The sequence below is a fragment of the Nothoprocta perdicaria genome, unplaced genomic scaffold (assembly GCF_003342845.1).
Source record: "Nothoprocta perdicaria isolate Ctin4 unplaced genomic scaffold, notPer1 scaffold_83, whole genome shotgun sequence".
In the NCBI taxonomy this organism is placed as follows: domain Eukaryota; kingdom Metazoa; phylum Chordata; class Aves; order Tinamiformes; family Tinamidae; genus Nothoprocta; species Nothoprocta perdicaria.
This window is the reverse complement of record NW_020456121.1, coordinates 243,934-388,112: the sequence shown is the minus strand read 5'-3', so window position 1 is coordinate 388,112 and position 144,179 is coordinate 243,934. Positions and strand designations below refer to the sequence as shown.

Here is a 144,179-nt window from a genome sequence, read left to right as displayed (position 1 = left end):
TATCTGGCAGCAAATCTATATTAGGCTCTATGTATAGTCTTAAATTCTGTTGTTTTAGAYTACTTGAACTATTGACTGTTTAGATAATGTCTTAGAATATTACCTTTAATTTGAAGAGAAAAAAAATAGTAAATGGGGAGAAAATATGCTATTTTCATCTACCTTTTTAATTCATTTACGTGGCAATAATATTTGGAAACTTTCAGATCACGTATACCTGGTATTACCATGCAGTAGGACTGATCCCTTCCCTGAGGTTCAGGGAGATGGTCCTCGAGCGAGCTACAGAAGGCAAGAGTGGCACCAGAGCAAAGTACGTATCTTGTGCAAAACACTGSTTTTGCTTGTAGATGTAGTGAGTGTTTCTCAAGTCCTAAGTCCCATATGGGCTGGGACCATACTATTGTAAACTAAATATGGAGATAGCTTTGCTGAAGCACAGGATGGTTTCCTGAAGCCATCCAAATAAAAAATAAGAAGGAAAAAATAGGAATATATTTCTGTGTTTGCGATTTAACCTTTCTCTCTTCCCCCATCTGCCCAAGCATCAAGTTAAAAATACATTTGTTGAAGTCAATGGCAAAACTTAATGCAATAGCAGACTTTTACATGCAGATTGTAAGCAGAAGGCAGCACGAGCAAACACATTGATGCTTAAGGTGAGATTTGGGCCAAACTCTGTAGAGCTTCAGAAGGTGTCAAGGACACGACCACCTTTGCRGCATCAGTACTGGCTTAAAATGACCAGAGAAAAGGTTAATTTCCCTAAGCTACCAGAATGGATTCAAGCTCTTATATAACCTCTGACATATTTGTACGGCTCTTCCTTTGCTAATATTATTTAACACAACAGGGCAATAAATAGTGGAGAGATTGGGCTTCTGCTGCTGAAAAAAGCCATTCTAATAGGTGAGGAAAATGTTTTTAGAGGGGAAAAATCAAGATGATAATTCACTTGTTTCTGGATTTTCTTTAGTTTCTGCTAATCCAAGTCAGTGTTGTTTGCCACAGACTTGCTTGTCTTCTGAGGTGAAGATGCTGTAGCCATTGCAATTGCATCTTCTAATATCTGTGTGTGATTATAGATAGCTGAAAAAATCTCAAAGTTATTTCTGTTTTGCAGAAATCAAAATTATTCAAAACTAATTAAGAGCAGTTTAAAAGCAGCAGCAAATCAGATTTTTGAGGAAGCAGAGAGGGACAGTAAAGGAAGGKTTTTTTTTATTTAAAAGGAAATGTGTTATTGCTTTGTTTGAATCTTTCCAGGTGAGGAAACCATTGCACAAAACTAATGGATCAGTAATCACCCTATTTTGCTTTGTTCTGGGGGGTTTCTTCTTCCTTTAATACAAAACTATTTTCATCTGGAATACACGGATCGGTTTTATGGCATGTCAGCATCGACCTGGTGTGGCTGTCCAGGAGCACTGCACCACCGCCACGTGTGCGCAGCCTTCTCTTCTTCACTCTAGGTGAGTGCCCATGAGTGAACTAATACCGAATTTACCATTTTATTTGAAAAAGGTTTGGCTTTACCCTTGTGTAGTGATTTATAAAAATCACATTCCAGACATCATTATTCCGTCTCGGGAARCAAAGCAAAAACCATAATGAAACAGGCTGGAGAACTTGCTTCTCAGAAAGTGCATTTGATTGYCAGAGTTGGAAATATAATTGACAGAACAATTAAACTTTCATTTCCTTGAACTGTTCTTCCATGCCATTTCAAATCTGGCTTTGGCAGGTCGAGGAGAATAGCTGCGTGAGCCTCTGTGCTGTAATCGGGAGCCTGGCACAAGCCTCTACCGAGGAGCCTCTCTGTAGGGGTTTTCTCTTCTGCTGCATTTCACACTAACGTGCACGCCAGCTCTGACTCCCTGTTGGTTTATGGTGGTGAGGCACTTATTTTGTTCAGGCAGTTTCTTATCATCGAAAGATTTGCAAAATAAACCCTACCAATAGCATATAAAAATCTTTATGTAAGAAGTTGCGTCTTCCAGTGGTTAATCATGTGTCAAATATGAGACATTTTTAAAGTGGTGCCTAAATTACGAATGAATCTTTTAAGCCTAAAGCTAGGTTGCTTTTAATTCATTTTACAAGTCAATTTATATTGCTGCAAATGGCTGTTTTGCATTGACATCTAAGAAATAACTAAATCTCAGGTTTGAGTCTTGCAAACTCATTTTAGAAACTTTCATGTCTAACCATATGCTAACTGAAAGCATTGGGTCTCCCACCCCCATAAATGAAGTGGGTCAGACTATTAATTTAATGGAGCTGAGTTCCAATCCCCACTAGTGTTGATCACATCTTCGAGACACGGAAGAGCATAAAATCCAATCAATGTTATCCAACTCATACAGGTGAACTCATATCTGCAACAAGTTACTGGGATCAGAAATGAACAGCTCAGATTTAGTACCACTCTTCCAAAAAAATCAGGCTATAGTACAGCACTACTCCCATGTTTCAGTGAAATTACCAGTATTCCTTACATGGTCTGTGCAATTTTTTGCATAACTAGGGTTTTAAAATGAATAGCTATTCCTTTAGCCTGTCAGAAATTGTGGCTTTCTTCCCCTTGCCCTTTGTTCTTTCTTAAGGACAGTTAAAAATCTGGTATAGCTAATTTTGGTGTGAGCTTAGAAATTATTTTCTTATGGGCTTCTTAAATGCAGCAGTGCATTGCAGTACCTTTCAAGAAAAATGGAAAGCAAAGCTATACATATTGAAGACATATGAAGCAAATTGTTTCATGGTATAACTTGGATGACCTCAGCAGAGCTAGTCAAAASAAAAGATAAAGGCATCGAGGAAAGTATATGCACTTAATATTTAAAAACTGAACCAGTTTCTGCTGAGCTATGTTCAATAGCAGGGAAATGGTACTGTTTTGGTTACCATACATTCTGTTTCTGAATGTAGGAAATGTACTTTTGCCTTTTGTTCCTTGTGACAGATACCAATTATAGAAGAAGGCTRCCTACTTAAAATTAAACAAAGCTGCCATTTACAACAACTTTTCCACTTTCATTTGCATGCATATTATTTTAATGCATGTCATGTTTATATTTCCTTTAAGTAATTTTCTAGATTTATTTAAAATATAAATATTTATGCATACTTACATTGCAATTCCATTGTAATTCAAACAGGACTGTGGGATTATATTTTCCCTCATTAAAATGAGTTATCTAAGTAACGGATAAAATAGTGTAGCTACATCCAGAAAATTTTAGCAGTGATCAACCAGCCATAGTTGTCACATGGTYGAAGATATATCCAAAATTCAGTCATGTCAATAGGCTTTGATTTATGCCCTACATTAAAAAAAATCTTCGCTAAAATTTGTGATGCTTCTTGTCTCTGAGGTACATACATCCTGATGTCTGACCCATGTTTATAAATGTTCCCACATTTTGTTGATGCCTTTTTCAAATTCCAATCTATTAATTGTTTTCCATATTGTGCTTATCTTGTTGCCATCAGAAAAACAAATTTGGTCTTACAGTGAGTCAGTTACGTTCAAACTTTATAGGAAGTGTCTTAAAATGGGTGAAATTAGCATCATCGAAGAGAGGAATGTGCAAGTTAGCAGTGGGTTATGTTTCCAGGTTAAAAGTTACAAATAGGTGCTCTTGCTATCCAAATAACATCAATTTCTTGCTCAGATAAAGCTGAGCTCTTAGCCTATTTGGTTATTTGAAGTATTTTTCTAAGCCTAATGATTGCTTTTGCTCAACTCCCAAGGGTAGCAGTGTGAAAGCAGCCACTTAACGTCTGCCTAAGTGTCTAAAAAGTCAAGTCAAGCTTATGTATATATCCTTAATAAACTGTGGGGCTTCTAAACACAGGTGGCATGTCTTATACAGCAGGGGCATGTGATATCCAAAGGCCATGTAACTTCCTTGGAAGCACATTTTACATCTTGGTGTGTGTGCTGGGTATCGCCTTCCCCAGAGCCCGCCTGTAGGAGCAGCAGGATGTTACCATGGAAGGAGGCATGGAGTGGCTCATGGTCACCCATGTGTAGGGTATCGTCCCCCACGGGGTCATCTAACTGTTTCTCCAGTGACTTGAGCAGACCTGCTGCCAGACCCTTAGGTGGGGAGAGGTGCTTCTCTCTCCAGATGGATGACTAACTGCATAGGTAAGTTGACTTGTTTCTCATTGTGTTTTCACCCACGTTGAAAAATGTAGAGGTAGCTCRTTACTGGCTGTGCTGATAGAAGCTACACGTAGTGCACTCAAACCTATTGTTCTTATGCGTTCTTGCACCCCCAGGCTTTGTGTAACTGCCTGCACTTAGAGGTTGATTCCTTTTGAAAACCAGTGTAATTCCATCGACTCGAGTGCTTTTATGCTGGGCTATGAGGTGTTACTTTCCTGGAGTCTGTGAAATTATACTGGCACKCCATCTGAGCAGATTTACTTGTTACCAGCTCATGAACAGGGCATTAATTTGAAGAGCATGTCAAAGGCTTGAGGAAGAAAAGCAGAAATAATTACTTCTCTCCAGACAGACTGCGTAGACTTGGGTGAGTCACATCGTAAGGAGATGGCTGGGCAGCAGGGACATGGTTTCCAGAATAGCATTTGTTTATGGCTTCAAACAGAAGGAAGCAAAGGAAAAATCAGAAGTGGAGATGAGGGATTCTCACCCTCTTTCAATCATTTGGTTAGAATCTTGCACTGCATGGTACTTACTCACACAGCCTGTATTCCAGAGGTTACTGCCTGTTAATTCTGTTGCCAGAGCAGTCTGAAAGATGCTCTAAATAGYACATGTCCATGTCAGGGATCCTACAGGGCTACTGGGGAAGGCCCTGTTGTATCAGGTAAGTCCTTGTGTCAGCCTTAGAGTGATGGTTATGGTGAAAGCTCATATATTGACTGTTCTTTCCTGCTATGGATGGATGTACTTTGCTGTGTGTGTTTTCCATTTTTTTTTTTTCCCCTCTTCCTTGGTATATAGCCTAAAGCAATCTCAGCTTGGGGAGAGCTGGCCCCGGTATCTCCATGTCTAAAAACATAGACTATAACTTTTTTGAAACCAAAGTCTTCTGAGATGATATCATGCTGGCAAAATAAGTTACTTTGAAAGTTTTTCTAGYTAGCATCCTTTTAGATGACAAGAATAGTCATGTATTTATGCTCTGTCCATGAGATTGAACAGGTTCGCAGCGGTAGAAAGTTGTCTGTAGGGGCAGTCTAAGGAGCAAGATGTATAGAACTACCCGTAAGCAGCGCACTTGTTATCTGGAGCTTGTTATCTCCCAGCTCACAAGAAAGTCATACAAAGAAGTCTGCAGCTCAGCCTAATATGAGCCTAATCCTAAATTAGTGACATATATGTGAGAGAGACTCTAGAATATCTAATGTAAAAATAAATATTTTTGATATAAAGGAGAAGATTCTGCTATACCCTGCTCTGGTTAGATGAACACAAGTTGAAGTGGTCAACATCTTGCACTTATTTTCAGCTATTATCTCTCTAGTCCATGATTTTTTTTCCTCACTGTATATTTGTCTATAGGTTGCAAGGGCACAATTCAGGACCCAGTTTAGACTGAGGCCTAAATGCCTCTGACTGTTGCTTGTGAGAGAAAAYAGAAGTTCAGCCTTGCGAGCAGTAAGGCATTTGCTTAATTGTGCCATTGACTGCAGCGGGAGCACTCCTGTGCTTCCAGTTGAGCATGTGCTTAACTACCTTTCTAAATCAGGGCCCATATGCATTAAATTAAGCATATATGTAAGTGTCTGCATATTTAGGGCTATAATGGAAGCCTCAACAGAAGAGCTGCAGTTTTACATTCATTAATAGTGCAAAAATTTGTTGATGTTGACATGCATTTTGCTGAATATGGACATGAGGCAGCTGGCCTGTACAGCTGTGTCCCCAGCTGTGGCTCCTCATGCACAKGAGGTAAAACCAAACTGCCCTGGGCACAAGTGAGGTACAGGGAGCCTGATCTGGCTGCCACAAAACATCCTTAGCAATTTGCCATGTCTGGAAGAAAAGGCTGTTTTTCTTTTTTCAGAGAGGAAGAAAATGCTTATTCAGAGGAAGCAAAAAAGAAAGCAATTCAATTTGCAGATTAGCAGGAACTGATAAGACAGATATACAGAGTCTGGCCTTGGTGCCTGAGCAGGGAACAAGCTGTGCAACGTCACCCACAACTGGTTTGTATCAGTGGGTATTCCGGGTAACCCACAGTGTGTATTTTTTTTAGCTTCCAACAAAATCATCCAGCCTTCTAATACAGGATGAAAAAAGAATGAGATCATATAAAACAATATTGAGTAATATGAAATCACACCTAGGAAACAGTTCAGATCTAATTGATTCACTAGCATACACTCAAGGAGAGAATTCTGAATGTGCTTTTCATATATCCCCATATATCTTATGTTTAGCAATCCTATCAAATATAAATCAAATTAATATTAAATTAAAGACACTATATTTATTAATAATCATAAGGTACATTAGATAATTTATCTTAAAAATACCCTGTATGTAGGCTAGAAAATATTTTTTTGTCAGGTTGCACAAAGAACAATAGAATGCCTGACCAGTAAATGATTTTTTTTAACTCAGTTGAACAATTTCTCCTTAGGTTGAATTAGTTATTTGGTGTCTTGCTTCATTTGTTTTGGTAATCTTTCTTTTTTTTTAATTTTATTTTAAATTCTCAGGATTTTTGAGCTCTTCAAATGCCCCAGCAGTAATTTCTGTTATCCTTGATATTTCTGTATCACCATAATATGAACTGCCGCAGTGGGAAACGTAATCCTCTAATCTGGCAAGCTCAGATGCATTGTTCATATAGAGATATTTTCCAATTCCGTGTATTCATTAAGAGCTCGGAGCACTCTGTTCACCCTGGCATCTGTATTATGAACAGCTTTATTAATGAAAAATGTAGACAAACAGGAGGCTTATGACTGTGATGACTTATTCTATTAACTGTAATAACAGTGTTGGCTCAAATTAATGTGGGATCCAAAGCTTTACATTTTGGTCAAGAAGCTGTATTTGGAGTGTGTATGTGTATAAAGTATTTCGGTTAASTTTCAATTTTTATCAGATCAGTGTTCAGTTCTCTGGGAAAAAAAAATGTTTTCAGAAACTAAGCCCTAGAAATGTGGATATTTATCTTAGTATTTAATGGTAGGAACGAGGTGAGACAAGGCAGAGCTTACAGTGAGTAGCAAGTCCTGGGTATCTTGAGTCCCACGTGAAGGTGTGTGCTATTCCAGCACACAAATGTGCTTGGCCTCTGAGATCTGTCACTGCTTTGGTAGGATGATATTTTTTAGTAGCAGCTTCTTTTCAAAGGCTTTGTGCTTTTCTGTAGCTGCAGTGATGTCATGCAAGCTGCCTGCAGGTGGTATTGGGCAAGGGTGATGCCCAAGTGAACATATAAGTGAAGGCCATAAGTGAAGAGTCTGCTCCTGGCCAGTGTTGAGGTTGGGAGACTCGTCTGCATCAATCTGCAAGATAACCGGTCTGGCACTTCGGTTTTCATTGGAATGCTAAAAAAATATGTGGGGAATGTGATGTATGGATGCAAGTACTCTTATAGATTTCAATAATAGCTAACTAAATATGTGGATATGCATATCCACTAAATATGTGGATATGCAGATCCTTTTAGTGATGTTGAAACAAGCTGCTGCTTCAGTGTATATACAATCCCAGGATGAGGTGGAAGATCATTAAAGACATGAGACACTGTAGAAAGTCATACAGCTAAACAGGTAATGATGTCCTGCTCTTTAGAAGATAGGAAACTGAACCATCAGTATAGAGCAACACAAYACTGTATCTCCATGGAACAAAACAAATCATTTAATATGACTATCACGTGCTGGAAGTTGATAGAAAAARTACGTTATTTCCTGTATGGTTGTTTTCTCCCTCTCCTTCCACTCAACAAAGCCAAAGAGGAAAAGGTTTTATACATAGTGTTCCCAGAATGAAGCAGTGGATGAAAATATCCTTCAAGCTGCAGAGCAAGAATAGAGATMTTTGGAGCTATATGCTATTTCTCATGTTTCACTGTTAAAAAAATTGTAAGCTGACTGAGAAAAAGGTTATTTTATAACACAAAATATTTTTAAAGAAATGGAGATTGGATGTTCTCAAACATAGGCACACTTTTGTAGCACCAGCTTTTGGGGAAATGACTTGGTGCTAGTTGCATCCCTTCTGACAATGGTGCTCTGGATTTGGCTCTCTTAAATTTGGCAGTAGATGATGAGCTGCTTTTCCCTGAAGTTGATGGCCCTATCACTTAGTGATCCCCTCACTGTAAAGAGAAAAGCATTTTCTCAGGGAGCTGCTTAAGATGTATCGCTGAATGCTGCGCTAAAATCGCCAGACATCTGTGCRTATTGCAACATAATATGCTGAAAAGACCAGGAACCAACTGCCAAATGGTAGTTTTTGACTATCRGAATGAACGGGGTGTTTACTGAACGCTGTTTCCCTTGCAGTGTCACTGGGTGCTCTTGTTCCCTGTTGACTCCAAGGCTTCTATCTTATAACCCTGAGTCTGTGTCAGCTGCAGGCTGATTTTTGTTGCTACCTCTTGAAAACTTCTATTAAAATCAGGGAAAATCTTTAGTTTTTTTTCCAGTTTACCCAAGCTTCTTTCATTCTGTGTYTCTGCACTATTTCCTCAGCATACAGACTGGAATTGCCAGCCTTTCACATGTCAGTTGATTACCCTCTCTCATTTTCCACTCTGTAGTATGCCCTACTCAATTCTCTTGGAAAGCTACAACACAATGATCCTAATAGTGTTGTGTTTGTGAGAGTCCTGTGATATCTMAAAGCACCAATATGTGACTCTGCATGTATACATCTTCAACATACTAATATAYTTCTAAGGATAATTTTGCAGAACTTCTTACATAAATGAATTTTCCAGACCATTTCTTTCTCTCTCTAGCGTTGCTGTTTCCAAGCTCCAAGGTAATTTTTTGTTCTTCCATTTCTTTACTTTAAGCAAGCAAAATTGATAATGGATATTGCGGTGTCTCTGGAGCAGGGCAAAAAGATTTGTGTAAGAATTTCAGTTTGCATTACTTACAGATCTTGCGTTTGACTGTGCTCTACTGATGTATTTTTTTCTGAAAATATTGGAAATTGTTCTTATGCTTGTAGCATCAATAGGAAATGATAAGTCAATCACATGAGAAACAGTGGAGTTAGAAAATTGTACAAATTACTGCAGAAAGTTTAAAAGGCTTCTTTGTCCATAAAATGTCAGTGCTCTTTTTTCTCATCAAGGTTACTTAGAAAGCAAATATTTGAAGACTGCTATATACTGGTTATTTTTGTGAGTCAACAGAGGAAAAACCAAATATTTATGTTAAAGGAGAAACAAAGAGAAGGACTGGAAAAGGTGCAGAGAGCAAGGGATGGTTTTGTGAACTGCAGGTAATGCTGCAGATTTCTAAGTCTGCTCCTCTGCTTGTGCCCCTCTCACAGCGACCCRATGGGCCATGTGGATCAGGGCAGTGGTGCCTCTTTCTCCCTCTTCCACTCTAGCATTTGATGACAGCAGATGCTGCCTGCCCTTAGCAACAATTTCTGTAATGTGATTAAAAGCAAATGTGTTAATGGGCCCACTGGCTACTCCGGCTATCCTATGAAGGGTTTAATTTTGGATTGTGTTAATGTACATCATTGGAATTTATTTTCATCAGTGTTATCTATACTTGTTACAGTGGCAGTATCCTAAGGCCATGCCCGTCTTTCCWTCCATTCTGTGCAAACGAAAGCCCCTGATGCTTTGCCTACACTTAGCCTATGCAGCCTCACTCCATAAGCAACTCATCTTCATTTGCTCTTCAAGAGTTTGGTTATTTTATGATATGAAATCTGAATAAATTTCAGATATCATTTTTTCTCTTGGATTAGTATAACATAAATTGCTTTAAGATACGCTAGACATTTTTCATGTCAACCAATTGTACCTTGTTCATTTTTACTCATCTCTATAAATTTGATGGATTTTTGGTTTTACACTATATAAAGAATGAGCATTAAATGTAAACAGTGTTTTTAGAGTGACACTCTAACAGAGTGGTTCTGATTCTGGTAAATAGACTACCTCAACGAAAGATGATTAAGGAAGAAGTTGTTAAATGTGGCAGAAAAACGTTTTGTTCATTTTTCCCATTGTCTTTGTGGTCATGGCTACAGCAATATATTCATCTGCAAGATTTTTCATAGTATGAAATCTTTTTTCCCTTCTGATTACCTTTTTTTTCTCTTCATAGCTTTCCTAATTTAAACATGACAATCAAGCTAGAGATTAGGGGAAAAGAGTGCTGCATTTCTAGCAGTTTTGTGATAAATTAGATGCCATACTCCTGAGTCTTTATTTTTCTGACAAAGGCTCTGAGAATGGCATGTGGCACAACATGAATCTCTTCTGGTGTCAATTACGGAGGTGAAAATGGAGAAAAGGGCTGCTGCAGCCTGCGAGTACCCTTGAAATGGTCGGGAACTCCAGGCTTWTTAGGCATTCTGCTCAGCACGGCCGGTTTAAGCGCGCGCACCAGCCCTGAAAGATGGCTCTTCGGAGCCTAGCAATTTCCTTCCCRCTGTGAGGGGATGTTATACAAGGTTGTTTATAATAAACTTTAATAGAACCGAAAGCCAAAATATATAGACACCTTGYATCAGAGATGGCCTTATGATGAAAGTGCACAGCATGACTTTTTCCTGGGATATCTGAATACAGAGTCCTTACATTTAGGAAAGGAAGTAAAAAGGCTGMGCTAGAAGAAATATCACAGCTGTGCATTTAGATAAAAATATACCAAATGTGGAAGTCTCTGTTCTGATTTCAGATCTGCTGTTATTCTGTTACAATAGCAAGTTGCGCAAGAATAAATGGAATTAACCCTSTATTAAACCACTTTGGCTAGCCGATGTTTAATAGTGGCACTACTAAAGCGCAGTTACTGCTGCAATTTTGCAAGTCTAGAGTCTTTCGTCTTGGTGTGGAGACTAGTCACGTAGTTGGCTGTGGCTGCAGTTCCTTTTCCTTGTTCTCTTGCCTAACAGATTGCAACATAAACTGGAAAACTTCTGATGCTCATAAGCAGTCTCTGTGTCAAGGCAGTTGTTTCTTTTTGTGCTCTTCTAAGGTTGGGCAAGAAACTTTTTGGCCTCTGGGAGGTCAGCACTGTCTGAGTGAGGATGCAATTGTGACCTTCCTGGCTAGATGCTAGAACCAGGTCGATGAGTGAGCAAGAGACAGCAGGCTGAATTAACACTTATGCTGCTACTGCTACCTAGAACTTTGAATTTATTGAAGAAATGGTTCCCAAATCACCAAAAAGCAGTTCTGACCATATTTCTTGCTTTAACAGAAAGCARGACACTGGATAGATTCTTTTCTAAAATTTCTGTCTCACTCAAAGCCCCCTGAGCTTCAAATAAAGTCCATGAACTTCAAATGAAGTCCATGCATGCTCCCAAAGTCAWAGGTACTTAAATTCTAAAATTATAAATGTGCTAAAGACTTTTGTGTTACCCCACTGGAGGCAAAATTTTCTCATCTTTCATAGTTCAGTCCTCTTTGGCCTCAGCTTGATTCTTTGCTTTTTTTTATAGCTTTTCTTCTGTTGTACAAGATGAAAAGCTGAGTAGAGGAAATGCGGAATCACAAGGGCACGTTGGATAAAGCACCGTTACGCAGCAGCAGAGGTTGAAAACCATCTGTTTTCTTTTAATCTGCCTCCTTTTGGTGCGGTGAAGGATGATCCTCCATAATAATCTCTTAAGTGTTTTATCTAATGCTGAGACTCGGTGTTCAGTGGTACAAACAGTGCTGGTATCTTGGCTTAAACTGCTGGCAAGTTCTGTGTTATGCTCCCAGTTTCCCTTTCATATAGAGAGCCCTGGTGAGGGTGTCTCTGCTTCAGAACGATGCCTGTTCTTGCAAGAAATACTGAACTAGTGCAAAAAGTTCCCATTAAATAACAAAGTTTTGAACTAAACCCAAGTGGCATAACGGAATTGTGCTGAACATAAGCCCTGGACAACACCTAACATGTCCTGAAGCAGAGGATAAATGCAATTAGAAAATTGTATCCAGTCTYTGGCAATGAAGAATCAATTTTGGGCAGCTGATTCCTGATCAAATAGTGAAAATTCTTTTGATGACCTCATTTAAGGGAAGGACTTTTTTTAATCTTCTCTAATAGGTACATATTTGGTTGTGCTATTTTAAGTGAAGATCACTGAGAAAGGAAGACAATCAGTTGGAGCAGTTTTGAAAAGATAGATGTGTGTGTGTATATATAAAAAAACTTTTAAACGTGGTATTAATATATTTCTGTTTATGAAACTGCCAGAAACTTTTACAGTAATAATTAATTCATGATGAATTCCCATTTCTAAAAAACATTAGGCCAAATTCATGGGGAATCCATCAATAGCTTTCTTGAGTTTTCGAGCTAAGCTGGACTKAAGAAATAGGACATGTTGCTGAGAAGGAAAGTAGGACTTTTTATATAGTCAGTTCTCAATGCAGTTTCTTTGCGCTATTCTGCCACAGAAGTAAATTTAAGTTTTAGAATTTAGTTTTAGATTCAGATATTGCTACATCGAGCAGAACTCAGATGTGTGTTTTATACAGCCAGCAGTGACTTGTACTTCAGCTGAGGCCGACAACATATCTATTTGGAGATCTGGTATCTTTGTTCCATCTTGAGTTGGCTGTATGTTATTTTTGCACATTTTAAGTGTCTTTAGAATGATTCTACCTTAATAATAACGATGAAATAGAACTATACAAAATAAAGCAGGAGGATTTCACAGCTCATTCATACAGGATTATAATTTTGGAGTACTTCATTTTGAATAGCACTGCATGGTTTTCTTGGAGCTGACACAGCAGTGTCTTTAATACACTTTTTAATGTGCTCATTAAAATAAATGTAATATGTCTTTAATACAATTTGAGGCATGATGTTCCAAAGAACCTTTTGTCCTGTAAATATTTACGAGATCAAAGCCAGTGCCTATCAAATATACTAAAGAAAATATGCTAAAACCAGTGAAGTACATAGAAACATTCATGAAGAGGTAAAAGTTGAATTCTTCCGCTAACTACAAATTTTCGTGAGAATGTAATGCAAGAAGGTCAATGCCTCTACAGCATGAATCGGTTCATGAAGTGGACTAGTTAAGAGACAGGCAGAAATGCATTATGTTATTGCAGTGAATTTTGAATGACCATTTAGGTAGTTTGCATTTCTGATTCTCCTTAGAATATTAGATGTAGAAAATGTTCCTGTTGCTTGATTATATTTAGCATGGTAAATGAAGTTAGTTCAGGCAAAATATAGCTGCCCATTCAATTCCAAAGTTAACTTTTCATACTGTATTAGGCTTCTGCTAGAGAATCCAGATTTGATCTAATGCTTAATGAAGAACTGTAATTTTATGAATATATTGCTCAAATGTATATAATGAGAAAAGTATGTGTAGCTCATTAATGTTGGCCTGACTATATATTTGTGAAGTTAAGATTAGCAGCAATCTAAGCAAAATTGTAGATACAACAAAATCCAAAATATGTTTGAATGAGGACAGAGTAGGAATCAGTAAGGACTCAGCCTGTGTGAAGTATGTCCTTGCTAACGTTCGGCTAAAATGTTATCCGCAAAGCGGGAAATACAGCTCGTAGTCTCCCAAATGATCTCTCTAAACGCATGACACCTCTCTGGGACACGCAGTGAATGCAGTGTGGCAGGTGAGAGTTCAGCTAGGACAGGCAGCACTAACTAAGCCTTATGCCGTGTCCTGACAAGCGTTGCTCTCGGGATGTCAGCGGCTGCGCTGCACCCTCTTTCTCGGCTTGCTGCAAAGGTCACTGGATGAGTGTCAATTCGTTGCTCGGGGGTTGAAGCAGCAAGCTGGAAAAAGTGCTGCAAGGGCGACYGCTTCCCCTTGCTCCTTGGTGCCGGGTGGCGTGCGCGGCGTGCCGGGAAAGTAGAGTTCATGGAAGAGAGGAGCAGCTGCACGTGGTCCGTCGCTCCATCRCCACGTACTTACACGTGTCTATCAAACACAAAGGGGCCAACTTTGTGTTTGCCTCTTCCTGCAACATGCGTCTGAGTTTAGTGTAGAGAAAGGGTTTTCCCTTAGGAATAAGGAAGTGGGTTCATCCCTTGAAAACAGGTGCTGTCTTCATGGGAAGAGAGACCACAGATCTTCATAAAGACTACTGAAAGGGGATCCAATTACCGGCCAACTGTTTTAGAAATCCCTCCTTTTTTGCTKGCCATAGCAAGTAGGGAAGCCCCTTCTCGGTGCAGGACATGAAAGTGTGGGAGATAGGGGTAATTTAGAACTGTTTTCTCATTTCCCAAAGGCCCCAAAGGACTAGTTTGATTCTTGCTTTAAACAACAGCAGCATTCTGACAYACCATAGCTTTCCTGAAAATGAAAGGCAGAAAAGTTGTGACTGCAGGAAAGGCATGTTTTTTGGTTTTGTTCTGCTCTTTAACATGCAGGAATTTACTAACGCAAGGAGAGTTTTGGGGTTCCTGATAGGCAACCTACGTGGGCAGGTCTAAGTCCATGCTAAATCCGTGAGCCTGTATGTCCAGAGGCTCCAGTTCATGCACGTTTTGGTCGCTGCACTTCATGCTTCTCGCAGCCTCCCATGGCATTAGAAGAGCTGAGAGACTTCATGGATTCTGGACCTTAACCATGTGCTTGGTGATCAAACAAAAATGGCCTTCAGGAAGGCTGCCTGTGTGAAGTGCTCGTATAGAAATTGCCTCCTACACAAAGTCATAACATTCCTGAGAATATCTATGTTATACATCTTAAAATGCACTGAACAAACTCCAGAGGGAAAGGGCATATGTTATTGCAGACCTGGGGCAATGCCAGTGTTATAAGAATGACTTTATTTGGTATTTATTCAGCTACTCGGAATGAAGTAGCGTGTCMTTACTCTGACAACACAGCGTTACGTAAAGCCATGATATCCCACGCAATCTCTATTAAAGTATATCTCAGTATATAATTATATGCTCCAAATAAAGCATGATAACGACTTAGCCTATGGAAATGCTCGCCAAAAGCATGTTTTTGGGACTCCTAAACACAACTGTGAGGAAACTTGTTAGGCTTCATGTTTTGTTATGCTCAGAGTTAAATAATGGTGTAGTTCTATTCCTGTTCTTTAGCTTTCCTCTTGGGATGTCTGTGGAAGTGGATGTAAATGCCTGGATAATGTAAGTTGGTGGAGTTTAGTAGCTTTGGTCTGGAGCTGTTATATGAGAGAGCACTTAGAAATGTGGTGATCAAGACCAGTAGCTATACAGGATTGATCTGTTGAGTCTAACTATAGAATGACCTACCCCTCCAGAAGTTATTAGTCCTTTTCTCCAAATTAAATAGCCGTGTTTAATTAAGAAAATATCCTTTTGTGACAAAATCCTGGTGAGTAGGGGACGTGAGGGGGGAAAAGAAAAAGAATCTGAAGGTGCTCTTGCAGATGTATGTACTTAGTGGTATTTGCACACCTCAGATGGTTATGAAGTACATAATGGCCATTCAAATGCCAATTCCAAAATTTGTTCCAGATTGTAGAATCATAGAATCTGTGATTCTATGATTATTACTGCATCAGAACACCAAATTAAGAATATGGGTAAGTTTATATTTTACCCATTTTTTATATTTTTATATCAAACATTTAAAATACCATTTAAAATATAATAAATACAGGAAGAGACCTTTATTTTGTGAATATTTGAAATGAGAATATACTCAATGAAATATAGAAATAGAGTGTAGTGGCTGATTAGACACCTCTGCCATTTTGTCCAAGCATGAACTTGAGAGAGTCAAGGACACAGTGGAGAAGTAATGACAGTGATAACTCAGCATGGTGACTTGGAAATTAAGACCATGCACATACAGGATATTACACCTGTATCTAGATTGTAGGTAATAACTTCAAGAGTTGAGTTTATTCAACTTTATGTTGAGTAAAGTGTTTTTCCCCAATGAATTACTAATGTACTCTATTGTGTTTCCTTTTAGTCCCCAGTACTTTTTAATTCCTCTCAATTCTGGGCTGCTGCTATGAATTATTTAGATGAAGGAGTAAACTTGTGGTTCCGATAGATTACTTGTGGAGCAGGGTATGCATYAAAATGAATAATGGAGGAGAATTTTTTAAAATTGCAAACTGACCTTTGAAATGTCAGAATTGGGATGTTTCCTGTAATCAGCAATCTATGAGAAATGAGGGCAGTAAATGTAAAGTTCCTAATTTCCAAAGTGTGTGTAATTGAAGACCAATAAGAAATCGATGCCTTTTTGGTGACCTTTGCTGAAAAGGTCAAATGACAACATTTGTGGGAGACTTTTCATGTGCTTGGAGGATGATAATGAATGGTTTTCTCATGCTGCACTATTCTAGCTGTGAAAAACTATGCCTCTGTGTTATATACTTTATACATATATAGGCACATATACTTTTTTCCTTGTAGTAACTCAGTTCTCTTGTAATTAGAGGAGGTCTTTCCAGGTTCATAATCCTTCTGCCTGCAGCCATGGTATATTTGTTGGAAATGTGATCTTTCGCAAAAGATAGTTTCACATTGTCAGAATCTATGTAGGAAACGAGAGTCTCATTTTCAAATATATTCTTAGAAGCAAATTCAATGAGACATTTTGGTCTGAAAAAAATRCTGAAGAATGGTCTTGTGGTGATATGCAAATTATCACTGAAAAGTCCAAAATAAGCAAAGTTGTAAGTTAACGAGATATAGCCTTCATCAGGACATTAAACTTTGTTTTCTATCCTGAATTTTTAGAGTTGAAGTGATGAAAACGTACTGTCATCTTAATCATTTTTAGAATGCACAATATGATTAAGTTAATCCTTTTCTCTGGGAAACAATGTATACCTGTGTTCAGTTTTCAGGATGGATGCATATCTTTTCATCACATTGTACTTGGAAAAAAGCTTCCATTTTTCTGTGGAAAAGACAGAGCTATGAGCTTTAAAAAAAATAAAGCTTCATATCCTTTTAGCTTCAACAGAATTGATTATAAATTTTTCAACTACTCTATCAACTATACTCATAGTGAAAGTGTGGAATCATTTAGACAACCTTAGCTTTGGCTGGACTGATGATGTTTCACAATGTGGGAGAACTAAGATCAGGTACACTAGTTGTGCATAGTTAAAATTTATTAATAAAGAAAATATTCAACTAATTTATGTGGAATTTTTGACTCTCCAAGATGTATATCATAATCTTAAAAGACAAAGGTTCTGGTAGACAAGTATTGGGCAGTGACAACTGATTTGCTTACAAAAGCTCAGAATGTTTGACAAAGAAATAGTGTTTTTCTTTAAAAAGTTAGTAGACTTCTACTGAAATTGTTCTGCTTCTTTTAGCATGAATGTAAATGGAAAAAAGACTCTAGAAATATGTCAAGGAATTAATAGTGCAGAAGGTAAAACTTGGACAGGCATCTGTTGTACTACTAAGATGTTCAAAATGTCTCCATGTTCCCAACTACTAGTAAAAGTAATTGTCTTAAGAATAGGAAAGAGTGTATAACTTCTACAATGTAGAAATGCTTTATTAGTAAATTTTTAAACTGTAGCATTAATATATTAAGCACAAAAAGATCATTAATAAGATACATTACAGTTCTATAACTTAGATGTTTTCAAAATGGTTTTTGTAGTTTCCTCCTAATAAATGGAATTTGAAATCTAGCATATACTTATTTGTTCTTCTCTTTTCTGGTCTTACTTCACTAGTTTTGTGAAGGACCATGGTGTTCCTGATCTWGGCCAGTATTTGTATGCTCGCCTCTTATTAGACACCAGAGAATCCCTATAAAATCTCTTACTACTTTTTTTCACTGACTGAGAAGTGTCAACAAGTGTTTGTGCCTTGAGGTAACAGACCATTGAACCACATGGCAAAGATTCCTAGGAACCCACTCTCATGAGCTTCACTTTTCCTAGATCTGTTTGTGTTCATCAAATATTCAGGATCTGAGAACCCTCATGAAATTCTTTTCTTCTTTTGCATCATTCAGTGTTAATGAACTAACACCTTCATTACCTATGAAGGGATTAAATGAGTATAATTACTCAGAACACAGTAAACTGGTTTGATGATCACAGTGACAAGAAACCTGCCCACTGGTCTTTGCTCCACTTGTTCTGTACTTGTAAGAGCAGGAATGGGATGATGGGAGAAAAGAGATATAACTAGACACAGAAATAAATTAGTAGAAGAGCATTTTTTCTGTGTTTTACTTAAGAGTTGAACTGCATTTTAAATTAAATGGAAGAGACTGTTTCCATATAAGAAAATAGGAATATGTCTACTTGCATCAATATGCAAGTAGATGCCAAATTGCAGAGACAGACAGCTCAGGTGTGATGAGTTTAAAGTGGCTGGTTCTATTAATATTTTTTTGAAATATGCAGCATCTACTACTTTTGGAACTAACTTAAATGTGTCAGTTGTTATTTCATACTGGTCTCTGCAATCTCAAGCTTGAGCTACAAGTCGCATGTGTTGTGTTTTTATCAGGTTGTGCAATACCAGATGATCTGATATTGCAGACAAATGGGAAATTTAATCTAATTTCCCAACCATGACTGACATGGATTTTATACCAAGAACAGCAGAAATATGCAAGAGATGTCCTATTATAACTTGTGACTACAAGATGAGTTTTTTTAAGATAGCTTTGCCACAATATTATTTTGAAAGGCAAGCCAAGTCTGTTGAGATTCAGGCAGTATGCGTGGCATGTCAAGTTGTCTTTCAAAGTAGAGTAGAAGGAATTGCTTCCTTTTTGAATAGTTTTGGTCCCCCTCCTATACCAATAGCAGAACAAATTGAATAGAAAATCAAGCAAGTCCAGCAAGCTAAGAATGCAACCACTTATTAGCTTAATTTTGTACTTTGGAGTGAATTTTCAGCCCTGTATGTAATATGCCTTTTGACATTGTACTAAGAAGATTTGCATTATAATTCACTGCACATAGCAAACATTTATAAACTTCTGTGTTTTCTCAAAAAATAACAAATGTCAGAACCTTGAATGATCCATCTATTGTTTAACGAGAAAGCAATGAAGGTATTAAAACTCTATCATGGTGTTAAATATTTTGGTAGAAACAAAGGAAGTGGTAAAATTAGCAATTACATATAAGATGCCATGTTGTTTGGTCCTGAAGCCCTTGCACTTGTCAGGTAGGCAGTAAATCGAAGAAGAATGACTCTCTTCCCATGAATAAATGTTTTGCCTTCAGTTTTGCACTTTTACYTGTCTTTACAAATCTTACTTTGTTTCTAAATATCAAAGTATGAATCAAGCACTTGSAGATGCAATTATTGAATTTTGTTCTCCTAATTTAGTTTGAAAATGTGTATTGCATTTGGAGCAAGTGAGATCAGGCCTTGACTTAGTTATAAAAATACCTGTCATGGTAAAGCAATTTGTCCTTCCAACATGAGACAAATTGTTCAGCTGTCAATGAAACAGATTAGTTCAAAGACTTTTTTTGGCTGGTACATTTTACTGATAAATTCAGTGTGATATGTTTATCTGAAGAGAAGTTCCATCAGGGATAGATTTTGAAATGAAGTGGAATCAAAGAACAGTAAGAATATTTATGATTTCCTAATGTTATGAAACCTCGTTGAAAGTCCTTAGGAAGTTGCCTCCATAGATGAAAAAAAAGATCTTATTTATGTAAGTACTATGTTGAACTATTATGATSTTGTCTTCTCTTCTCCTAGATGAGCTTGTAGAGTTAAACGTGTCATGATGCCCAGGTAAAAAATTTCCTGTACCGGATTAGGCATCAAATGCTTCATTACCTACATGAGAATCTCTTGGATTTTTATTAACAATTCAATTCTGGTTCATAAAGAACACTGCCGAGCTATCAAAGGCTGTCAATAAGCAGTATAGCAATACTATGCAAAATTCCTGTAGAGTTTTATTAAGAAAATTTAAAATATATGTATTTTTGTGAAAATCCCCCTAAAGAAACCCACAGGCAAGTGTTATGACAAGTTTATCTCAAATTGTATCAAATGCCATCAATGTATGTGTCCTTTCAGTGTGTTTGGCTGTAGATAAATATATGATGATAGAGCCAAAGTAATTGGCTAAAAGTAGTTCGTAAAAGTAATTTGTARAACAAATATTTTGCTGTCATTATGTTTTCCTTTGTTGAAAAGATGCATAGATATATAAATTCAAAGGAGAAATATAGCAAATATTTTCTTTTCAGTGGCCCTTGAGATATTACCATAAAAAGAGATTATCATTATCGTTTTCCTTRAATAGACGAGCTCTCAATCCTGATGCTAACACATTCAGCTTTGTAGAAATAAAATGTTCATGCAACACAGCCCTTAACAGAAAGTGCATAGGTACAGAAGTAGGTGGTGATTTGCTGTTTGAAAGAATATTTGAAAAATGTATTCAGTAGTTGCATTGAACTCTTTCAGGGTAGTTTGATGAGTTTGACCCATAGAAAAATTTCACAAAAGAATATAAATACTTCCTAGCTATTGTATATTKTCACATTTAAATCACCAGACTCTGCTTTACTCAGAGCTTATTGACAAGGGATCTTTCCAAGAAGATGATCTGTTTTTATTTTTGGGGAGAGGGCACAGAGCTAATTTCTCTTGCACAAYGTATTTCCTACCAACATGAACTAGTTCTAAACTTAGTCTAGCTGCTATGTGTYAGCCTGATGTAATATAAATTACATAAATTAGCATAGAACAGTTGAAAAAACACATATACACCCTCTTTTAGGAGGTGTAGTGACCAGTGAAAAAAGTATATTCAAACCTATATACCATGCAAGCTTTTGCTACTTCATAGCCACCTACAACAAATTTGAACTGGAGTTAGTATATATGTGTATGGATGGGACTCCCTACCCTTGTGCTGACGGATGTATGGACCATGTTCACCATCTTATYCAGAAAGTGAGGTAACATGACCATGAGTTAAACAGTGAAGCCTGAGAAGGTACAAGAAAGGCATGATCATGTCAAYGGCATCAGCGGTGAGGGTGAAGGTGTGATAAAGCTCAGTTGGCACTGAAGGCCTGGGATAACTCTTGACCTTCTGTATGTCTGGTCAGGTGGTCTCATGTTGCTGTTCACTGAGGTACTGGAGCTGACAACATGGTTTTATACTCAAAAATGCACATTCAGTAGACCTGATTTTCCCTGAGTTTTATAGGACAGATTTCTCAGCCTATTGAAGTAATTTCAGAATAAAAGCTATGGCAATAATTGAGCTCGCCAGCCTCTCCTCAGTAGTGCTTGTCCTTGATGGAGATGATTCCTTTTTATTATTTTCAATCCCTTTGTGCTTCTAAATTGTTTTTTTCATCCTTATTATAACAGCTTTAATGCAAATCAATAAACAATAGTTTAATGTAGTCAATAAAAGCAATTAGTTATCCCTGACAATAAAATTCAGCCCTATACTTGCCAGTAGCTGTGCCRTTCTGTTTCTGAACATTGCACAGCAAGTATGATATTGCTGTGCATAACATTTGGCCTTAACCTGCATGCTGAATAATATCTAAGTACATATTGTTCCTAATGAAAAACAGAAAAAGAAACACTTTTCTTCCAAAGAGATATACTTCAGGTGATTTTTTTTGAGATTTATATGCTTTCTAAAAATATTCTGTGACCTTGGGCACATTTGGGTTTTTGCACAAATCTTGGCAGATGAAAGAAGGCTTGAATTTTACTCATCTGAGCAGCTGAATGAGCTTTGCTGCAAATTGTTAAAACTACCAGATTTAAACCTAGCTAAGAGAAGTCAACAACTTATCTCTAAGAACAGAGATGCAGAAGAGCACGTGAGTGTGTAAACACAATTATACCCAGAAATTATCACAAGCAATATATTTGTATACCTTGATGTACAGCTGTTTTTCTATTTTTAAATCTCTATCTCTGAGCTACAGTTTTCCGAAAAAAGACCATAAAAGTGATCTTCCTGATCTTCCTTTCATTTCTCATTACTGAAAGTGAAAATGAAGAAAGAAAAAAAGCAAAGTAGGTCCTTAGAAATCAAGGCTTCTCTAACTAGTCCATTTGAGATTGGTACTAAATACAATTTGGGAATGCTCCTGGGGAGTACTAGCAAAGGTAGGAGGTACTCTATGTGCTTTGGGAAGCAGAAGGGTTGGGGCAGAAGCGAAGGCTCTGGGGAGTTGTGTTGCAGAGCTGAGAGGTGAACGCYGAGGACAGCCTGCTGAGGGGCTGCTGGTGTCAATAGTCAGGATCAGCTCGAGTGGTGCTGCAATAGCAGCAGCAGCAACTACTAAGTGGTGATAAAATGCTGCAAATTACGGTGTGAGAGATTTATAATGATTTTCCCCGAGTACGCAAAGTTCAGGCCTGGCAGTTGAGTGTATGAAGCAGATGTTTGATTGCTCCTGTGATCTGAGATGAGAACACTGATAGAAGAAGTCTGCCACAAAAGGGACAGCAGTGGCTTCAGACCGGCTCCCTGGCAGCTATGGACAGTTAGGTACCRCATGTGGGATGATCGACTTCCTGAGGATTCAGCGCTGCAGCTCTGACACCAAGGCATCGATCAGATGGGATTTGTATTGAACAGTGTTTGCATTCCACCTARAGATGAAAATCTCCTGTGAATGATATGAGAGATCTGTGTGTAAATCTGCTCTACAACCTAAGCATGAATTAGAGRCTTTCTTTTTTCTGCTTTGTAATGAAAAGGGGGAAACAGCTATTTAAATCTTAGTTGAGACACACAGCTTAATGCAGTACTCTTTGCAGTACATWATGTGAAAAAAATGTTTCCATCTTCTGTTTCCCTAAATGCTCCTTCTCTACTGTCTCCTCCTAGGTACTGTGGAGGCACGYGTGAGAACTTTCCTCTTTGGAACACAGTAAGATCTTTGTTAGACAATTTGTTAATTCAGTGGTGCCTACTTTTTCTTTCTATTAAGAAAACAGGCTGATTTTACTTTATTCCTATCACTCTGCATAATTTTTAAATTGAGTTTCATTTCTATAATGACATTCTTGATTTTAAGTGACTTGTCAGTACGGGATCTTTAACGAAAGAAAGGAATATGGAAAATCTTATTCGCAGTAGTTTGGATGGAAATACAGGTCAAAATCCTTCCTCTCTTTCAGTATCAAAACTTCTGCTTGCCATTGGAGAACAGTGTCCTTTATCAACAGGTCCTCTTATTCTTTTTAAGGTGTCTATTTCCCAACAGGCGATTGTGACAGAAAGTATGCCAGGATCTATTTTTAATTACTTAGGTTCCTTTGATTATGCTGTACTTCTGTGAAAGGGTTCCTTGTATTTTGATCGTTGTTAGCATCCATTCTTCCTCCTTTCTCAAAGAAGTTTTTTATAGTACCGGGTTGTTTCTTGCAAACTTACTCTTCAAGATGCCTTATTTTTAGAAAGACTGCCTGCTAATTATTTGAGCTTACTAACAGTGGATTGACATTTAGTCATTCATTATAATCCAAATATAAAATAAGGGCTAGGCACAAACGTACAAAAGAAAGTTTTCAGGAATGGTGGCCACTTGGCTCTTCCAGAGATCTACAAGAGAACAAATACCTGACAATTTAGAAGGGAAGGGGAAAGAAACCAGAAAAGATATAACCTTATATCAGAAGGTCAAAGCAAGTTTAAAAATATAATTCTTCATATAAGTGGTATTAGTATATATCTGTTGGTTAACGGCCAGATGAAAAAGAATAATTGTTGAAAGATGGATCTATGCTAGACTTGGTTTTTAAGTGTTGCAATTACTCTCACAAATTATAAATAGCACTTTTTGTTGTTTAATCATTTTTAGGTAGGCAATCCAGCAATCAGTGCAGAATTGCAAAATGTCACAGTCACTCTAATAATGGGTTCACTGCTGAGTTCAGCTCACAAAGAAAGTTTTCACAAGCATTTTTTTTTTTTTCATCTCACAGGAATGGAGATAATGAGAGAAGAGGGTGCCATATATGAGAATAAATCAGATAAAATGTCTCTTAGGCCTGGGAGTTGCTCTCGCTCATATGTTGACCTTAACTATCTGATCAAAAAGGGGATGCAGATATGCATAGTTATTTATTTGGTGCTTATAAGGTTCATAAAATTTCACCTGAATAGCATAATTTAAAAATACTGTTAAATTTAAAAAAGAAACTTTTAAGATTAACTGTGACTATTTCTACATAATAATTAATAATAATGCAGAATTGGAATCTGGGTACTTGGAACATTTAATGTTTGATCTAGATCACATTATTGAGTATAATAAAACTAAGTGACAAATATTAGAAAGTAATGTATCTTTGTTTACAGTTATAAAATCTTGGGGAAATATTTGTGCATCCTCTTTTGAAAGGCTGCAGAAAAATCACAGGAAACATGACAAATCCTTGATGGATACTGAATCTGAATGCAAATAAAAATTCAGATGCTAACCTGTAACAAATCTGGTATCCACATGCCCAAACTTTGGTAGGATGAAATTAGATCTTTTCAGTTTTGTTAGGGACTATTCGTATATAGAAATGATAAAGTCTTAGGTTTCCATTCTGCATTACTGCATTTTTTATAAATATAAATATAAATATAAATATAAATATAAATATAAATGTAAATGTAAATGTAAATGTATAATTTGCATCATTGCACTGAAAGATTTCTGGATCTTTTCTCAGTGCATGTTTTTTCTAACTGTTCTGAATTCCTCTGCATGATCCTTACACAAGTAATGAGTATGTAACACTCTGATCTAACTTGTCTGCCTTCTTCACAGCTCTTTCAGCTGAACCCTCTAAGCTTTCCCAAAGGACTAATGGACTCTTAAGTCCTATCTTCACGTGAAGATACTTTATCTCTCTTTTGTTGTCTTTTTCCTATTCTTGTTTATTTCTGCAGTTTGCACGAGTCTTTATCTGGTTTTGTGCATGTGAAGTTGTGGATGAGTGTATTGGTTCTGTGGACGAGAGCACTTTTTCTGCAGTCCTCACTTCTATCTCCCCTGATTATCTCTGCAAGACTCTACATTTTTTTCCACTTAATTCTCTATTCATGTAGTGTGATCTTTATCCCATCTTTATCCCGTTAATTGCTACCAAATATCTTTACAGTATGAAAAGGAAATGTAGAAAAGCTGTATGGGTCTGATCATTCATTTAAATGAAATCTTTATATTTGAATTCCAGTGGATTTAGAAGTAGGTGATGGTTTCTCTTTGACACAAGTTTTACCATAAAAAAGCAGCTAGGCTTCCTGGAAAAGTTACAAAGTTATTTTCTGGATCAGTCCTACAGTCTTTCCTTCCAGTAAATCCCGGGAGACTGGGTAACTAAAGGCCTTTTGGATTAGCTGTCTGAAACTAATGGCATTGAATCAATTGCTGCGCGAATATATTTAGGCTGGGCATTAATAACATGGGAGGCTGGATGGCAGAATGACAGAGCACTGGCCTGGGCTTTGGGAGGCCTGGATGGCRTTCTTGGCTCAGCCCACGGCTCGCTGGGTGACCTCAGGAAAGTGACTTTACCTGCTTTGGCCCTATTAAAAAGATGGATGTGGGAAGTGCTCTGAAATCTACTGATGTCAAGTGTTGTATCCCGGCMGTGTGCACCCTCACTACGGCAGTGGAACCTGTTACACGTCGTGCGGTCTCAGAATGATGGTGGTGGGTGCCGCTTTGTGGGAATGGCTGTAGAGTCTTGTAGAGTCCTGTCGAGTCTGTATTTCTGTCATGCTGTTATGCACAGAGTGGAAGGAATAGGGGGATGGCCAAAGGATTTATGTCCTTTATGCTGATAAGGATGGTTTAATAATGATATATCACCCAGTGTAAGATAAAAATAGCAGGAAGCATCCAAGACGAGTCAGCAGGACTTTATCCTGGTTATTGCAGCAGTCAGCATTTCTGTGAGGGCATAAAATATGATCGGCCCACAGYGAGTAAAGGGGGTATCGGGGATGACGGAGGACGCTGCTCTGCTGCTTCAGAAAGCAGCTTTATTGGCAGGCAACTCTGAGAAAGCCCAAGGACTCCATGCTATTTTTATTTTCTTCTGGATTGGTGCTCGATTGTCAGTACAAAGATCAACTGCACGTTACCAGTGGCAAAGAGGCCGGTTTAGAGCAATGACAGGGGAAGAGCTCATTAGAGAAGGCTGSGCTTGCTCTAGCTTCACTGGGAAACTACGGGAAGGGGGTGAATCAAATGGAGCCATTTAAGCTTCTCTCTGGGAAAGCGTGGAGGATTTATGAAGACCCTGAAAGCCTTGAAAAGGGCAAATKAAATCCTTATCTTTAAATGGAAAAAAAAAGGAGGGCTAGACAAATTAAAAACCATCCTGCCTTCCCAGACCAAACCAATCAACCAACCAACCAAAAAGAAACAAAAGAAACAAATAAATCAGAGTAGAGCGTATCCTGGGTCAAGTATCAAGTGGGATCCTGGGCACYGAAAAGCGAAGGCCTTCTCCAGTGCTACTGAGCTCCACCAAGTTTTCTGGTGGAATCCAATGTTGGTTTTCAACGCTACATTTCATAGAAATGAGAATGGTGAGTGACAAGTGTAAAGCTAGGAGAATGGCTGTACAGACCAAGGTTTAATGAACTGGAGTTATTTCTTCTGGAGAGAGTAAGAGAGAGAGAGAGAGAGAGAGAGAGAGAGAGAGAAGAGAGAGAAAAAAAAAGAGAGAGATAATTGTCTTCATATCCATAAGAGGCTATCAGAAAGACAAGGAATCATTTTTCTCCACAGGAAGAGAACATGAAGTAATGAGCTAACACTCAAGTAAGACAGAGATTAGATGTTAAGGAAAACTTTCTAACACTGTGGGCAGCTCCGTATGATATTTTGTGGTCTCCCGGGGCAATCTCCATTATTAGAAATTTTTAAGAACAGCCTAGATTAGTGTGTGGGAGAGTGACAGCTACATAGGGGACCCAACTGCAAAGCAGCCTTTGTCTACAAGGTCCTTTCTTTGGAGAAGGCAATCTAGAAGTTGGAACAGTTGTCTGGGATTTAGGATTTGGCCCTTTCATGACAATCTTTTTTTTGGCTTTATTTATTTATTTCTGGTGCATGGCTTGTCTTCTAATTCTCTTGCCATCTTAGGGTAATGTATATAACCAGTCCGTGATACTTTCATTAGAAGGGCAACGTAAATAAAAATGGTAAGAAAAATGTATTAATGTTTGTAAAGTTCTTTAYGAGCCTCAGCGGAAAGGCTGTATATAAGCACAAACATTATTATGGGAAATCAATGAATAAAGCAATAAATCAAATCAAATAAAAAAGAAACAAACCCTCCAAAAGTGCTGTACTCTGCATATAACAAAAATGGCATCATATATATTAAACCTTAAATAGTAACAGCCTATTGTCAGGATTATTATTATTTTTAAAACTAATTAGAGCTTTTTTCAATTACCAAAGTTTGAACAATTAATCACAGAATAATGTAATCAAATGTAAAGTTTATTTCTTAATAYCCTTTCATATTGCAGTCCTAGCACTTGACATGATTACCTAATATACATATATATATACACATGCTTACTGTGTAATCATTTAAAGTGCTGTGAACAGTATATAGGTAGTTCAAAGTGAACCCTATATGCACTATACACAACATTAATAACATTGCCGAGTACGACACATTAGGAGAGAGATCTAATCCATCCCTGCAATGAATTTGACTTACTCATTAGCGAGATGAAGGAAAACGATTACCCTGAAGTATTTCTTGTACATCAAATAAGCGATAAACCCTCAAGATATATATTTTTTGAGAAATAAAAAGAATAATGAGTTTTTAAAGATGCTGTAACTGAACATGCAGACTTGGATACTATGAAGGTGCTTGCAATTGGTTTTACTTACGTAATTTTGACCCACTTTTTTTTTTTTTTTTTCTTTTTTTTTGGTGAATATATACAGATTTCCTGTTTCTAAAGGGCAGTTTCTTTCTTTGATGCTGGTCTAGGACCCTTTCGATGGTTTAGAGGCAGGAGTTATCTGGTGAATTATTTGAACTGGAATATAATAAGTAGTTCAGGCAACAGGGTTTGAATGAAAAAAATGAGTAAATTCACTAACCACAATGAATGTAGATGAACAGTCATCATTTTAAATATTTATTATATTTACAGGGCATACTCAAATATTAAAATACATAATAACAGACAAAAATCCTGTGAGCAGGATTTCTTCTTTTTCTTTACCCCTTCAAGGTTATTCAGATTTAAAAGGGACAAATGGAATTCTGATAAGGGATATATATTCTGAATGGGATATAATAAACCCCAAATATATACATTTTTTCTTTTCCTTTGGATTAAATAAACCTCAGTGCGTTTTGTTTAGCGTGAATCTCTGACTACAACTGGAAACGGAGTCCAGATGCAGCGGCAACTTAGGAAGGACATCGGGGGAGATCACAGAGGTAGTTTATGAAATTAATTAATTGGAAACTTAATGTATTGAGAAATTTATATAGTTAGAAATTAAYGCTTTTTATGTTTACAAGTCCTCCCATCTAAGCCTCTCAGAGAAATTTATAAACATCTGCTACGAAATAAGAAATTGTCTTTGCATAGAAGTATCAGTAGCAATCAACTCCTAATGACCTGCTACGGTAATTAGGCTTTTAAATGTCCAAGTCACATTAGAAAAGAATTCAACACCTAAATCACTTAGATGTTTTTAATTTCTCCCATTTGTCTTTATCTTATTAAAGAAGATACAAAACTAGAGATTGATTCTATTCTTCCATCTACTTAGGAGCTTTTGGTGCCAACAAGGCTTAAATCCACGATGCACAAAATTTCAGTTCATAAAATGCTTGGTGGGAAATGGAAACACTTTGTACCTGTAGCATTTCATAGGACACACATGGTCAGATTTGGGCCCAGAAACATGATGTGACTAAAGCAGTACCACATAGTAAGTCAAGGTCAGAGTTAAGATTAGAACTGTGTCGGCGCTTTAATCACAACACAATCCTCCTGCAATCACAGATTAATAAAATCCATGGTGAATGGAAAGAAAAAAACCAGCTCTTAAAGATAATTTATTTTTAGAATAGTGAAGAGAAGGAACAAATATAGAAAGGTTTAGCAAGCACCTGACTCAGATTAAAGGCAATAAAACTTTACACCATGTTAGGACAAAAGAATTCTAAATTCAGGAGCCCTAGTGACCAGCCAAGAGTGGAGCTACTGCGGGCAAGGCAACGACAGTTCACACCACAGCACTGCTCAGCAGCAATCTAAACAGTTTCACTCATGGACTCTCCAAATTTAAGCCATGTGTTTGCTGGTAAAGATATGTACGTTGTGTGTAAAATGAAGGATGAAAAGGYTTAAGACCTTCAATCCGAGCGGTTGCTTCAATGCGACTCCTACAACTATCATCCTAAAGATGGATTTCTTCAGCAAGCATCAGATCACTTGGAAAAAGAAAAGGAGAAGTGTTCCCTGAATGCAGCACCAGGACACTTTAGAAGACCGTTTCTTGAGAACCCCCAGAAGCATGAACTGGATTTTGACTTCCCTTATCAAAATTTCTGCTAGGTGCTGAGATCTCCTGGTGAACGAGCAAACGAGTACAACAAACTGCGGCAATGCAGCTGCGTGATGGAAAGAGTCATCTAAGTGGAAGCTGAACRAAAAGTTTATTCTTTAAGGTGAAATAAAGTAATAGAGTAGTAATTCTTGGCAGTGTTTGGGGTTTGGCATTTAAGGAGAGAACAGCTCCTCAGAAYGGATAGGTTTATGGTCTCGGATAGTTCACTGCAAGGGATGGGTAGGCCAAATGCAATTTGGCCTMTGCAGCAGATGCTGATCTTGGCTCAGGAGTTGACTCTGTTACATCATGTTTGTACCAGTTCTTGCTTTTTGGCAGTTAGTTAAGAGTTTCTGCCCTCTATCCAGCAGAGGATAACAGGAAAGTGAGAAGGGAGATTAATCAGCACCACTGCTTGGGAGCCCCAAAGTCGCTGACCACTGCCTACAAAAGGGTGGTTAATGCTCCACAGTGATGGATTGTCACGTATCTTCACGCCTAGTCAGAAGGCCAGATCTAGGCTGCTCCAAATGCTTGTTCTGTATGTGAGAAGGGAGCTGAGCTGAGGTAAGGGCTTCTTGGCTGCTRCATTTCCTGGCTTGTCTGGTTGTGAACCTGGAATATTCCATCATGATACTGACATAGGTGTCAGCGCATTTCCTTAGGATCGTCTGCAACAACCTATACATAAGCGTAAATCATCCACGCTCTGTTTTAGCTATCAGGTGAGAGGACTGGAATGAAAAGTCTTAGCTAAGACCTTGTCTGGAGATTTGATTTATTCCAAGAACATAACTGAAGTGGATAAAATACGACAGTGTTCATCATGCTAGTTCTTAATCCAAGATCTGTAGCTATTTTTTAATTGGGCTAATGAAAAATGGAGGGAATCCGTTGTGATTTCTTAAACTAAGAACCTATGTATCTGCATGTCCCATTGACTCAGCTGAGGCTGCTCCCAATATCTCCAAGTGAACTGTACCACTGCCACTTGGACAAAAGACAGTTTTATAGTCAAATCACGGAAGTTTTACAAAATATCCAACTTCCTTTCTAATATATTTCACCTACTGCTTTGTGTAATTCCCCACAGAGCTAAATAAGGTCTTCACATGTCTGATAATGTCTGGATCAGTCTTACGGTCACAGTATTGCAGCACAATCTCTTTTTAATTCTTTTGTAATCCCCAGTTCTGCTGTACTATTGATAGTGCTGAATCTAGGTTGAATTCCTCTTAGGCACRCGAGCCCTCCCGGAGAACTGCTTGTGTTCGGATGTGGCGTTCCAGCCACTCCCATGTGTATCACATCCTGATACAGTTTTCCCAATTATATTCCCAAAATTACATATATCCATGGGCTTGTGGGCACAAATATGTTTTACTCTGTAGTTCATTCTGCAGGTTTCTTTTCTGAAAATGGAGAGCTGTTCATGTGGCGCTGGCTAGTGAACCTTTGAAACAAACATCTTACACTATTTGTTTTCTTTTGTTATCCACTCTAAAGAAATTAAGTCCTTTTTCTCAGTTCGACACCATCTCCAATAGATGGTGCTAGTAATTGCTCCATTTGCGATGGTGCTGACGTTTGGAAAAGGCAATGGTTTATGACAGCAGCAAGAATTACTTCTCTTTGTGAATCTATATCCTGTCACAGAATTTACGCCGGGCCTTGCTGAAGTGCTGTCATTTTCATTTAAGATAAAGGTCCTCTGCAGCACTCAACTCCTCTACAAAGGGTCTCACCTCGTCAACAACGATTTCAAACAAGTGCGAGATTAGGAGAGAGGCTGCTGAAACAAAAGATACTTGTTAAATCCATGGAGSGACAAGCACAGAAGGTTGATGCTAGATGCTTCAACTCCAGCAACAAGGTGAGCGGAAGAAGTGCGAACCTTTATGAGCAGTGACTGCGGCCTGAGCTCCCCTACGGGCTTCGCGAACCAGCAGCAGTTCCCCCAGGGTGCTCCACATGTGGTGGGACACAGAGGAGGAAGAGACACTTAAACAAGTTCTGCTAGAGAAGCCTGCTGATCACTGAGCTTCCTCATATGGCGGGCGCATTAAGAAGCCTAAAATCTCTCCCGAAAATCCATAGAGATGGAAACCGTTTGAGATAGGACCTTGTCTGTGATGCACCACGAAAAATGCTTAGCCTCATTTTGGATTTGCCTTAAGTTTGTAGTAATAAAAACACAAGGAATCGAAGCTCCCAGTCACCCTCGCACTAGCAGCCAGCGCTGCAGTATTTCGCTGTGTGCATGGAAGACGATGGCACAGATTCCTCCCCCTGGGACAAACGTGGAGGTCCAGTGCTAAGGCCAAGCACAATCTGCCGGCATGGGGAAAGGGAGGGCTCACGGCATGGAGGGCTAAGGATGGTTTTCCTTCTCCCAACAACCAGATCTGATTGTTCACCAGTAGTTGCATAGCACTAACCTCCATTTCCTGGACATCCTRAAGTATTTAACACACACAGAATAAGCGAACAAGGCCTTTGAGGAGCATCTGAGCTCACAAGACAGGAAACTATGTTATTTTACAAATGAAGCTTCAAATATAGAGAGCTTGAGAGTCACATGGGGGGCAAGTTATCCTTGACTTTGATTTAGCATCTGAAGCTCCAACTCCCCATCTACCCTTTCCTCCTGCAGGATCACCAGAGCCGGACGCTCCAGTCCAAGAACTTTCAACAACTGCCTCTTTGTGAGAATATGGAAAAGCAGCTACCTGCAGTTGATGTTTCAGCTTGACGTTTCAAGCTCTAGTAGCACTTGGCAGCTCTCTGTAGTTTCTGGGATTACTAGCTGCTTGCTACTATAAGGCTTTTTATTAGCACAGATGTTTCTTTCTTAGTGCTTTAGATTGTGGGATTGGGATGTGCCGAGCGGATAGTGCTCGGCTGTTCCCCACCAGGCAGGCGGCCTCCAGYGGGAACACGAGGAGGGCACAAGGAGCGACGGGGTCTGCGGCACATCCGAGGGCCGCGGTGGAGGACGTGGACACGGCATTTCCTTGCGTAGCTGCTGAGAGCAGAGCAGGTTTCTGATGCCCATGTCCAAGGTGTATCAGGCACTCGTAATTTTTCTTTCAAGTATATTCTGCTATTTTGTGGCTTGTTTTTAGCTTTTTCTTGAATTAACTTTTTTTTTTTTTTTTTTTTTTTTTCCCCCATCTTTGGAATCTGAGCAAACTTATTTAGTAAAGCCACTACTTCGGCTTAATTCTACAAATGAAAAAATATTTAGAAACATCTTTTCTGTTTTTTGTTTTAATTACCTATTATATGTTCTTTGCTGTAGTTAAAATAACAAATTAGGTCAACCTCATTTATTCTAATAAAAATTTAAATTAATTTCATTATATCCTTGCCTTTATTCTCAGGTCATTTTTTACAATAATGTAGCTTCAATTTTTACAGTCTCTCCACATATTTTATGTATATTTTTAATCTTAGAAATATATATATATATATAACATGCATGGAACATGGAACAAAAAGGTTTTGTTTCAAATTGAACTGATATAATTTGTGGTTTAGCTTGTGAACCAACATACGGGTATTGAGGACAAACTGCTAAGGAATGCAGTAAAAAGCAGTAAATCTATGCCCATTTCCTACATTGTGAGAATTTGGCTTAGTTCCTGGTTCCATGTGTTTGAGGTGCACAATGTATAATCTATAATCTAAAAAAGATCAGGCAAATGTATTTTTGCCTATCAGAAAATAGGGCCTTGGGAGCAGACCCTTTCGGGACTGTCTCTATGTACAGATAACAGGTCTGCACCTGGTATGTGTCACACAGTGGCGGCCTGTTGGGACAACGCTCATTTTCTGTACATGACCGAGTAGTGTACAGCCYGGGAATATATGGTTTTCTAAATTATACCTAGGCATCTTCAATAGGTGCCATAACAGGTTGTTAAATGTTTCATAAAGACCTTAATTGGCTAGGCAAAAACCCAAGTCATTACAAATGCAGCTCCAATGAACTGTTATTTTAAAATACTACAGTTTTGCCTTGCGTTATTTCCCATTTATTTTCAGTTTTCAGTAAAAATAATAGTAATAAAGAAAACATTATTTTCTTTGATGTTACTTTCCATCACTTGGGTCCCTTTTGCAGACAACCAACCACAATCATTTCCCATGATCATGGGAAAATGAGTGATATAAAATATGTATTATTATAAATTACAAAATTATAAAATAGATAAAAATAATAGATTTTTCTTCTGGGTGTGCTAGTTAGCTGTGTGCAGTTGCTCCAGAGGTTTTTGGTAGAACAAAGTAGACGATATGSTTGCCTGCAGAAATTCGTATTTTTTTCCAGGACTGAGTGTTCATTTCAGAAAGTTGAGTTTTGTAAGGCATTTTATTTGTATTCTTTTGCCCAGTATTGATTTTAGCGAAGAAAGCTTTGTTCCACAATAACTGCCAACTCTAAAAATACAACGTATTCAAATAGAGYGCCAGAAGGCTAAAGCGCAGTGCCACGCGATGAGCTCAGGAGCCCGCCACACCTCCCCGGCCACCCTGCGYCCTCAGCACTCTCAACCACTCACAAACGGTGCCAGATTGACGTTTGTAACGTAGTTTCTGCATCCTACCAGAATGTAATTGAGAAATCCTTTCTGGCTAAGATTATTTCATCATTGTTTTGTATCTGAGCGCGCCTACGTGCTTATTATCTTCTGCCCAAATATGATAGAAAATAAGATCATTTATTTAATGAGCCTGTCCTTTCCTACATGAAGGACCATCCAGGTTTATTGCCTCTGCTATAAACGGTGATGACCGGATGAGTTCCCTTTTCCCTTCCACTCTTTCCTTGGAGTGCGAAGTTACATCTGTAGCTTCCGCACTTGACTTTTTATTGGGTGTTTTCACAGTCTCCTTGATTCAGCTCAATGTAAAGTTTGCCTACTTAAAGACAGCCTTTTTTTTTTTTTTTTTTTTTTTTTTTTTTTTTTTTTTTAAAGACAGCTTTTTTTTTTTTTTTTTTTAGATTTCCTAAAAAAATAATTGCCTTTGTTCGGTGTATGTTTTTGCATAGCCATCGCTGCTGTGCTGGGCTAGATAGGAAATTGTTTACAGCTCAGTGAAAAGGCATTTTAGAATCGGCCCGGGTTGCTCGGATGCTATGAACAACCCTTCAGATCGGTTCTAAAAGACATGGTCGCTTTTACTAAAAACACAGTCTGGGATGATTCCGTTTTGATTGTTCAACAGTGTTGATGGTGAAAATAGGTATGTCAGCAAATGAAAGATGCCCCTGAAGGCATTCTGTTTTTTTAAAAAGCAAGCAAAATTCTCATTAACGGGCAATTTAAAAAAGCAGTAACATTCATTTTTTTGGACTATTAAGCATACAGAGTGTTTTTATTTCCAGCAAAGAATGAACTAATGCAAAACAAAATTCTGTCATGCACTGGTGACACAGCATTGCAACATAATGTATGTCAGGCTGATTTCAATTCAGCCTTTCAACAGGATTACACATGATCAAGGCTTCCAGAGTGAGCACTATGTGACTTCAATGATTGAAAATCATTTTCATGTTCAAGTTATCCTTCCCTTTTCTTTTAAATCAAAGCTTGTTGCTTCTTAATGATGTGTTAAGCTAAAAAACAAATGTCGCTGTAGATACCTTCCTAATTACGGACAGATGTATTCGGCTTCCTATCTGCTCAGGATACAGCCAAATCAGCTGGTTTTTTTTTTTTTTTCCTTAGGTGCATATTACTGGAAAATTGCCTAAAAATAGAAATGTTCTTTTTTTTTTTTTTCTCCCTTTTTGATGTATAAGCAATACATATATTAATGTTACTTCACAAAAAGGAAAGACAGAGTTCCTTAATGTCAGATGCAGGTCCGAAAGGCCTTTACACCCTTCCCCCTAGGGCCTTTCAGTCACGAAAAATTGTTGTGTGTTTTCGTATGTACTGGCCCAATGCCAATGTCGAATAAAATTCTGTGTTTTTGAAAAATAACACTATTAATAATGAGATCATGAGGTAAGACGGACGCTTTCATTTAATCATTAATCATTTATAAATGTCTACACAAAACAAACATTGTTTCCAGCCTAAGACAGGCAACACTATTGAAGAGCCTCATTTTTTTCCCACTTCTTGTACAGTGACCATGAATATTATGCTAAGAAAGTATTCATGTAACTTATTTTACTCTAAGAATTTTTTAAGTTAGTGAGCTCATAAACTGTGTTATCTGGCTCATTCGCACCCAGGATTAGGCACAGTTTTAGGTTAGTGAGAGTGTGTTTATAAACTGGCAATGCAGAGGAATAATGCAATTCCTTCTGCTTTTAACTATTAATGCGTTCTAATAATTAATGCTGTAATTTCTGTTCTGGGTCCACAGTTCAAAGCTCTACCCAAAAGTCCAGTCAGACCAGTCCATTTGTAATGTGCTAATGATCTTCCTCTGAACCACATAAGAACAAAATTAGGTTTTTGAAATGCTCGAAATACCACTGAGCTGAAACAGAAATTTGCTTATACTCATGTTAATAGCAAGTCACACTCTGGAACTGATCAATAACCTTAATTTCATTACTTCTGCTTTCAGGCAAATTTGAAAGAAATACTCAGGTTCCAGAACATAATCTCATATATATATATATATATATATATATATGATCCAGATCCATAGATATATATATCCAGAACATAATCTCATATATATATATATATATATATATGATATATATATATCTTTTTTTTTTTCTCCTGATGCTATTTACTTATTATTCTTAGATGGATGTGTGGAAAAAAAGATTTGTGCTAAATGGCTATTTGTGCTAAATGTGCTAAAACATCCTTTCCTTTTTCTTCTAGTCATCAGCATTTTAGCTGCAAAAACGAGAGAAAAACTGCAGGAACTGTTAGCAAATGCAACAACTGTTAGCAATGGCTAACGTAGTGGCGGGTATTTCAGGAGAGAAAACATCATGCACTAAATATATTCAATTATTTGGAYCAATTTCTACCTTTGACCGACTGCGACCACCCTAGGGCAGTGTGATGTTGGTTGCACACCGGGCTGTTCTGCGCTYGCCGGGGCCGCGGGCTCCCTGGTGTCAGTCCCTACACGAAGGCAGCAAAGGCCTCTCTCGTAGCAGCCCCTTTTAACCCCTGCCCTCTTGGCCACCGTTTTGCAGACACACCCAGCCCTGGCTTAACACAGGAGGGCATTCCTGGCTGAGCAGTGCTGCTCTCCTCACTCTTGCACATTCCCCGGCCAGATATCACATGCCTAAGATAAACTTTATTCTTATTACTTTTGGCTGTGTAGGATTTTCAATCCATTTCAATGATTATTTTTTTTCAGCATTCTGAGATCTGTTGATTTCTTTTGTAAGTAAAAATGCAGTATTATTAAAAAATAGTTAATGGAATGGGTTGACATTTAAAAATATTAATATAGTGTACTGGTTACACGTACGAACTTTTACCTAACCAAATAAAGTGGTTCAGCACTTGTCTACAGAGAACGGAAGCCGGATGATTCTTCTTCCATCTTCCATCCATGGGATGGAGCAGCCAGGAGACATCCCAGTCATCTACCCCACGATCGCTGGGGAAATACACACRCACTCCAGCGTCCTATCAAATGTTCACCCTCAGAGTGCAAAACTCTGCCCACTCTGAAGGAATAGTCTGATTTAATGTATTTTCATCATAGAAAATACTTCGCCACAGCAGGAGCAAATCTGAGAACAGCTTGGAAATGGAATATATCAAGAAGCCAAATTTCTCAATTTGGCTTGTTGCGAACATCAGAATTCTTTGGGATTGTGACATTCACTTTCGGATTGTTAAGCTTGCGTTGAATTGTGACGCTCAGGTTAGAATTCTGACACTCACTTTAAAATTCTAGAATTCTAGAATTCTGCTGTTTGCTTTAGAATTCTGACCTTTTAGAATTCTAGTGCTCACGTTAGAATTCTAATGATTGCTTTAGAATCTTAGCACTCACATTAGAATTCTGACGCTTGCTTTAAGAACTGTGACGCTCACATTAGAATTGTGACRCTCGCTTTAAAATTCTGACACTTGCATTAGAATTTTGATGCTTTAGAATTCTACTTCTCATGTTAGAATTCTGCTGCTTTAGAATTCTAGTACTCGGATTAGAMTTCTGCTGCTTGTTTTAGAATTCTAGCGATTGCCTCAGAATTCTGATGCTCACTTTAAAATTGTGATGCTCGCAATAGTATTCTCATGCTGGCGYTAGAATTGTAATGCTCGTGTTAGAATTCTATCGCTCGCGTTAGAATTCTGAGAAATTAGAATTCTGACACTTTAGAGTTCTAGCATTCTTTTCGAATTAYGATGCTCGCTTTAGAACTGTGTCGCTCGTGCTAAAATTCTGACACGATAGAATTCTGACGCTTGTGACAGAATTGTGATGAGTTAGAACGCTAGCACTCGTGTTAGAATTCCAGTGCACGTGCTGGAATTCTGACACTCGTGTTAGAGTTCTGAGGCTTCAGCATTCTGACGCTTGCTTTAGAATTCTGCCGCTCGCCTGGGGATTTTGACTCCCGCTTTGGACTGTGACACCCGCTTTGAGATCGTGACGCTGGCTCTGGGATTGTGACGCTCGCATTAGAATTCTGACGCTGGCATTAGAATTGTGATGCTCGCTTTAAAATTCTAGTGGTGTTACAATTCTGAATTTAGAATTCTAAATTCTAAATTAGAATTAGAATATAGAATTCTAAATTCAGAATTTATATATCTTCTGCTGTTCGTGTAGGATATCTGATGCTCGCATTAAAATTCTGACCCTTTAGAATTGACGCTCTCATTAGAATTTTGACGTTTTAGAATTCTAGTGCTTGCRTTAAAATTCTGCTGCTCGTTTTAGAATTTTGACGCTTGTGTTAGAAYTGTGGCGCGCTCGTGTTAAAACTTTGACGCTTGCTTTAAAATTCTGATGCTTGCGTTARAATTCTAACGCTCCCACTAGAATTCTGATGCTTTTTAATTTTGATGCTCGCGTTAGAATTGTGACATTCGCTTTAAAATTCTGATGCTCACAYTAGAATTGACACTTTTGAATTTTGATGCTCGCATTAGAATTATGACAYTCGCTTTAGAATTCTGACGCTTGCATTAGAATTTTAACGCTCCTGTTAGAATTCTGACGCTTTCGAATTTTGATGGTCACGTTAGAATTGTGACGCTCGCTTTAAAATTCTGACGTTTGCGTTAGAATTCTGACGCGTTAGAATTCTAGTGCTGGCACTAGAATTCCACTGATCGCTTTAGAATTCTAGTGTTCGCGTTGGAATTCTGTCGCTTGCTTTAAAATTCTGACATTCACTATGTGACGCTTAGAATTGTGACGCTTTAGAATTCTGACACTTTAGAATTTCTGCTTGCATAGTTATGTGAAAATCTGCGAAAACTCAGCTTGGTAAAAGTATTTATGAAGACTACATATTGAAAGTATTTTTTTTTTTAATGTATTTAATGGAGTTCAAGCTCAACCCAGGAGAATACCAAAGTTAATATTTAATCCTAAGAAAATCTGAGGTTTTTTTTTTGAAGGTAGAATGTGTTCACTTAAAGAACAACTATTTAACTTCTGATTTTCCTTTTAACATGTATTTTCTGTGATATCTTTACCTTGATTTCACATATAATGCTTACTAAAAATGCAAAATGTCACACATAAAACATATACATATAACCCTGTGAAAAAATTTAACTCTGCTTATGGTCACCCACAATATGGCAATATATATATATTGTTTTTGTCCACCCACTACATGGATCTTCTCAGTTGTCTCTCCCATATGTATTTACATCTGCAACTGGGAAGATGAGAAACGGAGAACAGATCCTTAGACTAAATTCTGATCTCATTTGCAATCCAGTAGTTACCAGCTCTCAATGCTGAAAATCAATTAGAATCGTCGATTCTAAATCCCATCCCCAAAATATTTTTGTACATACATATCATAAAAGTTTCTATATAAATAGAAAAGCAATTTTTCTTTAAGATACACAAATACTTGAAATGTTTTTATTTTTAGTATTGCCTTCTGTGTCTCCTGTTGAATGTAAACAATTCTATCTTTTCACATGACAGCTTTTAAATCCTTTTTCTCCATAACTTTTCCAATACTGATCAATACTGAGCACAGTATTACCAGTATTGATATACCTAAGAGTATTATACATTTTATCTATATTACTATGATTGCCTGTATGTGTTAATATCTTTTTCAGTGTTTTGGTTTCATTGAACAGAAATCCTTATTGAACTATTCATGATACTTCTTCCAATCTAAGAGTTGTTACAGTTAATTTTTAATAGTTTGAAAGGAAGGGGCACTGTAGGTATAAGTCACCTTGTACTGAAGAATATTGACAGCAGCAGAATAGTGGATGCCCAATATAGGAAGCATACAAAAAAAGATTAATTCTCAGCAGAAAGGCAATTCTCTCCTAAGAACAATCTTTAAGCTGGCTGTGAAGATAGAGTACACAGCAGAAAATGATACCTGAGAGCAGCCACAGCTTTGCTGCTCTTAAAACTGTTAACTAAGCACACACAGCATTTGCAGCTCAGAGATGTGCAACTTTCCATAAAAATTTTCAATCTGTGGGAAACTATGTGTATAGAAATTCATAGAAATGCTTGCTCACCGCAAAAAAAACGTTCCGCATCTAAATTAGATGCCTTTCATGAAGCGGTAAAATATTCTGAATTCAGTATCTTTATATGCAAGCTTTCATGTTGACTATGCACTGCCCTTGCAGAAATATCAACATTGGCAGACGCCTACCATTTAACAAATAAATTCAGTGTGTGAATAGTGGGTTTTTTTTTTTTTTTTTTTTTAAGATCCTGTTCCAGCCAGCCCTGATGGACAAGACAGCACTGCCCCCTTATTCACTTGCTAAGGCTCAATCTTCACGCAGGTGTCAGCAATATTGTCAGTGATGGCGCAATGGGATTTTTTTTCACCTGTGTCACCATGGGTTTGGGGAAAGATTGGGGAGTTTATGTTGCCTTGGAGGTTCAAGAAGATCTCTAGAACGCTTTGGGACATGTGTTTGCGTTGATGTTGGTGCCCAGGTGCCTCCTGGAACCTGTGGTAGGGCTCCTCCAGCCTGGGTCCCACCACGCTGAGGCCCTTGACCAGCAGAGCCTCAGGTGCCGTGCTGGCTAATTAGGGCAGGTTTCCGGCATATAAAAACGAGCTTGGGAAGAGTTTGCTTCTTTCTGAAGAGAGGTTTCTGCAGTGCTAGTCTTGGGAGAGGACAAGACCTGCATTTCATTGCCCTAGGAAGAAGGGCAGCTCTTGGCAACTCAACTCAGAGAAAGGTACGGTCCATTTTGAGGTTATTTACTGTTGTTGTTGCACTGCTCCATTGCCAAAAGGTTTTCAGAGAAAAGGTTCGGAGACAGATTGTCAGGCTTTCGCTAGGGAACTTCTTGCCTTGGTTCAAACCAAGTCAGCCTTCAACCTGCACCTCCCTACACCTTGAGCTGGAGGGATGACTGGGTGCCGTTAGCCATGAGCACATGTCCTAAGAGAGGCAACACTTGAGCTTATTCTCGCCAGCTCCTAATACGCCAAGGTGGCAACAGAGTGAATATGTGAGTAGTGAGGCTTATAGAAGAGTTCTCTGGAGTCTGTGGAGTAGAACGAAGCTCCCTAGCTCGGGGGAAGCAGCYGCCACATCAGCGTGGCGCCGGCTCTGAGGCAGGGACAAAATGGCGGCGCGGCAGGTGGCCGCGCGCTGGGCGGGCGGCCCGCGCGCTGCCGTTGGCCGTTGCGGCTGCTGCTAGGCGGATCGGAGTTGCCTAGCAACCAGCTGTCCGCGCGGGGGGGTCCCGCGTGGCGCCCGTTGGGGCGCGCTGCGCGAGGGGCCGCGCCCTCTGCCGGGAGCGCGAGGTTGTGTGGGGCAGTGCAAAGAAACGGCCCCGCGTGAGCCCTTGAGAAGTGTTGGCCCTGCCTCTGCACAGCCTTTTCCGCCAGGGAAAGGTGTGCCTGCTTGGAGTGCCTAGGTTTGTGCAACCTCGAGTGCACTGTGACAGTGTTTCTCAAGACCTCACTTAGCCAATGGGCTTTCCTTTTTATCTTGGTGTTTCAAAAAGAAAAATAAGCATTTTTTACTTCTAAATCTGATTCTTCAGATGCCAAGGGGAAAATCTAGGGGCTTGAGTCTAGCATTGAGTAGTTGCATAGGAGCTTAATAGAGCGAAATTATGTTATAATTATCCAGAGGATAACTTTTTTCTTTCTCCAAGAATCCTCTGGAGAAAGTTTGTATGTTTAGTGCAGTCTCTGAATAGTGCCCCTCTGTGTAACAGACACCATCGTATTTGCCTGAGCAATGCTAAAACACAATGGGGTTAACACTTTACTTTCCTCCGGGTATAGATGTCAACAAAGCTGCATAAATGTAATGTGAAGCAATTTTATTTCAATATTTAGCATGCAATGTGATGAGTAGTAAGACTCTTGCTTGGAGTTAAATATAGAGCAGAGCAGTGTAGTAAATATAGTGTAGAGCAGAGTTCATCTTTTTTCTTTCTCCCCTTCTTTTTTTTTTCCACTGAGTTGGCATTTTCTTTGCTACAGCTTGTAATTACTGCTGCTGCTTCTTTCTACCTGTAGTAAGAAGATATTTCTCTCTTCTATCCAAGCTGTAGGTAGCTGGGAACTGAAATAATGTGCTCTTGCAAGCTTTTTTTCTGCAGGCTGAATAAAACCATTTATGAATCTTTTTTGTGCTTTCTGCCCCAAATCATGTTTCATTGGGTCATTAGAGGCTTCCTCTGATGCTGGCATCTATTTAGAGAGCTGTTTTACCAGTCCTTTGCTGGTCCTATTCTACTTTTCAGTGTTTTCTACTTGAAACTGTGTTGACCTGGGCACAGTATTTGAGATATGGCTAGTGTGTGGTCACTGCTTTATCTGGTCCTCTTGCTAAGGCTGGGCAGTGTGTTCAGCCTTCTGCATGGCACAGATTTGAGCAATTGATTCATTTTTAAATTGCTTTTTGTAGAGAAAGTTGCTGTGTAGTAAGACTCCTGTTTCATGGGGATATTCTGTTCAAGGTGCAGGACCCTGCATTTGTCTATTTTAATTCAGTTTTTACTGCTTTAAAGCAATAAAGTAGAGCAGCAGTGCAGAACAAGAGCCTCCACTCTTGATAGTTGGGTACTATAACTTTCCTGCTTTACTGTAGGAGATAAATTCAGAACATCTTGGTTAGTTTTAAAAGATTTGCGCCTCTTAAAAATGAGGAAAAGGGGTCTGTTTCTCAAGTGTCTTTCACATTACTTTGCAAACTGCAATAGGCCACAATACAAAATCTGAAATATCTGGTGTTACAAGTTCAGGATAATATACTAGTCACTGTTATCAGCTATGGGGAGTGGGATAGAAAGTGCATCAGCCTGGTGCAGATAATGATTCCTTCATATCAGTTTTGCTGAGGTATTTGGAATATCCACCCTAGTTTCAAAAGACTGTAAAATCTTACAATTTGCAGGTTTACATTCTGAATTTTTATCTATTCTAGGTGTCTGCCAGCTATATTGAAATGATATTGTATTATGTATAGGAAAGTAGAAAGCTATCATCTCAAAATAGACCATAATATTGCACCTTATTAAAAAACACAAGTGGATTTTCTGCCAGCAACCATGACTTACAATAATGACTGTTATCAATATGCAATTACTTCTGTTACCCTAGAACATATTGACATTCATTTATTTAAAGATAATGTAACACATTTGTATTCATTGAAGTAATCTATGGATATGATTAAATGCGAATGCCCATCTTATACCAACCAGTGGAGAGGGGGAAAAAAAAGTCATAATCAGACAGCCTGCGCTGCTAAAAATAGGAAATATTACATTCTGAAAACTGCATCTGAGCTTATTTCAAATAGTGGCAAACAGTCATAAAGAAGCAAAAGTGTAACTTGGGTTATTACTAATTGAAGCATTCATTAATTCTGATTGGGGGAAACTTGACCATAAGAAAACCCAAGTAAAGCTGTGGAATTGGCTATCTTTGTGATGTAGGATTCCATAAAAATGGTGAATCTGTCTCTGCAGATAGTCTGTATAAATGGTGAATCCATGTAGGCCTACGGTGAAGGTGCAAAAATAAATGTATAGCAGTAGATAAATGTATATTTAAATGTGCTGCTTAGGCCTTGACTCCTGATTCTAAGAATACATCTGTCAGGTTTTTGCAGTGACACCAGGGTTTTCAAACTTCTAACCAAAATATAAGCAAAATAGAAATATCAAACATGTGAAGGAAGAGTGGTTCTGCAGTGATGTGTTCTTGTGATAGTAAACACTGAGGTCCATTTCTCAAGACCATTACAGGAAGCATTTGCAGTATTCTGAGCTTGGAAGTTCTTCTCTTTGTGGCATCTGAGAGAGAAATCGAGTGTATTTGGTTCTCCAGTTATCTGTTATAGATATATGCATTTTTACAACTAAATTTTTGTTCATAGTGTTTTTTCTTTTGTCTCGGGTACCTTGGATTTAGCAAAGATAACTCTTTGCTAAAGAGTTGGACTCAACAGAGTTGAAAGACTGTCTTAAATCTTGGTCCATTTTGTCAGGAACTGCAAAGCAAAACAAGGAATTCAAGAACAAACAAAAAGCTGAATATTGTATTTCTTAGCTTGGGAGAGTGATGGTATATTTCTTAGTAAACTTTTTATAACTGAAACTTTGCCAAAGTGTGAAGAATTGTCACATATATGGTAATCCCAAGCACTTACCATTCAAATTAAGCTTTTCAATAATATTGCCTTTCTGTTGTGTGAATAGGCAATCCTCACTGCAGTATCCCTAATACTGTAGATATTTCCAATTTTTTTAGTGGAGTCTCCATGTCGCTGTAGTCTGCTAATAGGGCTCTGGTTGTCACTGGAACTTGTCAATTAGCTGGGAATGGAGCTAGCAGCCCAATGCTTCAAAGTTAAAAGTAACAAGTGTCCCAGTTGATTTGGGGCTAGCTGTTTGTTCATCTGCTGCTGCAAGGGGGTCTGCAGCTCCCATGAATAATTCCTCTTGAACTGACAAGACTTTAACTATGCTAGAGCCCCTGCTGGAACTTGCAAATGCTTGTGATGCAATTTCATCCATGACATTTTTATGTCTATCAATAGATGGAGTGTGTGCTCCTGCATGCCTTGGCCCTGTTGATAGGCAGCCTTGCCCTTCACTGGGAAGGCTGATGCAGAGGTTTTGGTAATCTGTGCAGTGGCATTTGTAGTTTCTTAATCGTCAGGTGCTTCTGTGATGTCCACTCAGTATAATCTGACCTTACTAACTTAGTGGTGTAATAAGGGAGGCCTGGAAACTTGCATTTCCAAATACAGTTTTGCTATTAAAGCCTCAAATCTGTTAAAACAATTATGTTGCTTCTTTTCTGTATCCTTACAGAAATTCCTTGAACTAGAGTAGAGTCCCATTGATAGAGTGAACAAGTGAGCAACTCCACTGGAGTTCTGCTGTCAATGCCAGGCTAACCTTCAGTGTGTGCTTTGGGACAAGCCCAGCCGCACAGGAGTGTTTCATTGTGTCCAGGACTGGCTCAGCTGTTTGCTCTGGGCCTTATTGGGGGATTTTCTGCTTGCTGGGAGCCCACAGCAGCCCTGTGCAAGCAGGTTGGGGCTCTCCAGGCTGCTCTATATATGCAGTTCAGATTCTCAGTATAAGTCAGTGGAGAAATCTTCTGCCTGCTGTTTAATTTGGTTAATCTTTACTAATTGTAATCTTGCTCTTCTGGATCTTGCCATGTGTAGATGTTCATGTTGTGTAGATAGTCCCTTCTCTTACCCTTCAATGAGGCACAACCCCACCCCAAAGTTGAAGATTAGATCTGCACCCTGATCTCTTAGTAATAGGGTGCTCTGTAAAGCACAACCTCGAAGCAGATGTTCCCTTCTTTGCTGTGGTCTTAATCCATAACCGTAGCCCACATCAAGGCCCAAGTCTGGAATTTATCTCAAGATTTAACAGCTCTGTGACTGAATTTAACATTAGCTCTGAGATAGCCTCTTCTGAATCTTGTTCCTTGTATGTCTTTTGTGTTTTTTTTCCCTACATTTGGATATTTTTCTCCTCATATTTGGAACCTTTAAGTCTAGACCAGCCTTTCAGTGGACAGGGCAATGTTTCTGAAATGGCTTAATGTGAAGGTACTTAGTTATTTGACACTGGGCAAGTCTAGTAGCCAATTCACAGTCCACAGGAGTGAACAGCACATATCCAAAGCACCTCTTTTAAGTGGGCAGTCTATTTCTTGATGGTTAGGTGGTACCTCTTCAGAAACCCCTGCTGTAACTCTTGAAATGCAACTGTAGGAAATAGTATAGCTTAAATTAATACCTTTTGCCTATGATTTTATAATTATGTAATTAAATGTTCCTGCAGATGGCCCAAATCATAGCCCTTTGAAGGGAAAAATAGAATGGTACAAAACTTTTCTTCTATATTGTGGAATGGAGGCTTTTAAAATAAACTTGGTGACAATGTCTCCTGCCAGAGAGCCTTAGAAAAGGTTTGAATGTTATAATTTATTTTCAGGTGGCCGATCTCCGCATGTAATTTTTCATCAATTACTGTATAAACCATTTCAGATTTTAAAAAATTGTAGTAGGCTCATGAGAAGCACTTGACCGACATCATGTCGGTTAAGTATCACCTCTTCTGACAGCCCCAATGAGACTTCCTACTTGTAATAAACGCATGAGCTAATTGAATCTTTTAAAGCTGCTACTGCATTTCAAGCTATAAAAGTGAGACCAGACCCTTTTCTCAAGCTTTGGTTGATGCTTTTTTTTCTTTCACTGTTTTTTGGCATGCCGCTTGGGAGAACTTTTTTAGCAGGTGTCAGGATACTTCTACTGCATTCAGAATGAGGAGTGCGAGTCACAGACTTGGTTTTTGTGTTTGTGGCAAAGTCCTAAGCTGAGTTCAAGCTCAGAATCATCAATTCTGTGATAGCTCAGATTTGCAAGGGAAATGCCCCTGCGATGATTTGGCAGTGCTTTTTTGTTCTACTTGCAATTAAATTATGTATTTAAAATAAAAGTTACTTGTGAAGACAGCAAGGGTCTGTATTCTTCTATGCAAAACTTGTATGATGTGTCAAGGTGTGGTATGATGCATGGTAGGAATACATTTTTCATATAAAAACCTGAAGCTTTTACCAGAGAATATCTGATATCAGACAGAACCAAATGGTCTGTCTGATAACTGTCTCTACCAGACACAGATATAATTATAGGAGAATGAAACTTTGACACAATCTAGTTCCTTAAATATGACAGGTTATGGTTAGTTATACAGCTACTTTGTATTTGTTAGTTATATGGCAATGATTTAAATGGAATATGTACTGGCCATTTCAGTTTTATATGGGTTACAGCACAAGGATGAGCGATGTAAACTAGCAGTGTTTAAAATGCATCAAGGGAAATGTTTCTTTGAATGTTATCTCAGATTAGAGATAAGCTGTCCTAGTAGCCTCATATGGCATCTGGCTCTATATAAACAGATCTAGATTTCTTTAAGAATATGGTTTAAGAGAAAACAGTTTTCTAGTTAAAACTGATGGAGAGAAACTGTTTACAAGAAATTAAACCTCCAGCTTTTGACATTTCAAGCTCTTATTTCTCTTCATATTTTGAAAACGCTTGCTTACAAAACTTGGCTTGCTTCTGAATCTTAACTTCTAATCAGAAGTAGAATCTAGGATTAAATGGTAACTGGAATTCATAATTGTATCTTATTCCAGAGTATAAAGTTCTTTTCCACTTAAATTTTACAGTGAATTATAGACCAAAAAGCACTGTGCAGAGACAGTAGTGACAACAGGAGTCTAATAGTCACACTCTCTGATGGGAAGATTGTGCTGTTCATTCAGCGAAGACTTTGCACTATCCAATAAATCCAGCTAGCTTTATTAGCACACCGCTACAGGAAGCTAACAGATTTCTTAATAAACTGTTAAATGATTTTGCAGAAGGTATGTTAACCTTTCAGCATTTTCTAGCTTGTCTGCAGCCATACTGAAAATGCCTTAAATTAAGGTCTTAATTTCTGAGTAGATTTGGATATATCAGTCTCAACTCCCGCCCTGTGTTTTGGCAATTGCCAAAATACATCTTTTGTGAGAAGGTGTTTTGTCAGCTTTCTCCTTCAGTGATCCTGGTGCTTATGAATCTGAGTAGAGTTTTGAACCGACTGGTCATGGTGTGAACTATCTTGATATGTCCTTATACCAAATAGGATGAATGGGGCTGGCAAGGATGGTGTGTGAAAGTATCAGGATGGAACAGAAAAAATGTCGTATTAAAAAAACAATTTAATGGAGGAGCAAGGCGGCATCCTTTTGATGTTGTTGCCTTTTTAAGCAGTAAGGGTTTAATGACCTTTTCAGGTTTATTTAGATAGAAGCAGCTGTAGGATCTGTCAGATCTTTTTTTTTTTCCCCACATTTTTTTTATCTAAGGTGATAGGGCAATACACTGGCTCTCAACTTTTGCTCCCAGAGAAAGTTTTAAAAAAATAAAACTAGCTTGAGCCTCCTTTCATGTGTGTTGTAGAAGATGAACAGAGTGGGGAAAGACTTGCATGGATTTGCTGGTACCTCTATCTAATGCTGATGGGTTTCTGCAAGAACACAAGCAGGCCTCTTGTGCCGTACCTTGGCACACCTTTTATGTGACTGAGGACCAAAGGAGCAAGGTGGCTCAAGCATTGTAGACATCATGGTTATGTGACCTATTTATTGAAGTAGGCTACTTGGCATCCTTTAACCAATAGTTGAACCAGCAGATTCAACTGCTAAGAAATCAGAAGAAATTTGCAGGTTTGTTGCACTTCATGAAGTTTATTTATAATGCCAAGTTGACTCTGTGTGTGCACAAAGTCATCTCAAAGTACCTGTCTTTTATTATTGCATGTCACTTTTAGCATACCCTGTTGACAAACGTTTCTAGCATAGATACTGGCACGGTAGAGGATTTTTACGTTACTGCTTTTGAGTATCACATCTTGGAGCAATGTGAAAATCTTTTCTCAAACTCAACCTCACCTTGTGGACAGCTTGCACTCAGATGGCATTCATGCCACCAAGAACACACAATTTGGTCTTGGAAATACTCATGTTTTCCAGCTGTTCTKCTGAACTGGAAGATTCCAGGAAGTTGAATATAGCCCATGTTTAATTCTACAGGGTTATAGTTCCGCAGAGTTGTGYGATGTGTTGTCTTTTGAGCTGTTTAGTGCTTTTGGTGTTAAAACAGTCAATGTGTCAGGCCATGGGTTCAATGCATTAATATGTTTACAGGACAGTGAAGAACTAAGCCTGTTGCATGAAAAGTATGTGAAAGGTACAGTTGATCTAGCATATTCTTAAAGACTAATAAAATACAGAGGAATGCAGGCAATCCAGAGGAACCAGATGGTGGGGGGAAGGGGACAGTCTGAGCCGACAAGTTTAAAAGATTAAGTGGCAGAGTTGGGTCTTTTCAATATATAAGAATCAATTACTAATAAAATGAAGCTACACTACATGAATTCGTCTGTGATATGGGWTAGTTGTAAGGATCAATGCATGGTAAATATAGTGTATTCTGTGTAATACAGGTCAACTTCTAGAAAGTGCTGTCAACTGTGATGGTCCTATCAAAGTGGAGAGATACAGCAAACAGAACTATTGATTTTCTTTGATTTGTTTGTGCAGTCATTAGTGCATTTGTCCTCACTTCCCTTTTCCCTGTTTTTGTCAGAGGATACAGTCCCTGCTCTTATCTGCCCGCTGCTTTTTTTGCCTTGCAGATATTTTCCTGCTCCAGAACAGCTATTTGCTCTCTTCCATCCCCTTTTGTCTACTATATGTGAAGTTGTTTGACTAGCGGTCTTAATTCCAGTATTTCCTCATCTTTGAGTCCTGTAATTTGTTATTCATAGTGTGTGGCAATGGTGACCTTGCATCAGACTCATCAGCAACTGAGTGGTGTGAAGCTTAGCCTACCTCGAATAGAATCTGTTTGCAGTATTCAGACCTGTGCTTACACAGTTTTTCTTAAAGAGCTTACTTAAGATGGTGGATAAACTTAYGCATGAAGGAAGAGATATCAATAATCTTGGGCTGATCTTTATGTAAAAATGATCTGCCTCTTGCCAGATTTTACRGCTAGAAAAGTTTTAAAGGGGTATATGAAGACACTCAATGAACTAGCTTGCAAATACACCCAAGGTGTTCTTGTCTAGTGTGAAGAGCAATATGTGAGAGAAGAGTATTTACGGGGAATTGAGCGATTTGTTGATGACTGCAGTCTTAGACTTACAAGCAATGTTCTAGTCGCCTTGGTGGAGAATGAGTAGCAACAAGTACTGCACATGAGAGCTTGGCTACGTAGCATGTTCTTAACATGAAAGCAAAGGATTGGGAAAGAACCCATTAATCTTGATCAAAACAATGTGTGAAGAAAATAGTGTTTACAGGAGCATTTAAAATGTCCGTAGATGTAGCAAGACAATAAGTGGTTGTGAAAGCCTGTATATCAAAGGGCAGGATGAAATCTCRGGTATGAAAGCCTAAGTCTTAAACTACAAATGGAAATTCCTTGGCAAATTGCCTACCTTTTTCCTTAGAAAAGACCAGAAGTTTTTCACTTTCATTGTTGTATTTTAAAAACTGACTTATATGTGTGGTGGTGAGAKATGCATATTTCTTTTGAAATATTTGAGGGAAAATGGCAGTACAGAAATTTGTACTGTTTCTTCTACAAAGCTGAAAATAAATGTAATCAGCTGAAAACTCCAGTTAACAAATTGAAATATTTATAGGAGTGCAAAAATAAATAATTTGAATATTGTTGGAAATGCATGGTTTTAATAAGGTTTTCAGCATGCCTTTGAATTAGCTGTTAATGTTAACAGTTTGATTAACAAGATAACAAATACATGATAACTGTTAGAAGATAAATCAACCCAATAAAATCCACTTAAAGGGACCTACTGAAGTATGTGGAAGAGGTTTAGGCTTGAAAGAGCTGTAGTTGATACAAAATAAGCAAAAACAGCCCAGCAAAAATGCACAGAGCTAAGCATGTCAATATAGAATTTGAAGTTAAAATGAAGAAACTGCTATGTAATTACAAGTGAAGTATCTACCAGAAGCACTAGTGGAAACTAATGTTAATAAGAATAAGTAGCAACAATGACACATGCTAAATATGTTAGTATGCTTATTAGACAATGTTATGCCCACTTAATTATTGGGTTAGTCTAATGAGTTAGCATTAATGAATTGGTCAGAAAAATCCCCTTTCCAGTGCTACAGCTCTCTTGAGAGTATTGGCACGCTAAGGGCGTTCTCATCCCCACGGGCAGCAGCGTTAGCATGGGGAGAATCGTGCTGGGGCGGCTAGTGACGGGTGTGGGGACGGCGGCTGGTCGGCTTCTGTSCTGCTGCTCCAGCCTTGATTCCGCCGCCTTCGGGTGCTGCTTTTCCACATATGTGGAATGAAAGACTTGGCAGTCGTACMTGCTGTTCAAACAAAAGTGTTCGAAAATCCCTTTAACCTTCAATTCTAGCRAACACCTTCCTGCTTGGTCTCTTGGGAATTGTTTTAACTGGTTTGGCTCTCTCACTGAAGGCATCAAAGTGTGATGATTACATAATCAAACAGGCTTTCAAAATACATGAAAATTGCACAGTAATGAGAAGAAGTGATAATAAGCAGCAATAGATATCTCTGTAGAGCAATTTTGGAGCAGTAATCACAGGTAGGAATAAAGCTTCGCAAACTGAGCTCTTTATCAGGAGGTTTTTGGAAGCAATGAAGGAATGTGAAAGCAGGGAGCGGCAGCGTCAAATGTTAAAGGAAGGAAAAAACATTTGCTAGAAGCTGGAAGATTATATGCTCAAACATGACTGGAGAAGGGAATGCTATTACATGTAGGACTTGGTCATCACCAGTTTGCATGAYGGTTGGAAGACATTTGGTGAACTAATTCTGAAGTGTTCAGTGTTGAAGGTTAGGGGATCTTGCAGTTTTTAATAAGAACAGATAGAAATAGGGTTTTGATGTTATAATGCTGCTTTGTCTGGAAAGTTCTATTAAGTAGGTAACCAATTAAAATAGTTATCAAGTAAATTTTATATATGTGCCAGATCTGGTGATCTTTATTGAACCAACAGTAGTTGGCTTGATTTGTGTTTTCTTAAAACCTGGGAGTTGAAATCTTTTCAAGCTATGTAATCCTTGCCAATATACATGTCCACACCCAGACAATCCAAGTATGTTTTGTTAGAACTGTCCCATGTAGTAGGTAGTCCTTCTAAGCAGGCATAAACCTCTAGTATGTAGTTCCTCAGCATCTTTAAGTCGTAATATATTCATTCTTAGCTCATATTTTTTCTTAAGGTTATTTACAGAGAGAATTTTTCATGTCTGACTTGAGTAGYGATCCCAAAACCATTACTCTCTTCTAGACTATATAAGCTTAAAAATTCTAGGGAGTTTGTAATATGAGGAACATTATGGAGGGAAATAATCATACAGCTGGTGGATGCAGAAAGTTATTGATCCTTCTGATAGTATGAGGTTGTTCCTCATGTGACTTAYCGTTTGTCTATTCATAGGGTATATGTTCACATCTTGTACTTGTTTAACATTGGCACCGTGCTTCTATTTGCCTTGTGTACCTATGGTGCTGTATAAAGAGGGGCAATAAAAGCTACATGTAGTCTATAATCCACCATAGCAATATCAAAGCAAGGGTCTCTTCAGATCTGATTTGAGATACTGCCATCAAAACTAGAAAGCTAATACTTTATTGAAGTTTAAGTAAAAGGAAGAAAAAAGACACAAAAAGCACTCACTGAAATGTTTTTCCTTCAAAGCACACAGCACACTGCTTACCTGTGATTCCTGTTTGAGTTATAGATTTTTGTTATTCTTCAAAAATGAGACCTTTTTACTTTTACTTGTAGTCAAACACAGTCCTTTACTTGTATTGTAAGATCAGTAGCTCTTGTTGAAGTACAAGGCACTTCATTTATAACCAGTTTAGCTTTTTCAGCAGAAGTGGTTGGGAAGTTGTCATGCTAATACTTTGACTAGACCGTCCCTTGAAGTGGTCTTGCATTATCTCAGCTTGCAGATTCAATACTTCAGCAAATGTTAACAGGCTAGAGGCTGCTCTCCACATACCACCAGCATGGAAATTGCTGCCTTCCCAGTCATTGTGGCAGAAACAGTGGTTTGATTTTTCTGAAAACATCTATTCATCAAGATCTGCTCTGTGTGTTTTTTAAAAAATAAATAAAAATCCACCCAGCAAGCCAGATTTCAGTGGAAACAAATGCCTTCTTAAAAAGACCTGTTTTTAAGAAARGTTTAGTTTTTAAGGAAAGCTTAGTCTTTAGGAAAAGATGACAGACAATTGTATGTCATGCATGTAAACAATGAGATTCCTGTTCCCCTTATTTTAGGAATTATATGAATATTTGCACGGTTAATATTGAATTACTTTGATACTGTATTTGGTACGCTAGTATTAAGAATATAGCTTTGAGGCAAGCTAGACTAAGAACAGAACAAGAATACAATAAGACTAGGCCTACAGTAAAAACAGCTGTTACAAGAAGTGTGGGACTTGGGTTTTTTAGTTTGTATTTTGTTTGTGTAAACAAACAAAAAATCTGTGCTGTTGGAGACTTGAGTGCTCCGTGGGTCATGAAAACCAGACGCACAGGCAGGTTGTCCCGAGTGACTCTGTGTGCTACTCTGGATGTACCTGGAAGGTAGGAAAACTTGAAGTGATGTTTTGAATGGGTGTTTCCAAGGAGAGGTCCTGCAGGGCAGTACCCAGTAAAAGGAAGTATACCTTTATTTTAGTCTTCTATCTGATATGTAGAGCTGATGGACAAAAGATACCACTCCTGAAGTTTATGTTGATAGTGGAACTTGAAAGGATGATACAGCATCATCTTGATTTCCTGAGCATCTTTCTGTGCACTAGGTGATATGATGYGTTTTAAAGAGTATAATGGATGACTTTGAGCCTATCAAAGCCAAGTGACATATCACTGTTGATATAAGTCTGAGAAAACTGAGTGCAGTGATCATGTTTCTGTAATAGATGAAAGGTTTGGGTGATTATCTCTTTTATGGGAGAAACAGATGGCTGTGAAACCTGAGCTCTCTTGTTCTGTTCTACTCAGATCTGTATAATCTCATACTGAGCACAAACTTTCAGCTATGCTTATCCAAATAGTTATTGCTGCCAAGGGATATTTTTTGTTGTGAAATACAGTCAGCTTATCCTCGTTAGAGGAGTAGCCTGGAAATGCTTTCTGTTTGATTAGCAGTTCCTAGTGCTCAGTGATGTATCAAGAGATGCACTTAKTGTAGGAAAAGATTGGGCAAAACAGCTTTTTGCAACTCCGCACTACCAATGATGCTAGAAAATTATGTCATCAAGAAAAAAATGGAGGAGATCGTGCTTGCAATGCAGACATTTCACTTCTGCCAGCAGAATTCTGTAGTCCAGAATGGTTTCACTGAGGTCCTGTTGCATCAAGAATAGTTATTTCTAATACGAGATATCCATCCCTGTCGTCTTTCTTTCCTCACTGCATCAGGAAGCATCTGTGAGAGTCAAAAATCTTGTCTCTAGGCTATAATCAGCTTGAAGAAAAATACTGAGTTTTGTCCTAATATTCTCACCTGTACATRCACTTAATGGCTATTTTGCTAGAATATAGATGCAGAAGGAAGCTGTTCTGGCATCTCTTCTGTCCGTATAACAAGAATATACTAAACCAAGCCCAGGTTTTTATTATTAAAGTAGTAAATAACTTAAAATAGCTGTTTCCACAGTTTGCCTTCTATTGCTTAATTTCTTCCTTGAAAATATTTTTTCTAGTATTTTAACTCTTCTTAAATTTATAAAATAGTGTTGACATTAAGTTAGTAGCAAGTGGGGGTGAAAAATGGTATTGGTTTTGACATGTGCACATAGGTGCTGTTCTGGTGATTCTGAATACACTGATGCAAATAAGACCCTTGTGTCTCTCTTAAAATACAGTATGGGTTGAAAATGAATTTTCACGAAGAAGAGCCTTTGAAGCTATGAATATTAAGAGGTTAATTGTTTGGATAACTTATCTTTGTAAGAATATCTTAAGGTTCTATACAGCTTTTATCTAAGCCAATGAAACACCTAATCCTCTTCATCAGAGGATGTTAATGAAAAAGACTTATATGTGATAATGCAACCAGTACTCTTTTTGTGCACTTACTAATCATTTAATAAAGACACGGATTAAAAGTGAGGTAGCATGGGAAATGGGTCATTAACTATAAAAAAGTGCCAGTAATSTAGGGAGACAGATGAATAATGACAACGACAATATCATTGATGAGAAATGAAAAAGCAAATACTCTTTACAGAAGTGCGTTTTCTGGGGAGGAAAGGAGTTGTGGTGGTGGCATTGCTGTTAATTGCCCTTGCTGTAGTSTCTCTGCAGCTTTTTCTTTTTTTYTCTTTTTGCTCTCTTACTAGGATATTATAATTTAACACAAAGAAAATAAACCATAACAAGGATAAAAATAGCAGCAACTGTGGTTATCTTTTTGGTGTATATTGTAAGCCTACTGTTGTCCACAGGTAATAACCTATTAATAAAAATCTTACTTGAGACATAGAATGTTAATGGATTATAGATAAGAATTGCAAGAATTGTTTGCAATATGAGTTTATATTCTGTAATATACACTGTTGCTGAACTGGAACTTCAGAGCAACCTGTGATTCATAGATGGACATCTGGAAAGTCTGTGATGGGTTTACTGATGCAGAAGGATGACACAGCTTGGGCAACAGAAAAAGTTGCAGTCAGAGGCAAGTTCTACAGCAGAAAAATATTCTTTAAATTTATAGCATAAACACTTTATGCTAAGATACTTGTGTGCACCACGTTTATGGTCTCTAGCACACAGTTTATCTAACACTTCTCTATTCTGTACAGGGAATTACAATATAGCAAAATATAAATTAACTAAAAATATTGTGTAAAGAAATGTATAGTGAGCAAGAGGTGGTTCATGTGCTGTTTATTATGGTATTCCTTATTAATGTAGTTGCTTAMTTCAGTTATTTGTACCTTAGCCTTTTATTAGTAAAAATGATTATCCAGCAAACTTAGAGTATATGGTGCCAATGCTTTTTAAAATGTTYACTGAATCTTACTCTGAAGCCATTCTTACTGAGATGGAGTGGGGAGAGCTTCATGCTGCAGGGCAGTGCATTGCCAGAAGGTGTGAGTCRGAAACGAGCAGTGCTGAAAATGGGGTCAGTCTCTTCACTTGAAGCTTTGCTTGGTCAAAATATCTCTGTCAATCTTAGAGTAAATTTGGGTCCATATCTGGTAGTTTCAGGGCCTTTTCTTAGGACTTTCAAGCAAACCTTGACACACACTGAGTGTTACTGCAGCRTGATGCAGTCTCCCTGTGTGACTAGATGCAGAAAAGTGAATATAAAAATAGCTCTTTCTCCAATGGATCATTTATCTAAATTGCTTAAGAGCGACATGAAGTCTGCCTTTCAGTTGCAAAARAGCTGTAGCTCAAGAAATATTTCTGCCTCAATCAGAATTTTGGGAAGACTGCAAAGCAAACAGTTCAATGGTAGCAACTCCTTATCTTTTCTTCCCAGTCTGCTGTTGAACTTYCCTTGACTCACATTCCTGTAGACCCTTTCCTACTCTCTGTTACTGCCTTAGGCCTGATGGTGCCTCAAGTCTGTGTGACAAAAAATGCCTTCCTTGCCAGCACCTGGGAAGGAACAGAACTGCCTGTGCCAGCCCTACTGCTTCATGCAGGCCAAGCATCAGTTGTTTGCAGTCCGTCTGTCTAATACTATTTTTAAGATGAGTTAATTTACATTGAAAAAGGATGCATTAGTACATTTAGTAATAATTTACTTTAAATTTACTTTTTACTTTAAAAAGAGCCTTTTATCTTCCTAAAATGTTTGCTGCTTACTGAGAAGACAGGAACAAAATTAAGCCATGAAACAGGTGCTGCAATTATGTTGCCTTGTTGCACTTGAAATTCTAGAGTAATGGGATTCTGTCTCCTCCCTATGAAAGAGAGGCTCCATGTATTTGTCAAGGCCAAAGCAGGCAACATGATCTGTGTTCACTTTGGGCCAACTTCTCTGGTTGATTGTGTATGGAAGTGGTCACTAAGCTGTAATTTTTGAATGTAAGCAAAGGCCATCCTGTTGTCCATACACTGCTGGAGAAAACCTAAGCTGTTGAGATTGAGTAACACAATTCAYGTTTTGGCTCATCTTTGGAGTCAGAGAACTATTACTCATGCCTGCGCTCTATGATCCCAACCAGAGCCAGGTCTGTATACCAGGTATTACTAGAGAAGCTGGTAATTTAGAAGAGAGAACTAGACTTGCCATCTCTAAGAGCTTTGAGTCCAGCCAAAGCTTTGATTGATTCCAGCCAAAGCTATTGCTGAATATCTCTTTTCTCTCTCTCTCTCTCTCTCTTCTCTCTCTTTTTTTTTTTTTTAAAAAAAAAAGCAAAATTAGCTTTCACCGTACTTGCCAGTATTTTGCTGTGGACATGTGGTATGAAAGAACCAGGTTGTGCAGGAAGTTCAAATTTGTGCTGTGTAGTTTGACGTTCGTGTACCTTTTTTTAAGTGCTTTGCAGTGCTGGGTAGAAGTAAAGATACTAAGGAAAACTGAACAAAAGTGGGGCAATTCTTGCAGACACCATGGATGGAAATTTGCCGTAGTCTCTTAAATGATTTTTTTTCAAAATAATTTCTAAGTGAAGTATAAAGCAAACATGGAAGAGAGATGTTTACTGGTTTAGTCTTGTGTTTAGTAATTTGTACTGGAAGACTCAAGGCAGCATGATACAGTAAATATTATGAACTACAGTGAACCAATTTAATTTCCATATGAGTCTCACATTTCTGATGCAGATGTTTAATGGTGTGAGCTGGATCCCCACTGACTTTGTATTTCTATTTGGAGTAATTTCCTTAACTTGCAGTATTTCATAAGCTCTCTTCAAAGTGGAAGTAACGGGCCTGTTATCTTGATTATCTTGTGGTGTTTTATTATGGGTATCGAGGAAAAACTCACTATAATTCACACAAGTTGATAATAGAGGGGAGAGAAAAAGGCAAAAGATGGTTTTAAAGAAGACTACAATGGACTTTGTATCCAGGTTGATAAATCAATTTATTTTTCTTAAGCATTTTTGTGTCTCAGGTTTATCTTCTCTATTGTCACTCTCAAGSTTTCATAGCAGAAGTAAACTTAAGAATTTTGGAGTTTTCTAGTCCAAAGATAGTGCTTCAGTAATTATTAATTTATATTATCAACACTAGTTATATAGTATCAATGGTATTTATTATATAGCATCACTTGTGGAGTTGATGTCTGGAGGGAATATGGTTGCATCCAACAAAGTAGAATGGAGGGACAAAAAGCCCTTCTCTAAGTCCAAACAAAAGGCTGGAGATGATAGTCCTTCMGCCTGGTGGCTTTAGGTGGATGTTGATGTAAAGGTTCTACCAACCACATGCCCTTTGGGATATAGGGAAAGCATCAAGGTGTGACACTTGTGTATGTCCTTTTCTCTTCCCTAGTGGATCAGGAGCTCAATGAGTTGGGTGCCAGGAGGGGAGAGCAGGYTGGGAGCTGCTGCTGCTGCCTGTGCAGGAGGGGTGACAGGAGGTGACTGTCCCCTGAGATGGGCCATGAGCATCTGGAAGGGCTGCACGTGGTCCTCACATCTGCTGCTTGGCCCATACAGTGGAYGGGCTGCTCTGAATGAAATGATGCTCTGCTCCTGCTATGAGGAGTCTRTTGAATAAAAGCATCAGGATTTATGCTACAGAGAAGGATAAAGTGACTGAAAATGGAAGCTTCTGTTCAAAGTTAGGGCCAGACTTTCACTCTTTGACCTTGATAAAATAGAAGCCTATCACAAGATGGAATTTTCAATCTTGAGCTGTTCCAAGAAAATGTTTTAAAAAGATAAAAACCTTTTCCTTCAACCTTTTTTCTTTAATGTTAATTTGTAATTTTTCCACTTGCACATTAAAACCATTACAATTTAATATTAAAATCAGACAAATCTGATACTCAGCCTTGACCAAAAAAACAACTAGAGGAGCTTTTATGCCAATTATCTGTTGCAGAGCTAAATTCCTCTGTACATATGCCTTATTTATTTGTCCAAAGCACCAAGTATACCCTCTGAGGTGGCCAGGACCTGTTTAACCATCAAAGTACTGTTGGGTAAAATTGCTGCTGCTCAAACATGTTTTCTAGCTGATATTTTCTTGAGTCAAGACTKGGAAATTTGACATGCCAGCTTGTATTTGCTCGCCTGGGTAAAATATCAAGCTTCTAGGACTGGAAATAGTCTAAACTTTTTCTCACCAGATTCCTCGCTGGGTATTTCTTTGMTGTAAATAGAGCTTTGTTTGCTGGCAAGGAGCTGAGAGCGTGTGCAGGGTGTCTTTCCTGACAGAGCTTTCTGCAGAAGTGCAGATAACAGCAGAACTGATGCATCTCCCAGCTGCATGCAAAGTTACCAGCTTAGTGGAATTAGCTCTTTTAAAAATGATTGAAATTGGGTGATGAAAGATTCCTGGTGGAGTAAATGCCTGTTTTGTGGGAGAGTTAAAACTTGTGCAGCCCCCGTTCCAGCAGTGGTGTGTTGTCACATGCAGGCAAACCCCATGAAACCATATTTTGTTTGGCCAACTATGATTGAAATTACCTCAGCTAAGAGATGTCAAAGATTTTAAGACCTTCTGCAAATCAATCAGGTTCAGAAATTACTTTAGATAAAATCCAAAATAGTTTCAGCTAAAAAGAAAGATTTTACATGTTTACATGTGCCGCCTTTATATGCAGAAGTGCATCAACATTTTTTGCATATTTTTATTTGAAGCACTTTATGATATCTCAGTGTGTTTGCAGGAGAATCAAAAAAGGCCTTTTATTTCGTGGGGAGGGAGAGTGATGTAAATTAACGTGTGATTTACTAATGTACATATATCTCTAAAAGAAGATAAAGTGGAACACAAAGATAAACCTCAAATGGGATATTTTAAAATGTATTGTAAGGACTCTGGATATGTCCAGAACCTCACTGTGTGTTTTGCTTAGTTTTAGGGAGTAGAGTCTCAATGAAACTGAAGGGGCCTGGCAGTTTTCTCTTGTCTTTTCCCAAACACTAGAAGATGCTTCCACTGAAGAAGGAAAGATGGGATGGTCTGATATCCTCTCCACCCTACACTTAGGGACTGGTTAAAGAGTTGAGTCTCAGGGGTTTGACCCAGCTTGCTGCTCTACTTGTGCCTGATTTCTGAATACAACGAAAAGTAGCCGTGCACCTCTCCTGTTTCCTTTGGTACTTTGATCCAAAGCTGTATATAATGTTTTTAAACCACATCAGTAATGTTCTGTAGCAACACGTGTTGTCTTCCAAGTGGGAATTTAGCAAACTTTCATATCAGTTTTAAAGTAAATCCTAATGTTTTTATTATTTCCATGCTCTTTTGTTAGCCAGACAGCACATTTCAGTCTTGAAAATGTTCAGAAATTTAAGTGATGATAACTCCTAAGACTTGACAGGAAATGATAGTTAAGGTGAAAGCCTAATGTGATGGTTCTGGGTAATTTTCATGCCTAGAAATGATTGATTAGTTGGTAATTGCATTTACATTTGCTTAATTTTCTTTTGTCTGTAACACGTCTTTTTTTTATGAAAGTAATTGTACATGTAGAACACAAATCAAGCAGAATAGTCTTATTGCTAACTGGTAAAGATTTAAGGAATACTTAAGCACTATATGTATTTTCTTCTAATGCAAGCAGTTCTATATTATACTTCTGGTGTTTATAATTGTTATGCTTTTACTATTTTTATATTTCAGACATCTGCGCAAACAAACATATCTTAACCTTGTTTTAGCATGCAAACAAAAATTACGGTTCCTTTTAAATAATTGTAATTTGGCGACATGTTACTAGATGATTTTGAAGATCAGTCATCTACCCCTAGAGGACGGTAGGCAATGATGGAGAATCCAAATGTAGATCCTATGAATTCTTGGAAATTCATTTTAGGCCTAGTTGCTGCTTAATAACCTTTCTCTACCCAATTAAACATAATTGTTCYTCAGGCTCGGTATGGACCATGAAGGCGCTTCTGCCAGTGCACCTCCTGTGTTCGGTCAGCCTCCATCTAGGATGGCTCTTCTCTTTCCTGCTTTAGCAGGAATCGGATACGAGCCGCTCATGGTCTGTGGTTGGCAGTAATKGATGGGATGCTGCTGCTCCGTGTTGGAGAGGGCGCGATGTCCCTGGAGCCGGTCCCTGGAGGGACCGGAGATACCCAACACTGTGGGTGGCTGACAGGTCACGCTGACAGGGACGGGCCTTAGTGTCTGTGCAAGGGCCTGAGGCTGCTCTCAGTAGAGGGGTGTGAAATGATGGGATTTACGTACAGTCTAGCTATTGTGAGGGTATCTCCTAGAATTAGAGAAGGGAAATTGGAAAGCACTGCAGGGTTGTGGTTTGAGAAGAGATCCAAGTTCTACTCGGTTGTGCCTCTAACAAGTTATTTGTTTGGCTTAAATATACAGATGCCACACAAACTGGATTAGACTGCAAGCCACCAGTCACTGAATGTCAACTGCTACGTCCGAGTTCACTTCTCTCCATTAGGTTAAATTCTGAGTGATGTGTAGTCAGACTTGCGTTTCCCAGGCTAACCTGAAAGGGCCAGGTCTCTCCAGGTAGGAAATACTGTTTCTGTTCATGTGAATTTGCACAAAATCCATAAAAACTAATTACTTGGTTTATTTTAGAAAAGTTGGAAAACTTTCTACTGCTCTTGTGTCTTGCAACTTGTTCCTGTTRGTGTCTGGTGATCTCAGTGAGCAAGGCCAGTGCTGAGATCTCTATACCATTTGTTTGGGAGAGTTACAGCAGCATGTGCATAGGCACTTATGCAGGATCTCTATATGATAAAATAAGATGCTCCGAAGGCTTAAGTAAATGCTGCTGGTTCTGGGAAATTCACATCTCCTAAATGTGCCCGAGGGGCATGAAGGCTCCCCCATACTTCTGGCAGCTGGTGCAATGTAACACGTTTCAAGACTGCACAAGCTTTATGCTAGTTTGTAATGTCTTTTTGTTGAAACAACACCAAGTCACAGGCCAAAATATTGCATTGCTTCTGAATGTTTTCAAAGCAATGTTATAGTGGGCTATTACATGAAGTTGTCTATAAAGCTTAATGTGGGCTAAAAATGAGTTTTATGATTTCTATGAATGGTGGTACTAGACCAGAACATGTAAATAAAGTTGCTGAGCAAGCATCATGTGGAAATTTTTGATTAACCTTTTTTGATGTTCAAACTGTGGTGTAGCACAAATGACACCTTAAATGATTAAGTTGGAAGAATAATTTTGTCTCAATTTAGATTTTTGACTTGGCTTTTAAAGGGAGCCCCAGTGTGACAAAGCTCTGTAGTTCTGGTCTCTAAAGCTGTTTCAGGAGCTCAATGTAGGAGAAAGGGCAGAATGTAGGAGAGTTTGTATGGAAGTAATAAAGAAAAGATAATAAATACCTGCAAAAAAAAAAGAAAGAAATGATGAGATTTACATTAGTCTCCTCATACATCTCTGGATTTCTCTGTAGTGTGCAGAAAAGTACATAGTATTTCATCACCTGAAAATTTGCAAGTACATTACTGTTATCTCTCTTCCATTGAAAAGAGCTTTAGTTTTTTCAAATACACCACTAATCTTTCAACTCCCTTATACTCCTCATGTTTGCTACTATATTATGCTGCTGCTTAGGTTTAAAGTAAGTTTTGCTTTTGTTACAGAACACATTCTTCTTAAACTGTATTTATGATGGTATTTCTATAAAAATGAGATGAGATATAAGGGTGAGATGTATGTGCTATGCTATTGTATTCCGGTGCTACTTGTAATTTTGTGGGAAGTTCTGCCATTTCATGCATATYGAGTTTGTGTTGTATGAAGTGGCTTGAATGCATCTGCCATGAAAAGCCAGGGAAGGAGACACTTCCTCCTTTCCTCTGCCTGGTCTCCATGTTTCCATAGACTTGTAGTGAGCAGAAGGCAAGGTGAACAGTGCAGCCGTGTAGCTACACGTGGTGCTGATGTTGGTGGCAGGTTTGTCATGCTTGTCCCRACTGAACTGTTCGTGGCCTGCCTGTAGCTTTATCTGATTTAGCTGCAACAGCTGTTCTTTAAATTAACCAAGTGCCTGTGGCTGGTTTGTCTTATTTTTGTTCCTCTTTGTATGCTACCATTGTAGTTTTATGACCCCTGGCAAGGGAGACATAGGGTGGTGTGTAGAGGACCACAGGCATGGGATGATGAGACATGCACAGGGGTGTGAGCAGGAAAGCTTCATCAACATTTGTTGATTCTTGTTGGATTGGATGTGGTTTAAAACAAACCAGAAGTTCTGCGTTTTCTGTAGATGCTGCTTTCAGTGATGACCAGGTACTCCTACACCAATAATAATGTTATTCTAGTGAGGAATACCAATTTTTTTTTTAGGGAGGAACACAGAGCAACTCTTCAGTTGCTGCAGTACCATCAGGGATTTGCCATGTATTGTTCTAGACCAGGTGTTGAAACCTTCCCTTTATGAATTTGACAGCAGCACAGATGAGAATAGAAGGAGGCAGAGTTGGGGAAAAGAAATGGCAGGAGACAGTTCTCCTGTGTGACCGCCTGCCCTCATAAGGTCTGGATAAAATCTGAAGACAGATTGCTTTAAGTTGTGCTTGTCAGTTTATTTTAGTGACATACTGGGAATATTTTTGTTGTTATGTGGTGAAATAAGAACTGTAGATTCATATCATGTCACAGCTGACACCAAGGGATTAGGGAGAGCAGATGCAGGTCTGCATATGGGCCATACTGGTTTAACTGGACCCTCAATGGAATAASAAGTGTGTTTTGAACTGAATTTCAGCTATGATTCAGTTCTAGGCAAGGTGCTATATCAGGTAAACAATTAAAAAAAAAACTCCCCCAATTACTTGAGCATGGGTTACTTGAACACTTCATGGCTCTGACATGTATGAAGCTAGATATGAAAAGCAGCAGCCCTCGACACTGCAGAGCCTCTCAGATGGTGACTCAGTTAAGGAAATCACCCTTTCTGTTTGTGGATTTTCAAGTTGTAGCAGCTTTGCCCAATTATGTTGAGCTGAAACTCTTATGGTCCCAGAGGTGATTCGGGAGGGGGTGAAACATGCCAGGCAGAGCCCCCGACGCTGCTGGGCACGAGGCAGAGGACAAGGGGTACTTGGGCATCYACGTGGCATCTGCTGCCATAGAGCAGTCAGACCCCTGCCTCCATAGGAGATTCACAGCACTATGTATGAAATAATTCTTCATCTTGGCAGTCATTTATTTAGTCAGAGCTACTATGGATACACCTTTGTTTTGCTGTATCAGAATAAAGCCTCATTGTTCCATTTTTCTTTAGGTCTATGATTTCATATTTTGGCAGATGGYAGAAAGGAAACTTCACTCTGTAATCCAGTTTGATGGCCAGCTATTATTGTTAGATAAGTGTTTTATCTACTTGACTGCTTAGTTATAAAGTCTGAAATGCCAATTAGCATTAAAATAAAATTTTAAMTGACCTTTGCAGAGGAGAAGGAAAAAAAAAGTGTTAAAAGGACAACCTCTGACTTGCCAAGYTGAGCCTTTCAGTGGGAGGTTGTAGTATTAAAAAAGCCTGTATGTGTACATAATATATATAACTGCATGTGTGTTATTGTTTTTTAAGGTGGGGAATATCTTATTCTTTATGGGGGAAATAGTCTCACTATGTATAGCAGAATATCTCAAATAGACTTTTATCATGTTGGTGCAYGTAACTTGCTGAAGGAAAAATACACTAGAAGTATTTTCTACTTGCATTATAAGTAAAAAGAAATTCATAACATTACATATTTATATCTGCTAATATTTAATCTGCAATTCATTGACAAGTTCAAGAGAAGAGTGATAAGGAATTTTAAGAGATGACTACATTATTCTGGCACATATATTCATCTTGTTTCTATTTCTGAAACAAACCAGCGTAAATGCAGAGTACGTCAGCAATTTGTATCAAGCATTTGACAAGCAGTTGTATCATCTGAAATATTAATAGGTCCATCAAGAATCATACCTGCAAGCAAAAGTCCTAAAATATTTTCAAGRCGTTTTACAGACTTGAATATTTGTAGCTTTCTTTCATAATTTGAAGAGAAAAATAGATATGTCCACGCACTTAGAAGCTCAGTGATTCATTAGAATTTTTTCCGTGGGGAAGGTTTCCCGCTGCAGCAATGCCCTGGTACAAAATCACTTGTGTTGGGTGTCAGCCTGACTCCTGGCTGCTGATTTAAGACCCACGGGCCCCCTCCTAGAGCTTCAGTGCCAGTGCCTCCAGAGGTGCTTTTATATATATATATATATATATCTTCATGCTGAGCATCTCTCTTGATATTTCACTACTATTCATATTTTAGCACAAGGGCCAAATGACAAGAGTTGTGACTCTGGGACTCTACTACCACTGCCTTCCATGCAAAGCAGTCGAGCTCTTGCTGTTTGGAAAAGCCTGCTTCAATTTGTTCTATAAAGCTCAGAGTGTGAATAAAGAAGGGCTGTTTGCTCTTTCCCRTATGAGTGGCACCAGGAAGCAGGAAATTAAATTATGTTAAATAATGGGATGGTGGTGTTAGYGTGTGATATTCTTTCCTAGACTCTTTTGCTACCAGTGCTAACCGACTTAAATCACTGTGAACTGCAGTTGGGACCAGTTGTGGTGGTGKTGTTATCCATAGCCTTTTGATGGTGCTTCGTGAGGTCCCCAGAGAGCCTGGTTCACTGGGCTGTGGAGATGGGGCTCAGCAGRCACAGCGGACTCTTAATTTCCGTAGCTTCTTCAGGGGCTGATTTCAGCCATACGAGCACTGTAGTGCATGTTAGTGACAGCACTGTGCTGCCTGGATCTGTCCAAGTTTCCAAATGAAACAGCTGGAAACAGTTCTGTGATAATTGKAAGCAAAAGGCTTGTGCCACAAGGAGTGCTATCGCTAGCTGATATTAAAGGTGCTGTCTCGGTTTGCAGAAGTGGAGAATCTGTCTCTGGTTGTCACTAAAAAYGGGTAGTATACATAAATATATGCATTTTTCTTTTGCAATGGAATTATGAAAAAGGTGGAATTGGTATCCTCCCAAATAGCAATATTTGCAGAATTAAGGTGGGGTTGATGGTTAAGGGTGGTAGCTTTTCACTAAACCAAGTAGTCTGGGTATGGGCTTGAGGAGTAGAAATAGGGAAGCTGTGGGGGCCATAAGCCCTTCTGTGTATCGCACACAAACACAGACCTACGCATGCAGAGAAGTGGAAGAACGTGTCTGTGTGTGATCATCACTACTAAAAAATACCACTGATCTCTATAAAAGCTTCTATGGACCAAATTTTAAAAAATTGGATCATTTTTTTTCCTCTGACAAAACACTAAAAGGTTGCCTTGAAGATTGTCTGGAGAGACCAGATAAAGAAGTGTTAGTGGGGAGGCTCTTAAAGGAGGCTAATCTAAATTTGTTGTGTGCGGTTACTCAGCTTGGCTCTGCCATGATAGATGAAGGGTGAAAATCCTTCTGAGGCATCACTTGCTGARTTTTCTTGTCTTGATGTTCTATTTATGCCATAATCCATTTGGAAAAGGGGACAAAGGCATGCAGTATACAGATCTGATACTCTTACATTTGTTTTTTAAGTCAACTTTACTTTGTCCAGCATATTTTAATACTTAACCATTTTTTTCCTCTCAGTTCATCTTCTGTGTTAGCTGTATTGTGTTTTAATTTTGCTAAAACACAGCTAAGGAAAATGAGAGTTAGAAGCTACTTGTTGTAAATAAATAATCTGCAAACAAAGCAATATATGAAAGCCAGATTTTTAACTTACGATGTTGCATTAAGTTAATGTGATGTTTTAGGTTAATTAAGCAACATGTTTTTTTCTGTTTTACTTTAGATACTTTAGAATTACTTGCATTGTGTCAGGATTAATTTTGGTTAATAATTAGTAATTAATCCTACTAATATTCTACTGTAGGTTTATGCTAAAATATACATATAACAAAAGTAATATGATAAAAAATAATTGATCTATTGCATAAATTTAAGTAATACAGTTCCTTAATATATTGATGAAATACAGATTTAAGAAGTGTCTGGTAGGGAGAAAAAGTGTTATATGGAGAGGTAGTTATTTGAAGTTTGCCCTCAGATATTTACTAACATAACACTCCCAAGTTGTATTAAATGGACAAATAAATTTGAAAGCATCAGTGCAGATGCTGGGCTAACTCAAGGCTTGTATTGGTCTTGATGTTGGGCTCTCAGTGAAAACGGTTTTGTTGGTAATACCAAAGCAGTGCTGCTTGTGGCTTGGCTTCTGCCAGGTCGAGTTGTGGCTTGCTTGCAATGAGTGAGGTGTCCCAGTCCAAATGTTTAGTTTTCTCCAGTAAGTCAGCCAGAGATGGGAATAGTGYAAACCCCATCCCACCCAGCTCCAATGGCCTCTTAGAGCTTGAACGAAATCTTAGAAACTTATTGATTGTATGATCCTAGTAGGAGAAAGGACTGTCAGCTATAAAGAACAGATACACTCGAAACTACTGCTTTATCTTTAGGGTTTTTTTTCCTTTCTTAAAATAAATTTGTCTACATTATGCCACAGCAATTTGTTAGTAGCAGACTAAATTGTAGTATTAGTTTTGCTAGCTTTCTCATCCTGAAGGCTAGTTTTCAACTTTGTTTTGTCATATCAGACAATTTGCTAATTTTGGTGTGGTTTGCATTGATTCCTTGGAAACTATGCTGTTCTTTTGCCCACAGCAAAGTACAAATGAATGCATTTTCAGAAATTTTCTGTTCAGTGTTTTAGGTGTCCTTTAAGACTATGACCTCAAGGGTACATATAACCTTCAAGCATATATACTTGCCTGATAGCTTACAAGAACAAAAGGTATTTATCTCTAAAATCAATGTAAAAAATTWTGGAAAGAAGTGTTTATCTATTAAATTTGGAGTTGTAGTGTAGGGAGACCCTAAAACTATGAAAGCATTTAAACTATGAAACCATTTACTATGCTAAACTGGAATAGCTCATCAGTAGATCTTATTTTGTTCTTGTTCATAGTTGCTTGTTATTGAGAAACACAGTGAAATGTATTTCAAGCAGCCAACTGAATCTGGAAATTGAAGTGATTCTTTAATGAAAGAAGCACTCAAATATATGTATTATGTGGTCAATTATAGTTTCAAGTTAAAACCTTGTTGAATTCACTTGAGTGAACACACTCAACAGCAAACACTTGAGAACTTCACAAAATAAAAAAGCAACTCACAAAGCAGCTCAATGAAAGAGCAGAATTAACAATCAGTTAATTTACTAGAGGGGAAAAAAAAGCCCTCTAATACTTAGAATACTGTGATATACCCAGAATATCAAGAGGAATAAGGTAGGGATCACAGTGGCACGTAAAGTACAAGTCCTATTCAAGGTGGATTGCACTTCACTCTTTAGTAAATGCGATTTAGCTAACCACAGAAATAGCTGAACGTCAGGATGTCAGTTCCTTTCAAAGAGCAGAGGGATCTGTGTTCAGATAAGGATGTCCTTTACACAGGAAGCCATGCTAATAAAAGCCAATGCTTAGATATAAATTGTGTCTTCACTTTGGCTGCACAGTAGAAGTAAAAGCTATTCCAAGGCTAAACCTGTCAAGACTGAAGGCTAGTTTATTATAATGGTAGTGTCTAGTGAGTGGATACAGTTAGAATATGTATAATCCTCATACTAGATGAATATACACTCCTATTTTTGAATTATTAAATCTAAAAACTGAGGGATGTAAGGGCGGGAAAAAAGGAGAAAATTGATAGGTCATGTTGAGGCCTCTCTAAAGATGCCTCCTGAAACTGAGAGCTACCACTGGTCTAATTTTTGTACTGTGGTAGCTGATTTAGCTGACCCTTGAGAGATCTACAGGAGGATGTATTTGTTCTAGGAGAGTATTTCATGCATCAGAAATATAACAAAATAATATAGGAAATGGCAAGAAAATAGCTTAAACATACATGTGTGATTTGTGAGCTCTTGGCTCACTTCTACCCTTGGCCACTGTTTTTTGTGGGGGAAATACAGGATGATACCAAAGCAAGGAGGGAACAAGTGTGCCATAATGCCAGTGTTATTTCAAAGTAAATACCAAGTAACCTAATTTTTTTGTTTGAAAATTGCTTCCATTTGGATTGATTCTTACTTCTAAGTTGTACAGAAAAATTCTATTGCTTTCAAAAATTTTATTGGTTTTATTTGGGGAGATAACTACTGATGTGCTTGAAGAGATACTATTCATGGATTTCATACCATTAGGGATGAACTCTAGACTTGAGGCGAAAGCCCTGTATTTACAGAGCTCTGACCTGTCTTCATATGTGGAAAAAACTGGCAGTACATCATCTAAGCAATGTGAGCTTCACGCATTTTTAATCATTATGAGGTTAGTAATCCTTCTGAAATTACTAATTATGTAGAACAGAGATATGGCACTAATAAGCTAGCAGGAATGAGTAGAAATGCATGCCTTTATCGGAAGCAATTGTGCAGTTTGAAGTAAGCATGTAGTGACTTTACATATAAAAATGTTGCTTAGATTGCAAAGTGAAGCAATGAAATGTGGGAAATGGCAAAATTAAAATGACATAGGCAAAATTTTTCTTTTGCCTTAATCACAAGCACACTAAATCAGGGGAATCTGTGAGAAAGTAAACGTGGTGAAGGAACCTTCCTGTCTCCTGCTTTGCTCTTGCACTTAATATTTCTGCATCTCCTGATCCCTCTTGCACCAGCCAGGAGACTTTATGGTGCCTGGTGATGAGCAGAGTTAGTGGGGAGCCTTATTAAAGTGACTGGTTTCCCAAACTAGTCCATTATGCGGCACACATGCTCCTGTAGGGGAGAAATGCCCTTCTGAAAAAATATATTTTTATTAGTGCTGGGGGGGGGAGTTATTCTGCTGTCTGTTGCCAGCAGTAGCTCTTAAAGAGCCTTCAGGAAAGGGAAACTTCTGTCTGTTTATGTCCATTTTATTAATGACCTAGTGAATGGTATCGTTTGCTTCTTCCTCTGTAAGTACCATCAGCTTCCTAATACCTTGTCTTGGTCAGACTTGCAGGAGAGTTTCTGAAGCTTATCAAGTTAATTATTAATCAGAATTATTAATTTTTTAATGTTTAGATTAGAATGAGTTTCAAGTAGAACTTTGTTATTAAAACATGATATTTGAGGAAAGGATGGACTGTTTTTAAGAAATGCRGGTGAACGTGTGGTTACATGATTTTAATTTGTTATCTGTTACGAGTGCCAAGTTTGCAGATGCAGACACAAATTGTGTTCAGTTTTAGAGTAGCAATAGATTTTTTTCAAGTCCTTGCAAGTAAAGGAAAATACTACTAGCTGAAAGGAGGTTGCAGTGAGGCAGGGATCAGTCTCTTCTCCAGAATAACTACAAATAGGACAAGAGGAAATGGCTTCAAGTTGCTCCAGGAGAGGTTCAGGTTAGACATTAGGAAGGATTTCCAAACAGAAAGAATAGCTAACTATTGGAACAGGCTGCCCACGGAGGTGGTGGAATGACTGTCGCTGGCATTTTTCAAGACATGTAGATGAGGCACTTAGGAACATGGTTTGGCAGGCAGGGTGGTGATGGGCTTACAGTTGGGCTTGATCTTGAAGGTCTTTTCCAACCATGATGATTTTAGAATTCTAAGAGGTGGGCTCTTCATGTGGCCTTTGTGCTGTTGAGAGGGAGAAGTAGGCTTGCCGTCTAATATAAGCAGATCTCTGGAGGCCTATTTCATAAGTACCTGGGCTTTCAGACCCAGCTTSCAGATCCACGTAGCTTTCAGGATATTTAAGTTCTGCTTCATGCTGTTTTTGCTATTTTGTTCTACTTTTAACTACAGACTTCAGAGCTGTTTCACCATTGAAATCTGAGTGTATGTTCTGTGCATTTATGCTAAGATAAATGAAAATTGGAGTTTACTAGGGAAAGGTAAATAGAGGAAGAGAAAGAATGAGCATGGAGCTAGTGGCTCTTAGTATTGAGCAGGAGGCCAGGCATAATGTATAAGAGAAAATTACTGTGCTGAGAACAGTTTATCATCTGTTTGTAAGCAGCTTCCCTCTCGTTTTACTGCATCTCTCCTGTTATTCTGAAATGTTGTTTTGGTGTGCACTTGCTTTTAATGGTTATTCTCTTTGGTTTATTCTCCTGTAGTTTAATAGGTTGTAGCTGTACGTGGTAGGTCATGCAGGTAAACAGGGATATTGTTATAAGGAATTAGTACCCCTGCTGTTCTCTCTAAAGGATCAACTTGTGTAGGGAAAGAAAGCGTGTGAAAAGTACATAGGCTTAAACTACAGTGATTTAAGCCTGAAGATTGCCCTCGAGTGCCAAGTTCAAGTTGTCTGACTTTGATAGCATGACACCACGTGTCATCACTGCAACTGTCACCTGCCTGAGGCAAGGAGGAATACTGGTCAGGTTTCCAAGAGGATTATCATCATGGAATGGCAAACCTTAACATCTCTCAGCTCACATTCATCACCAAAAGGTCAAAAAAATCTTAGAAAGAATTTTCAAAGCATTCAAATAGATCCTCTGCCGTCTGTTACATAAATCCTTGGCAAACAGGCTGAGAACACCGGAGGCTTGGAAGGACCATGGAAGTGCTTGCTGGCCATGGTGGTCTCTTCAGCTTGTTGGCCGTGGTCGTCTCCACAATCACTTCAGCTACTATGGGGCTTAATCCATTGAAACATCTGCTGTTAAGTAACACTTGTTCTACACCTTATCTTATCTATCCTGTATCGGTTACTGGCTCCACCGTGACTGTTTCATGGAGGGCTCGGAAGAACTAGTTCGATTGTCCACAAGAAGTTGCATACTCCATGTGAACCCATCACATCTCTGGCTTCTCTTTAAACTGACGCTTTCTAGGTTAAATATATATTCATGGCAGAAAGATTAGGGCACAGTTGAATATTTGTTTGGATAGTAATTGAGGAATACCCTTCCCATTCTTACTTTATAAAGAGACTTTTAAAGTAAGGAGAGTCAGTATATTTAATATTAAACATGCTAAAGGACCATGATTTTGAGAGTAGCTTGTGACCTGGCTATGTGATCTTGTACCTTCATGGTTTTATTGCTATGCTTGCCCTTACTTGTGTCTGTTAATGAAAACTTCAGTGAAAATAAATGCTGTTTCCAAGACTGTTTTGAAATCCTCAGAGAGAAAACAACATCAAGAAAAGCTGCGAAAAAAATCAAACTGCAAAGAATTCATAACTAGAGACAAGAAAGATATATATGATAAAATGTGAAGACAGAATATGAGGAAAGTATCCAATAACCTTTCAATCTTTTGCAAAGTGAAAAAGTGGGTARCAATAAAGATTTGTAAATCTGATAAAATACTTCCAGAGGACCTAATTTCTTTGCAATATTACGGTTTTACTCGAGCAAGGTCAGATGAGAAGTAGATTAAGCTACATGATCAATGTGCATATTGGGTCTTAAAGCGGCAAAGTCAGCCACTATCTTGAGGAAAGTTTCATTATAAAGATCCATCAAAGAAAGAAGGGAAGCGGTGGAGTTTGAATGCACACCAGACTTAACTGAAACAGTGAAGTATTTCTCAAGTTTGTCATTTTAGTTGTTTCAATAGAGATTATATTACATGAAATTGGCAGCTTGAATGGAACAAGGAAAAAAAAATGAGTGTAATCAACATGAAAAACACTTAAAACCCATGTATGTTAATGTTTAGTAAAACCATGCAGTGATTCCATTCTTTTAACATAATAATCCCAGAAAATATTGCTGTGATTGCCCAATCCTATGTCTGTATGGTACAGAGCTGTGCTGCCCCATGAGTTATCTGTGGCAGGGTCCTGTCACCTYTGCTGTGCACATCCAGCAGATCAGATGTGTAGGAGCCCTAGGTTTTCCACATYAGGAGTGGTGACGTTCTTGCTTTTACTGCTGCAAAGCCTGCAAGTTGGGGAGAATCAGATTAATTTTTCTTTTAATAAATGCAGCCTTACAAAAGCAACAACTTGTACCAAGTTGCTGTGTGTGTATATGTGTGTGTGTGTGTGTGTGTATATATATATATATGCACAAACTCACCTGTCCAAAGCAGTTAAGAGAAGGAGGATTAAAATGAGGTTTACATTAGTAACTTTCTGTACTCAGAACTGGTATGATCAGCATTTTCTCTCATCTATATTTCCTGCACTTGAAGGTCAAGGTGACAGTATGCAAATCAAAGCTGCAATTACCCACTGAGATGATGACTTGCTTAGAAAGCCATGTCACTAGAAAGACCTTGAAGCTTATCCTGTATCAAGAATTGCCTGCATTCACAGTTGTGGTCTGAATATCCCAAGAATATCCAAGGCTTGATAGGATTTGTCTGCACTGTGGACGAATGTGCATCTTGGCTTGGGACACTTGGAGCATGCAGAAGGTCCTATTGCTTGAGGCACTCAAAAGCCCCTTTGGCAATGCATTTAAAACTAGGGTGGGCATCTTTACAATAAGCTGTAGTATAGAGGTATTTTGAGACTTCTCAGCTATAGCTTCTTTCATGTGGTTGAAAAAATGATGAGGAGGAAACTCAGAGGACTTTTTATTCAGGAGAATTTTCTTCTCTCATGGGTTTCCATTAGAAGTGGATTATTTTGTGCCCCTAGTAATGATTGAATAAATATGTTAAAAAGTGCCTGATCATTTTAGCAACTACCCCCCTGTGGCTTCTACCACGGCCTTGTTTGAATTTTACAAGATGTTCAACATTTTCTATGCCTTATTGGTTTGACCTTTAAATATTATTTAAAAATGAATGTGATATAATCTGCAACTGGCAGATAAAGGCGTATGAATAAAAGGACAGTGTTTTACTGGAGGATTGCTGTATTAAAGAACAGAATAACCTTGAAAGACTTGTAAAATAGCAATGGAATTAGTGCTCTTTGTAGTTGAAAAATAATTAGGGAGAGAGAAAAGGCTATTGTTTATAACTGGGCCTTATTTGGAGCTTCTATCATCCTGATAAGAGAACTGATTTTTTTCTCTACATCACTAGTCATATGTTAGGCAAATATAAGGGTATGGTTCTGGTTATATCAAAGCAGCTTTTAGATGCAGGAACGTAAGAAAAATTTTGTCTAATCTTTGTTATAATTCAGTAAGTGTGTAAACTCTGTATTTGACTCTGCCGTTGTAGACTGCATGTGAGGGATTTGCAGGGTCTCAGAGGACTGTGAAAGATGAGAACCATGAAGTAAAAGCAAATGATTCCTTGAGTAATTAATTAATTTTCTTAATTAAATGATACATTATCTGCTGGGTAATACAATTACATACTGCTATAATTTTTGTCATTTCATAATCATTTGGAATTTGAGTGCAKCTTTGCCTACGGAAAGGGCTCCATGGAGCAGCGGTAGGACAGAGGTTGGCAGGCCAGGCCTGGCCTGGGCTCAGGGCCCTGCACTGTTGGCAAGGTCAGGACTGCAGCTCCTGCACAGGGGCTCCTACTTGGCTGTCGTCTGTTCAACCTCTCGCTTTACCCACTGCAGGTTTGTGCTGCTGCTCCTGAAACAGCTCAGCTCAATGCTCACTGTCACCGTGTAGGGCTGAGGAATCCTGCATGAGCCTGCAATTTAAAAGGAAAAGCATAAGTAATAGCACAAGTCATAACAGCATTTAAGAGTAAAATAATAATAAAGAAAACATTCTATGATATTACCTGTARTCTCTGTAAGAGATATTTTACATGTTAAACTATTGCAGAGAATAACAAAGATTAGCTTAAAACACAATATGCTTAAAACCAAAATGCTTCTTAATTTTACATGTGCCCAAAGTCCCCTTTCTGTTTCTCAAGCTTCTGTGTTCAGTGTGCTTGAAAGACAGCTGGTAGGAATTCACTTAGTGTGTAACCCTAGAAATAATCTTTTCCTGTCAAATTTGAATCAAAACCCTATTGTACCCTATGATAGTAAATGTTTAAAGGTATGAGATATAGTAAAGCTACTTCTGAGTGCATAAATATTTGATACGAAGAAAAAAAATCACTGTGTGGTAACAAGTGATGTAAAACATACAGCCTTAAAATATGGTAGGTGAGTCTCAGTTGCTTGACTAATAAAATACATTTGCRTGACCTTACCTCTTCTTTTAGTGCTTTCCTTCACCAAAAATTGCAGATACTTCTGGATATTATATAACTTYTCATAAGAATGTTATTAACAAAAGACTCTCAATACTGTTATGCTTCTCCAAATTTGAAACACTATGGGTGTTTTGGTTTAATATGCTCTTTCTGTTCTTGTCTTGATCAAAACTGTGACTGTAAAAAAAAAAAAACCTTTTTTCCCCATTGCTGAAAACATTACAAATGAGAATTAAAATAATTATCCATCCTATGTTATGTTACGTGACACAGCTTCAATAGCCTTTTGCCACTCAGAGCATCCCTATGCTCAGTTACATGGGTGGGCTTCGGGAAGAAGACAGTATTTGACATTCTAACATCCAGCATTCTTGGCCTATGAGATTCATGCATTTAATTTAGTTCAAAAAAGTCATTAAGAATTGAATGCAGATATTAAAGCTATACTATAACCACCAGATAAAACACTACCAAAAATATAGTATGTTCAGGGCTCAGAATTGACCTTTAATTCTAGCTCTTTCAAACCCTATTTGAAAGCCTGAAGAGTATGCCATCAACACGTGGTTTGCTTTCCAGCTAGAAGTCAGTATTTACTGTTTCATAGATTTTGGGCATTAGTAAAAGCTATCAGCTAAGCTACTTCTGTATTAAATTTCAAATCCTCTATTTGAATAATTTCTGAATGTCTTATGTGTCATCTTGAGAGTTTCATAGCAAAATTTATTTTCAGGGTGAAACTGTGTTGTTGCATTAACTCATATCTTTTTCCTTTTTTAAAACTTTCCTGTCTCCTTATAACTAGTRAAAAGTAACCTTGAAAGTAAACTTGCTATTGCTTTCCAAGATTTTAAGAGCAGAGATACTTTGAAAATGATGCTAGACTTCTGCAAAAACTTCCTTGAACAAGGCTGTTGTAATTCAGTCAGAAATACAAAGCTCTTTGGCCTCCAAAGGAGAAGTCATTGCCATCACTGTCGTCCTTCCTGAGCCCCYGTGAATTAGGCAGGAGGACTTGGGAAGACCGTGTGGATGTTACTGGTCTCTCTGAAGCAAGATGATCCTTGCTCAGTTTAAAGCCAAGATTGTTTTAGAGTCCCTTGTAGTAACATGATTACTGACAGGGCTGAAGATTTAGCTGGAATGTACGCATGAGCAACCCCCTAGTTCTAGCTCATTAATGTTAGTTCTTATTATGTTTTTATTTATGAATAGCATAATGAAGACTTCAGCAGCATGAGTTTACCAGAGAGTAAACKGATAATAGTCCCTCTCCTCCTCCTGTTTAACTATCACATTTGGCAGTTTTGTCTGGGATTTATGGGTGTTTAACGGAGCATTTGCTTTGGGAGTGCAGCATGCACAATGCTTCAAGATTGGCTCCATGCCCGCAGTACATTATCTCCACATAACTACTCTATCACCATCAGTGAGCTCAGATTTGCCTGTAACGGTGTTAAAAGGGTAATACAATTGTGACTGTTAATTTACAAGTTACTTCCTCAATTATCTATTGCAAATCACAAAATCTAAAGTAGATTCTAGAAAATACAGTTGACCAACATTAGACATAAGTAAATACCCACATTTTTTGTCAGAAAAATCACAATACAGTTCAATATTCAGAGTATTGTTTCAGGTGATACTTCTGAGCCAGTTTTGGGTAGAATATTGCATTAAAAGCTTTGCCCCACTATCTCACACAGCATCCTGGTACCTGAAGTGTCTGTGATACTTGATCGTAGCAGCACTTGAGTTAACACCTTACATAGGCTATGGTAGATGTTCTGGTCAAACCTTCTATAACCTCAGGCTGCCCGGAGCACCTTTAATTTCATAGGTGAATATATCTGGGCATTTAGCAATTGCTTAGGAGAGATTGTCATCTTTCATGACCTTTGGAAGGGACAGCAGTGTGCCAGCTCACAATAACTGAACAGAGGTCCATGAAAATTAGTTTCGCACCTTGTAACTGCACATACAATCACATTCACTTGCTGCAATTATTTTACTTAAGAGGTCCTTTTTTATTTTTTTTAAACTATACTTAGCTTCCTTATTAATTAATGGTTTATATGGGAATAGAATTCTTCTTGGAATACCAATTCTAGAGTAAGTAGGGGAGAATCGAGAAACACCTTTGCATCGTTTAGAGCTTGCAGCTTTTCCAAGACTGCTTTTATAGAATTTAATAGAGCAGGGGCTTGAGAATTTCTGTTACTGTGTTTTGAGGCTAGGAACAAGCATTTAGGACATTCTGTTCTGAATTAGGAATATAGGAAACTATAATTTTGTATTTCATGCAATCTGTTTCTTACGGCTTATGTGCAACTTAAACACCCCTCCTGATGGAACAAGCTTGATTTACTTGCTTTTCTCCTTTTTTCTTTTTTTTTCCTGAGATATAATTTTGTACCTGCTCAGTATTCATAATAAGTAGTTATTGTTTTTACTTTAGTAGGTTTATTTTTAACTGGCAGTAACATTGCAGGCACAACTTGAAAGCAGAACTCTCCTAACAGTGATTTCTTGGTCAAGTTTGGAGAAACATGAGTGTGAAATTATATAGTCGTAAATCGGTTTGAACAAGCTGCAGATCTGTGTGAAAGAAGTGTTAGAATTTTGAATGCGATCACATTTCTTCTCCAAATGGTGTGTAATAAGAGGCTATTTTCAATTGCATTTGAAGTTTTAGTTTTCAGCTTTTGAGGGCTGATCTAATGTTTCTAGATATATATTTTAACCTCTTCTTAACTTGTGATAGAAGATATCTGTTGTAGATGAAATTTTATTTCGATTGTTTCCAAACTTACTAATGACAAATTGTACCATATTATACACTGCTGGTTATTTAAAGCAAAAGTGCTGAAAATGGTGGCGAGTGTTATTCGTTTAAAGGTGAATATCTCCTCAGATCTTTCCAAGGCAGGACACTTAATGCACGAGTGCAGAAAATAGTACTTATTTTGCGTTATATTATTTTAAAATTGAGGGATTTGAAAATTGTATGTAAGGGATTTTGTTTTTATTAAAACTCACTATTTAGTTGATTTTGATGCTGATAGATGACCATGATTCTTGACAGACATTGAATCAGATAATTTCAAGAAGCATTTATCAAGTGAATTAGAAGTTGAATTCACTTAAATTAACCTGTCTTAATGAGAGGTATAGACAGTGCAGCTTGTGTTCAGACTAGCTTGATTTAAAAAAAAAAAATCCTAATTATAATAATTGAGTGGTTTACTAAACCACTACTAAAATAACTATTTCAGAGGTGGTCAGGTGGTGGTTTTTTGGCAATTTTTTTGGCAATGGCAAAGTGTATTGTAAGTGTGACCTCAGCGAAGTTTGTTCCCAAATATTTCTCCATATTAATTACCAAGTTCTGACAAGTTATTGATGAGTATGGATATAAAATTCTTTGCAGTTTCAGTGGAACCAGTCTGTGGTTGTCTTTCACAGGGAATATAATAACATTGTGTAATTTTATAAGGGTTGGAATTATGACCTTAGACTGACAGGTCTCTGCAGAGTCTCTTGATGTGATATTAATCAAGTAAAATTTAACTACAAATCTTCAATTTCCTTTGAAGCTATAGAATAAAAAAAAAATACTAAAATTTAAATATTAGGTTCCTAAATCTTCACTGAACTCACGTATCTTTTATCACATTTGGCTGTATAAAAAGAAAAAAAGATAATTTGGAAAGTTGCTCCTTTAACTGTTTCCTACAGGATAAATTTCAAAGCAGTAGAAAGTCAAGGGAAGTCGAAGGTTGCACTGTAATGCCATATAATTCCCTAATGCTAAATTGTGCTGAATAGTTTAGTATTAACAAATATCTCAGTGGATGCCACTGATCTGGGAAGGAGCAAGAAGATTAAGAGTTTGACACTTGGTGTCAGGTTATAATGAATATTTTGCTATGGGCTGGCTGTGGGGGAAAAACAAAATGGGATCAAGAAAAACTGATTGCAAGTGTTCAAAACTCTTCGTGATGATTTTGCTGTGGGTCGTTATCTCACTTGGAAACAGGCTTATCAGGCACAATCTTTTTTTTTATGCATTTATGGAAATGTATCCCAGAGATGTTAAAAGCATCAGGGTCTTCTGTGGAGCTCATGGAAGTCAATGAAGTTTCCAGTTATTTTGATGCATGTTTAGAGTTTTGGCATTACTTATACGTAATGCGGAGTGTAGGGAATGTTACGTTATAATTCAAAACGAATCTTAAAATAGAAGCCCTTGTTTAGTTGAGCATAGTTGTAAGTTTGTCTATAATATCTTCCAGATATTTAAAATGAATTAAATGAGACTTGAAACCTGCTTTTCAAGAATCCTCTTTCCTGACTCTTCTCCTAAACTAGGATAGGTGACTTCACCACGAAAAAATAATCTATTTATAAAAATAATTCTGACTATTTATTCAGACTGTTCCTTCTTACTTGAGGGCATACATGTATCTTTCTTTCCTATGGAGAAAAGGAGCGTGCATAGGAAAGTTGGGAATGGAATGATATGCATTTTTAAAGAAACATGTATTTTAATTAGACACATGTCAAAGCACGTTGCTATTTTCATGCCAGTTCCAAGGTTCTTAATGAGAATCAATTATCATAATCTATAAACTGTGCCTTAGTATAAGCTTCTAGAAGTAAGCACTAGAGCTTCTCTATTTTAATATATTTCCGTTTAAATAAAGGAATGACATTTTGGTCTAGACAGCAATCAGCTAATTTCTTGAATAATCATGGACTAATTGGCAAAGTGGGAAAATTTAGAAAGCTGCCTTTTTTGCTGGTTTGTGATGTGGTGGTTATATGAGATTTTCTGTAGTAATCTTTCTCTGCACACCATCCAGGTGCAAGTCGCTATCTGTAAATTTGTTAGCATCGAAACTAATAATTGTCATAGCTTATTACTGGACACTGATGCAGTTGATGCTTTCTGCTGCGCATTACTACAACAAATGAATAGAATTTGTTATGGGAAAATTTTTCATGTTTCCCTTTGCAATAAGCAAAGCTTATTTCTAGTCTTTGACGTGAAAATAAGACTGGTTTTAGTAATTACCCATGGCTAAACGAGGAAACTGTTTTTGTAGGCGTTACTTGTGTCAAAGAGTGCCTGTAGCCCAGAGGCTTTGGAAGCTCTATTTGAATGGTGATGACATGCTACTTTTTGCTTGGGATTTTTGCGAAAGAGTCATTTTATTATGAAAAATCTGATCACTAATCATTATCAGTTGTCAATTTTAGGAAGAATGGGGCAACCTAATTAAAATTCATGCTAATAGAATGAATAAGATAATAGCTGTATCTGAAAGTTAAGTAGTTTCAACTAGTTGGCTTGGATGTTCCCATATTGATACCCATCAATTTTATAATCGTCTGCATTTACCAAAATCATTTTTTTAGTTCCAGTTTTAGTGAAAAGAGGAAAAGAACATAATGCTATGGTTTCATAACACTTTGTATGCTTTCCTTAAGTATCCTCCACTCATAAAAGCACTTTTAAGTATTTGGTGATATTCAGGTCTTTTTAGACTGTTTTCAGCATCTTACTGAATTTGTGTTTACTCGTTGATGTGGTTAGCAGTCCCTTTGCAGCACTCCGGTGTTCCATGCATATGTGCACATTATGTTAGAAAAATCCTCTTGGAGGGAAGAGGTGGGAAGATCAGAACAAGGCAAAATGATGAAATGATATTGTTGAAATCTTGAAGAGGATAGTTGTTTCAGGATGAAATTAATACAAGTAAACTTTCAGCTGTGTAATTAGAGCTCTCTTCTCTATAACTACTGCAGGGGCTGCACAGCTTAGTGGTTACTTCTGATGCCTCAGGTCTGATCCTCACTCTTGCAAGGAAACAAAATCAGTGCTGGTTAGAGATCAAAACAAAAGCAGTGAGTATAAGAGAAGAGTCAGCAGCCTTCGGTGTGGAAGGAAAAGCCCTTTATTTTACCAGGAAGACCGAGGACAGCTGTTGAACAAACAAGCTCCCAGAAAATCCTCTCCTCGGAGTGCTGAAGGCTTCCCTAAGCGCAATCACTGGCGAGAAGCTCTCGATGTGTTATTTGCCGCACCATTAGTGCGTGTGGGGAGCAGCAGAGTGGGCTCTCACATGTTTAATGTTGCTAGAGAGCCCAGTTGCCAGCTAAGGAGATGTTCACAGGTCCCTCCCAATTTATAGCTAGGTCTCACAGAACTCGTTATTTATGTTGCAGCGCCCTGAGGTTGGGCTAAAGGATGGGAAAAGCATAAGCGTTTTGCATTAATATGTAAAATTACATATAGCGTGGATACAGAAAGATGTTCAAGTGTGTCTACTAATGTTGGGTGGATTAGGAATTCATAGAAATTGCTGCATGTATTGTCTAAAGCTAGATTATGAGAGATATCTTACATCCATACTGTAGATGTGTAGGAGAATATATAGTTTAACAAATCTATTTTATCCAAATTGTGTAATAGTATATGGCTTATTCAATTGTAATCAAAGGCAACAGAAATGAAATATGTGCCTGCTCTTACACTTCCCAATGTAAATGCTTTTCAAAATATTATTGAAAATGACACATTTTATCTCAATTGGTTGGCACATTCCAGTAGTAGTTGCCCATTTTCACATATATATATTCCTGGGAAATTTCCACRTATTGCAACTTGTGCCCTCTCTTTAAATACAGTTCTGTGGATCATCCCAAATTCAAGAACTGTTACTGAAATAGAAGTTTTACACATGTTGAAGAACGCAGACTTGAACACCTACTTCACAGCATTCACTGTGACTTTGCCTTTATTCCTGCTGCATTTATTTCCTTCATCAGCAGGTTAGCAGATAAGATGTTCCRTGTGACAGCTAGCAGTCTGCAGTAGAATATACTTAATCAGAAGCTAGGGGATAATATATTTGTATAAATATAGGATATATATTGAGATGTATATGGAAACTTTATACTAATCTCTTTTCTGAGGTTTATTCAAGATGGTGGATTACCAGGTAGAACGATCTTGTGCAAAACAAAATAATTGAACATTATCAATTAATCGAATTGTATAGCTGAATAATTCAAATAAGTACGCTTTACCATTTGAACATCCCAAGTTAGTTCCACGTTGATTTTGGAGAGAAATCAAAACAAATTATTTAGTCCCACTCTGTCAGTGAGGATTTGCCTCTCATTCCCTCAAAAACGACAGTGGATTTCACCCCCAGAATTTAATTGACATGACCTTAAATGAGCTACTCTTTTTTTTCTCTCAAAGCAAGTGCAGGCGGGATATCCTCATTCTAGTGACTGTAGTGGCTAAATCTTCATGCAAGTGTAAAGAAGGATGATGCCAGCAAATGCAGCTTTAGTAAGCCAGAGTTCTGTTAATTCATTGGCTTATACAGGCTTTTATGCATAACAACATGTAGTGTTGTAGTGAGATGCATGAAGTCTGTGGGCAGGTGCTGTAACTTGTCTAACTCCTAGCAGCAAATCTGTGAAGAACGGGGTGAATTTTTCTATCTGCGAAAGCCATTTTCAGTGGGGAAAAAAAAAAAGTTGTTATACAGATTGGTAACAAGTGTCCAGAAGGACTATGCTTGTGGCTCTGTCCAATCAAACACCTGTAAAGTGCAGGTTCCCCAAAGCATGATCAACATTTGAGGCTTTAAATGACTGCAAAGCAGGTCAAATCCTCTCTCCGTATGTGATCCATGCTGCACACAGRTGCCTGTGAAGGAATAGCAGCAGAAGGCTTCATCAGGAGGAGCTGCCCTTCTGCAGTCAAAAAGCAGCTGGTTTCCAGCCACCTACTCCTCTCGCACCTGCCCTGCACTTCTGCTGCTGCCGCTTGTTCCGAGATTCCCTCACGTAACTGATCAAACGTTTGGAAAATCAGTGTTTCTTTTCAGGCTCTATGAACTGATTGCAAATGGAGCCTTTGTTATAAAATTCACCTGGGATGCCTGTTTATAATTCACTTTGTGTGAATTTAGTTGATATTTGGTAGCACACTGATAACAGATCACTTGCATTTTACCACTGGCAGAGAAAAGTGAAGGCAAATAAAAAGAAATAGATTCATCTAACTCTGTAGTAATTACATCAAAAATACAAATATGCTTTTTTTATGTTAAACAGTTCTGAAAAAAATGGATTCYTTTTTTAATCCTCGCTTCTAGGGAAACAAAAGTCACATGATCATAGTCTGTCTAGTGAATTTTGATGCATTTGACCACTTTGAACTGCATTTAACAGAGACCTCAAAACAAATTTGCATGAGCTTTGTGAAAATTGGCAGCTGTGTAGAGGAAAGCCATGTAACTGCAGCTCTGCTGGGGAAAGCGCTGTGGAATCAGCTCACCAGCTCACTTTAATTTACCTGCTCTGCTCTGCGTGCTGCCAGCCCGTCAGGTGTGTGTCTTGGTGAGCCAGGTTGAAGTTAATGGAATATATGCTGCCCCTCGCAGCACCTTGAGAGAATTGGGGAAAAAAGATCTTTGTGGCCTTGAGTTCCATTTTTTTTGTAATGTGGGGCTAGTGATAAGGTATGTGAAAGTGGAAAAGGTAGTGGTGTCTGGGATTAGTGTCGTGAAATGGGGAGGTTAAGAAAAAAAAGACTGTTGGAAACAAGTTGTCATTTCTGCTGATCACAGAATGTTTTGCTTTTTAGTAAGTGTATGTATCGGTTCTGATTTTTGGAAACAATAACAGTATTGGTGTTCTGGGAAAGATCGTGAGGTGCTCTGGAAGTCTTTTAATACAGTTCCTTCTCAGAGCAAAACAACCTTCAGGACCTTGTCCCGGAGGAGTTTTGAAAATCTTCCAAAGATATTGACTCCACAGGGTGCCCTTTAGTGGTGCTTTAGTGGTCTCAATCTGTAGCCACTTGATGCTTCATACTCTGAGATGCAGAGTGTTCTTGTACTAGGTAGAGGGCAGCTGGACAACAATACTCTGGAAGAGCTGATTATAGGTCAGTAACTACTTCTGTTGACCTCCTGGCTGTACTCTTGCTAATGGAGCTGATTATGCACTTATCATTGCAATATCTATATGATGTTGTTTTGACATTTCTACTCTGTGAAAAAACTCTGCAATCCCTATAATATTTCATGTTATTTTTAAGGGAAAAACTATAATTGTCTTTCAGTACTTCCGAAACATTATGCTCCTAATGTCATTAACTTTGTTTGCAACTTAGTGTAAAAATAGGAAGTTTCCATCAAACACACCAATTACATAAAATTTCCTACATTGACCTTCGTCTCCCCTATGAAGCAATGGAATGAATGGCCAAAGTAGTTAGCACAGTTTGAGGGGCTCTAGGAGTTGCCCTGGGAATTACTGTAATTGATAAGGATCTGTTAAATGTTAAATCAGCTCTGTTAAATGCCAAGCAGCAGTGATAAGGACCTTATGAATAGCTTTCAGTAAAGGTGATACTTATTATACACAAGTCTTGGTTCAATGAATGATCACAACTGTGGAAATAAGTCACTGTTGGGTGTTAGAGTCATGCTGAGGTTAGGTCAGACAGGTCATTGGAAGGGAGACACATCAGTCAAAAAGAATAAACCAGCAGTCACCTGTCCCTAAATCATGATGAGTGAAAACCAGAGCTTTGAAATCCCTGTCAAAGCTACAGTAGGACAGGTATTCAAATGAATCTAAATATGCAAGTTGTTCACTTTCTGGCTTAAATTATATCCTCCAGAATTTTTATTGCTGGGTAACTTCCTTGTGGATAAGTCTTTAATTCCAGTGAATGTCTAGTATTAATGAAAATGATTACTGYCAGACTGTATAATTATTAAGCTAAACAAAATCAAATATGAATTTTCTTGATCTTCTTACCTCAATTTTTTAAATCTCTCCCAGAGCAGGAAATTACTTTGTAATAGTCTTTCATTTGGGGTTTCAATCACCAATGAAATCTTGCAAGGCATTCTTTATGTGTGTGCGTATGCACATTTTTGAGAAACATTTTTACTTCCTCATACAGCAGTAGGCTTATGCATGTATTATATATGTTTATTGATACTTTTTTAGTAAAGCTAGTTATAAAATATCAATTAGAAAATAATATATCAACAATTAGAAAACAATGTATTGAAAGTCTTAAAATGAAAAAAATCTGTTCTTCAATCTTTGTATAAGTTGACTATCTCCTTTTGAGTGTTCTGGTTATTAGTATAAACAACACTGTTTCATACTGAGGTCTGCTTGAGTATGACTGATTATAACTGTACTGCCTATTTATGTTTTTTAGTAGTAACATGAATTTCCATATACTTTGAAAAATACATCTTTTTAGTGAAGTATCTAAATATCAATAAATATGTTTTTGGGACTGACAATACTTTTGATTTTCTTCTATAGTGAGAATTCATTACCAGTGTCTTCAGTATTTCTGTGGGGAGGAAAAAAACTCTGAAAATGTTGAGTTATGCTCTTTTTTATCTGACAAAAATATATCGCAGTAAGTAGACATACACTGTTGAATCGTGATTTTATAGAATAACCCTGTTAGATATTTAGAAGTAATTTATTTATTTACTAACGCAGAAAAACCTTTTGTATGTGTTTTAAGTTAATTTTTTTAAAAAAGTCTGGAGGTTAAATGGAGTCAAGGCACAATTTTGCCTTTACTAGTTGCCAGCTTTGCTAAACCACTTTCAAATCAAAAGAGTTACCGTTAAGTCACATAAAAAAAAATGGTGTGCTTGAGAAAACGATTCAGTTAAAATATAAGAAAATTTGTCGTTAAGTGTACAGCATATTAATGTGCTAAAGAGCTATGAGGAAGAATATAAAATCCTCAGAAATCATGTTATTCAAGTAAATATGTTTTCTAATCTTTGTCTTAACGAGTGTTCCTTCTAGAAGTGTGACTCACTGTCAAAAGATGTGCCTGTCGTGTGAAGTCACAGAAATAACCTGTCAGGCTGAGCATCTCAATCAGAAGGAGAGATTGTCCTCTAGTAATTTATACAAATGATATACTTTATCATTTGATTACTCATTTATTTAATATGCTTTTTTGATCTGCCAAAGCTGATCGGATATTCACTTGGTGGCAATGGTCTTTCATTAATGAATTCATTTTCATATCTGTGAAGCAGTAATCACGGGGACCTGTCTTTTAATAATTGCTAATTAATATAAGTACATATTCAGTCCTGGCTTTCATCATAATCATTGTGTGACACTTGGCATGGAAGAAAATGTCATGTAGAATAAATTGTATTTCATCAACTTGAAATGACTCAGGAGGAGGAGATGCCCAAGCAGATGCTGACATAAATGGCAAAATAAAGGTCAATAGTACATTCTCCACTTAATATCTGAAAAAATGTCCTCACTTCTTTATGCAAACACTTTCTACAATTTTATAASTGTAATTTAAAGTATAGCTTTAAGATGTTAGCTATTCAAGCAGAACAGGGAGGGAGAAAAGGAGATGAAAGGAAGAAAATTTTGCTCCTTATATAGGAAAATCTAAGTTGTTTTAGAAGCTGACCTGATAAGTAACAAAGAAATTAACTAAATCCACAATGAAGAGCTGATTTTATGACAATAAGTGGAGCTACTCTGTCTTTGAGCTGGAATAACCCACACTTCAGTTTTATTTCAGTCTAAAACCAACTGCTCTAAATCCAGTTGCTCTGACAAGAGCGAAACCTGTAAAGCAGGAGCACTGGTTGTCCACCACGGTGAACAGTTGTCCATGGTAGCAAGTCCACCATGTTTTCAGCAAGGGCATTTAAGGATGCACAGAGTTTGCCTCAGAATGAAGGTTACCTGCATGTGCCTTGATTCCTTTTCATTTGTGAATGGCATCTCTATTACAGGTGTATTAATGTTTTGTTAAGGTCACAATAAAGAGGCAAGCAGGAGCTGTTAGGGCCACGAGAGGATCGTAGTGCCAGCTGTTAGGCTGATGATGTTTYCTGGAAAGCAAGTGAGCATCTTGCTGTGCTTTCTCCTAGGTATTGCACTCTGAATGCCAGTATATTTGTTTCCAGTCACACCTCACACRTGCATATGCAGCATAACAGACTTTCCGATATGTTTGCCAAGTAGCTTATGAGTTGTAGGATTTCCCGCCTATACAGTGCTCTATTGGCTTTTTTTGCTATGTGCCACAGACACCTATTGATGAAAACATTGTGATYGAAAAGCATGCTTTAGATACCAAGCTGGTTTAGAAGTGCAAAGATCAGCCAAAACAGACATCATAAATCAGCATATGTCACCCCAACAGGTTCTTATGTGATCTTTGTTCTTGCTTAGGGAGGATTTGCAAGCCTGTCTTAAAATAGAGGCCCTTATCAGGATAAAGAAAGCAGAAGATTTTATTCATCTGGCCTTCATCATGTACGATTTCAAAGGTGTGTTTGCCAGAGTTTATATAAATTCTCTGAAATAAACTGAAGCTTTTTTCAGCTAAAACAAGTGATCTTTGTACACTTGTTCCTCAAACATATCATCAGTACCAAGTGTATTTTAAAAACACAAAAATCACCTGCTCCCATGGCTGATATGTTAGATTACAGTTTTTTTTTCCTTTTTCTCCCGCCTCCCTGCCCCATGTCTTCTGTGAACTGGGAAACATGGCTAGTTGAAGTGACGTATATGCAAAACTTTGACTTTCACAATACATATGTAATTTAGAAATCTAGACTGTGCAAGGGCATTAGTTCTATAATGAGCCTTATTCTCAGGATAGCATGTGTATATATCAGAGGAATGTGCTCATGCAAAGAGACATCACTGTTAGGTTAACCTGGTCCTCATCATTTGCTGCAGATAACTCCCAAAGGAAAATATTCTGCAAGATTTCTAGAGAGTAGTGCTTTTTTTTAAACTGACATTTTATTAAAAAATCTATAAGGAATTTGGATGAAATTTCTCTGTGGAGTACTTTCCATGTAGATACTGCACATATTTCCATTTTTTCATAATCATTCTTTACATGACTTGATTATTTTGCACTGAAAAAATTACAGTGTTTTTATAAGTCCCTGTAGTATACTGTAGCTAAATTCTCCCATTTTTGTAATATGTATTATCAGACATAAACATTACAATTATTTGCCAGACAATTACTTTATGGTTTTACACTGTGCGGTGTTTTAAACTCTGAGAATCAAATTAATTTGCATACATCCCTGGTGCATTATAAAGGATTAGCTGAAGCTATTTTTTGTGTAATATAATTTTTCTAGCTCATTTTCATTTTAAGGGTAAATCCAGGCTAAATAAATTGTTCCCTGCAAATCACTGGTTCAAGTCCAGCTGTGGAGACTATTCTTGAAGAATCTTCAGAAGAAAACCTATTTTCCTAAAGCCCTCAATATCTAAACGTATTTTCTATTCACTCTGCAGCACATATKTTCTAATTCTTCATTCAGTTTATTTTTGCTAAAATAGGTTTTCATACTTTTCCTCTCAGAAGTAAACCAAAAGGGAAAGTTTGAAGCATATGCTTGAGAGAGATATAAATATATATATATAGTAGTGATTTGATTGTGACTGTTTGACTATTATGACCTTTAGACAGTTGGTTATCTTGGGAATTTCTAACTAAGAGGTATGAGGCTACTTAAAAAGAAAATATCTGACAAGACTATGTTTATTATTACAAATGACATATATTTTTGGAGAGATGGGCTCTTTTGTTCAGTTCAGCTGCCTGATTACTACCTCCTTTTTAGCTGTGAAAGGCACCCTGGAGTGGTCTCCTAGAGAGTGTGATGCAGTTTAGATGCAGCCTCTGAGCCTCACTTGCAGCGTGGAAAACGATGGTCAGGCTGCTTTTCTGTGTGTTCAGGTAGGTCTAAGAGCAGCCCTCAACATTGTCTTCAAGGAATGGTAACAGCACTGAGAGGATGGTCTTTGTCTTTCAGAAGACATTTGCCTATTCAAAGCCATTTCCTAAACAAAGTCTGATCATACCAATGGTGGATAGGTAATCTTTATGGTTTTCTGGTACTTTATAAAACACTGGATGTAAAAAGCTTCATAATTTTGCTATTCAAGTCCTAATTTATGATTGGAATATAATCTTTATTCACTCTTGATTTACTTAAAAGATCTGTCAATAGAGACATAGAATAAGCATCATGTCTCCTCCTGGATTTTTCCCCTCAAATTACATACCATCTCTTTATTCAAGTAAATGCCATAAGATTGTTCATATAGTTGCAAAAGTGGGTAGCCAGTAGAACAACGCATCCAAAAACACTATCCAACTATACCTCAGGAATAATAGTTTTTTTTTTCAAGGGTTGCTGAATAAGAAGGAAGTATTTCATGTGAATTCAATCAGTTAGTCTAGTTCAGTGATGCTGAAGCATCAGTTAGTAACTAGTGTAGACATAGACTACATATGTTTCATAAGTGTTCTTTCACTGCTTTATCTTTGATAACTGTCACCCACTAATTTTTAAGCTTAAGAAACATGAGCAAAAAATTTCTCATCCAGGTTTTTCTTATTTTAAACCAAGCTGATAAATGAAATTAAACAAGCTTGTTACAGAATAGTTATGACATATAAAAATGATGGAGATGATACTGTATTTTAATGGTGATTGTGTCTGTAGTGATTGATTTATTTAGGGTCATTTATTCAGTCACTTATTTTGAATATGTCTGGTCTATAGTATTTATGAATAGACTTGGCTTGCTTTGGAAAATAGACTGGGGATCCTATTTTAGTATAGCAATGAAGAGGTTTTGTATTTTAGTTAATTGAATATGGAGATGATATATAGCATATAAAGCTGTCTTTTTCTTAATGCATTTTTTGTTGGAAAATGGGATTTATCAAATGTGTGGCTAGTCTGTATCCTCCTGTAAGGCCCAGTATCCCCAGCAGATGATCTGTTTGCTGCAGTGCTGCTGCAGTGCCTCAGAATTCCCAGCAACTTGGACTTGCAGGCTTTACCCTTCCAGTAACTCTGGGAAGAGATGAGAATTGTCTGGGTGACTACTGATGACCAGGGGAAAGTCTTATAGGAAGGATTGTAGCCTTGGAGCGGGCCTTGTTTGGCTGCCAGGTTTGGCCTTCCCTGAAATGCATGGCCTCAGGAGGAAGGCCAAGAGCACAGAGCATCTGTCAGTGTAGGAGGCAAATAGCCTATTCATAGGAATTCCCCCTTCCTTAGGCAGCTCTACTATTCTGTAGAGAAAATTGTATTATTGCTGGCTGACATTTTCCCTGATACACTGAGAACCAGACTCTGAACTCTGTGTGGCTTGGGAGGCTGCAAGCACACTGCAATAGCCTCTCGGTCTCTCTTTCCTAGGGAAAATACTAGGTTTTTCACCTGCTCACTAAAAACCAGTCATGTGTATTTTTACGCTAGACTTGTTTGACGTATTTACTTCTGTTTCTGTGCAGTTTTTGCTGAACTTATATGCCTTATCAAATTCCTGTGGCATTGAAATCAGCATCATAACCACCTATAGCTTTCTCATTAAGATGACCAAAATAAATGTCATTTGTTCTTATGTGTGCCTCTACTATGCTTCAAAAAGATTTTATTTCTCTGCAGAGTATTTTTTTTTCCTTTTATCATTCTTAGGTAGTCATTGGTATTTAATTTGCCTTTTCTTTTCCCTTTTTTCCTCAAATATTTTAGTAAATTCACCTTCTGATTTTATTCTTATTTTCTGCTCAACTTCTCTGTACTTCTCCTCCCGATAAATGTAAAACAAAATCCCTGAGCCAGGCAGCAGATTTAAATTATAACTAATTCTTCTTAAGAGCAAGGTTAGCTATGAATAATGCTTTTGATCTCCCTGCATGAACTACTATGCATTCTTCTATAATTGTCTTTATTTAGGTTGTATGATTTGATAAGCTGTCCGAAAATATAAATTTTTACGGTTGGTAAAGGTTCAAGTATTTTTCTTTGACTTGCTTTGATATATACATTATTTTTGACTGCCTGTTAAATTGTATGATTCTTGTTCACTAAACAGCACCTACTGCACACAGCACAGTCCATAATTCTGAAATGACTAGTCTTCCAGCTGATCATCTATGATTGAATAAGCCAGGGAGCAATTAAAAGAAAATAATTATGTAAAAAAAAAAGAAAACTAAGAAATGAAACCTCATATATGTATCTTAATCATTTATCCTTTTTGTTTGAAATGAAACTGAGGTAATTGTTGAGTCAAACTGGTTTTGGATTTGAGCTAAAATTAATATAATTTTGTACAGAAGTAACTGTCACCTAAAGGAAAAAGTTCTATATAGTAAAATGATAGATTGATAAGGTACAAGAACTACTAATTTCACTCCTTGCTGGAAAGCTTTGCAGTGTAGCTTTTTCCACTGATAGATTTCTGATCTACTACCTATATTTGTTGCTTTGAAGGGTTTGGGGTATTTTGATAGAGTCTGCATCCATTTGTTAAAACAAGGAAAGGCAATGTAAATCACTGTGTTTATCATTGATGGCTGAACTCAAGGATTAATTTCTGAATGTGTTATTTCCATAGAGAAATTAGGTGATGTGTGACACTTGGATGGTTGGACGTAGGGGCACTTAAATTACATATGAAAGCAGCAAAAAAAAAGTGTCCAGCCCTGTTTTACTGAATTAGCATAGACCACCTAGAAAAATTAATGCTATTTTTTTGTTATTTTTACTAGTGACTTTGATTTTTTTTCTTCCTAATTTGATACCATTTTAAAATTATGTAAACATCTTATGCTGTAACTGTGGAATTCATTATTTTTTAACTGCATATTGTCTCTCTTCCACAYTTGGAGAAATGACTTTTTGAATTGCCATCAATAAAACTTTTCTTCTAGATGTCATTCTTGTCATCAGTTATTGTTCCCTTGTCATACCAGACAGATAAATTATTGTAGTTATCCCATCACCACTTGTTCTGGGGTTTTGACCTGATAATAGAAAGTATTTCCTTTAAAAATATTCTGAGCCTAGCTGATGTTTTATACTTTTTGGAATTTTACAGTATATTCTCCCTCAGATCTATCTTCAGAATTATGTTTACAGCCCGTGAGACTGTGAACTGCCATCTTTAAGTGGAGCTTCATTATTTATTTCTATTCATTTGATAATTTCAAAACTCTCAATTTTATGCTTTTGGGGGCTGGGATAGGGAGGGAGAAAAATATTTCTTAATTCAATGTTCGTACAGTGTTTAATATTAAAGATATTAGATATTAAATATCTATAATATCTAATAAAGGTATTAGATATTAAATATTATCTGGTTTAATATTAAAGATAGTTCCAAATAGTTTCATTATGCCTGCTTCTCCACAAGATTGTTAAACTTTTGCATCTTCCTCTTGGTTTTGAGTAAATGGTTGTATGTTATCTACAAGATCAGTTGAAACATATATGTATCATGACAGAAAAAAATCAGTTGCTTCTGACTGTCATTAATTTCAAACATTGCTCTGCTCTGCACAGTAACTTTTTTAATGGACTGTGAATTATTCTAAAGCTAGTGGGTTCTTTTTAATTCTGCACTCTGTCATGATTCATAGCTTGCCTGTCTTTTTCATGGAAATGTTAGCATAGCCATATTGCACAATAATTGGCAGACAAACATGTAGTTGTTTCTTTTCCCTTTGCTTCAGGCTTTTCCTATCCCTAATAAAACCACACCTATTTTTTCTTCTAAGATTGTGTCAATCAGTTTGTCTTCTGTTGATAACTTCCAATTAGTTTTGATAGAAATAAAAAAAGGAATAAGCATGATAAATTTATAAGCAGGTCCTATTGCTGAGAGAGGAAGAAAGCTTTTTACAGCAGAAACTGCTTCTTGTGCCATAAACTAAGGTCCTGATGACAATGGCAAATGTGAGTGAGTAGCAGTGGTGCTGCAGAAGTGTCAAACCAGTAATGTCAGTGCAAATGGGAATGTTAACCTTACAGTTGTAACAAAAGGTGCATTTTAAAGCACGCTTAAACTTGGAAAGGGAGGTATAAAGGCTCTGTCACGTTCTCATGCAAGTGGAATGGCTGAGGGATCCCCTTCAACCAGGCTCCTAAATGTCACAACGTCAAACTACGGATGCTGTTTGGTAAGTGTTCTTGTTTGGCCAGGAACTTCTCCTTCTCCCTTCCCCATTTCACAATCCTTTTCCCTAGCATGTGTGTTTATTCTATAAAACCAATCTTGGGAGCWGTGTGACTGTCACCTCTTAATATCTGCCTTCCAAAATTAACTTTGTTAATGAACTGTTTTTGTGCCAGCTATTCAGTGCAACTGCTGCAGTAGCTGTGAATCACTGAAWCACAGCCCTATATCACATCTAATTTTCTTTTTATCTTTTTTTCTCTCTCTTCCCCTCCTACCTGAAGAATGAATGAGGTAACTGGATGTGTGACTGCTTGCAYCTCAGAAGCAGCTCAAGTAGGCTGCTGTTATGGCTCATATTAGCCCCAGCACTTATGTGGCTTGGGAAGTCTCTCTTCTACGAGGAAGTCTCTGCTGTACCTGAAAACTTATCTAAGATGAGTTTTCATCAATGTGACCGTGATGCCATGTAGATAACCTTGGTTCCCAAAAGACATGTTGAACTTCTGCTTAACAAGGGCAGTCTATTGATCAGTGCTACTAAATTAGTTACAAGATCTGGAGATTCCCTCTGTTCCTCTTCTTCCAAAAGAGAACAAACCTCTCGGGTAATGTTTCCTCTTTAAGAAGATCAGAATGCCCTTGGAAACCCTTGTGTCAGTAATGTGATCTTTTCTTAAAGAGCCATGTTTGTGTAGGGAAGATAATGTAAAGCTACTTTTCATTCATTTTTGTTCATTTTCCTTTTTAAGAGGTGTGATAACAGAATGCATCTTAGCATCGTAATGCCATAGTAAAAATGAGGGTGGAAGGAGGTCACGTTTAGATCCTGCTGTAGTCAAGCATGTTTAATGTCACTTTATCCTGTTGCTTCTCATCTCTTAGATTGCAAGCTCTACAGATTCAGGATTTCCTCTTGTTCTGTACTGAGTTTCATTCAATCCTGCCTTGACACTTGTAAGTATGACTATAATTTATACATTTATAACAATGGCATATAAAACTTCTGTCTTTCCAGCTATTATGCTATTTTTCCAAAGACATTACAAGAATTGGACCTCAAATTTTTGCCTGGATCTCCAATGCTATAGAGCATGTAGAGAGCTATCTTTCTGTTAGTGTGTCTCAGTGAAATATTCTCAGCAGTATCATGTATTTGGGTCAGAAGAAGCCAAAGTCCAAAGCTTTTAAGCTTCTTAAAAGAAAGAGTGATTCAAAGCAGCAGAAATGATGTAAATGGTGTAAAAGTAATACTGTTGCTTGTTGGGAAGTGGCAAATTGCCCAGTCTTAAGACATAGCAATGTAAGTCTCTAATGYGAATGTATCTCTTCTTGCTTGGCCTGCYGATAATACCTATCTTTATCTTAATGTGTGTTTTGCAGTATTTTATTTTATTGTTTATTAGAAAGTTTCAGCTCTTTGTCACTCTCCCAGTTACTTTCAGTCCTGTCAGCTTGTTTGTAAGTCTTACAGAAATGAGCTCACTGGCTCTTTGTTACATACAACCTGAATTATTTCTGAGTTATAAATTTAATTTCTCACAATCATAGCATGGTTTATTTCAGAGCAGACTATTTGAATTAGACTGCTTCTTTGGTTGCATACAATGATGAGAGGTCTAACTCCAAGGTTGCAAGGTCAGCTCCACTTTGAGTTTAWTTAGTCTTTCTAAAACATTGGGTAAATACTTTCCTTGAAATCAGCATTTATAGAGTTGTCATTTAATGATCTCAAGTTGATCATCACTGATCTTCACGCAATCAACAGGAACAGAATTGATTCATATATTTTCCTTTCATCACATTTTCTCCCTTTTTTCATTAAAAGGAAAAGTAGTTTTCACTAGTACAAATATCAAGAATCTGAGCAAATTAAAGTACAGCACTGAAAGAGCTAGYGCTAAGGGCTGCTGAGTGCTCCAGATTCCCAAAGCTTTGAAGGAGGCTTATGCTGCCTAAATGCCTAAGAACTGGAGCCTCAACTCAGTGGAGGTTATAGTTGCCAGAGAACTTTTAATGACTGATGTATTTTTGAAAGTGCAAGCTTTAATTGTACTTGAAAGTCTAGTCTTTTCACTCTGATTTTGCAAATCTCTGATTTGCCTCTCCAGCTTTTTTCTTATCTTTCTTCTTGCTTCCCAGACAATCTTTGAAAGAACATTACTTAATCAGTGTCAGGGCCTAATGCATTACACTTCCTTATATATTTTTACGAAGTTATTTTATTTCCATTTAGAGGTCTACAGCTTGGTACCCTTGTGCCCAACCCTCATGTCATTCTCAAAGCAAACTTTTTTCTTTGAAAAACATTTTCATGCCAGCTTCAAATAGAACTGAAGCAAATACTAAAACAGGAAATAGACTTTTGAGCTTTAAAAAAAAAAAAAAAAAATTGGGCAGTGGACTTCAAGAATGTAAATCTAATGTTATTTCAGCGTGACAGACTTGTGAAATTCCTGCAGGACCCTCAAACACCAAATCTGATGTACCAGTTTCAGTATGTAATTTTGAGCAACTTTAAGCAATGTGCAACTGACTTGAGTTCACTTCATCAAGCACTACCACCAGAAATCTTTCCGCTTTCTCTGCTATTTGGGGAAAAAAAAATCCCTAATTCTGGTTCTTCAGCTGAGTCTTCCCTTTCAAGGAAAGTCAYGATGTGATGAGCATACTTGAATCTTCTCACATTTTGTGCTGAATTCTGGGCTCAAATGATGATGGTTGCCTGCTGTCCTATTAATGTGCACTGGAAGAAGCTTTGGAAAGGAAAAAATATCTGATACTTCCACTAGCCTTAACAGCAGGACTAAGAAAATTTTGCTAGTGCTAAAATACTGACGTATCCATTTTAAAGGTCATGAGAAATAAGTAGGGTGAATTGCAAGTTACTGTTTTGATATAAAAAGTGATCCGGAAACTGGCCGAGAAGCTATCTGCAATTAAGAACATCTTGGAGCGAATAGCTCTCTGGCAGGGCTTTCCTGTAATGTTAGTTTTTCAAAGATCTTTTCTGTTTTTCTCCAGCAGTCTTATTCATCTGGCAGCTCTTCACTGAATTGCATTGTGAATAACAGGTTTTCCCCTCTGTTCAGATGTGCAAAAATAGCAACCCCCCTTTTGTGTTAACGTTGCTGTCATTTTCTTTTTTTCCCAAGTGCAATAATGGCAGTGTTTTCCAGACTTCCCGGAGCTTTCAACCTAGGTCTTTAACAACTAGAAATTGAAATTGTATGTCTGACCTTCACAAAACCACCACGTTCTTCTGCAGCACTGACTTGGAAAAGCTGTGCTGAAGCTAATGACCCCAGACCACATTATGAACCACAGTTCTTCAAAGCGGTTTGTAGCTGGTGGGCATCTCTTCTAAATAAAGAAKAGATGTTTAGAGATCTGAAAAATTAATGGGAATCTGCCAACCTGTCAACACCTGTGAGCACTGCTGCCTGGATAGATGCCCAAGAGGAGGAGAAGGGAGAACAGGTGGAGAAGGAGCCTCTTTGACAAAGAGAAAATGTTAATGCAATTTTTTCTGCACCACATCATATTTGAAGTCTTCTATGTGTTTGCCTACACCCTATATTATCAGTCATAACTGTGCAAGTGGTTTGAATGAAAGAAAGTTCTACCTAATTGAATTGTGAAAAGCTAAAATGCAGCTGTAATCTGGTTATCCAAGCAAAATGGTAATATAGAAATAATAGGCAAGCGACTGGTGAGACCTATTGAACCTAAATTTAGCTTGCTGCTTCTCTTGCTCATATTTCTTTGACTAAAATTGACTTCAACCTGTGTATCTGTAAAATGGCTCAAATAATTTTATCCTCTTGTTTGTTCCTAGTAACCTTATAATTATTTCTAGTGAATATTTACATCACTAACAGGTAGAAGCTGACTAATACTCTATTCAATTCCAATGAGTAGTGCTTGTTAATGTTATATGTTACCTTTTATTCTTCATCTCTTTAACTACTAGCAAAATAATTAAGAGCCAAAATAATTAAGAGCCTGAGGATGCTTTGTTTGTGGCTGATTTTGTGGGGATAGGATGCAAAGGAGGAAGGATCTAATTATGCAGCCCATCATTAAATGCAGTTACTGACTTTTGGGGCTACACAGATAGTAAAAAACTCAAGTGAAATATTTGCAGAGTGAGGTTATTCTATATCATTTGTTTATGTACATAAATATGGTAGAGTCTAGGCAAAAATATTTGAAGTTTATGAAAATTGTATTGTCTAGACCTACAATGATGARGGATGCACCTGAGTTCCCTTCTGATCTGAGCAGATAAATTGAATCAATAGTGCATTTACTCTTTTTAAGAGCTCGTTCCTTAATTCATAGTGTAATTGAGATCAGAAACAAGTTTTTGCCCCAGGGATAAAAGCAAAACCAATAAAATCTTTAGTGTCTGGTGGTACAAGTGAGAAAAAATTCAATGAYACTGATAAATGGCATTGCTGAACTTTCAGTGAATAGTTAAGTTTAAATATGCAGCTTAAAATAATCTGCAGTCTTAGATTCTATTGTAGTAGATAAATGTATGAAAGCAGTGTGCAAAAAATTGATTTTGCTTTCCTTATTCTTTGAACTTGATTTAGATCTGTTGATGCTGCTAATTTACAGTATGTTACATATTATCAGGATTAGTTCTCTGTGTGTTAGACTCTGAAAAACTTAGGATGTGAGCAGACCTTGATAGGTTAATATTATCAGGGCAGAAAGCGGCCTCTGCTCCAGCTCTACTATTTGTTGGGAGAAATTACCAAGGAAGCCACTGCAAATATGCATTACTTCTCCCCAAGCTTTGAATTAAAATCCATGGAATCAAGCAGCATCGTCAAGTGCATCTYCCCCTAAGCAATTAATTCCATCTGAGCTCTGAATAAAAGCAGGCAGGAACCTTTGCTGTCAGTCAGCTAATCAGTTTGTCTTGTCCCACTTATGGTTCTTTGATAGGGATGAGTTTACTATGTGCTGCTTTTTCAGCCCAGTGTAGCTACAATTTTTGTACAAAATGCACTTTTTTTTCAGTTCTAATTGTATCTTAGTTCAGCAGGTATAAAGTAACCTGGCCTATTTTGGGGCTCTTCATGAGGTAAAATCGTGGAAATACATTTGTTGTATTTTAAGCTTGGTATCAAGAGTGAGCTTAGCTGTTTACATTTGTTTTTCAATTAGACCAGTTCATTTTTGATAACAGAAATATATGTACTTGTCTCTTGGTACATTATATATAATTTAAATAGAATTAAATTTGAAAATAATTTAAGTTATATTTKCTTTCTTTCATTCAGCATTTGCCTATAGAGAATATTGAATACAGCTGTATAAGCTGTAGCTTCAGGTTTTTGTTTACTTTATCCCTAGCACTGAAGTTAGAATATTTTTGATAAAAAAAAAAAAAAAAGGCACATCATGGCATCTTATGCTTTTCATTTCCCAGGCTGAAAAATAGAAAGAGAAGCTTTTAAATCCAACTTAAGTCATGTAGAAGAACTTGTGGAATTCAGTAAGAATCTTGATGTTGGAGTAAAACTAGAATAGAGTCCTATGCTTTTCAGAGGCCACTTTAAAATATATGACTAGGATATATATGACTTCAAATGAATTACAATACTCTACTTCCAGTGTTCCTTTCATTTTCTTTGACCTCTTTGGGATTTTTTGGATAAGAATTTGGTTGAGGAAACTGGGGTGACAGTATCGTTCTAGGCACAAGTATTCAAGTTAAATATTATTTTTGTCTGTGATGGTCCATTTCAGTTAATGTAGAGCTGAGGAGGCCAGAGCATCAAGAATAAGTCATTTCAGATCAYTTAACCACAGATTTCCTTTTGGACTCTGATCATTCAGCTACCTTTTCCTCTATTTCTTTAATTCTACCTTTTTTAATCAGCGACAACCAGTAGCAACGAACATGTAACCATCCTATTGCTTTTCCCATGACTCTTTTCTATCTCAGAAGAGAACTAATGACAATGGAATCATTTCAATGTTCTTGTTTTGTTAGTTGTGATACTTGTACTTGATATTAAGTGTATATATTTGCTAGTAAAAGGATTGATTTTTATTTTTTTAACATTTTCAACTTGCTCTGTGTAGACTTGTTTAAAAGCTTTTTTCCATAAGTGGTTTGGGAAAACAAAGGTGTTTATCTCGCTATATCTTATGTTGAATCATATTGAACCCTAGAGACTCATTAAATCTATAAAGATACAAAAGTCTTTCTTCTTCCTCCCCCTGAATAGGCTGCTATATTGTTTAGAAATCAACTGTCTATCTTACAAGAGAAAGAAAACAGTTTGAGGTAGACTTTGGAATTTTCTGTATCCTTTTTCTGCAAGCAGAAATCACTTCTCTGACTTAATATTGCTTCAAAATGACATTCCTGTTTTGCAGTTATGTAAGCTGCAAATCTTTGTAATTCAAAGCTTAGTGCAATTCAAAGCTATTGAACATAAACAAGGCATAGCACAAATATCAGCATATTTAAAGATTTGGAATGTGAGGATTATCTTTTCCGCAATTATTCTCATTTTAAAACAAATTAAGATTGTTTCATTTAAACTGMACTTCATTTTCTTAGTACTTGATCATGCACAAACAAAACCCGATGTAATCCCTGTCCTGATGGCCTTATTTAGACCAGAGAGAAAAAGCAACTGTTTGCATGACATAARCAGAGCAGTACAAAAATGCTTTTTTCCCAGTTTAATGAATTAAAAAAAAATTGATTGTTTTACTATTCACCTCAGATGTTAAAAGGTTTTATACATAACCAGTGACTGAGGGATTTGGGGGGTTGTTTTCTGTAGTATTTTACAGTATATGTAGCAAGTTTTTTTGCAAAAACTTTTTTATAGCAAAAATCTCCAAATGACTCATTTTGAGAATATTTTTCAAGATTTCTTGAGGTTTTCTGGACTGTTGCTGCTTTTTCTGTGGTGCCTAAACTTTTGGTTTTAGTGTGTTAAACTATCAGAAAATGTTTGTCAAACATTAAGTGCTACTTCCATTGCAAGCTGTTGTACAGAGAGGTAAGAAAAGTGATGCGTCTTTTCCCTATGGAGCACTTATGGTGCAATTTTCAGAAACGTTTTTTCCTCAGYTTAAGGAAAATGAGAACTTGGTCGCTGTTCTTTAGCCAGGGAAAAAACTCRGAGAATTTCTTACTGAGCTTTGAAATCTAGGTTGCAGTGGAGATCTTCCATTGCGATGCTTCTCATCAGCAAAGGCTCTACGAATGCTGCTGTTCAGCAAATGGCAATYGTAATTAATTTATCAAATCAATATTTAATCTTAGATTTGATGAGATACTAAACTGTTACATATGTTTACAATAGCGATGCCAAATATTTAGTTAATATTTATATTCTAGCTAATATCTTGAGACAGAGATGTCTTGTTGGGGATTCCTGCACAGTTTTGTACCAGTCACTTGTAGAAGGCTGTGGGTCTGAAGAAGAGCAGCTTAACTGGGTTTATACTTTTAAAAACGCCAAAAGACTRAAGTTTAGGCTTTTTTACTCTCATCTTATTTTGGTTTATTTTACTTTGGCCAGTTTGTGTGAAAGAGGCAGGGATTCAAAGGCTTCATTGCAGCAGAAGARTGTAAATTGAGGCCACTCGTGTAACAGCCGTGGAAGCTGTGTTTAAAGGTTGCCTTTTCACCCCGATCTCTAGGCCCACTGAGAGATCCTCTGTGAAGATGGTAAAATTGATTCCTTAACATAGTTGAAATGTAGAAGATTATGCAAATGTTGTAAAGCCCAATCACACATGAAAGCTTTGATGTTTCTACTCGGAGTATGAAATGGAGTGTGGTGCCTTATGTATTAAAGCAGCSTGGTACTATGTATCATCAAAAAGTGAAACCAGAGGAAATTTTCAGCAAATCCATAGACGTCAGAAGGATAACTGAATTTTCTTAGCTGTAAAGAAAAGTCCTATGCATTTCAAAGAGTTAGATGTCTCTCCCTTAATGGACTTGCTGCAATTTAAGTGAAATAATCTGTGCGTAGGATTTTGTTTTGTTTTAGGGAAATGATAAATTCCAGTTTGTAACAAAATAAAGTTGATGGGAGGATGAAATAGTGGTGTGATTTACCTGAGTGGGCCCAACCGGGAGTAGGGTCTGGAAACACCCTCTTGTACTAGCAAGAGGAGAGCTGAAGCCTGCACTGTCAGCCCAGYTCTTCATGGGAGGCAGAGGGCCACAGGTGCAGCTGGTTTTTGTTTTCACTGTTTGCTGGATTATATTCCACATGTAGCAGCAGATTTAGCAGTGGTCTGAGAATACTGCTTCAAGTGACCTTCTCTGTGCTGTTCAACCAGCTGAGTGCCAGCAGTTCACATCTCTTCAGACAGTCCACTCTGGAGGGAATGTCCTCACTAACTACCAGGGAAATAGAGGATGATAGATGTTCTTTGCATCAATCCCATATCTTCTCTCTCCTCTGTCTCTGGACTGAATCAAACCTAATCCATGACTTGGGCTGAAATTTGTATTTGCGAGATGACAGAAATATTTTTTGCTGAATAAATTATTTTGGAAAGGAAAACCTATCATCCAGAAAAACTGAATATAAAATTCCTGGATTAAACAATTAGAAGAAGATCAAATAATTTTAAAATATCTATTCAAAGTTACCTGAAAGGGAAAAATTATCTTTTCTCCAATTTTTTGGAAGGAGCATGTGGCTCAAACATGCCTTTTATTTTATTCACATTCTGTAAGTTGCCATTTGTTGTAGTCTCTCTTCAGAGGACAAAATATCAATTGAATAAACTAGCAGATTGTTTAAAACTCTTCAATAGTCCTTTAAGATTCAGTCAGATTTCTGACAGACTTTAAAAGAGAAAATTAAAGTGCCTGAATGAAGATTGACAGATGCAATAAGTAACAAAAGATATTTTCATACGAGTTGGTAGAACAATTTTCCTTATGTGGTGGTGGTGATGACTTTAGATACAGAGGCAAGTGTGAAATGACAAACTATGTAATTGTAAATTCTTCGTAAGTAATATTTGGTGTGCATTTTACCTTTAATATTCATAATGTTTGAAGATTTTTTTAAAATGGGAATTAATGTTTATAAAAATTACAATACATTCTCRGTAAATAATCTGCTTAAATCTATCATTCATTCGAGCAGTAGAAATATTTTACACCATTAAAAAACAAAAACAAAAACCCCAGGATTATTACCTGCAGAAAACCTAGGATATGTTATATGARAATAGATAAATTGGTAAAAAGAATATTGTAACACAGAATAGATACCACTGTGAACTCCACAAGATCAGAGAAAGCATTTTACAAATTGAAAACAGTGTTTTTCTAAGACCAAGAAGTAATGGATTCTTGAACTGCTTATTTGAATGTGCTGTATTTTTTATTTTCCTGTTATTTCCTTACAGATTCCTTGGAGCAGGCTAAATAAAGTAGTGGGGTGAACACAAGAAATGGTTTGGATCTCTGCTGACAAAAAAAATGCTGTCAATCCAGCATTTTTTAGCAAGTTGATTTACTATCAAATCAATCGTCAAAATCCTAGGTCTCTTTGTTACTACTAGGTCTCTATATGTTAGGTTCAGTTAAATAACCTGTGCAACATATACYGTTGGACAGCACCCTATAAAATGTAAAAAGACACTTTGACTTCAAAACAGAATTTCTAATAATAACAGAAAATAACTTTTAAAATCAGGTTGCCAGAATAAAGGTTATTTATCTTACCAACCTGTCTTACTGGCTARTTAACCAACAGATTCCCTGGTAACCATTTTAAAAATTAATATGAGAAGAAAACACATTCATTTTTTGGTCTTTGTTTTTTTTGAGCAGATCAGGAAGAAATTTTAACTGCTGAACCGCTGATTTAATAGATTAATCTTTCTTTGTCAATCAAAGTAAATTGTGTTTTTACTTTAGTGCTTTCCTTCATTAAAATACTTGTCATTTAATAGTCAATCTCTTGGCCTTAAAAAGAACTCTTGTGACAATATTCTGAAATTTCTTGTGAGGAACAGATGTTGTAGCCACCATGAATGCCTAATGATCGTCCCTATTTCTGCACGTGTCTGCAGCTTTTTATTTTAGAGTTATGTTAGAGTGAAATATCCTCAATTGAAGAAATGGACATGAGGTAAATAAAAATGGTGGATTGAGTCCAAAGTATTGAAAAAAACCTATTGCCTTCAATGATGTTACACTGATTAATATCAGCCGAGCGTCAGATTTATATTTTTATACTATAGAGACAAACAAAATCTTCTATCTATTCATTCCAAATAGTTTCTCCTGAATCTATTATGTATTGTTGTAATGTCTCTCCTCATTTCTAGCTATTATGATGATAATTTTTTSTTTTCTGAGGAAGGAATTAGATGGCAATAGAAAAAGATAAACTATGGAGGTTCTACCTCTTCTTGTGATTTCACAATGTAATCTGTCATGCAGTTATTTAGAGATCATTTGAGAGTTAGTATGAGAGTTATATGATTTTAATGTATTTAGTGTATTTYTTCCAACCTGAGAGACTTAAAACCTCATCTAAGCAGTTGCTTTTCATAAGAAAGATTACTGATCACATTTCCTTATCACRATAAATTATTGGTCCTATGTGCATGCAAATTATACCAATGAAATTAGAAGTTTTTTCAGAAAGGAGATTTAAATTCAGGCCTAGTTTATACTGAAGTATCGAGGTGCACACTCGAAAAATGATCATGTAAGGTATGTCAGAAATTGCCTGCAACTATTACTTATGCAAAACCTTATGCTTTTACMKAAGGAGAAATTGTTGCATTATATCTCTTCATATCCATAACTGGATTCATAGAGAATAGTAAGATTAGGACAAGCACATATACTTTGATTTCCTCGTACTTTCTCAGCCTCTATTTTCAGCGGGAGGATTTCCTCTATCTGAGGTGGTTCTGCTGTGTTGGATGTATGTTGTCTATCAAAGCCTTTCATCACTTGCCAAGTAGTTTTAGGGAAGGAGATGGGGTGGGGAGGAGAAGCATGTTAAAAACAAGACCTCTTTTTAGGCAGAGATGAGTATCTAATCCCTAAGCTAGGTTTATTCTTGAACAGATCCTTCCTGCCTAGTCTGACTTGTCTGAACTGCTGTAATTACATCCTTCACTCTCAGAAATGCTCCCTAGGTGCTGCATTGCCATTTGCTTCCCACAGCAACGCTGAACAGATCTTCATCCTTTTTTTYCCCTTCTTTTTCCCACTTCTATTCCTTTACCTACAACTAAGATTTAAACCAGCTAGAATACAAGCAAAAACCACCTAAACAAGCAGAATTGATATGGACTCATCTACACCTGAGGTTTCTGAAACATCCTTATGTCACTTGTGCAGGACTGGTTACACCTGCTTTGCCAGCGTAGCGAGTGTGCTGTGTGTAAGGGTTTACCCCTGAAAGCTCTTCTCCAAACAGTTAAGTCTTCTGAACTAAAGATGCCTYCTTTTCTGTTTCATCTGTGAAAAGCATGAATCAGCTTGCACAGCAGCTGTGGCTGCAATCTACTCTTGCAAAATAACGTTAAACTACTGTCACTTTCATCGAGGATGTGTTGCCTTGCCAGTGCTGTTGTTTTATGTCTCAGTGTTTTGTAAGATCTTGACACGTACTGCTTTGAGGCTTCTGAAATCATTCTGCCATTTGGGGGACTCTTTTGGTAAGTAAGATGGATGAAGTCTAACTGAAATGAAATATATTACTGTAAATGTCAGTCATATCTTGTATTCATAAAGAAAAATGTGATGTTTAAGTTGTCAGCCCGCTACAATTTAGGCTGCCTCTTGGAAGAGAACTCCTTTGGATGAGAAATAAAAGCAGAGTCAGATGTGCACAGAGAGAGAGCACATGTAGTTTGTTTTTTTTGTCCATTGAACAAGTTTCTGCTATGAATAAGATTTTTGGAAATAGTTTTATCATTAAAAGAAGCTTGTCTCARTGAGTTTCAACTCTTCATTTCAGAAGAATCCATCAAAGTTTTATGAGCAGGCTTCTTGAACTTTGCCTTAATCAAGGGTAGACTAGTAAAGAGTACTGGTTTGAAAAGTCAGCTTTGATTTAAAATATAGGGCAACTCTGCTTTGTCTTTATATTACTTTGAAGAGGAAATACATATGTTTTCTCTGATACTGGTCTGCCTGTTCTCTCTTGTCCTACTACTGTGGTATATAATAAAAGTAAGTGCTATGTTGTCAAAAGTAATTTTTTTTTGGTAGTTTGATATTTTGCCTTAGCTTCAGGATAGGCTTTATACATATCCATAATGGTGTCAGAAAAATGTGTTGTTGAAAAGGCAGTACTTTGTAAAAGACTCTTTTTTATGTATAGCGCTGAAGTGTCAGTAATGATGCTTGAACTCAGTTTCTTGATGAGCAAGCCTGAAAAATGGTGGAAGCAAATAACTAAATTGCTTTTGGAAAGTGGGGGTTGATAGGTGCATTACAATCATTATCAGACCTGGTRTTTACAACGGTAGCAGGATGGACTGGTGTAAAAGGTGTCTGCCAGCTCCAGGTTCCTTTCTCCCTGTGGGGAAAAGACCTTTTCAAAGGGAGAACTCAACACCCCCAATTTCTTTATACATTGTAGTAAGACAAACGAATATAAAAGATGAGTCCTGAGTATGGTTCAATCTTCTGCAGTTGTATTAGAAGCTTCATAAAAGATATTAAATCACAAGTATCATATAAATATGTCTCTAAGTACGTGGTACTGAAAGCATATTTTCTCTGTGGGTAGGTTTCTCTGTGGGTAGGCTGTATGTTAATTGTTTGTTACAGCATTTCAGGGAACTTCCCTTGGAACGTAAAAAAGGTTCCACTATTTGAGGCAGGTTATTGCATGGGACAGGGTAGGAGCACTGCATTTCTAATCAGATTGACAGTTCCTGCACTGTGCCATCCCCTCGAAGGGAGAGTGGAAGAATCCATTTGTAACAGCGAGCGTGTGGGAGGTTCAAGGTATCTGTGCTGGCYGCTTGCTCGCCGCATAGGGGCAGGTGCTTAATACTATTCCTTTGCCCGTATTACTGTAAGAGGAAAGGAGTTTCTTTGTGTTTCCCTGCAGTTTTTCTTAGTTGACTCTGCAGATTTTCTTCAACATTAGCTTCTTTTAGGAGACAGGATAAAAAACAGCACTGCATTTCTCTGCAGGCACATATACACTGCTTATTTATTGTCTGCTTAATCTACTTGAACATGAATAAGGTTTCATTACATAACTGATTTTTTTTGCTATACCTCATTTTTTTCTTCTATTATWTAACTAGAATATTCAGATTGTTACAGTGACTAGCATTGGGAACAGGTATCACCTGTAATGGGAAGCTGACATAGCGGGGGAGGACGTTATGACATATATACCTATGTGTTTTACAAGCACGCGTGAATCTTGATTTTTACCAAATTGTGTGAATTTTGTCTATCAATCACTACTGAATGCAGAACAATTGCTATACGTGTTCATTCCACTGTGGGWTTTAGACTATGCCTGCCCCTATGAAACAAAAGGATCTTAGCTTTCAATAGCACCACAATGAGCAAGATCTTAAAAYCTAACTGCGTGTTTTCTCTCTCAAAAAAAAAAAGATGATGAATTAAATGGGGATATCACTCCCAGTTTTCTGCCACCCTGTCTGTGAAGGAATTCAATTTCTTATTTTTGTGGTATAATTTTGTATTTACATGATGCATTCTTTCAGTTTGTCTTGTTCTATATTAGTAATTCTGTCCTCTAGTGAAGTGAACTGTTTCCATTGCAACTTTTCTGCTGGAGGTCTAAATTTGCTGCAATACTTTCTTTGACTATATTGATGAGAGGAAGGTTGAGAAGGTTGATTTATATTACTATATTGATTTTTTTTCCTGACATTAGCCCAAATGAACTAGAAGCAATCCTTAGACTTGGTGAACAAAATGGAAAATACTTTTCTCCTATGAAATTTTTGATTTAAAAAATTAGTGTACTTTGGGTTTCTCTTTCCTTTTTTGGGTCCTTTTTTTTTTCCCTTCTATATTTGAGTAGGGATGTTTCAGCAGATGCTAACGTTGTGTGGATTTGTTTTTTTAGGTACAGAACTACGCTCATTAAAGGGTAAGATGAGGCTGAAAGGATGTGGTAGACATTCTTAGACRATTAGCTAATTCATAATAATGTCACTGTTGATTCTTTCAGTTGGTGCTGCCATTTTTTTCTTATCCTCCTCCTTAAGTAAACATACAGTCTAGTAGACCTGCAAGTGTAAGTCCATATGGAGGAGCATATCAGGGTCAAAATACTTCAATCACTTTTCTAAAAATGTGCATTTTGAGTTAACATTCATGCTGTTTGATGAATTTGTCAGTTCAGGTTGATGGAAAAAGTGTGCCATTTTGTCAAATGTGGCTAATGTGATATTCTAGAAAGACAAGGTCACCTGATTATAACTGCGTATAACTGCAACTGACTTCAGTAGCCGTGATAACACTGTCAGTATTAACAGGATGATGAGCTATACTTTGTTTCTGGCCCACAGATTTCCAGAGGAATGTTTGTTTATTCTGGCAAATGAAGTTTGGTCTTTTCCATAACCTGGAATCACTAGGGAGAGAGGGCCAGTAGTGTTGATCAACATCCAGGAACTCCATGCAGTCTTATTCCCATCAGGGTAGCTAATCAGCTACAAATCTTAACTATTTCATTTTGTATAGTCATGACAAAAGCTTGGATGATTTGTTTAACTTTTTATGTTATTTAAAAATGTCATGCAATGTTAAAATTAGAATCCTGTATTCGTTTGTTCATCTGAATGCTTTGTGTGACTTATACAGTGAAAAAAATGCTTAGACTGAAATATACTTTTAAATGGATGAAAAGAAAAAAAATCAAGTGTAACTTTTCCTGTATCTCACTAGCAATTTAAGAGAGCCTCTTTGATTTCATATCATCTCTATTAACTGCCTGCTGTTTTCTACTACTGAAAACCCTTACCAATTGCAACAATAAATCCTATTTTGCTAAGGATCGAGAACAAGTCAGAAAGGATGAGTTTATATAGTAAATATTTGTTAAGTGTATGGAGTTTCTTATGCCACGCTATCTKAAGTGTTTGCTCTTTTAGATTAAAATAGAATGTAGAATTTGCATTAGAAGAAGCTATTTAAAGGAAGTTTTTTTCCTCTCATGTGGGTGTGGAGATGGGTGAAGGCTGATAATAATAGTTGGTTGTGAGTACTTTAATCTATCAAGAAGCAGTTTTCAGTGTAAACATAAGACAACAGATACAGAAATGGAGGGGGGGGAAAAAGCCTTCAGTTTTCACTGTAGTAGTAGTACAGGAAAGTGAGGTTGATGCGTTAGGTGGGAAGATTTACTCTTTCACTTCTGCACAGATGCTGCAGTTACTGCAGGTTTTGCATTGTAATCAGTGATTCCTTCCTAGGTCAGTCACTGTCCAAGATGACGATAAATTTAGGAAAATACTCAGCAGAGGGAATACTTTATCAAATTTGATTTTCCTGTCGAGGTGACTTTCATTGCATTTCCTGTTGGTCCACTGGATGGCTCTCTGATCACTTACATGCCTTATCCAGGCTTTTCTCTGTAGCTTGCTTGCTTACCAGTGCCTTTGCTTCAACGTGTTGAAGGCAAATGCTRCATCTTTCAGCAGCAGAAGCAATTTGATTAATGGCAATTCTACACAAAGAATAACGCCATGGAGAAAGACTTAACTATAGGTTTGCTTTGAAACATAACCAGCTGCCATGGGCCCAGAAAGGGGTCCTCAGTTCCTCTTAGACCACTGATGTTTTTTCTGCTATTTTGTCATTTCTTCACACAGCTGCACAAGCAGGTGAAAAGGGGTTTAGTAGGTTGATAGAATGCATCATTATTCAGTAGTTTAATCTTAAAATGAAGTGTATATCTGGCTTTAAGGGTGAGGATAGCTATGTCTATCTTTTAGGAAAGAATTTTAGGCTAGGATTTCACTTCTCAAAGAACCAGAACAGTCTGCTATTTTGCTCCTGCAGTCAAGATATAGAAGTATTTTACATTAGTTGGGCAGATGCTTCACAGCTGTTAGTGTTGGTATTATTACCTGGTGTTTGCAGGTTTGCACTCATGACTTGCAAGTATTAATGTATACTCTGTGGCAGAATAACAAGAACAAAAAAATCAATTTACAGGCAGGTTTGGGACTGGTTGGACTAGACATGCTTCTATGGCTTCTGCATTCTCATTACTGGTATTCGTGAGGTATTTTTCAGAACAGAAATGGCAAAAAAAACCCACGTATGTCGATCTTTACTCTGCAAAAGCTATGCTGTGCTGCCTCTTAACGGAGGAAATGTAAATCCAAAAGGCCAGTGGTGCTGCAGTCAATTAAAAACAAAAAAAAAAAAAAAAGGATTTTTTGTAGCTACCTTCTACCATAAATCACCTACTTTGTCTCCTTGGGAGACTGCCAGTTTAAAATCCAAGAATTTCTTGACATTATTGAAGGCAGAAGAGATTTATTTTACATTATCAGAACTGCACTGAACAGAGCTAGAATGTTTCATTTGTGCACCACAGCAGAATAAGCCTCTAAAATAAATAAGCATGGATATTCAGGAAGTATGTGTACATAGTACAACACCATGTAGTTGCATGTCTATTAATTATAATTTAATTATTAATTAAAAAGTTTTCTTATGCAACAAATTCTTGATTTCTGTCTGTGTCTGCTTCCCTGAGAAACTCAGCCTGTGTCTATAATGCTCAAGTAAGATCAGAGGGGTCATGAATGGTACCCCTGGATCACCTGCAGTGTTTAATTGTACCATCCCTTTTTGGCTTCTTTATGGATTATTTCCTCTGTTCCTCTCTGGAGCAAAGGTCAGGAACAGTTTGGGCCGCTGCATTCTRGGGACTGCTCCCCAAAAAAGCAGTATGGATGAGAAAGAACAATGGGCTGCAGAGAAATTCTCACATCTTTTTTGTCTGAAAAACCTTGACATAATCTCCCTCAAGRTAAATATGCCTCAGGGCTGCAGAGGCAGCACCTGGAGACCAGAAGATACCCAGGGTCTTCTGGTATGTAGTGTGGACTTGATACTTCACCATCAAACTATGAAGCAATTTGGTCACCTTCCATTTAGCAGTTAAGAATTTCCTAAATAACTCATATATGCACTTTTTTCTGTAACATAGCTTCATATTTCATTGAAATGCAAGGTTTTGGACATGGCCAAATGCTGGACTGGCTAAATTAGCAGAGCAAAACCAAATTTTTTCATCTGTAATTTCTTCACAAGTTTCTGTTGCAAGCTAAGGCAAAAAGCAGACACTGGAATTCTGTTTTCCCTGGTAAATGTTGAAATTCTAAATCTGACTCAACTCACAACTTAAAGGTTTTTCAAGTGGATTCCATGTTTTCCATTTCCTTGTTGTAGAGAAAAGACTACATATTTTATTAGGTTTTAAGAGAAACTTGTGTGTTTTTTTTCTTCAGGCTTTGAGGCCTAGTGAAGCTTTTGGTCTTTCTGCTGTGCCTTCCTTTGCTTTTAGTTCTATTCTGAATATTTTACTCTATAAAACCTTTTACCTGTGTGATTCTGGAGTAGCAAATGTGTAGAGTTCATGCACTATACATGTGAAAAGTTAGACTAGTGGAAGCATAGTGCTGTTGTGCAGTAGATGGAGGATTTTAATAATCAAGTGCAGTCAAGTAGTCTATTTATAACTTTTTGAGAAGTGTTCAGTAGTTTCCCTAATTACTAAACAGTCTGAAAATAACTCCAAGGTCTTAAGTCATAGAACCTCATGTAATTAGCAAAATTACATTTTTTCCCTGTCTCAGCAAAATTCGTATTGGGATTCTTTTAGGTTCTTGATACCATATTGTGCTACAGAAAAACTCTCCAGAAATCAATAATGGTTTGGAAGCTATTCTTAAGACAATCAAGCCCAAACAGGAATTAATGTTTAAGAGCTATATGTGAATTATCTTTCTGCCTATGCGAATCAAGTTTTGCTAACAGTTTTGACCCAATCTCCGCTTGTTTGAGTTAAAGCGATGTAGCTCAGATATAGTGTAACTCATTGTTTGGTATCTTTTGGAGCAAAACTGAGTGAGCAAATGATGTGTCATAAATGCCTACTTATTGCTTATATATTTGTATTTATGTAATTTCTATATAATTATTGTTTACATTTATACTCTTTATATTTTTTCTTTACTGTTTTGAGAGGCAAACAAAAGCATCATCCAGGTGGACTGTGGACTATATAGATATGAGTTATTAAAGTATATTTTCATATTCATATCTTCTTAGTATGGTGCTCAACAAAAAARGGCAAAATGGAAGGGGAAAAAGAAATTTGATTTTTTTCTCTTTTTGTATTTAATAGTACCATTATTACCGAAGAGTTTTATAACTGTAAGATCTGAAAATATTTATGCTAGGTCTGAAAAGCAGGGAATTTTCTCAGTCAATTTGAAAAATCAATTCCGTAATTGCTCTTTGGCCCTGATTCTTTGGATCACCATTTATATGGACACTTGAAACTATTGTGTCATATTTTGAAATGACTGGATGCACAGAGGCTGTAAGTTTAAATATATCTGTATATTTGTATTAGTGCCACAGGTCCAAAATTTTTCCCATGTAATAAGCAGATCTACATAGTTTATTCATTAACGTGTTTCATCTTGTCCAGTAACAGCAAATTGTGCTGATTACTCATCTTGATCTACATGTAACTTTAATGTGTAAGGGTTAATCTAAAATAGAAGTATCTAAAATACCTAGTTTTATTTAGAACCAATGTGATGTTGCCATCCCAACAGAATTACTGAAATTCAGACTTGTGTGTGTGGATGATAAAGCAACAGCGAATTAAAATGCGGTCCACAAGCAAAGCAGCAGCAACTCCAAATTAATTTTGGAAGGAAAAGAGAAAAAAAAAAATCTTAGGCATCTTGGGCTATAGATGCTATAGATGCTAAAGATGCTAAAATAGTTCAGCAAGCTTAAAATCGGCAACTGCCAGAGGTGTTAATTASAACGAGGATCACATATACGAAGTGTGTCTCACACAATATAATAAACAAGTCATGTCTCAGTTAAGTTATAGGGAGTAATAGTTTTGTTTTAGCTATATTGTTGCATTAAACACTTTTTCTCCATGGTGTATATAGTCATCATGAAATAGAGTTTATTAGAACTTAAATCATAACTAGTGTGTCTGCCAGGATTTTTTTTTCTGAGTTTGAACTCTCACATGTCAGTCTCAAAGCTATAAACTCACTGACAGTATTAAGGATCTTGAAGCACTAAAGCAATGATCCAGTGTGAACTGAGCTTCCTATGTTTTTGTCAGGTTATTTTAAAGTTTCTGACAAATCAAATGGCATTATAAAAACCTTCTAACAAGTTTGGCTCAATTCCATTAATTCTTTGAATCATAAATATTTAAGTTGATCATTTAAGAGGAGAGGATAAAGGAGGATATTCACCTGTGAGCCAACTTAAAAATATTAATGTACATACAGTTGCTCCCCCCCTCCCCTTTTTAATCTTTCTTTTGAAGCTGTCAACTGCAAATTGCCAAAAGCATATCTCAAAGCTTGGACAAAGATATAGAAAACAGAAAACCTTAATGCATTGTACCTAAATGTTTCTATATTCTTTCATCACACAGATGTCACTGTCAATAAAAGCTTGTAGAGAAAGTTATTTAGGGTAAATTTCCTCACAGAGTAGTATTAGATTACAGATTTGTTACCAGTTGTCATCCAWTTTCTTTTCAGACTTTTGAAACAATTTTTGCTATACTTATATAAAGTTTTCCCCTCCTAGCTTCATCGTACCATTGATGTACCTTACTTYAAGTAATGGAAAAAAACACAGGCTGTACTGACAGACATTTATTTTTTTCTGGAGCTGATGAGGCACAGAAGGGATGAGGATTAGTTTGTATGGTTGGATTTGCTCCTCTTACTCCAGAAGCATTAAGGAAATAAGCTTCCACTGAATAAGAATGTCAAGTATTTAAAATTTTTTAAAAAAATATACTGCTTCCACGGCATGTTATTCCTGGGCCTTCCTTGCATCCAAAATGTTACCTTCTTTAACTTATGTTAATRCACAGGTAAGTAGCTCTCATATGTCAGCAAAGCTTGTGTATCCTGAGCGTAGGGTTGAGGGAAGGTCAACCTAATGCCCGGGCTGTGGGCCAGGAGGAAAGCTGCTCCTCCAGCTTCAGTAGCAGTGCCAGTCTCAGAGAGGAGAGARCCTCTGCTGAGGCTGAATATAATTCCTCTGTGGACATGACCTTTTTTGCTAGTTATGCATGCCCTTACTAGTAGAGATGAATTTAACGAGTGTGAGAGCTCATATATGTCAATATTGCTTTGATCCTGAAGTATTTACTTGATCCTGAGTATTTACTTTATCTTTTCCCCCTTTCTGTGCAAGGTGGCAGTGACCAAAGCACTGTGATCTTAAAGTCAGGTGAGAAGATGGATTTGGCTTGGTCTGTGGGGGCTTCTTAAATCTGCCAAAGAGGCAATCGTAGTCCAAATGGCTTTCTGCATTGCAAAGGTAAAGGTATCTACTTTGTTCTTCCAAGCAGACAAACAGCTGAAATGGCAACCACATTTTTCAGAGCTCAGTATATTAGATACCTGACAGGCTGATCCCAAGGGGATGTACAGMTCTTTGTTAAAATTTTAATTTGACTTCCTATTCAAGTTTAAAGCATAGTCACCCTACTCAAAGTTGGTCCATCTCGTGCCAGAGATGCCAAGCAACAAGGTTTTCCTACCAACAGAAGAAATGACTCCTAGGAAGAGCCAACATTACAGTCAAGTTCTGTTCTTCCTGTTGGCAGCCTGCAGCCAGGCAGAAGGCATGACCATATGTGCTTCCCTTAAGTGCTGATTTGACGGAGCGTTGTTAGCCAGATTTAAGTGTTCTCCTTTAACTGTTAATAGCTGTGTTCTGGGACACTGAGTTATGGTCTATAAAATMACTTTTCTTTTTCCAAGATTTGAAACTGTCATTTGGTAGTAGTGTGAAAAAAATATTTTAATGCATATTATTTGTTTAGATATATTTCAAATATATGAATATATATTGACACATACGAATCTCTATAGACAAAAATACACAAAGTACTACCTGAAATATAATGTTTCCTCTTGTCATTTACTGTAAATAAAAGCTGRTTAACATGTTGAGTAAAACCACCAAATCAAATGCTTCTCATTTTGGATAGCTTTAACACTGCATTCCACATTCCTCCTCCTATATCTGCAGTCAAGTAAGCAGAAACATTRCTCTAAAACCACATAAACTCTGTAGAGGTTAAAAGTCTGGATTSAGGTCTCAAGTTTTCGGGACTCTGTATGTAATTTAGCTCTGCATGTGCTTAGTTGTACATCAAAAGTATTTTTAGCCTTCTGTTCTTTTCCTGTCATTTGTCCAGTAGGTGCTTTTGTGAGAGTGATGCTTTCAGCCTTCATTCTGGTACTGTTACCACTCAGCATTGCTTTTTCTGATATTGAACTCAGTGTCTGTGAAAGGCAGACAGAGCCTTGTCTGATAGCTGGTGAAGCAGACCAATATTGAATGACTAAATCAAACTAGTAAGACTAGTTCTGGAAGAAAAAATACATATTTTTTTCTAAATCTTGGGGCAAAAAGTAGTATTGCATCTCGAGAAGAAGCACACGCAAGAGGAAAGGATCAAATCGGCATAGGTGTGGGARCAGAAATAGCTAAATGTTGATTGGGAGCAGTCCCAGTGAGAGTTTGCTTTGCATAAGTTGTTTTCTTTCAAAAACCAGGTAAGAAATTTGGAGTAGAAAGCCATGAATTCCTTCTTGAAATTGCGTTACAGTCTGTTCTGCACATCTGTGAATGCAGATGGTCACTGTTTTTAATACTTAGGCTTAAGAAGTAACACACTTGATTTCATGACTGAGGTAAAAATCATGCATTTAGCTTGTGTTAATTTTTGAACTCTCCTAGCTATGTATTTAGTAAAATTGCAGAATGATTATTATCACAACTGCACCTGCACGTATTTTGTATACTTAAAATAAATCTTGTACCTTACATGAGATAGCAAAAACAATGCTACATCTCTGAGTTTGATTCATTGTTCTTCATAATAAATGATGYTTTTCCTCTGTGTTGCCAAGTTTCTTAGGTCATGTCTCTGTATTCTTTTTTCATGATATACATTTGTTGGGAAATAATTTATAAATGATATAGAAAACATAGTGCATTGTTATATTTGCTGATTTTGAGTTTTGTCATTTTCTTATCCTGGTTTTCATCCTTCAGATAATCCCTCTGTCACCTGGGGAAAACCACACAGATCACATACTACTGGAGGCARCTAGTCTTTGGGACAAATAAACACTGGAAGATAATACTTAGTAACTTGTATTAAAATGATTAGGCATACCATTAATAAAAGTCTGAAAGGAGAAAATRCTTTTGGACTAAATGATAAATGAAAGACTAAGAATATATACAGATGTAAGATTTATAATGTGAACTATATCTTATTTATTGATATCATCTCTTTGTTGATAGTGTAGAAGTTAAACAGCTACTGTGGGTTTTTTTGGTGCATTTATTAGAAAGGTAAGTAGGTGAACTCAAATTCTTTCATGATGCTAGCAGGCTGTTATAGCACGCTTAGTGTATACAGAGGTCCATGGTATTAGCTGCTTGAATGTTTTGTCAGTATTAAGAAATGTAATGGTAAATGGCAGAAGAATTTGTTTCTTTTGTTTTGAAGGAGATTGGGGGAAAAAATCTCCCAAAATTATTTCACGATACTGAGCAACAGAAAAAAAATCATGATGATTATAGCATAAAATCATTAAAGTTCTCTTTGCTTACTGCAAATACTTTATTTCCTTAGATTATAGTATCAAAGAGTTCAAAAAAGATGGGAGATGGTATTGAACTGGATGATGGATTAGTGTATTTAGTCTGTTGGTGGGTATATACCTCCATTTTATGTATATTACTATAAATTAGGAATAATACTGATGAAGTCAAGAAGGTTCCTGTGATATGTACCTGATACAGTGAGGATCTGTCAGAGCCCCAAAGTTGTTCTTTCCAAATGCTTTTGTTGTATCCAGTGACTTTTCCTTCTTGTCAGCAACCGTTTTCTGTATTTTTCTAAGCCTAAGAGTGTTTTTTCTGTGTACATTCACAGCAGCAATACCTCTAGAGGAAGGTACGTGTTTGAATTGCCAGGCAATGTCTAATTAAACCAGCGGATAATCCTTACTTTGGCCTGAATATTTTCAGCAAATCTCTTGCTTAACCTGCTTCCCCATACAATTTTAGAGCCTTGCTGAGTTACTGCTCTGTCAATAATGGCAAGAGAGCTTACTGTGAAGATAAAAAGTGAATCCACGTTCACTCCCCACATAACCACATAGTTGCCTTTATTTACCTTTGAAAAGAAATCAGTTGCTCTGTAAAGTGCTGGTGTGATAAGTTTTATGCTAAATTAATTATCTTTATGCTAAACAGAGTGCAAAGTTCTTATAAAAGTATATGGGTGCAACTTTTTTTTATGTCTTGAATTGCTAAAATTGATATAAAAAAATGGAACTTTATCATAGTTCCTCTGGATTATCAGAGGAACTATGATACTGGATTACATCATAATTGTACAGGAAAAAAAAGGACATCTAGACTGGATTTTCAGTTGAATGCTACAGATTGTTAGTCAAGCAAAAGAAAGCTTAAAAAGCTGTGTCAATACTTCTCATACTCTTTCCAGTTTCTTGCTTTATTGACATTTATTTTTCTTAATTTCTCTAAGGACAAAAGGATAAAAGATAGCACAGGAGAAGCAGAGTTTTTGCTGTTTCAATGTTTTCCAACAAATCAGATTAAAACAAAGCAAAACAAAAATGGGAAATAGAATGTTAAGAAGCATTAACACAAATTGTGACTGGATTTTGCAAGCAAACCTRACACGAAGGACTGAGTGTGACACAGAATTATTTATTTTTTTCTTCCTTCTCAAGGAACATATTCATGTAGCAAGAAATGCAAACTCAGGATAGCTAAATGTATTTGGAACTCTGGTCAAAAATCAATTATTTTTAAGTCTGTCCTGCTCGAAGTATTTAGGTAAATACCAAAGCTAAGAAGCCCAACTCAATACTGCTTAGTTCCTTAAGTTAAACACTTTGGTGAACTGGAACTTTGGGAATCTAACTTAGTGATGTGATAAATATTTCTTTGAAAGCATAAGAGACTATTGCTTTGCTGTAGTTGTCTGAGTATTTTCCTGGAAAATATTGATTTGGTTGCTGCCTAGGTAGTTATTCATTCAAATATAATAGCTTCAAAAGAAGAGACTGCTTAGAAATATGTAATAGTGAGCCTTTTGATAATGAAAAGAAAAAAAYCTCAGTTTGTAAGACTGTGTTCCCTGGACCTTCCCTCTTCCATTATCATGGAAGGTCTGGAATCATGTGAAAACTTCCTTTATACTGTGATTTACTTAAAGGGCATGACTTTGTCACAGATGGGAAGACTGGCTTCTCACTAGTGTAAATGTTTTCTCTCTGAAAGCCTCTTTTAGTGCACTTCTAACCTAGTGTACCCCAATATGTATTTTTTTTGTTCTCAGGTTTTCCTAACTATTACTATTTAATCACTTTGAATGCTTTGGTATTTGCTGTAACTTTTTAAAAGATGAGATTGGAAATCATGTCTTTCCCTTTGTCCTTTTACTTCACTGCCGTTTTCCCAGAAAAGCCTTTGACCTGTTCTGTGGATGGCCTATGTGGTCCCTGGTAGAGGTGATTTTTAAGTGCTTTAGGGTCTCTGTAAAACAAAAAGTGAAAACTGAGTGACTGGGGAGTGGTAGTTAGACTAAACTTATCTTCTTAATAATAGGGTATCTTGTGATCTCCTAGAGCTGAAATGTTAATGTCTAAGTGGGTTTTTATTAGAAATATGTCTCTGAAATTCTAATTCAGATGTCAGAGGTTGACAGCAGCATGGCCTTTATTCGATACTCTGGTGCTGCTGTGTGACAAAAACAAGGATAATTTTATAGCTTCTTTCTTTTGCCCAAAACACAGCTACATTAGTCTGAAAGACAGCTGATTTTTCAAGGTCAGAAGTGCCTACATGTGAATTGATGAGCTATTATGCATGTCTGTGGTTTTTTTGATGGTTCTCTGTTAATAATATGCATGCAGAACGGACCATAAAAATTCCATTTAAAGATATTAAAGCATACTGGGATATTTAATCAGGTTGGAATTCCTGTCAGTTGGCCACAGGCACAGTGTTGTTCAGTCRATGATTAAGGAAGTGTGCAGAATATGAAGATGAATGTCTATTATATCAGTCCAGGTTTCACTAAAATGGCCCGTTTTGTTTTGGACATTTAGCTAATGGTTCAGTGGAATCACATTCTACAACTGGGCTCACGCTGCTGACTAGCAGAGTAGTCCTGCTGGTCCTACCGTAAGAAAACTTACGTAGAAAGAAAGAGACAAAGGAAGAAAAGATTTTGTAGTAGAAATAGTCACATGATGCAATAATTTTTTTTAAATGTTGCTTGCTTCAGCTTCCAGGCAATCCTAAAGAATAGCTTTGCTAGGGGTGTAAGGCACATGACTTTTCTTAGCAACCTTACTGTTAGAATGAAGCTCTTCTAGAGAATACTGAGAGTTAAAATAGTAGTTTAGATGTGTTAGGACTTTTACCAAACTAGCAAAAATATGATATTTGTAGCAGGACTAGATCCTATATGAAGTTGTTGTGATAATGTCATGTGCAGAGTTCCATTRCACTAACTCCAAGTTGAACTGACCCTGTTGAAATCAAATATGAAATAGCTGCAAAAGTTAATGAGTCTGGGAGTGAAACTAAAGCCAGGCATCGGAATGAATGTTTCATAATGTTCTATGTTTTTTACTTTARATGTACTACTATGCATGTAGTAAATGTTTTGTCAATTAAGATCAAAGATTTTCTTAATACAATGAATGCTGATTTGGAATAGGTTAGAAGATTAACATTTCTTTTTTTTTTTTTTTCAGGAAATGATTTAGAATAAGCAAAACAAAATATTTTCATAGTGTAATGTCTGGATTATTTTGCTTCAATTTTTGCCTCAGTTTTTAAAATAAGTTTGATCTACCATTTTTGTTATTTACTGTGACRAACTTGTATTACTTAAGTGCATTTATTTTATGTGGAAGATAGATTAATTAACCAAAGTAAGATAAATATAATGAATATTTAACACTCCCACGAAGAATTTTTGATTTTTTTATGTTTTAAGAAACCTGCTTTTGCTTCTTTTTGTGTATATTTTTAAATGTTCTCTAATCCCCTATATGTGGAATTGCTCGTATTTTCCTGATTTTTATTCCAAAAAGTGTCGGATCCTTTATTTTATTCCATCTGTCATTCTAGTAATGCCCAGGAGAAATGTTAGTTTACGCTTTAATGGTTCTTTTTCAAAAAACAGAGGTCACCCCTGTATGGTAAAAGGAAAGAAGAGACTGGACACTTCCTTGTGGTTAGCTCAGTATCCTCTTGCCATGGACATTTTGTCCCCATGCACAAATCTTGAGATCTGTTTCTTTTGTGTTTTTTGGCAGGGGATGGGTGAGTAGTACTGCAGCCTGTGACCCTGCCAAGAAATGCGTGCCCATACCTCAGCCTACCTTGTCTTCTGAAACTGCAGAGTGTTTGGCATCCAGGTAAGGGTTTGACAGAGACAATTCTGAAAAACTGGCTTTTTGATSATCAAAACCTCTTATGTCAGCTGTTCTCTAGGCTGAGCCAGAGTGGATGAGGGAGTCTTTCTAGCTGGCTCACACAAGTGGAAAGACTCCATTGCTTTCAAGGTGAAACACAGCCATTTGCTACTTTCCAAATACTTAAATAATTTCTATTAGAGAAGCCTAAAGAAAAGTCAAGATTTAACTTTATTCTCCTGCTCACAGCAGGAGTCCTGTTCATATCAGGCATTTCTCATATGATGTTCAAAGTTGATCAAAACTTTGAAGAGAAATATAAGAAAGGTTGAATGGTCTATTAGGAGCGAAGTACAGTGCATAAATAGYGCCTTACATCATGGAACCTTGTAAGGACACCCATACCTTACGTAACTCTAGATACACAATTCTCATGGTAAAGGCTATCTTAGAAGTGTATATAAAAACCCGAAAGATGTCTAGTTTTGATTTCAGTATTTTTATTATTTATCTTTGCCTTCTTTATTTGTATGTAGGATAAAAGAGAGGAATTGTGGGAGATTATAAAATGTTTTGTCCTAGTTAAAGCTGCGTAGTTCCAAATAATTATCATTAATATAATAGAGCTAAAGCTATTTGGTGAATAAAATCCTGACTAAGTGAGCACTTTAGCACTCTTTTACTTCTAAAGATCAGATAAAGTAAAATTTCGCCAAAATACCTCCTGATACTTATTAAGGAATCTTTCAAGATATAATTTTTATTCTGAGGCCCTCACATCATGAAATTAGTATATCTGATACTCAGAAGTAAAAGYGTTTTCCCCAATAAATGGTCCCTACAAATAACCTATGGATCTTCAAAATTGTAGCCTTCGTGCAGGAGGTTGGCAGTACTGTTTTGATGGGTGAGCAGTGTTCACTCATTCCGTTTTATTACTTTTTTTATAAACACTTGCTATTATCAGCTAACCACCGTTTGCTAATAATAGATCACATTATTATRTTTTCACTCTATTTTTAATGGCTGCTAAGCATTTAGTAGTTATACATTATGAATTGAATAAAACTTAACTCATTTTCTTTGCAAATCTTTAATGAACTTAATCTGTTTTCACTTATTTATTTTTTGACTGTTTTATAAGAATAGTTCAGCCCATGCATTGTTTTCAGGTTCCTTACTATTGGAATTGCTTCAATTATTCTGTTCCTATAGTTTCATGTGTGACTTGTTTTTAATGTTAGAAATAATAGACTGCTCTGCAGGATCTATTTTTAAATATTTTCATGAATATTCTTGTCTGTAAAGTTGTTTACTCGAATACATGTACAATGTAAGTTCCTTCAAAACAAGTGAGCTCGCAGTAACAACATTTGTCAGAAACATGGAACAAAAACAGAAATAATCCTTTTGCAAGATYTGTGCGATTTAGAGTAAGGTGAGACCACTATCACCTGCTATTCTGGTCTMTTCTGACTTTGGAACTTGTCAAAAATTGTGATTTCCATACAGGCAAGTCTAATTTTGAAACTGATTCTTTATATTATAACCACCTCACCATAGATGGAGGATTTAAATCGGAATGAGAAAACAAGCCCTCAAAGATAGAGTTATTACATAGCAGCTTTCTAGCAGCTTGAGAGTAACCTGGAAACACATCCAATCCAGACTAGAGATTTCTTCATCATTACCTAGACCGTTGTCTAGATCTTGCACTTAAGCATCTATAGGTACGTGTGTGTATGCAGGTTTGAATGAAGTATATTTACAATGATCCTGAATGTATTTTGGTTGTTTCATTGAATTGAAATGTTATAATTGTTTGCAGTGTCCTAAACTCCTGTTTTTTTCTACCACTTGTAAGGAACTATAAATTTCACTAGAATGTTTCTAGTTTCCTATAGTATTATGATTTTCTGAATTATTTCTRAATTATTATTTGGCATAACTAATTTTGTGAGAATTTACAAGTTTTCAACAAATTAACAAATGCATATTTCYCAGAAAAATCCAGAAGAATATTAAGTTAGATCTAACTGCTTGAAATCTACTGTTTGCAATGTGCAATTCCTGGTTTCAGAAGTCCCTGAACTAGAAATGACTAGCACCCAAAGTAGTGTTATATGGAATTCACCTTATGTACGTTCTAGGTTCTTTTACTTTTCTAGATAGTTTTTGCTCATCGTTATCCAAGACAGGGATCTGGTATGGCTCAGTATGCCTACTTTATAGTGAGTTTATTTTCTTTTCTTTATATTGTGTATTAATAACTTGTTGCTTCCTCTTCCATTTTTTTTTTTGGGTCACTTAATTAGCTTACTGTCCTCTCTTATTTGATGTTAATATTTCTTCATTGCTCCCTGAGAGAATTACTGAAGGGTTAACAATTCATTAAATGTGAGAAACTGAAGTACTCTCTTACCTTATGTAATTACATTAGTGCTGGGTTTTTCAAACTTCAGTCAAGAGAGCTTGAGAAACAATCCACTGCTGAGCGACTGATTTGTTAGCTCACATCCAAGAGCCTTGGAGAGCTGCAGTGCCGGCATGGGACGTAATGACCCAGGACAAGAAAGTGATTCTAAGAAAGTATATCAAGAAAGTGATTCTGAATTGTTATTTGGCAGTAAAATATTCCAAAAACTGTTGAAACATCTCCCATGAAGGGCAGCAATATTAAGTATGTGGTGTGTGGCTTACTGGTCTTCCATGTGTGTTGCCATCTGCTTTTCTATTTATTTATCTACTTAAAGATACAATAATTTGTGCATCCTTCTAGTCTATACTGATGTATTTTGCATGTATTGCATTTTTTGGAAGTGATTCTTTTCTAATTGTGACTGGCTGAAATCAATAGAGACTTTCATTACAGAATGATTGTGGTTGGAATCCTTCACCATGTCAAAATAACAAGATTACTTTTCTGGAGAACGGAAACAGAAGGCAAAGTGTGTATTGCTCTAAAATTATTAACTATGATAAAAGAAATCTATATATAGTGAATATATTTTTATAATACAGTTAAGTCTTTAGTGGAGTGCCTTTTAAGACTAGCCAATTTTTGTTAGATCTCTGTAGAGAACTTCATAACATTATACTGAATTCTTGACAATTTTAGCTTAACAAGAGTTTTGCATCATTTCTTTCACAGTTTACAAAATCAACAGAAATTCTGTGAACACTAAGTATATTTCTGGTGTTGGAAACTGGAAAGAGTTAAAGATATTCAAATGCTCTGTGGAACTGTAGGTGATCAATATGAAAACTGCTGCACAACAGTCAGCTAGTGAAAAACTAATAAAAGGCAATCAATGCCACCAAAGGTGAGTTTTAAGCATACAATGATTAAGCAAAGGAAGGTGAATTAAACATCTGATGATCTTTTATTGCTAATACAGTCAGTGCATATACAGTCTCAGGTATTTTTATAGCCTGGAAGCTTCTTTTTCCCTAAAGATGACAGGCAAATTTGACTATCTGCTTAGGGTCCTGCCTGTTTAAAAGTGGAAAAAGTAGTTTTCTTTGTGTTTTTCTGATCTGTCTAGTTACCTTTAAGAGTGAAGTTGAACTATTGTTAAGTAAGTTAATTTTCATAGATACAAAACTGTAAAGTTTTAAGGGTAAAAAATTGTCTAGAGTGATAACAAACTCTGAAAGTTCAGTATTTCAATGGAAACAAATTACCATGGAAATATATTAAAAACAAGCAAATGAAACAGCGGCATAATTTTCATGTTATTCAGTTCTGTACATGATATTTAAAAATAGATATATTATTTAATATAAATATGTATTTCCTGTTGCAAAAGCTAGTTACTTTCAGCAATTAAAAACATCAATTAGAAAATGCAATATTGGAGCACAGGCAATGTAAAATTTTATATAAAAGTGTATTTCTTATTGAGATGGAGCATATAATATCTTTAAATATCTAAAAACACATCTAGTATTTATTAATGGCTCTCATCTAAACAAAATTAGCTCAACCTCAAAAATCTTATCAGACTAATTCTTTAGAGTAAGAACCCTTAATTATGTTTGGCTCAGGACAGAGTCAGGAGATGGGCAAAAGTGATTCAGCTGCGGGATCAGCTCAGCCTCTGATGGAGMATAGACCTGGGACTTGGATGTAGCTTCCTAGCGGAAGGAAAGAGAATTGGAAAAGAAAGATGGAAAATGAGGACACACCATCACTATTCTTTCTGTAAATTTAGACATAAATTTACAATCTARGGTCTTAACCTTATCAGGCGAGTAGATGTATATTTAAATAGGCATTTAGCAATTTAACAGCAGAAATGTTTTTTTCCATCTAATGTATTTATAATCATGAAGGGCTTCTCTTTTTTTTTTTCTCTCCTTTCTCTTGACCTTTTATTAGAACACACATTGAAACTGTGAGGTGGGGAATGTTGTAGAGCTTTGCTGGAGGYGCATGAAGCTCATTGAAAGCACAAATGTTATTGTATAAAGTTCACAAACTGTCATCTAATTTCTGTCCAAAGATGAAAGGTTAAATATAGCTTTTTTTAAGGGGAACTTGGTCGATGACAAGTTGAAAGAYTGCAAAATGCAAGTGGCTCTTGAAACCGTGCTTTGCCTGTGAATGACTATCAAACAGGTTAAGAGATGAAAACATTTAATTTCCATGCTGCAAAAGCTAATGATCAAATTATTCATTTTGCTTCTTCCTGTAAAGAAAGAGAAAAATCTCATTTCTCTGAGAAACAGAATGCTGGAGGATGGGATGAGTGTTTCCTAAGGAGTGAGYTAGGGGGATTTTAGTCTGTACTAACTCTTGTCTTGTCTGGTGTCACAAAGAATGCTGGCTACCATCAGAAAACCTCTATGTCTACTTGTGGAACATACTTTTGGCTTCATTTCACCCAAAAGAAATGCAGAACATCTCATCCAAAGTAATCACCACTCTGTAATGGGACCCAAAGAGGAAAGTAGGGCAGTCTGAGAGACATTTTTTGAAAGCACACTCCTGGTCTGAACCACAAGCTCCTGGGACATTCCTGTTGTGTTTTGATTTTGAGAATTCGGAACTTTCGTTATTTCAAAACTTAGAGGAATTTTGGTCTAAATTCTATTTTTATTTAAGTCACAAGGAGTAATAAGTATTAAGTTATTTTTCTTTATTGCTTAGGTCTTAGTCTGGTCTAATCAATAGTAATACTTCTGAGTTTCTATTTATCAAGGTTGGCAAAGAGTTGATCCTTTCTTAGGTGTGTGTCTCTGCTGGTCATCTTAGATGAAAAAAATTCCATCAGAAATGGTTTCTTATATGGAAATCAAATCAGCACAGTACTCTGAAACAAGTATTGCTGCACCATCACAGAAAGCACAGAACAGACACATACTTTTCTTTCAGTGCAGCACTCTGAGATTTGTTATTTTCCTGTTTTATTCTCCAGCTCTTCACAAATAGAGCATAGAGCAGGCTGGCGGAAGGAACCACAGAGTGTTTTTGTACTATTACTTTCTCTCTGTCCTTATCTTCTTTTTAGTGCTTGTCCTTCCTGGGTAACAGATCCAGATTCTGGACGTTAGCTGTTATCTCTCAACACAGCTACACTTTTAAGTTTTCCGTGTGAAGTATTATTTTGAACACATGTTAATAGTGACTGAAAATGTAGCTTATGGCTTGGCTACTGTAGTGGTTTTCAGGATTTATGTTTCTGTATTATACCAGTTCTTTTTTTTTTGTTGGTCATTTGCTTTCATGCAAATGCTTTTGAAATACTGTAATCTTCTATTTCTTGTGTTGGTCAAGCTTAGAGGAAACTGTTTTTGTCAGCTGCATAGTAATTTTAGCTTGGAGACTGTCAGAATTCCTCCAACAGTAAGTGTGTTTATCAAGCTGGTCATTTTATATGAACAATTGGGCTTATTTGACTTCTAGATGCAGTAGTTGTTGTAATGAATTCATGAAATATGTATATGGTGGACTAGGGAAAACCATCAAGCCTCATGCATTTTGCATGGAAATCATTCACTTTTTTCTCTTCTAACATTTCTCCTCCCCTCAGATTATGTATCTTAGGTGGGCATGTTCAATCAAGAGCCTTCCTTGTTCTTGAAATGCTTATTTGCTTTTTGTGAGGATGTAAGGCTGGATTTATTCAAAAAACCTTAAGTTCTGAAAGGGTCAGAACAAAGTCTTCCAAAGTGGAAATAASAGTATTAGAAAATATTCCATTTTGCTGTGTGCTGAGGTTTCTCAGTGCAGCTTAGATACTGGTGGACAGAGTCCCAGGTGAGACTCCAGAAGCAGAACATTCTGCAGTGTTTTTTGTGCTCTAATCAAAGCCCTATTGCAGCCCTTGACCTGAAGCACATCTGGCAAGAGGTGCTGCTTTGTTCAGCCAGCACTGCTGTGGCCTTTGGCTATCCTTCAAGTTCCCTGCTGTCCTTTTAGTTTCTTCTGCTCTTTCCTCCAATCCTGAGGAAAAAGTTCTCTGCAGTGCCAAGAATTGGGTCACCTTCTCACACTGCAGTGTTTAACCCACCAAAGAGGGTTATCTCTTAGGGCATTGGATTTTTTCCTTTGAATACCCTCACAGTATGGAGAATTTGTGTGGTGAGGATGTAAGTGACATTACTTGTGTGTGAAACTAGAATGTGAGAGTCCAATGAAATTGAAGAGTCCAATGAAATTGAACTCTTAATACCCTTGTTGGCTGAATCTTGTTGACTAAATGGGAAACCTTTCCTTGTCTGGGAGTTAGGGTTTTTTTTATTAGATTTTGAAATAGGAGACCTCAGATGCATAAATAAGGAAGTTGCTTCAAAAACTAAACTGCTAGCAATATGGTATTTCTAGTGTAGGTTGAAAAAAAGCAAAGATTCAACTTAAGAACTTAAYGATGATGGCAAGTACAGTTTGTGGCATAAAAATTAAGAATGTGATTTAGGGTGTCCCCCATTGTATATTTGCACTGTGCTGTTCAAGTCCTGCTTGTCCCTAGTGGGAATGTCTGGGTTATAGAAGTGGGAACCAGTATATTGTGGACAAGCTGAAAGAAACACCAGGGTGAGCTGGGCTTGGACTTTGGACTATTAATTTGCAGATATAATGTGGTAAAATATCGCTAGCACCCAAACTGGGGAGCAAAGGTGCTGTCTTCTCCTGTGCATGTCATATATCTACACTTAGAAGATTGTAGTGATGCAAGCGTTCACCCAAATGACTTTGCCTGGGTATTGATCTAAGGCTTCTACTCAAAATGATTGATATGTTCAGAATTAATGCACGGTGGTGACATATCTGTAACGATGACAACAGAAAACCTTGAGAGAGATACAGTATGATGGCTTTTTTCTTTTTCGAATACTACTTGATCTATTGCGAATATTTCTAATTTACTCTAAATACTAATGGTGTTGATGGTATGACTCAACATTTCTTTCAGCAAAGCGATCGGCTTCAGATGTCTCTCCCCTTTTCCCGTCTTTTACTGTTAGCAAAAAGAAAGAAAAGCTGTTAAAATATTCTAAATGCAAATTCCAATGGAGTTTTATTGAGGAGAAAACTACCCTATTTTTCAAAATATTGTAGATATTCATTCACCTTAAATGTGAACTTGGAAATGAAAGCAAGTCCTTAGATCTTAGTGCAAGATCTTCAGCTTGCTTTACCTGTATAGTGATTAATTTCTGCTTCTGTGGTTCTTGCAGTTTTTAAAACCACTTAGATTTGTTATTTGAGTACCATAATGAAGATTGACATTCATCAACAGTGAACATTTTGAATCTGTGTCTTTGGATCATAYGAAATGTAGAGCTTTAAGCAAAAATGAAGAGTCCTTAGAGCTGTATTATAGCTATATGGAGGAAATGAGTATTCATGCCTACACTTTCTAAATTTGGTCAAGATTTAAGAAATGTAGTAAAGAAAATGGAGACCAGATTTCCTTTTTTTGCTATTCTTTCTATTTTTTTTCACATAGAAACATAAAAATCAGAAGTATAAGCACCAGTACTTCTAATGAAACAATATCTGTGCAGATCCTGTAGTATTTTAGTGGAGTCTTTGGAATAAAGATCTGATTTTCATAATTGATGCTCACTGTAGATATATAAGGACCTCTTTGCTTATCTGTTTCTCCATTTGTAAAACAGGGAGAGCAATGCTTTCTTACAATTAAACTGTCTTCAGACTTTGAGAAGAAGACTTGCTGTGACAGTGTTGTCGACAGGATGGCAAAGAGCAAGGCTGAGATGAGGAGACCAGAGGGTTTCATTTGTGTTTGTATTTAAACTACAGCACTGCCAAAAGCAGATTTGAAACTACTGTTCTAGTATGAAGTGTTGGACTCTGAAAGAAGTTTTGGGCTAATATTAACTTGGTAGGAATCACTTCACAGTAGTCTGAGAGGAATCCTGATTTTTTATTTATTTTTCAACATTGCTTTTTGAACTTCTTTTTGCTTGTCTTCAGAGCACATATGATAGCAGGTACTTGCCTTTTATCCTCCTACCTTTCTTTCTGAGCATTTTTGATGTCGAGATGGTGAGTTTCCTATTCATGGTAATCTATGAGACTTTCGAAAGTTGATTTAATAAAAGCAAAACAAATCTGTTGTATTATAGATGTTAAATTTTCTCTGGCATCCTCCCAAAACAGTAGACATCAAGGTCACAAGAGGTACATTCTATTTACAGGACTATATTTCATTTTTTCAATCAGACATTGTTTTTCTGTGTGTATKTTGCTGCACACATTGCAGTCCATGACATGCAGAAGAGATTATTTGGTAATTAAAATATTTCGTGTTTATGTGAGATTTTGAAATCAATAAAAATTTCTTAGTGAAATGAAATGAAGCTATATGTCTGTAATTACAGAATCCTGTAAGTTACAGATGAATAGAATTAGAACTAGTAGCTATTTTCCATCTCCTTTGGCACTTTCTCTACTATTTTGGTGGGTTTATTAGTAGATTTTTTTTCTCAGTCTTTTAGATATCCAAGTGATGGGCTTTCTAGTAATGCCTTTCAATATACCTATTACTTTTAATATGCAGTTTTAAAAAGTGAGTCTCAAGTAGAATTGCTTTGTCTTATAATCATGATTAGCAACAGGTCTTAGCATTTGAAATRGTAAGTAGCATAACACATCTTAAAACTTAAGGGTTTATTTTGACAGTCAGACCAAGGGCAGCAAGAGATTTCAGTAGGACTCAAGGAAATTGAATACAAATATTCATTTCTTAGTGCTCTGACACAATCCATTCCAAAAACAAAAGAAGGAAAAAAAAAGACAGAAATAATAATAGTAATAATACAGAAATCCTTTCTTTTTTAATATATATTCTTGTTAATGTAGTAATTTTTGTCATTCATTCTAGATAACTGTCATTCACCAGAAATACAGAAACTTTCACTTTGGAGAGAAAAATCCTTTCAGGTATATAATTTTGTCAATGATAATGTTTGCATTTATCATGGTCAGGTCTTCGTATTTGACAAATATCCTTCTGTTTCTAATGTTTTGGTTTTACTGACTGACATTTTTAAACCGTTATTCTACAAATGTCAGTATTGTTAATTTTACCTCTTAAAAAGGGAAGGGTTAAAAGAGTTATATTTTTGTATGCCCAAATGTAATAGAATTTGAAATTTAATGAGTATTTGAATAGACCACTTTTAAGGCTGATTTTTTAATTTGAATATAAATATATATTTTTTTATATTGTATATGTATATTCTTTATTATGCTCACAAAACCTCCTATTGCCTAGTTTCCTGGTTTCAATTATTTTAATAAGAAAGTATGTCTGTAAAACCATGAAACTGGCAATCAACTGAAATAACATTTTAAAATTAGATTTAAAACTGATGGAAAAATCATAAATAAGAAGTAAACTCATTTGAACATGGCTCTGGGCATGTAAAGTTCTCATTATGGTGTGGTAAAATATAAGCACTGAGAAAAATCAGTTTTATTACATTTACTAGAGAAGTAGTCTAAAGGAGAAGTCTAAAGGAAAAAAAAACCCTGATAGTTAGAGGGAATGGCATTCATGAGTAAAATTGACTATGTTGTGTGTTAATCATATGCAGTGATATACACCCCAGGTAATAGTGACGTTGCCTTTCCCTGATGGAGAGAAGTTCTTTCCTTTTTATCCGTCTTCCCTCTTTCATGTCAAGGTCTTACTTGTTTCCATGTTAAATTAACAACTAATCAAGTGGCCGTGTGAAAGGTGACTGATATCAAGTCATCTGATGCTGAATGTACAAGTTCAAGAAGAAAAAGTAGGCAAACACCTTTAGTACCAAACTGTCGCAATTAGGTTTGGCAATATAGTTATTGTTTTGTGAAATCTAACTGTGATGAAAAAAAGTCCTAATCTCTTTCCTAGAGAAGCTTCTAACACTCATTAGAATAATTTCTGTTTGTCTTCAGTGCTAAAAATGCAGCAAAGAGTAACTGTTTATCACAACATAAAAACATTGAAGAACTTGAATTTAAATTTGAACTTAATACAGCAAAAAATGAGCAATTTAAACAATTTTTTGAAGCACTTTGGCCTAAATAGAATCATGTGGAGAGATTTAAAGCTACAGATGCTGCAAATACTGCAAGACAGGGACTACTAACGAACAAAAAGAATTTACAGCATTAATGTAGCATTAATGTGGTAACTCATTACGTATGACAGCAGGGTTCATAACCTCTACAGGGGAAAAGTTGATAGCAGTTTCTGCTACTGATTCTGCATCTGAAAATAAAGACAAAGAAAACTTCATATCAATAAAATCTAAGGATCAGAGAGCTGCCTATGAATGTACAGCCTATGGTCCAACATGCAACACCAGAATGCAGCTGTAAGCTCTGAAGCTGCTTCTGCAATTTGAACATACTGAGAATACATAAAATAAAAAGTAATGTCGCCTGAAGGTTGGAAGCTCCATTTCTTTCCTTAGAACAAAGTATGACTATGCAGCATGGACACACAGTCCAAAAAAAAAAAAAAAGGTTTAAGAGCCTGAATTGGTGCAYTTTCTCTTTTGTGAATCATTTGAGTGAGGAAATAAAGCCAGTTTCAGCATTAAAATCCATTTTAGTATTTTCTGCTATGCTTTTCTAGAAAGCATTGTACTACATACTCTATTCTGTCTAAAGCATAACTGAAGGCATATGGATTGCTCTTAAAAGAAAACATCTGCCTTTTTAAATAGACATTTTAACTGCATTGTACACAACTATATAAGCTTATATATATATATGTTTATATTTAGTTGTTCCTGAAAAATGCTCTTCCAGTCTCAAAAGAGCTCTCATTGCAAAGGTTCCAACAGAGAAAGCTGCTTTCATTTCAGCAGAGTGTCRGCTCAAAATGATCCTCTTTAAAACCGAAGTTCTTCCATTCACTTACAATTGCTAGATTTTGGTGACAAAGCGATCATCATGATTGTAATTAAATATTTATCACACAGTTCTCTTTTGTCATCTGAATGTTACAAGGCAGGCAAAGATATACTTTAAAGGCTGAGTAGTAAGCTATATTATGATAGTATATCAGGCAAATGAGCGCTTGATGGACTGTGCTAATGTGAGCTAAAAATAAAATCCCATCTGTTCACCTTTCAAACTGCATCAAGGCAGTGCATATGGGTTGCAGAATAACTTAATGAAACGCAAATGAAAATATGTTTATTTCCATCTTGCTGGAACAAGTAAAACAGGCAACTTGTTAGTGAAGATGTTTTAAACAAGCAATGAATTGTATGCTTATGGTTCTCCTGCTATACTGTAGCACCACGTTCATTTAAGAGCATWAGTGAGCAGAAATAGAAGCAGAGATGTTCACTGACGGTTCTCTCTCCAGTACTCATATAAAGCTCAAAATCTTGATTACCAGTGCTGAGTGTTTGAATTATTGGAACAATTAATGATGTGCCCATTAGCATTAATTCTAGAGAATATACTGCATCTTGTGACCTTCAGTAATAATATTTTTTTGGTTCTAATTTTTTCTCATAATTTAAGGAGTTAATTTTTTGGTAGAATATATATATAWAAAAAACACTTCAGAGCCACATGCTGAATTATCTCTGTGAAGATCTGGTCCRTAAAAAGAGACTATTTATTTCCAGAAAGATGCAATGCATGCTCTGTAACATGACTAGGTATTACACAGTGGAAAAGGAAGTGAAGGGAGATTTTGTTTTCTCTGAGTAGCTCTTAATGCTGATGTAAGCTGAAGCTACTGGATCTACCATAATAAGGATTGCTGAGGATTTTTCAGTATACTGAAGGCAACATGAGTACTTTTGTTGAAAGATTTTTTTCACATTTCAGCTAATTGTACCTATCACATTTCAGCTAATTGTAGTCATGTAAAAAATACATGATATTTACCTGAATGCTCTTTCCTACAGCAGTACCCAGAAAAAATCATCTATTTTTTTAATAATAATTTCCTGTTGATTCTGCTTTGTGTTCAGCTAAAGCTGAACCATATCTAGTGAGTTGCGAGACCTTTTCTTTTGAAAGCCATAATGAAATGAACCCAAAGAACACCACTAATATGTTAATCATGGTTCAAAGGTGCAGGTGAATTGGATTTGATCTGTCTTTGAAACAACTCTTTGACAACCTGAAATAAGGAGTTAACTCCTGCAAAGATCTCTTATAGGAGAGGAAATATTTAGCAAGGCATAGATAGGTATGAAGGGTTCATATACTTCCTAAGAGGAATATGAAATTGCAGGAAGAGAAGACTGCGAGAGAAAATGGCTTTGTTTAGTTAAAATGTTCCTTATGGTTCAGGCTCCTGGGACACGTCTTGCTACAGGCAGCTTCATGATGGAAGAAGCCTGGAGTATATGCCATCCCCTTGAGAAACCCTACTGCTTCCTGGAAGGAAAACTGGCTGCAAGTTTACAGTGTGCTCCGATAGGGTCCCAGGAGTAAAGGCTGACTGCAAGTGAACTTCAGGCTGTACTAATCCATCTGCTCGTTTTCTTGACTTCAATGTAGTGGTTGCTGTCAAAAACATTTTTTTTAGAAAGATACGCCAGTCTTTCCAGTTGGAAGGTGCGTATGTGTGTATATCTCTCTATATACATCATGTGTATACATATATATTTGTATACAGATAGATATATATATAAAATCATAGTGTTTGCTTTGATTAAACAGATTGGATTCTGAAATGGCTGAGATGTGTTACAATCTGAAGCTCTGAAAATGAAAGCCACTTGTAAAAGCCGTATGTTGGGGGGAAAAACTGTCTGATTTGTCATCTTTGCCTGTCTTGAATAATATATTTTGAACGATATATTTCTATCAATTTTCAGTGTAATTTTTGAATTGTTTTTGTTAAAAATAATTCAGCCAGACATTACTTCTAGATGTGTGCAGTCAGTCCTCCTCCAGAAATCATTCTGTCCTTTTTTTCTTCCTTCCATGATTAATATGATAGTGTTCCAATATCTTTGGTTATGATATACTTAAAATGCAGTTTGTTTGTAGCCTTCTTGATTTGCCTTAAATGAAAAGCAGGAAGAAAGGTCCCATAAAAATATTACTGAAGTTGTTCGTAGGGTATGCTGTCACTGGGAACTTTTTCTCATCGTCTTTTTTACCATTGTATTTCTCAACAACAGGAAAAAAAGCTGAAGTGCCTTGACATTCCTGAGTTAGGGAAACTAATTGTACGTGTTGTTAATGAGCTCCTTCAACCTTGCAAAGAAATTTGCTCTGCCGTCTGAGGCTCAAACTGCTGTTACAGATTGCTACTGATTTTATATTTGTTAACAGGCTTTCAGATGCTGATACAGATTGCCACCAGAAACTGCAGAGTATTTAAATTTTTGAAAGTGAGCCTRCCAAGATTTAATTATATGCATAAGTGAGTCTAACCTTCTTAGAAATATTGCACTGCTGTCTAATGAATCAAGCAATGACTAACATATAGGAAGACGTGGAGAGAGGTTCCCTGTTCATGTTCTCTTCTGAGTTTTCATTGAATGCCCATGTATTTCTCTGGCTTTTGTTTGAAACTGAGTTTGTTTGCCAGGATTCTGCCTTTTCTCACTTTTGTGCCATCCTGTGCAGAAAACTATCACTACAGTACTTGAAATTCATTGCCTTATTTCTTAAAGATTTAAAAGTAGTCAGGACAAGGTCATTCAAAGATGTCCRTTTGAACACAATTTCAACAAATAAGTTCATGTATTATTTATTTACTTTATGCACTCAGTTTTAGTTCACTTTTTCCTCTAATGAGTAGCCAACTTTCTTTACAGTAGTTTCCTTTTTTCTTCTTTCTTCCACAACTTATCTGTTAGGAAAACTTCATGAACTAAGTCTGCTTATTGCTCATATTCCTATATTCAGATTCTTATTTCACATTGTTGTGATTATGTTACAGTGTTATTGTTATATTAGGGTTTTAAGTAGCTGAAGGTTTTTTCCTTCATTTTCATTTTTTTTTCTCTTCCTTCTCTTTCACTGAGAGAAAGAGGGGAGAAAGACGAGAAAAAGGGAATTATCCTTAAAGCTGTTTTTTCTTCCTAGGAAGATTTCAGGAAGGATCTCCTCTTGCCTTAATCTGTTTCATTCTCCTTTTCCTTTCCCTTCAAAACCTCAAGGTTAGAAAGATAGTTTACTTAATGATTTTTCACATCTTTTCACACTTTTTCCTCTTTTTAATGGTGGTGTTTCTCATCTCTGTTCCTTGATCCTTCAGGGGCYGAATTTTGCTTGCCAGTACTGGTGCTAGTTAAGGTAGTGGATCAAATGAATGCAATACAAYGTAGATACATGTGTGTTAGTGTCCCAAAGGTCTTCCTCCTATCAGGTTGTTCTTCCTGTCCTGTGCTGGAGGCATCCTCTGTACACATTTAGTTTTCTTCCTTCCTTGGTACTGCCAGAATGAAAAATCTAGAGAAAAACACACAGGTTCCTATAGGTAAACATTCCTTAGCTTTCTTTTCTAGGTGTTACATATATTATTAAACGTTAACAAAAAATAAAGAATAAGTTGTTCTGAAAGTGCAACCTTTTCTTCAATGTGTCATTCCATTCAAATACTGAATTCTGTGATATTTATTTCTCCTAGCTCAAAATTTAATGAGTTGCGTCCTGTTGGTAACAGTGGACATTCTTTGAAATCTTGGTAATGTCATATAAGTCAGCAGTTTGTTCCCTGTCTTCCTGTCACTTTTCATAGCGGRGTAAGTTGTTCAGGAAATGTAGTGAACTGTCTGTGGTTGGTTGTTGCACTATGATGACTGTGAAAAATTTATCTGTATGTTCTCAGGATGTCTGTGCAGATTTTGGTTGTGCAATTTTACGTGAACTAGCTGTAAACCATCTCTAATCTCAGGTCTATTATTTAGCTTAAAGGTAGCTCAGTTCCCTTCTTGTGAGTCTCCCCACGGAAGAAGCTGAGCACCTGTATTAAAGAACTGCATTAAGAAAAACAGTTGCTATTGAAGGAAATAAYGATTGTGAATGTGGTTTCAAGACTTCCATTTATCCTTTCAGTCAGATAGGATTTCTGAGCACTCGCCCTGCTTGAGTATGTAAACAAGTGCACTCACATTAACAGTGAAAGTTTAAAAGGTAGAATGTTGGGTTAATAGGTTTTAGATGACTCAAATATCAATATGTCACAATTTCTTGCATTAGTGCCTTACGTTTCTTTCTCACTTTCATTAAAATGTTTCTCAGCTACCGTGCTTTCAAAAGAGCTGGGCTCTTCGAATTGCTGGAACKATATACTAGAGGATCCTATGAAGTACTCTACTCTTGGTGGATTGTGTACRTAAAGGGGCTTGGTGTTCCGTTCTTAAAGCACAGCAAACAGTCARTAATATAAGCGGCAACATTCTGTGCCGAATGTTCCGCTGTGTGAGTCTCTGTGCTTGCTCTTAACTCATTACTCTGGCCTGCTGCTACCATTCAGGAGTCGATTGAAGAATGCACCCTGAAGAAGTCRTCACTGTACCACAGTGGTGTAGCACAGAAGGAAAAGTGAGTAAATCCTGTTTTATATGTGTGAAAAGGGTGTAAAATCTCTACTGATAAAACAGAAGTGTAAAAATTCTGCTTAAGAATACACAAATGTGCAAATGTGTAAATATTATACCTGAAAAGTCATTTTTAGAATGCACTTCCATCAAAGGTACCTTATAAATACTTTGGAGTAGGTAGCTAGTTTTATTTTTGCAATTTGCAGCCTGCTGTGGGTGACCCTGCTTGAGCAGGGTTTGGACTAGATGATCTCCAAAGTCCCCTTCCAGTGTCAGCCATGCTGCGATCCTGGCGTAAAAAAACAGACTGAGAGAGAGAGAGAGAGAGAGAGAGAGAGAATAAATAAGGAAACTACTCTGAGTACTGTTTCTGATACAAAACTGCCAGATTAATTTTGTGACCAATATATTACTTGCTTGAGTACATGATCTCTTCTATCAATATACTAAAATCAGAGAGAGAGAGAGAGAGAATAAATAAGGAAACTACTCTGAGTACTGTTTCTGATACAAAACTGCCAGATTAATTTTGTGACCAATATATTACTTGCTTGAGTACATGATCTCTTCTATCAATATACTAAAATCTATTCTAAAGCAAATAAAAATCAGATTAAGTTAGCCAAACACCATTATCCTTTTGTCTCTCTTCCTCTTCCTCTCTCTTTCATACCACATTGTGGTGGTGATTTTTTTGCACACTTAATAAAGGATTTAATTTCGGTGGACATTACTGTTGTAAAATGAGAACCTTTATTCACTATACTGCTCTTCTGCAGACTGTAAGACAGTTGTATAGGTAACACTCGATTTTGTGAGGTGTTCCCTTCCTCTAAAACCCATCTCCAATGTTTTTTCTCCAATTCTTCTTTTCTTGGTGGATGTATTTCTGCTTGTTCTGTCTGCAAATACTCTGATTCTAGTTTGATGTCTTTCTTATTTTTCAATGTTTGTTCATAGTTAAAAATGCATAACCTATAGGTACTAACTCTAATCCTGAGAAATTCCATAAAATGCTGTATAACTCACAGTATCATGCAAATGCAATTGAACTGTTCAGCTTTATGTTTTAGATTGTGTGATGTATCTGAAGAATAGGTTTTAGTGTGTAAAATTTTCCTGTATCCTTGAACTCATAATTTATGGGAAATGTATACTGACTTGATAGTAGCTGTGAGGAGCAAAAGAGAAATATAAACAGTGAAAGTAATAAATAGTTCTTGGACAGGCTTAACAGAAAGATACTTATTATTTTGCAAATGAACTCTTTCCCCCAAAATTTAAAAACTGTTATTTTAGGCATATATTTATAGCCTTAATCTTTCTTCAAGTAGAACATTGTGCACTAGTACAACATAGCTGAGATATGAAGCAAGCAGATAAATGAATGCAAACTGTTCTGAAAGAAGCCTCCTTTCAGAGATGTCTCGAAGTCATTATCTGCAGTCATTTGGCTCCAGGGATCCTATTTGTGTGGAAACGGGACTCTGGGGAGTGTCAAGAAGAAAGAGGGGAGGAGGACCATGTGGGCCCACTTCTCATCTGAACTAAATTCGAGATCTGGTATCTTGGAAGTGCTTTTGATTTCCATTTCTTATATAGATCAAGCACAGCTTTAAAATGGCAAAGATAGGCAATTATTGCTTTCATGTGAGGATTTATAGCTTAGTGTAATTTTCTTATTCACAAGGAAAAAGGACTCAGTCATACCAAAATGACTTTTCAAGCAGTCATATTTAAATAAATCATCTTTATTTAGATCAACTTTGTATGCTTGCTTTCACTTGTCATGTCCAGGATAGGGGAAAATAGTTCTTATTTTTCTAATCAGATGAGAATTACAGGTAAAATAAAAATGCTGCTTGCTTTTCTTATGACAGGCATCTGATGCAAGGCCTTTTCCAAGTCTAGCCTCGAAGCATCTTGTCCCACACAAAACAAGTATTTCAAATGTCTATTCTACTATTATTGTTTTTACTTAAAAAAAAAAAAAAAAAAAGATTCTGGTAGGATGAGTTTTTTCTATGCATTTTTCATGTAAATAATAGCCATGTTCTCATCATATTGCAATTCAACAATTCAAAGGAAAAAACAAACAAACTGCAGAGTGGAAGTAATGGTTAAAAAAAATGAACTATTTACAAAAGGTATGGGTAAGGACTTGATTAGACACTCTTTTGCATGTGACAAGTGCAGTCATATCTTCTTTCTTGTTTTGACCATAAAATTGCATTAGAGGAACTCTTTTTGGTGGTTCTGCAGTATAAAAGTCACATCAGAAATAAAGGCTTCAAGAGCTATGCACAGCTCAAATTAAGATGAGAACTACAAATGCTTCTCTCTGAATCCAGAGCCTATGTACAAGTCTCTGGCTGCTGGTTTACGTGTAAAAAATACTTAACAGTGCGTCAAAATAAGCAGTTCACAAACAACTCTGCTGTAAGAATTGTCCTAGGGGGCCTCAATATCTATGAAATCTATCTATGGATCTATGAAATCCATGTGGGGCTCCATGTAGATGTAAAAATTTATTGCCTACAGCCATCTTGTGTGATGCCAGTTATAAAGTATGAAAGTATCTGTAGTTCAATCTGTAAATGACTAAAGAGTGGACACGTGGAATTGTGTTTGATACTAGGCATGCAAATGTACAAGTCAGTACCAAAGGAAAACCCTTAAATACGTCTTATACATTCCTTTTTAGTCGGAAGTCTGTAGCATGTAAGCTGCCAAAAGATGCAAAGCTTTGCCTGCAGTACACGCTGGGAACAAAGCAAGTGGATTTGCTGAGCTCAGGCGAATAGTAATAGCCATGAGGATGGAGCCTGAATACACAAGTACGTGTGGCACCTTCCTCCCTCAAATACATAAGCTCTACTGAAAAGGAGCTAATCTTAGAAAGAGTGTGGTATCCTAAGGTATCTTTTATTCCTTTTATTTTCAGTGATCCCTCCATGTTTTTTCTTCACTTACTGGAGTGTGCTATCTATAGGAAGTACTTCAGACAGAATTAGACTGAAGAAAGTTTAGGACAACTGTTAGAGAATTTCCCTTTGGTAAAACTGTGCTAGAGAGTATGTAAACAAATGTATAAAGCAACAAACACCAATATGTAGATTTGAAGATAATGTCTAGAATCCTAAAATGTATGAAAGAAAGAACATATAAGAAAATATGTTCATATTTTCTCCTCATCTAATTCTAATTCTTTCATCTATTTAAATTTAGGTACTTAAGAAGATTGGGCTAAGGATCTTAGAAGTTCCAGAGACTAAAGTGCTTTCATTCTTGAGTTTTAAAATACACGCACGCGTGTGCGTGCACACACACACACACACAAATATATTCATATGTAGAAGTTAAGCTGGAACAAATATAAACCCTAAATGATTTATATATTTACATAACCTCTAATGATTTYTATATACATGCACATGTGTTTTTTGAAGAAGTGATATTTCCAGGTTGGCTGAAATGGAAGTACCCTGTAAAATTATGTGCACACTCATCAGAAGTGGATTTTGTTATTGGAGGGAGTGAGGGGTTGGGTTCAGTGCTCTGGTCAATAAGGTCTTAAAACTGACATCTGTCGGGATACTAAAGGAAGTTGCACATTAAAAATTTTTACTCTGTCATTTAAAAAGGAGGTACTTGAATATGCTGGAAACCTTCATCCTAGGCAGCTGTTATATGTTACTGAAATACTAAACTTAATTGGTAGACTTGGTGCATTTATAGACTCTGAAATAATACAGTTGCTTAGAAGGCTTAATCTCTAAATATTCTTGATAAGCTTTCTAATTTTCTAACTGTCTAAATCTCTTATTTAGGACCAGAATTTGTGGTAGCCAGTTCAATAAAGAATATGTATTACTTTATCTTCTTTTTTTAAAAGCTATGATTTTAGAAYAGTAGGAATATCATATTCTGTTCCTATTATTTATTATTCTCTYAATTCTGTTGCTCTGAGAGGATTGTTGCAAAGGATTTTGTCTGAGATACTAAGCCACTGCAACCGGGAACGGCTGTTGTGTGCTTCTGGTGCAGCAATGCTGACCTGCTCTAATTGCTTTCTCTCCAAAGTGCAGCTTTGAAATCCACCAGTTGAATTCCTGAGACCTCCTAGGATTTCCCACATACAAGCCTTTTYGAGAAATACTTTTATATTCATGGAATGATTTCACAACTCACTGTCTTTTTAGGGACAGTGATATGTCTGCCCCAAAATTTAGCTTCACAAAGGCTACAGAAATAGAAAAATTTTGTCACACTCAAAAGAAAAAAGACATTTYTGAATTTGGTTGGGCTAGGGAAAAAAAGTAATGTTTGAATCAAAGCTGTAATGTGAACTATCTTAAGATGAACAGCAATGATGTGTACCATATGGAAAAAGGTGATCTCTGAAGTGGGAGCTTCATGCAAAGCTCTACTGAAAAGCAATTCAAAACCCTTAAAGAGGTGAACATACGTACACAGATAAGAAGTGTAACATTTTTAATGTCTACTAATACACATGTAAGTTGCGTAGAATGGACTTATTGTTAAGCTTTTGTTTGTATTGAATTTATAGTGACAGAATTTTACAGTTTTAGACAATAAGAGGCATTTTGATGTTCCGTGTGTCTTTAAGTCTTTGACAAAGACAAAAATGATACCCAGCTCATTTTATTAACTTTGTAATTCTCGTATTTTAGGTTGTACTGTAATCACTTGTGAATAAGAGTAAAGAGATGAAGGGTAGCGAAAAATCCATGTCCAGCAGAGATTGTCTTGGTTCATCTGTAGCGAAGGTCAGTCTCTGAAGTTTTCAGAAAAATGGAAACGTTTTACAGCTTTTCTGTTTATTAAAAAAAAAAAAAAAATCTTTGAGGTATTATGACAAGTTGAGGTGGGGGCCATAGCTCTGCTGCCTTCAGACAGAAAGGTCTAAGGAAAATACAATATAAAGGAGCTGGGTTTTTAGATATAGACCAACCATGTCAAGAATGAAACAACAATGTTCATGTCTTTTCTTTTGCAATTGTTGCTGTTGATATGGTTTGAATGATATTTTGAAAGTGAAAAAAGCTGTGGAGAGTGGAAGGCAGGAAGTTATTCGGTAGAGGAGAGACAAGATAAGGCTTGCTGCCTTTGCATTTACTCTTCTGCAATTCACCAGTCCTGTATCTGCAAGCCCAGACCCCTCCTTCTCCCATTTAATTTAATCTTTATGTGTTTTCMTAGTATCTGTTTTGGAAACACTGCACAGATGGGTAGGACAGCAGCAGATCATTCCATAAAGCTGCAAAAATAGGTGTGTTGCAGTTACGTGAGTGGTCCTGTACCATATTGATGATAGTTAAGTCACAGCTGAACTTAATACTTTGATTAAAGAAGTCTTAACAATRTACTACATATCCTTATAAAATCTTGAAACAGTTGCAAGTATCAATATATTAGTCAAATGTAAAATAAATAGCAGTGTGTGCACTGACTTTCTAAATTTTGAATAATTTGTTCAATTTTGCACATCAAATAATGAAGGCAAACAATTGCTTAAGTGCTTATTGCTAAATCCTAATCAAAAATCTCCAACAAAAGCAGGGATTTCATTTTTTGGACAAAAAGAATCCTGCTTTTTCTAAATTTCATATCACCTACTGCTTCCTAGACCAGTTTCAAAAATGGGGAAATGATATGAAGGTATACCGTAGACTTTCAAAAAAGAAAGAAAAAAAAAAACCAAAACCACAAAAAAACCCACACSACACAGCAAGAAAACTTAAGTATCTTTTGTTCTGGAATACCTTCCCTTATCGGGTCCAAAGCGTCTCTTGTAATCACCAAATGCCTTACTTGGGAAAAGCAACTAAAACAGATGACAGGCAAATGGGAGCAGCTACGTTTCCATGTACCTATCACATAAATTTAATTTTGTAAATGCATAAGTTTTAAGAACATCCAGATATTGATTGTAGCGTGTGGGAACTTACTGTTTGCTTTAGRTAGAATTAGATGCTGTAATACATGGCTGACTCAAACATTGGAACGTATTAGGCTTCTGTATTCAAGCTTCTCATATAKCTTGGGGCTGTGTTTTTTTTCCAGAAAATTCTCTTTTATGCATTAATATAAGTGTCCTAATGCAGAATATGGAATTAGGGAATATTTAATTCCATGTCTGGAAAAAAGTACAAGATTATATTTGAATTATTCAGTAATGGCCAATCAAATATGCAAAAAAGACAAAATCCTGACTTTTAAGGGTTTTTTAATTTATTTTCAAGAAATAAAATCAGTTTCACAGGTGCTTCAGATTGTCTATTTTTTTTTTCCTTTGGGGGAAAGAAATAACACTTAAAAATTTCTCTTTGTCTCTACTATGGATACTTAGCCATTTTCCAGAAGAGTAATAGAGGACAGACTATATTAAAAAGAAATGAGAAAATAAAATTTCAAAAAAACTTTCCAGAAGAAAGAGGCAGATTGTGTTTCCTAATGATTTTGCATTTGTACAGAGAATTTTATAGTCAGTTCTGAATAGATCTGAATCCTATCAACATTATTATTATTACTGATATCTTAGCTATAATAATTGAGGCATGAATWCAAAAATGCTTATGAACGCTTATGATTGTAGAGGGGATGATGGCTCACATCCACAAAAAATAATGTATCCAAGTATTTTGCTTAAAATGAACAAAATTCTTCTTAATTTGTTGCTTCTGCTTTGTTGTTGACAAATCAGTCTTAAAAGAGGTACTGACTTAATTTGGCAAAGAATCCATCTGCCTGATGCCTTGTTTTCTGCTTTCTAGTGTTGTATTAACAATTTTCTTGTCAAGGGCAACATAGGTAATGGAGAAGCGGTTAGAAAACTTCCCATAATGGGTAAACGTTTTCATTATAATAGCAGCTCATGTAAAAGAAATCAAGTCTTACAGTCTAAAGAGGTAAGACAAACACTGACCTTCCATTTGAAAACATCTGGGCCTGAATGGATTGAAATCCCAAATTAAAGTTAGTTATGGACTCATGGTGTAAAGCTCAGTCCAACTTGTTTTCCAGTGTGGTTTGTAGAAAGGGATGTAGTTGAAATGCTCCTGCCTTCAAAATGCACTCCTGGGATTTAGGACAGTGGGACTACTCCTCTAGGAGCTGCCTGGGACTGCACAAATTGCTGACTTCTGTGCTAAGAAGAGGTAGAATCTTCCATTAGACTTTTATTGATTACTGTAATCAACCTGGAAAAATTGTCCTCTTCTCTTTTAGCTTCAAAGGTTCTATATCTAACACAAACCAAAGAAAGCTTCATTGTCCAAAGTGTTCTCCTCTCCCCCTGCCCAAGAAAGTTGTTAAAATTACTACATTTCCCTCCAAGCAGTGCCTCATTTATATCCTTAGGCCATCATGACTCCAAAACCATTGGTATTTATGACGTATAAATAGCTAGTTCCAAGCACTGCCTGGTGAGAAACTGGGCATTTGTTTAAAGTCTAGGATATATGATGTGTATAGAGGCTGTAAATACATATCTAGATCAATGCTAAGGCTCAGAATCCAGGTAAGTACATGATTTCTTACTGTAATTACATATCAGACATGACTTTTCTTGCAGCTATTGGACAACCTCAAGGTAAAAGAAATTCTCTTATGAAAGGTGCAGCTTTAAATGTTTATTTAAAAAAAAAGTACAGGGGAAAGTATTTTTTTGCCAAGTACTTGCCGAAGTACTTGGGCAGTATTTGGTGAGGTGGAAAATGTGGTCTTCTGTTGCCATTAGACCTGGAGAATACCTATGGCAWTAATCTGAGCAGCTCTTGGCAAGCTGTAAAGATATCAAAGAAGATATATTTTAGTTCTCAGAYAGTGTGCTGGCTTGATGGGGTTGAATTTTCACTTACAGATGTCTTTCATACTCAGGTACAGCAAATGCAAGGATTCAGACTAAAAGGTAGAATCAAATTGAATTTGCCACTTGGATTTTTCTTTTAGAAAGACTTGGAAACTTGGAAACCAATTATACATTTCATAATGCAGAAGCACATGRTAGCTGAAATATAATTTTCTTTCTTTGCTTTTGTAGTTCTTTTGTAAAGGTTACAATATCATCTTTTGAAACACGTTCAGGAACTTTGGGTTTTTTACATTTACTTTAACAGCAAATATTGAAAGT

The 144,179-nt window shown here is 36.9% G+C and overlaps 2 long non-coding RNA genes across 2 annotated transcripts; both read left to right on the top strand.

The window, feature by feature from the left end:
• The first annotated feature begins 40,976 nt into the window (after positions 1–40,976).
• Positions 40,977–133,103, top strand: LOC112958288. Its single transcript, XR_003251400.1, has 5 exons — positions 40,977–41,054; positions 119,927–120,028; positions 123,177–123,348; positions 129,382–129,440; positions 132,813–133,103. It is a non-coding gene; the product is annotated as an uncharacterized LOC112958288 (long non-coding RNA).
• Positions 61,489–89,004, top strand: LOC112958289. Its single transcript, XR_003251401.1, has 4 exons — positions 61,489–61,593; positions 85,556–85,655; positions 87,470–87,567; positions 88,894–89,004. It is a non-coding gene; the product is annotated as an uncharacterized LOC112958289 (long non-coding RNA).
• Positions 133,104–144,179: the final 11,076 nt, after the last annotated feature.